The sequence below is a fragment of the Halichoerus grypus genome, chromosome 6 (assembly GCF_964656455.1).
Source record: "Halichoerus grypus chromosome 6, mHalGry1.hap1.1, whole genome shotgun sequence".
In the NCBI taxonomy this organism is placed as follows: domain Eukaryota; kingdom Metazoa; phylum Chordata; class Mammalia; order Carnivora; family Phocidae; genus Halichoerus; species Halichoerus grypus.
In genome coordinates this window covers 167,694,335-167,805,575 of record NC_135717.1, presented here as the reverse complement: position 1 = coordinate 167,805,575, position 111,241 = coordinate 167,694,335, and the positions used below count along the sequence as shown (strand labels likewise).

The 111,241-nt window shown below is 50.4% G+C and overlaps 1 protein-coding gene across 1 annotated transcript; it reads left to right on the top strand.

Annotated features, from left to right (window-relative positions):
• Positions 1-975: 975 nt before the first annotated feature.
• Positions 976-111,041, top strand: CACNG2 (calcium voltage-gated channel auxiliary subunit gamma 2). The gene is made up of 4 exons (XM_036108737.2): positions 976-2,410; positions 97,609-97,692; positions 109,197-109,337; positions 110,435-111,041. The coding sequence occupies exons 1-4, from the start codon at positions 2,200-2,202 to the stop codon at positions 110,968-110,970; spliced, it is 972 nt and encodes a 323-aa protein (XP_035964630.1). The 5' UTR covers positions 976-2,199; the 3' UTR covers positions 110,971-111,041.
• The last annotated feature ends 200 nt before the right edge of the window (positions 111,042-111,241 follow it).

Sequence of the window (111,241 nt, the reverse complement as noted above, 5' to 3'; positions counted from 1 at the left end):
GTGATAATCACCAAATCACTGAGAAATTGTCAAACAAATGATCTCAAGACAAAAATGGAGGGAAAGAGAAGAAAGTATGGAATAACTGAGTTATGCAATTAAAACATCTGTAACCCCCAACAGACCCACCAGACTCACACCTCTCTCTAGGCTCCTCCCCCCAAAAATGAAAAACAGTGCACCTACATCGTGCCTCATGTGCTCTCCCTCACTTAACTATGAAATTGATCAGAGAAAAATGTAATCAATAGCAGCAGGAATCTGATGGGCTTCTTTCTCCAGGAGTCACATTAAGGAAAAGTTGCACATGTAGAAAGAAGAGGTAGTGCTGTAATTAACCCAGGATAGCATTCTGCTGGGGGGGGGGGGGTTGTGATGTGTTTCAGTGTTCACAGCAGGGAGATTTTTATCTCTTCCGATCCAGTTTATGAATGACACGGGAACTTAGAAGGATTCACATTTCTCCCACTTCCCCTGCAAACATGTTCATCCCTGAGATGGAAATCATTGCCCAAGCCCCAGCCACCAGCCACCCTTTTGCACCCCCTTTTCCATGAATAATCTTTCCAAAATGTCTGCTTGTAGGAGCAGATTCAGAATTTCACAGAGAACTACAGAGACACACACACACAGTGCACAGCACACCCCCTGCAAGCTGGAGAGAGACAAAGAGACGAGAGAGGAACGACCAAAAGGAGACACGGCTAACATGCCAATAAAATAAAACAAAACAAATCCCCCGAAACAGCAAAGTGAAAACACGTATAGATCGTGTTTGTATTACCCATCCAGGCTATATTTTCACCGCTTCCAGGCAGAGAAACGGCGGGTCGAAGTTTTGTGCCCATCTGACTGTGATGGGAGGGTTGTATTTGAAGCTCTGGGCACGTAGAGATGGAATGAGAAGGAGGCTGAGCTGGAAGAAACACCAAGGGGGGAGGGCAGGGGAGAGAGAGTGAGAGAGAGAGAGAGAGAGAGAGGGAGAGGGAGAGGGAGCGAGCTATCTCTAGCTACGCCTTCCTCTGAGCTCCGGGAGCCCAGGAGAGCGCTCATTTTAGGACTGGGGAGAGGGGTAAAAAGAGGAAAGGCAGCCCCCCCGCTCTGCCCTGGCCTTGCCACCCCCGAAGGGAGGGAGGACTCCGGCCCCGCGCCCCCCTCCTGGCGGGCCGCCCAGCGAGCCGGGGAGCGCGCGGAGCGAGCGGCGCAGGGAGCTGTCCAGTTCAGCACCACCCGGTAATGCAGTAGGTGGGAGCGCCTCCGCCGGGGGCCGAGCGGGCAGCGAGTGGGGGGGCAGGCGGGCGGCCCATCCTGCAGCAAGACGCCGGCTCCCTTGTTTCCAGGAGCTTTGCAGATAGGGGGAGGGAAACCCGCCTCGATTCTTCGGAAGAAACCCCCTCCCTCCCCCACTTCGCCAACACTACCCCCGCCACCAACAATAACCGCCGCCGCTGCTCGTCCTGCCGCCGCCGCCGCCGCCGTGCCTGCCCGCCCTGCTGCTGCCGCCGCCGCCGCCGCCGCCGCCGCCGCCGGGGCAAAACCATGGAAGGCGAGACCCCCGCACCTGTTCAGCTGAAATCAAGGGCTTACAGAATACTGGGAAGTCTGGTCTGAAACGAAAGCGCCCGAGACCACCCCCCACCCCCCGCCCCGCCAAGGAAGAGAACTGGCGAAGCAAAGGATTTTCATGGCGCAGGCCGCAGAGCCGAGCACGAAGACTGAAGGTTGCATCCCGGCTTCTACAATCTCTAACTGTCTAGGTCCCGACCATGAGAGATTGTGTTGAGAATGCGGCTGTTCCCCGGTTCACTGTGGAAGCCATCTCCAAATTAGCTATCACATATGGAAACTGGAGACCGGAATTTTAGGAAAAGAGATTAAGGCATCTCACTTGGGGGGGTGGGGGGTGTCTTTTTATTTTTTTTCCTTTTTTAAAAAAAAAAAATTACTGCAACTGGAACAGTTTCTGATCTCAAAAGGCAAGCCTCTCTTCCCGTGTGATCTTTATAATTTACACTCTTTTCCGTGAGCTTTCTTACCTCCCTGTTTTTATATCTCTCCATAGTCTCTAGTCACACATATATCCATTATATTAGTAGTGGAATTATTTTTATTTATTTATTTTTTGCTTTAGTACTCGCACCCTCACACACACTCTCCCGAGAACCAGAAGTCGGTTGGGTGTTTATATAATGAAGAATTATGGGGCTGTTTGATCGAGGTGTTCAAATGCTTTTAACCACCGTTGGTGCTTTCGCTGCCTTCAGTCTGATGACCATAGCCGTGGGAACCGACTACTGGCTCTACTCCAGAGGGGTTTGCAAGACCAAAAGTGTCAGTGAGAACGAAACCAGCAAAAAGAACGAGGAAGTTATGACCCATTCTGGATTATGGAGAACCTGCTGCCTAGAAGGTATTTGATTTCCCATCTCCTCCCCCTCTCCACTTCACCCCTCCCCTTCTCACTCCCCCTCCCCACCCTCCTCCAAATAAGTCCCCTTTACATTCCACCATTTTCTTACTTCACTCCTTCCACCACAGATCAAGGTTGGTTGGGTTAGTTTCAGAGGAAAGAAAATCAATAAGCAGAAACCATACTCAACTCTCAAGCCTCCACCACCCCCCCTTCCCCTAAACCTCTTCATTGGAATAATCTATGATATGATGAAAACAACAAGAAATTGTCTTTAAAAGTCGAATGAGCTCTGCCTGCTTTGGAATCATTAGGATTTGCCATTTGGTGTAGCATTGCCGTCTACAAGGGGCGAAAATAATTGCTTCTCTCAACGCTGTTCCTCTTTTCGTAATGAAGAATTCGAAAATGCTCTTCCTTTCCCCCTCCTCCTCCCCTTACTCCCCAAAAGTCCCAGACACATCATTATCTGCAAATCTCCTTTAAAAAAAAAAATCTGTTGTTTCTAAGAATCCTTATTTGGTAAATCCTAATTATTCCAGGATCTCAAGCTGAGTTCAAGAGCATTTCGTAATGTCTATGAGCCACACATATCTTTCGGGGCGACTGGCTGCGTGTGTGTATGTGTGTGCTTTAACGTTTACAAAGTCTAAAAATACATACGTCTCTCACAGGAAACAAGCCCAAGTTCTAATAAACAGCAATTGACTTGCAGGTTAGGCTGAGAACCAGTTCACATCCACGCAGAGTGACATGCCTGTTATCCAGAAGCAATACAGTCAGCATTGAAGCCAACTTGAGCATCAGACATTGTGCAGGGAGGCCGGGAGGGAGGCAAGGGCTTGGGGAGCTTGAGGGGGGAAAGGGGGGGCAGTGGACCAGGGGTATCAGCTGTTTGCCTTGATCTTGCAGGGTCACTGAGACATGTGTGTCTGTGCATGTGCTGTGGGCCAAGGGGTCCCCACGGTGTAAAGCCTGGGAGATCAGGGTACAGATGAAGGCATGTGTTTCTGAGATACATTAATAAGCACAGAAAAAAAAAAAACAAAAAGCAAAAAACTCCTGCAGGTCATACAACCTGCATTTAGCAACAGACTTGAATATGAGGGACTGCATTTGAATGGCTATATATATATATATATATGTATCCGTATCTGTATGTACAAGCTACAGCTACCCATAGAAAAACGTGAACAGAGAGATACATGTTTCTGTGCAGAGAGAAAGGGTTATGTGCTTTGCTTCTGACATGAACCAATGCCGGAGGCCGTTTGAGGCAGCGCTGGGAAGCGGGGACCGCAGGATTGTTTGTTAAGCTCAACATGGGATAGCGATGCAGGGACTTGAAGCCAGGAGATGGGGGAGAAGAGAGGGAAACGGACGGGAGAGGGAGAAACTGATGTGGCCCAGGGTCTAACCCAAACTGAGCAAAAGCCGCTCTTTGGGAAATGGTTATGTCTGGGAAAGAGCACCAGTTTCGTGCCCCCCTCCCAACATTCTTGGTGCAAACGGTTGAGTGATGGCTGAACATGTTTTGAATAGCTAAGTGACTTCATTGAGCGATGGTCTATTTGACGCATACTGCATTTGGTGCCCTTTCTCAATCCAAACCGCTGCCTTGAACATAGTCTGCAGAGGAGCTGTATGCTGAATACTCTATGCTCTTCCCCAGCCAGAGAATCAATATCAGGAAATTAATAGGGACTGTTTTAAACACACCCGTCCTTAAAAAATGAAAAGCCTTTCAAGCAGCTTGTCATTAACAGTGGAAAGGCTTCCATTTAATTAAACATTTATGGCAGACTTCTATTCCAAAACAGAAGAAAAGCAAAGTGAATGAGAGTTGCTTTAGGGAAATGATCATAGTAGCAATTTGCCTTCCTTGGATTTTAGTTAGATGGATGGAGATATGCAGCCAAGAAATTAGAGGAAAGATGGAATATGATTTTAGGAGAAATATACTCAGAAATTGCTAAGTTGGTATAAATATACTTTGTTATCAGGGTTTTACTTGCAAATTCTTCATTCTGTGATCTCTGAAACATTTTATAATTCCCAGAAGGCAAGAGGACTAGAGGTGGCTTTGGATCACTTGTATATTAAAAGGCTGAAGTATTTTCATTTAAATTCCATCTGTTTGGTGCCTACATCCCCAAATGTGCTGCCCACCCCCTTTAACTTTCCCTCCATGCTGCACCCCCTGCCACCCTCCACCCCCCCCAACCATCCCTAAAAGGGTTAGGATTACAACACTTTCCCAAGGGTTGTGTGATGTGCACCGGAGCTGTGGGTTTGGCCCCTCTCCCAGGCCTGGGGCCTCCAGGCAGTGAGGGGAGGGCTGGGGCAAGCTCCCTTCAGGATGCTATTCCTTTTCCACTTGTAGCCAAAGCACAGGCAGGAAGGGTGGGTGCTCGGGGCCCTAGTTCAACCTGGCCTTCAATTTCTAAAGCATCTGTCCCTGTGGGGCTTTGTGGGCCTGGGACTGCCTTAGGAAGTTGGGCTTTGGCCACTTAGGAAGTGGTTTAAAGATTTTGAAGACCGTAAGAGCACTTATTTCTGAAGGTTGGCACAGATGGTTCTCGTGGGGAGTTCCTATACTCGCTTTCTGGAGCATTCAAAATAGGGTCAGCCTTTATGGAGATCATGTTGTCAGCGCTTCACCTGTCCCCCAGTCTATGTTTTTTTGTGAGAAATGGGGCTTTCAAAAAAGATTCCCCCATCACCTCTTTATTGTATTTCCTGCCCACACCCCCCAAAAAAGTTGTGAACAGACTTCAAATCTCCCCAAGATGCTGATAACTCCAGATAAAAAAACAACCCTGTCTGCTTCTGATCTCTTCCGCTTTCTGGTTTTCACTCGGGCTTTTTGTCGCCTGAGACGCTTTTTCTTCCATTCACTTCTTGATGAAAATAAAAATCAGAAAATATTTCCCTGCCTCTGTTGCTGCTGTTGAAGTGTACCAGTCTGCTGAAGAATGAGGAGGGACAGAACCACCTGTTAGGGGTTGACACCCAGCAGCAGAGGAGAGGAACCAAGAAGAAGCCACAACCTTTATTATTTTTCCCTCTGCAGAGTGAACAGCCGAGTCTCTGTGTGTGAACCTGAGCTCCCTAGCAGACTGGGAGTCCTTAGTGGGACTGACGGGGTGGGACGGGCTGCATGTGGATCCACGTACGTGGAGCCCGATAGAAGTCCTTGAACTTTTCAGGAAAGCTGCGCTAAGAGCCTCCGAATGGAGAGATGAGTTGGCCCTTTCAGGGAACAGTTCAATAAAATCCACAACAGGACCCGAAAGCATCGCTTCTGAGCGAGGCATCTCTGGGCCGTGCTGTGCCTTGCTGCTCAGGATATTAACCTCTGTTGTCACCTAAAGGAATCATTGTCTCCAGGGGCAGCAAGAAATTCACTCTGTGTTTGTTCTCTCCTGCGCCTCCCTCCCCTCCGTCCGGGCTCCACGGCTCCCCCAGAGGATTTCCAGCCCTGCAGAGGAGGAGTCAGGAGCAGTACAACGCGGTCGGTAGCAGAACCCGCCCTCCCTCTCTCGCCCCTTTCCTTGCTGTGAAGCAGCGCAGAAATCGTCTTCTCTGTCTCCACTGTTACATTCTCTCCACTGAATTTCCGATTTCCTCTTCCATCCACGGCTTCTCCCATCTTTGCTTCCATGTGCTGCTTGCTCACGGTGGCTCTGCAACCCTTGCTACCTCCCGACTCTCTTTGAGCAAGAAGTGTCTCAATTTTCCTGAACTGTCTCTGTCAAGTTGATAGTTGCATACCCTTTGCAAGGTGGCGAGGGCTCCAGGCTGGGTTCAGCCGTGCCTCTCTTGTTCTCCAGAAGGAAAGTTCTCCCTATTTTAGGGATGCCAACAGCCTTTCCCAGATAATCTACCTTTAAGTGTGGATGAGCTGATTATGGAAGTTCTTAATGGGCCATCGCATGATATACCTAATCACTCCAGAATTCCCAAGATTATTTGACCCTTTGTAGGCACTTTGCACACAATAGGTGCATAAAAATATTTATCAATGGATTGATTTCAAAATTCTTCAAATTATTTAAATTAATTCAAACATCATAAGGACATGTGACAAGCGAGTAATGAAGAAAGGAAGAAGGGGGTGAGGAAGTCAGGATGGTTGGTTTGTTCTTCCTGGTGCATCTTGTTTAAAAGAATAATAACAAATCACAAAATTCATTAATTCAATTCAGAAGGAGTCTGTCATTAGGGTTGTGTGGCTCCTAATTGGCTAGCGGAAAATTATCAGTAGACTCAGTCTCTGCAAGTGAGGAAAAAATAACCAATTGATTTTCTCCCCTTTTCCGCTTTTAAAGTACACCAAAGTCCACTTGGATTGTAATAGTCACTGGAACAGACACTTTGGGTAGAAAGCAGGCATTATGGACCATCCCCATTTAGGTACCCCAGAATCTTCTATTCTCTAGCAAACCTCTCCACCCAGTTCCCAGGACCCTGAGAATAGTCCCCAAGGTCTTAGGTTCTGACCAGCAGTTTTCCATAGAGCCAAGCCCCACATTCTTAAGCATCCTCACCTGGGAAGGCAAACTTGAACCCTTTACTGAGGAACAAACTCTGCGAGTCCTTGCCCACTCACACTGCCCTTCCCGCCCCCACTGCCCTTCACAGCTGAGCAGAACTAGGCACACAGGAGTGACATCACACACCAAGGCCATATGGGCAGAGCCAGAACTTGAATCCAGGCCCCTCACTTCCACCCTGCAAGCCTCCAGAGGGCTCTATGCACATACCCTGGCCTACTGTGTGGCCTTGTGCTCATATTCACTGCTAGCACTGGATTTTATTGTGTCCCATTAAGCGTCCCCCATCGAGGGCCCAGCCTGAGCCTGTCAGGAAATCTGGGTTCTGACCCACCTGACTCTCCAAACGCCACTCACTCCAGCTGCCCTGTGCTTTGAAGAGAGACAGTTCTGCCAGAACCCCCTCACTCCCACAAGGCGGAAGGAATGCGACACTGAACTTCAGGCCAGACCCACCACGTGCCTCTTTGGGCTTGCCCTTTCATTTTCGGAAGTGTCCTTAATGTAAACTATCCATTGGTTTTATGTTTGCAAGCATTTTTCAGAAAACAGCAAATTTAGGTCCCCTGTAGTCATGGAAGTTTTCAGGGGAAGCTTTGTGGCGTGGGGTGTAGTTGAAACAATTTTGCAGCCACACGGGCCTGGGTTCATTCCAAGCACTGCAGCCTGGGAGATCCGAGGTAGGTTCTCTCACCTCTTCAAGCCTGTTTCCTTCTCTGTGAAAAGAAAGCCAAATAGCTTTCTCACAGGGTGGTTTCTCTGACCGACTTGTCTGCGGTTGCAATCAACAACCCCAACCTGTACCCCTCCTACAGTCCTCCATACTCTGTCTTCTTTTTCTTTACAGAGTACTTACCACCTTCTAGCACAGTACATAGTCTCCTCGTGGTATTTGTTGTCTGTCGCCACCCCTGGACTGCGCGCTCCATGAGGGCAGGGATTGCGGTCTGTTTTGCGCTTTGCTGTAACCATGGCAACTAGGACGTTGCAAGGCGTCAGCCTTTGTTGGGGCGTGAACGTAGGACGTAGGACGCGGTGGGGATTCAGAAATGGCGGTCCCTTCACACCGTCAAAGGATTGTTCTTTCAGTGGTACACGGTGATCAGTGGTGGCAAAAGCATCCTTTTTTTTGACATTCCAGAAAATAGTGAACTTGAGACAGAGGAGGGCCAGAGGGTGGGAGAGAGAGAAGGGAGAGCAGTGTTCAACACACAAGGGATAAGAATAAGGAAAGATAACAAAAAGGAAAAGTGTTTGGAGAAAAAAATAAATGCCTGAGAAGGAAGTGCTGGGGGGTGAGCGTCCTCTAAATAGATCCTGGCCGAGCTTTCCTGCCTCCACATCGTCCAGAGCGGCTGTCACAGAGATCCTGCAGGAGAGCTTCCCCTGAGCGTTCGCTTTCAGGTCAGGCGGGAGGAGAAGATACCGGACGAATGATGCAAAAGATTTTTAACCTGTTCAAAATTCGATGGTTCCTTTCAGCCTCAGATATAAGTATTTTGGCAGAAAGACCCGTATTCAAATGATATATGCATTTTCAGTTTCTGGGTTAGTTTATAGGTACAGATCAGGCCATTCCTTCGCTCATTTATTTGTTAAATCTTTGATGAAGTTCTGCAAAGCGCCAGGTTGAAGTCAGGATGGGAAGTGGCTCCTTTCAGGGTCACAGCCCTCAGTCCTTAGAGCCTACTGGGAGAGATAGGCCCTAATTCAAAGAATATGTATACACACATATATGTAAATTACAACCATGATAAGCGTTCTCAAGGGAGGTCACATGGGACTGTGAGTTCAGAATATCGAGATGGTATCTAATCAGAGAAGGCTTCCCTGAGGAGGGGACACGAGAATGAATATCTGAAGGAGGAGTATGAGTTAATTGGGTGAAGAGAGGAAGAAAGGCCATTCCAGGTCAGAGGGCAGCAAGTGCAGAGATCAGTGAGGAAGAGCGAGGCGAGGCCTGGGTGAAGGCTGGAGGTGGGTCTGTAGTGGGGTGACAGTGCTGGATGGTGTGGGGACAGGGGTGCAGAAGTAGTTTAAGTCCCAGAGGTGTGTGGCCTTGTTAGTCTTGTTAAAGAGTTTTGTTCTTTGACTTTTGGCTTCTTGCTTATAAGCTGTGTGACCTTGGACTAGTTAATTTCATCTCTGTGCCTCCTTTGTGCCATCCGTTTAGTGACCGTCCCTAGGGTCGTTGTGAGGATTCGAGCCCCGCTCCCTACTCCTCCTGCTTCCATCCCAATCTGATCGTGCTGGTCTCTTTGGCCTCCGAACTCCCCCTGAGAGTACAGAGAAGGGAGGGAATAGATCGACTCAACTCCAATCAACAAAATTCAAAATCCGCTCAGCGGAGGTGTTGACAGCAGGTGCCAGCCCTGTGCTAACACAGGAAGGCAGTGGTGAGCAGGCCCCCCATCCTGAGGACCATCCAGGTGAGTCCCCACAGGGGATCCCAAAGAACAGGCATCTCGCCAAAAGGCCCCACTCCATACCAGACATTTGACAGCCTGTTGCCGCCTCTCCTCCCCCTCCCACAAGTTCAGAGAGATTCCTGGCATCTCTTCCAATCGGTTAGGATCATCGAGGATTTGAGCTGGAATTTGAATGCGGCTCAGTTATATCCAGCAGACTTTTTGAAAATAGGAATGAGAGAGGAGAGCTCTTCATCCCCAATGCCAAGAAATGCATGTCAACCGTTTTGGGATCGTTGGTGAGCTGCGTGGGCCTCGTGGCATTCTGGTCCTCTCTCCTGGCTGCGAGAGGGCCTTCTTCGCCCACTTCCATCTCCCCTCGGTTCCCAGGCACGATCAGTTATAAAGTGAACCATCTACTGAAACAGCTTTTGGGGGAGGAGAGAACGAACTTAATGGACACATCAATTGTCAAACACACTCGAGGTTCAGGAACCTTGAAAGCTAAAATATGTGCCTTAGAAGCATATGAAGATGCTAAGCTATCTTGCTGGCAGAGGGAAATGCAGGCAGGGTGCTCAGAGAGCCTGAGGGATTTCACCAGTACACAGCGAGTGCCTTCCCGTGACTCGGGGAGCAGCAGAAGGCAGAAGAGTGTGGTCCTACAGCACCTTTCTTGACAAGGAAAAGGGTGACAGTGGATCTCTGTCCAACAGCCGTTCCCTGAGCAATAGCAGGTACTGTGTGAGAGTCTAGGACAGAGTCAAAGGCTCAGTCCCTGACCTCGGGCAAGAAAGACTTCTTGTCTAGCACTGAAGACACAGCAGTAAACAGACTATGACGACAGCACAGCACGGAACACAAGCGCAGGGGATTCTGGGAGCACAGAGACTGGGGGGGCGGGTGCCGTGGGAGACCGGGTTCTGAAGGATGCGTAGGGGTGAGCAAGCTAGGGAGAGGAAGAGCACCTCAGACTGAAGGAAGGGCCAGGTGCAGAAACAGATGCCCAAGCTGCCATGCCAAGGGTCCCGCGCGGCTGGAAGGGAGAAGGCAGGGAGGAGTGAGCCTGGGAGGCAGTGGGGATGTGCTCCCAAAGGAACAGAAATGGCTCACAGGGCAGTATGTGTTTCAGCATGGAAGAAAAGGAGGCCCAGGAAGGCTCAAGCAAAGACAGCCAGTGGCTTTACCCATTAGCAAGCTCACTGGATGTTGAGGCTTTCCCGGAGGGCACCAGGGGTCGGCCGGAGCTGGTGAGCTTTACTGGGAAGGGGTGAGGCACAACGTGGAGGTTGTTGCAGTGAGCAGGTGACTTGCACAGAGTTGGTTGCAGTAAACAGAGAGAAGAGAGATTATAAGGGATGCACAAAACAGGTGCATCGAGGTCTTCCCTTCTCTTCTGACTTCCCGGTATAACCCCCCCCCCCCCCCGCCAGCCCCCACGGTTACAAAGATGCAGGAAGTCTCTGCTCAAATGTCACCTTCTCAAGGAGCCTTCTTGACTACCCTATTCTAAAGAAGCCCCCAGTCCTGTTACCCTCTTTCCTTTCCCTCTTCAACCTTTAACATTGACTTTTCCCTTCCTAGCATTTACTTGTCTGTGATCTGTGTCCCCCTATAAGACTGAATGCTCCAGGGGCGCCTGGGTGGCTCAGTTGGTTAAGTGACTGCCTTCGGCTCAGGTCATGATCCTGGAGTCCCAGGATCGAGTCCCACATCGGGCTCCCTGCTCAGCAGGGATTCTGCTTCTCCCTCTGACCCTCCCCCCTCTCATGTGCTCTCTCTCTCATTCTCTCTCTCTCTCTCAAATAAATAAATAAAATCTTTAAAAAAAAAAAAAAGATTGAATGCTCCATGAAGGCGGGTGCCGCATCTGTCTTGGCAGACAGAGAGAGTGCTGAGGAGCCACACGTTGGATCAATGACTAAAGAAACAGCGCCTGCCCTCAAGGAGCTCCCATCGAGGGAGGGGACAGGCTCCTAAACAAAATCTCCCAGCATCCTCTTGACCAGTCTTTTCTCCTAGGCTTGGCCGGAACCCCTTTGTGAAAGACTCAGAATAGGCAGGTGATCCCCCTTGCGCCCTGCACCCTGGGAGGCTCTCTGGGGGGGGGGGGTGCCTCGGGGCCACAGCTTCGGCATAAAGCTGCAGGAAGCTGATAAGCCACAGCACACCTGCTCCCTCCCAGGCAGCAGTCACCTTTTCTCTCAATCTAAATCCTTGTTCCTTATCACCTGGCCCAGAGGCACTGCTTAGCAGCCCTGGGTCGGCTCTGAGGAGCCGCCGCTCCTTTCCCTTGCTGACAGTCTTCATTCACTCTTCCCTGAACTTCCTTGACCTTGGGTAGTCTTCCGGCTGCTAACAAGAATGCCGAGGATTAGGTATGAGATCCCAGGTGCACGGTTGCTGGGGCCTCGTTGGACGGGGAATCAGCTACTTGTTTTACTACCCCATCAACATGCCATTTAAATCCCCCAGCGCCAGCCTCTCTCTGGCCTGGCTGTGGGGCAAAATTCACTGGTGACTGGCTGCTGCTGACCCCGAGACCTTTATTCCAGTCTTGACCCACTGCTCTCCTCTCTCGCTTTCTCTGCATAAAGGATCATGCATTCTTTTCTGTCACTTCTGTCCCCACACCTCTGATCCTTCATCCTTCTTGAATTGTCCCTAAGGTTGGAAACCTTTCCCCCCAGTTTTCCTCCGATATATTTTGCAAAGGAGGTAACCCTGACATCACTTTGAAACTCATAATAACTAGAATAATAATAGCTAATCACCCATTGAGTGCTTCCTTTGTGCTAAGCACTATTTAGATGCTTTCCAGAGGTTAGCTCTTATTTAACCTTTATGATTCTGAAGGTATATACGGTGATGCCCATTATCTCCATCTTAAGTAACTCACCCGAGGTCATACAGCAGAGCCCAAGCTGTCCATCCCCAAAACCTGTGCACAGCCTTCTGTTACACTAATTATATTTGCAATTTTCCCCTAGCCCCCAAATTTATAAATAAATATCTCGGAGAAGTTGAAGGCAAGGCTGAGCAGAAATTGCCATTTGTACTCCACGCATGATGAAGTCTTCAAAACTTTGAAGCGTCAGTTTGGATAGGCTCCCTACCCAGGGCAGAGTGGGGAAAAGTGGCCGGGCTGCCAGTTTTTTCTCATTGCTTTGAGAACAGAAGAATGCCTCAAAATGCATGGACATCCCTCTCTCTGCAGTTCGTGGAGGGGGAGAGGGTGCATATACCCTCTCCCCCACCCTCTGCCAAGAGGGCCTGTTCCCAACCACATTCTGCTTGTCTCCAGGATTCGGCTAAATTGCCACTTCCCTAACACCTCAGCTGCCTCCCACCTAGGTGACATCCCCTCCCTCTTTCCTCCCCCAGCGTCCACATATGCCTCTAACACATCTTCCATCTTCCCGTTACTTGTTTCTGGTTCTGTCTCTACTTCTAGACCATGAGTTCCCTTAGCCACTTCATCAACAAAATTCACTGGGTTACTACGTGCCAAGTACCATCCTATTTAAAAAAGGTGAGAAGATGTGGCCCTGCCCTCCAGGAGCTTATACTCTAGTGGGGGATATAGGGACACAAGCAAGCACACTCAGGGTGGGGACCTTGCTCCAGGAAGAGGTGTGAGAGAGCACGGATTGTTCAGGGGACCACACAAGGTTTCTGGTATTGCTCGGAGGGGAGGTAAGGGAAGGTATTAGTACCGAGGGACAAGATTGGACAGAGCCCACATCGTGGAGGGACGGCTATGCTGTGCAAGGAGACCAGAGAGGAGATTGTCAAGAAGGGAACGACACGGTCAAACTCGCACTTTGGGAGGATGGTTCGGGAAGTGGGGATGGGAAGAGGAGGAGGAGGACAGAGCAGGGACTCCTGGAAGGAGAGGATTGCACAGTCTGACAAGTGATGAAGCAGCTGACCCAGGGAAGGGGACTGACCCCAGAGGATCCACAGGACCTGGGGACTGTTGTTGAGGAAGGTGTGACAGTGAATGACCTTGTCTGAAATGGGGCAAAGAGGAGAAATCTGCAGGGAGAAGATGGTACCTTTCATCTTGGATAGAGGGATTCCAGATCTGTGTCCCCCAGGCCTCGCCAGTGCCAGGCATGTAGTAGGAGCTCAGTGTTTGTTGAATGAATGAATGAATGAATGAATGAAGAAAAAGACATAGAACATAGCTTTGCATCTAGAGATTAGGATACATATTTAATCTCAGATTTTCTCCAGCACCTTCATAATCAGAGGATATTCCAGCCAGGCCTGGGTTCAAATCCCAGCGTTACCCCTTACCAGCTAGGTAACCTTGGACAAGGAACGGCACCTCTCTGGCTCGATTTTCTCTTGTGTAAATGGGAAAAGTTGTATCCTGCCTGTTACGGATCACACTTCCTGACCTATAGCAGTTGCAAACAGTGACCTGCCCAGGAGTTGTGTGTAGCCCTCAAATCTTCCACACGTGAACTTCCCTATAAAAATCCCTTATTTTCGGCTTCTCTTGAGAAAAACAGTCAGGTTTTTGTAAGCACGGGGCCCCTTTCCTGTTTGGCCCCAGTTGGCAGGGGCGGGGCAGGCAGCAGACAGATGTCCCTCCAGGGGTTGCAGGGGCTCTGCAGTCCCCCAAAGTCCCCTCCGCTCCCAAGCGTCTTCCCTGGCTGCCCTGCCTCGAATGCCCAGCTCCTCTGATGCCAATGGCAAATTGTAGGCGGAGGCTGTGTCTCCCGATGGCCCCCAAGTGCTGGAAATGTAAGCAAACCAAGAGCAGCCCAGGCAGGGCAGAGCCACCAACGGAGTGAACCAAGCCGTGCCTCTGGAAATAAATGCATGGAGAGCCAGCGGTCCCCGGGCAGTGGCTGCTGACGGGGCTGATTCAGGGGGAAGGCTAGCCTCACCGGCCCCCGTTCATAAAGCATCTCTACAGGAACTTGCTGCTTTTAAAGAGAGGCTCTCGCCCACTTTATGCCACCCCCATAGTTTCTCTTTCAGAGGTTGACATTTTCTGACCTTGACCCCAGTTCGGGGGGAAGTGCACCCTGTTGTGCAGGCCACGTGGTGTGTTTTATTCAATAACTAAATGGCAGGCACCAGGGAGACAGCCCACATTGTGGGGCCAGCGGAGAGAGGGCAGGGGTGTTGCTGGAGCACGGGGGGCACAGGGGATTCTCTACTTTCCGTGGTTGCCTCACAAAGCTTCATAGAGAAGAGGAAAATTTCCAGAGTCTTCGGGGGAGGGAGGAGGGAGGCGCCCTGCAATTGCTCAGAACGGATAGGATATGAAGGTAAAGCCATGCCGTTTGATCTGTGGGAATGGCCAAATCGGATCCCGCTTGACACATGTTGGATGTTTGGTAGGCCAGGCTCTGTGCTGATTCGTGGAGCTCAGACACCAGTCAGCTCCTGTGGAAGGGGGTCTGCGCTGATCCCCGCTGCTGACATCACCCATCCTCTTCCCAGCCTCTCCTGCCTACCTCACTGTCTTCATCATGCTTTCTGCTCTCTGAATTTGTCTAGAGTGTATATTATTTCTCTCCCAACCAGAATAGAAACTCTGGGAGACCAGGGTCCTTGGTCTGTCCTATTTACTGCCATAGCCCCAGGACTGAGATCAGCGTCTGGCACATAGTAGGTACTCAGGAAATGTTCGTTGGATGACAGAAGGCAGGCCCCTGCTCTGAAAGGGATGGAGGCCTAGCAGAAGAGACAGAGCCGTACAAAAGCATGGGGGCCAGTGAGCTCGGGCACTGATAAAGGTGTGTGCATGGCGGGATGAGACAGCAACTCTATTTGGGGAGGTCAGGGGAGGCGTTCGCGGGAAATGCCCTTCACAGTGGGTTTTGGAGCATGAATAGGAGTTTGCCAAGGAGATCCAAAGAGAACGGCTCAAAGAAGGACATGACACCACCTCAGGCCGCCCCCATGAGGGTGAGGCCAAGGACAGAGCAGAGGGCCTCTTCTAGAGCAGCATTTTCAAACTGTGATGGAAACACTAACCCCCTGGGGGTCTTACTGACCCGCAGGTGCCGATGCGGTGGGGTCCAGGCAGGGGGCTGAGATGCTGTTTCTAGCTCCCAGGTGAGGCTGATGTCACAGGTCTGCAGGCCACACTTTGAGAAGCAAGGTTTTGGAGCATGGCCAGAGGACGTGGATCTAAATCCTACCTCTGCCACCAGCCACCTGGGCCTGTTTGCTCACCTCTGAAAGGAAGATCGCAATCTTCCTCCGAAGCACTGAATAAGTTCAGAGCACCTGAACTTGGTAAAGCCTTAGTTTAGTCCCGGGCACTTCCCGTCAGTATATTTCAGCTAATGTTGTTATTTAGGGTCAACGGTGGTGCCCACAGTTATGACAGGAATGGATGGTTTCCCCTGAGAGCTGATGGTGTTTGAGGGTCTCCTGTGTGTTGGGCCGACTCCTAAGGACCACACATATGTCACCTTGCTTAGGCTACACAGCACTCTATGATGTGGGTGTTATGACTCTTATCTTCCCTGTAGGAAATGGAGGGAGTGTATTAGTCTCCTATTGCTGCTGTAACAAATCACCACAAACCTTAATGGCTTAAAATAACACCAACTAATCACCTTGCAGTTCTGGAGGTCAGGAGTCTGAAATTGGTCTCCCTGGATTGCAATCAAGGTGTCAACGGGCCTGTGTTCCTTCTAGAGGCTCTAGGGGTGAATCTGTTTCCTGGCCTTTTCCAGCTTCTAGAGACTGCCCACGTTCTATTGGGGCAGAAAGGCTTCCTCCATCTTCAAAGCTGGCAGGTGCCAGACAGAGTCCCTCCCATGTTGCATCCCTCTGACTCTGACTCTCCTGCGTCCCTCCTCCACATTTAAGGACCCTCATGATTACATTGGGCCCGCCTGGATAATCCAGGATAATCTCCCTCTCTTTAAGATCAGCCGATTAGCAACCTTAATTCCCCCTTGCCATGCAATGTAACATATTCACGGGTTATAGGAACTGGGGTGTGGGCATCTTCAGCAGGCCATTATTCTGCCCAGTACAGGGAGTGAATGTTTAAAGATCCCCTAATGTCACAACCTCAGAATGGTACTCCTGGAAGGGATTTTAGAGCTTGTATCAGGAAGGATTAGACTTGACAAGTAACAGAAACATAAAATTAACAGAGGCTTAAATAAGACAAAAGTTTATCCTCTCTTAAGTAAACCAATCTGGAGACACATAGTATAAGTTTGGTCTCCAGGTGCCACAAATAGGTTAGCAATGCAGGCGCCTACCAGCTCCCTGCTCCACCATCCCTATGGTGTGGCCTTCAACCTCACAGTCTAGAATGGCTGCCAGAGCTCCAGCCACTGTCTTCACATTCCAGGCATCAAGGTGGAGAATGGCACAAAGAGACACAGGCAGAGGGCACCTGTCACATGGTTCTTAAGGAAATTTCCTAAAAGATATCACAGAATATTTTTGCTTCGGTCACTGGCCAGAAGTGTGTCACCTGACCATACATTCACTATAAGGAAGTCTGGAAAAGATCCTCTTTATTCCAGGTTGAGGGAAAGTATCTAGCAGTATATCCAGGGAGCTCATCTAGTCTAGACCCTCACCTTGTGACCAAAGAATCTGAGGCCCAGAGAGATAGGGGATTCTGCCAGTGCCATGGAGCTAGCCAGCCACAGACCAGGAGCCGGATGCCCTGCTCCCTCCCAGCGTTTAGTGCAGAGCCTCCAGCACCCAGCTGGGCACTTAGCACATAGTAGGAGCTCAGTAATGCTTGTGGAACCAATGGGATTTTGCCATCCTGCAACACCAAAAAATTCCCTGTGGACCACATACTCTGCCTCTCTGTGGGCAGGGCCGCCTGCTCTCCTGGGTCTCTATCCCATTGCTCCCGCTTACGCCTCTGTGCACCCTTGGGTGAGCTCCGGGCTTCTCTACCTGTCCCACAAAGTCACATGGAAGGGCAGTAGGATCTGACAAAAGGGAGCCCTCAGATAGCACTGAGAAACAGAGGAACGGGGGCATCTGCTTGGAGATGGGGCTGTACGTCTGGGGTGGGGGGAGGGGTGGCCGGAAACGGTCTGGCATTCCTTAGTGGCAGTGTTCGTGCCAACACAGTGCAGTGGGGGATGGAAGCTGATCAAAGCCCAAAGCCAGGCGGCAACCCATCTCCCCACGGGCTGCAAAAGCCAAAGGTCTTTGGGCATCTGCTGCCCCTGCCAGTTCAGAAGTGCACAAAGATCGTGTACTTTCTCAGGCTTCTCTGTGTTCGAGTCTCTGTCTCCTCAAGCAGGTGGTAAGGCCCTTGAGACAGGGGGCTGTCAGACCTGCCTATGTGCCCCCTTGCCCCGTGGGGTGCCTGGCACATGATGGGCACTTGGTCCATAAACGGGGGATTGGCTGATCAGTCAGAATGCAATAGCCAGCGTCTGGCACATAGTAGGCTGTCAGCAAACTGTTTTAAGGAAAGAAGGGATAAAAGGAAGAAAGGAAGGAAGGATGAAAAGACAGATGCAGGAAGGGAGGGATCCACTGGTCTGAGTCTTGGCTCGCCATGGAAGTAGTGGCTCGGAGAACAGGCTGCTCTCCCGGCCTCAGCCCAGCAAGAGCGGAGTCCCTCCCCCAGGACCAAGTTCACAGGAGAACAGAAGAACCTGGCCGGGTAAGGTCTGTTTCAAAGGGCCTCCCCTCTAGCTTGAGAACACTGTGCCTTTCGGCCTTCCCAGGGGGCCTCGGTGGCCACAGTGCCTGGCACCAGGGTTCCAAGGACATGGCCAGAGGCAGGATAGGCGGGGTGGCTGATGCCTGCGAGGGAAGAGGACCACAGGGGAAAAGAAGCCACCCCCACCCCATGTCTAAGACAGTGGCTTAAAAAAGGAGAGACTGGGAAAGCAGGAGGTGGGACCAAGGAACAAACGGGAAGCAGAAGCGCAGCAAAACGAGGTTGATGTTGGGGGGAGAACATGCAAAGGATGGGCAGAGGCCGCTGGGAGGGAGGGAAGACGGCCAGGCATGGGGGCCGTCCCCTCTCGGAGCAGATGGAACAGCGGAGCCAGAGGGTCCATGACAGTTGGTGGGAGGGAAGAGAAACAGGAGCAGAGTGCGGAGAGGGGCCTGCCTCACCCCAGGCAGTGACAGACACCCCGCTTCCAGCCCCGAAAACACTGCAGGAGGAGAATTCACCCAGACCCAGAGAGTTCAGAGAATAACCAGGCAGGGGAGGAATATTCCTGGACTGAGGGATGAAGCTGCAAAGCCTGTGGTCAGGACTGGGGCTAAAATTACAGGCCAGGCGACAGGACCGCACACCAGAGCAGCCTGGGACCATAGATTTTCCCTAGAATCCAACCACATCCTGCCCTAGTTTCTTCCCTGATTGATTAAGCAGCGCGATCCAGCAGAAAGAGCTCTGTTAGGGCATCAGACGGGCATGGGTTTGAATCCCGACCAGCTCCACAACCCCAGGGAGGGGGGTGATTCTCTGCCATCTCTCATCTGCCACAAAACACAGGAATAATAATGCCTACCACGCAGTGGGTTACAAAATTTAAAATAATCTCTATAAAGGACTTGTACACAGAGTAGGGGCTCAAAAGATCATCGATGTTGCAAATCAAGATTTCCCAGCCTTCAGTCATTTGGGTACCGCCTTCATTATGTTTGCCATATCCAGGTACCACCTATGTTGTTATTAATTGAATACTTCTCTAACTGATCCTGTTTTAGCCTCATCCTAAGCAATAATAGCCAAGGAATCACTTGCTTAATGCGCTAGTGAAAATTTTAACACACATTAAAAATACTGCACTTAAATCTGTTGAAATGGTCATCCCTCTACCAACTAAATTCATCTCAGATACCACAACAGCCCATCATTCACTTCGCAAAAGCACCATTCTGACTTATAAACCATCCACCAGGTTTGGAAAATATGGAGAGACTGGGGTCTCCTCATCCCCATTACTCATAGGCTTTCTTCTTTAGTGACAGAGGGCCACTGGGGTGGAAAGCAAAGAGAAGGTCAGAGGCCAATCCACAGAAATTGCTTGGACTCCAAGAGCCTTTCTGTGGCATAGGGAACACTCAGCTCTTCATTAAAATTTGACCCATGCTTACATCTCTGGAAGGACAATGGTGTGGACTACAGCCCAGAGAGAGGTCATGAGCCTATCTCCTTTGCTGACAGATGAGCCTGAGCTGAAGGACTTGCCCTCTGTCTTCCTGTAGGTCTTCACCCAAATGACTGAAGGCTGGGAAATCTTGATTTGCAACATCGATGATCTTTTGAGCCCCTACTCTGTGTACAAGTCCTTTATAGAGATTATTTTAAATTTTATAACCCACTGCATGGTAGGCCTTATTATTCCTGTGTTCTGTGGCAGATGAGAGACGGGAGAGAATCACCCCCCTCTTCCTTTCCTGAAAAGGGTCAGGAGATGCCCCCTCCCAAGACCACCTAAGGGAGAGGAATTAGCTCTTTCCTCTGCATCTACTAGAAGTGAAGGGATTTCTTTCTCCACCCTAGAGTCTCTCAAACATTGAGGGATTTGCCGCTAGTGTGAAGAAATGCTATGAGATTTCTCAGTAATGACTGTCCTGGGGGCGAGGGGGTGAGGCCCCAGCCTTGTAGTAATAGTAATGACTGTCTTGCATGACAGTAACGGCAGAAAGGATTTGGAGGGATCTAGGACAGGTTTGCAATTATGTGGGTTAGGACTCCAGGTGTTGGGTCAGAGCAGAGGAACACAGGTGTGTCCTTCCCTACCTTTGGTCCTGACTCAACCACTTGGTTTCACAGGTTCATCTATAGAGCATGCTCTTGAAATTGTAGTGCTGAACTTCACCCCGAGCATGTTTATCCTGAAGATCCAGCACTGTCTCTTTACAGCCTAGACTGCTGAAAAGAGACAGTTATTTCTCAAACAGTTGAACAAATCAACACTATTAAAGGTATAAACTAATTGCTGGGTATTAACGTGGGGGGTTGGAAATAAATCACCATCTATGCAGCCATGAACAGAGAGGCTGGGAAAGACAGGATACCTCAAAGAAAGAATTGAGAGCAGTGTGCTTTCCCTTTGGAGGGGCCTGAGCTGTCGTGAACTAGTTGGCTCTAAGAGCCCCCTTTGGGATGGCAGGCGTGGGGGAAGTAAGCGTTCTCACAATGAAGCTGATGGGATTTTAATAGCCAGACAGATGGCCTGAGAAAAAAAGGAAGATTTTTTTTCAAATGAGGGAAAACACTTCCATAGCTTCCCTTCAATTAAAACAAAGTGAGAGCCCTCCATGTCGGGAAGATTTATCACCATTATTAGTATTGTCAGTTTGGAGGTCTTCTTTTTAATAATTGCACGATTAAGCATCAATAATAAAGTAGGGTAGTATTTTCCAACAAATTAGAGGGTGTAGCTGTCCACTGACTTTCAATGCAATTATTATCACTTTGGCTTCATTGGATTTCACAATTTAATAATGATCCCAAATAATTGTGTTGTTGCTCTTCTTATTTATACAATCAAACATTTATTACTTATTGGATTTTTTAGTGGCCATGCTCCTAGCAACTGCAGGTTCCACACAAGCCACCAGTGAGCAGCCAGCATTTCTCAAAATCTTGTGTCACAAAGCCTAGGAAGAGGAGGAAATGCAAAGAAAAGGAGGTCTTCAAAAAGAAAGAGAGGCTAGAGAGGGAAGGAAGAGAAGAAAACATCTGCTGAGCACCCCCCCCCCCCCCGCCACCAGGTACTAAGGGCTTTTATTGTCTCCTCAGAACAACACGCAGCATCTGTGTTAGGGTCTCGTGTAGCAGGGAGGAGACTAAGGAGCTCAGAGATTAAGTAAATGGCCCAAAGTGGCACAGCTAACAGGTGCAGAGGCGGGAGTCAGGTTCAGGGCTCCCTCTTCACCCTGTTCACTCCAGCAGGGGGCTTCCTGCCCTGTAGCTCCTTCCCCAGGTATTACCACACTGTGAGAATCATCCCTGTCCCTGGAGATGGACTATCCAGAGGCTAAAAGGTAGCAAATCCACAGGGGAATCCTGCCTCCTGGTCTGCCTATATTACACTTCCCTAATTCAGTGATCCGATTCTCCTAATGGCTGAACATTGTAAAGATAAGCTGGTCCCCAAAAGCATGCAGCCCAGGCATCCTTTGGCTGTACCAAAAATGGACACCATAGGGAGAGGAGGAAGGGACATTCCATAAGAAATGTACATGTACCGAGTGCATGTCTACCGTGGGCTGGATACTTTGGGAGCTACAACTGTATAGACCTTCTTTCATTCAATCCCTACAGTGTTTCCTGCATGGCAGTGATTCCCGTTGCACAGATGAGAGAACTGAGGCCAAAAGAAAAATGACCTTTTCAGGTTAGTTGTTGGTGGAGTTCGGATTTAAATCCTGGAAACCCAGTGGATTCCAAACATCAGTAATCAATTTTACTTCAGCATCAGGATCATGAATTTCGATAAAGGACAAAAGGAAGGAGTGGGAGAGATTAAGGATGTGACCTGAAAAGAGACTGAGAATAAAGGTGGTTGCCCAAGGGACGATGGATTTGAGTCCTTTCCTGTCCAAAAGCTGACACTCAAATCCAATTCAGCAAGCACTCACTGGTTGTCAACAATATGCACATCATGGCCCTAAAGCACCAGGTGCCAACCAAAGATGTGGATTTACTGCCGTCTTCCATTTTAGAAACTTTTGATGCTGAATAAAGAGATGTACTATTTTTCCCCAGGAAAGATAAAATAACTTAGTTGCTCTTCACTGTGCTGTTTCCAAATAAGAAAGTTCTGGTCTCTGTACTAGAGCGTTTGGAAGCATTCTCTACGTGCTAAGTTGCTGCATCGGTTACCTTTAGGCTTTGAGCTCTAAACCAACTGCAAGTGAGGGTGGAGGTCTGAAGAAAAAGAAAAAGGGAAAAGTCACAGAAATACAACCAAAGAGAAAGAAAAAGATGATAGGTAGATAGATGATAGATAGATGAATGGATGGATAGATAGATTGACCAATCGATAAAGATAGGCAGACCTTGAGCTTCTAACTTATGAAGAAAGCAGATAAAAATTTTTAAATAAAATAAAACATAGGACATGATTTTTCTATTTTTCTTTCCTATTCTTTATTAAAAAAATAAATTTATGGGGCGCCTGGGTGGCTCAGTCGTTTGAGCATCCAACTCTTGGTTTTGGCTCAGGTCATGATCTCAGGGTCATGAGACTGAGCTCCACATTGGGCTCCATGCTCAGTGAGGAGTCTGCTTGGGGTCCTCTCCCTCTGCCCCTGCCCCTGCCTCTGCTATCTCTCTCTCTTTCTCCCCCTCTCAAATAAATCTTAAAATTTTTAAAAAATAAATTTATAAAAAGGTTGACAGGAGAAAAAGAATGAAAGAGTGCAGGACAGAATCAGAGTTGTTAGATGTGGTGTGCTGGTAACAATGAAGGTAGCAATGAAGGAGGTGATGGTTGTGGTGGTGATGGTGATAATGGTAGTGGTGGTGATGATGGTGATAATGGTAGTGGTGGTGATGATGGTGTTAGTGGTGGTGGTGGGGGTGATGGTGGTGGTGGTGGTGGTGGGGGTGATGGTGGTGGTGGTGGTGGTAATGGTGGTGATGGTGGTGGTGGTGATGGTGGTAGTGGTAGTGGTGGTGATGGTGGTGGTGATGATGGTGGAGATGGTGATGGTGGTGGTGGTAGTGGTGGTGGTGGTGATGGTGGTGGTGATGGTGGTGATGATGGTGGTGATGGTGATGGTGGTGTTGGTAGTGATGCCACGTGGTGATGGTGGTGGTGATGGTGGTGGTGGTGATGGTGGTGATGGTGATGGTGATGAAGAGGTAGTAATGAAGGTGGTGATGATCAAGATTGTGATGGCAGTGATGATCATAGGGATTGTCATCATAATAAGAACATTTGGAACATTCTTCACAGTATCCAAAGCCTTTCAACTCATGTAACTTCATTTTAGAAGAGAAACTCTGTTCATAGCAATATGCTGGATTTATCAAAACAACAACTATTTCTAATTCTAGTTCCACCCCGAGTGTGGCCCCAGCTCAGCCAAGTTCAGAGAAAAGCGAGGAGAGCAGCAGGCTCTTCCTACATCAAACACAAGCAGACCGCTGGACAGGGACGGGTAAACAGTTACAGAAAGGAGGACGAGGCTCCAAAAGCCCTCTCGCACCCTCCCTCAACCACCTGCCCCCAGCCCAAGGTCATTCACCCGAATCAGTCCCCAAAATTGATAGTACATAATGTCCTTGTCACCCGATAGCTGCTTAGGAGCTTTTATGAAATGCAAAAATGATTGTGGTCTGGTTCCTAGTGGCTAAATAAAAATCATTTGTGATAATTGAAACATATTTACTTTTTAATTAGGTAGCAGCCGAGAATGAGGAGTCCATGGAGAGCAATCTCCTATACCCTCTTAAGGAGTCCCACTGCCATAGCGAGGGGGGTGTTTGGTGGCTGGTGTCTTTGCTCTTTTCCACATTTTCCTGTAAAGACCTTTAGCCCTGGGCTATCCACAACACTTCACCAGGACTGTTCACACATCATATTTTTTTAAAAAAAGAAAATTCAAAATGCTGACGGATATGCTGCCAACAAAATGATTTCTTCAACAATAACCTAATAACTGAACATCAGATTAAGGCATGGGCAGCTGTGCAGTTTCCTCTGGTCATGCCAAGTGCCAAAATAACTGTCTGCCCTGGGTTGTGCTGAAAACTTTGGGAACGTTGGCTCTGTCGGAGGGCTGGACATTCCAGCAATAACACAAACCACGTGTCTTTGGGGAGAGGGGGTGTGATGACATCAATGACCCGAGTAGGGTTTGAGGAGTGGGAGAATCAGGTCAAATCCCTGTAAATGTACCTGGGGAGAGAAAAGTTTGCCGCCAGAGGTAGAGCCATGTCTTCAGCATTAAAAGAAGGGGCCAGGGTCACCTGTAGAAAGGGAAGGTAAGCGTCTGGCTCTGGTCCACTGGGGCAGGGGAGGGGAACAGGTGTGAATGACTAGCATGGAGGTGGAAATTAGGTCAGATCTGTAGTGTGGGGAGGCGTAGGGGGAATGTTATCGCATGTACATGGGGAAGGATGGAGCCAAATTGGGTCACGTCTTTGTGGAAATGATGAGAGAATTGGGTCAGAACTGTGGGGGAGAACGCTCGAGAATTGGGTCGCGTCTTTGGATAGAAGGGGGAATTGGGTCAAATGTGAATGTGTGTGGAAAGAGGGTAGTAGAAGGTGATAGAGAGAGTGGGCTGATTCTCTAAGATCAGAGGGGAAGGGGATGAGGAAGCATCCTTTGATTCACACAAGGGTTAAAAATTGAGCTTCTGACTGATGGTCATTTTCTCCCAGTTCTGCAGACTTGCTGGCTCCCCCTCACGTAACGTTGGACAAAGCCAGGCTTTCCTCCTCCTACCCCAAAAACCTCAGCCAGGACAGGGTGTGATTCATTCTGCAGTGCTTTGAAAGCCAACCCCAATTGGCATTTGGAGAGGTAACAATTCCAAAACTTGGTGTGGCCTCATTTTACCTGGGATGTGAGCCTGGTGAGCAGCCACCCTCCCTTTGAGCTTCAGCATATCAACAAATTCAACACCAATTCTCTCTTCTTTCCACCCGCTGCCCTTGTTGCCTGACCTCGTGACTCGGAGCCTCAAAGTACATTTTGTAAATAACAGCTGAGTAATGAGTTCGTATTAGCGACCTCCCAACTGGCTTTGTCCAAGCCCATGCAATCAGGGGGCAGCCGAGCCACAACAGTACTCAAACCCGTACTTAAAAGGAATGTACTTTTATTAATTAACTGGGTTCCTATCGGCCACTTGGTTGAATGGAACTATTCTCATGGCAGAAACAGAATGTGCTGTTCACAACTCTGTCCGCCGTGGACACTCTACGGAGAAAATGTATTAAATCCGCAGAACTTTATTACGATGGAACAGAGCCACGGGGTCAGCACATGCCAGTATAAACTTCTCCAGTAATTTCAGCTTCATTTATGCCCATGTGGGTTAAGTAGGGTTTCTATTAAAGCGGATGGTACACCCCTGACCGGCCAGGTCCTCTTGGGACCTATATAAGGAGTTATAATGAATCTGCCCAGATAGGACCTCATTGGTTAAATCTGCATTTCAGCTCCTTCTGAGAATTCCCTTCTATTGAGACAGATCACAGTGATTAATGAGATAGGCTTCGGGGGCATATGGACCACTCTGACACATCCCAGAGAAAGATGCTCGTGTAGACAGTACAGTGGTAGGGAAACCGTATCATTCCCTGTGCCCTGTACGATGCTTAAGAAAGGAGAGACCAAAGCACCAACGTTTCCTATTCTTAAGGGGATACTGGGGGTATTTTGGAATTACGGGGATGGATGCCTCACAAATACACTTTTAGATCAAATAAATTGACTCTGGTTTTCCTGGGCTCTTGGAATCTTTGAATGTAGAAGGATCTCGCAGAGTCTGAAAGCCTTTGCCAGGAAGTGGAGAGAGAGGGACTGAAAGAGAGCCATTCCCTCTGCAATTCAAATCAAACCTTCATTTTCCTCCGCAGAGTTATTTTAAGTCATTCATTATTATTTTTCCTCTGAAGCGGAGGCCGTTTGATACCGCAAGATTGTTAGAACCAAAGAGCATAAAGAGGACACTGAAGTATTATTCCTGCTGCAATTTCAGATGAATTTGGTGCTGACAAAAGATTTTTAAAATACACACGCATGCGCGCACGCACACACACACACACTTCACATTACAAGAGGCAGAAAGAGAGACAAGTCTTCCAACCGGCAGCTGAGGGAAATGAGGTCCCTACCAGTTTTCCAGGGCACTCGCCGAGGCTGGCCGGAGATGTTCCCAAGCAGCGGGGTAGGGGAAAGGGCACCAGATGTGGAGGCAGAAGATCTGGGCTAGAGGCGGTCTGCTTTTCCACTTCTGGGTGGTGTGACCTTGACGGAGGCCCTTTCTTCACCCTCTGAGGCTGTCTGTCCCTCCGGAAAACAGACAGGGCAGGTAATTCCTAACAGCCCCGTCGGGAGCCACAGGGTACAAAGGACCCTCTCACAGAGCGCCTCCTCCGAGCAGGCTCCCTGGAAAGGGGTGTGGACAAGGCCTGCACTTCGCAGGGTGGATCTGAGACTCCAGTGACTTAAAATAGGAGTCAGCTGGTGACCTGAGGCCAGTGACTTCGCCTCTCTGAGCCTTGCGGTTCTCACTGGCAAGACGAGCGATACTGCTATTGGAGTGAGCTCCTGACCGGGGATACGTGCGTGATACACGGCAGGTACACCGTGAGTGGTAGCAATTTGCCTTAGTTACAGGTGGCAAATACTCTTCTCCTAAAGAGAGGGCCGTGGTCCCAACCAGAGAGGGATCTGCTGCTGCCACCAAAGAGTCAGGTTTGGAGGCCCTTCCAAGACCATAGTAATTAAAGCAAGGTCCAAGTGCAGATGGCTGGTGTGGGGTTACAGCGATAGGGAGGGCAAGATCTACTGCATCTGTGAAAATTCATGTGTGGCCGCACAAATCCCGTGGCTGGCCTCCTCCGCGAGGGCTGGGGCGGGGCCACAAAGGGGCCTTGGTACCCCACACGTCCGGCGTGACTGGTAAGCAGCCACGGCCTCCAAATCGGCTTCCCTCTCGGTGCCTCCTAAAAATGAGGGATGGGGGCTACGCCCGCCTCCTGGGGTCGCTGTGAGGATCCAGCCCGCCAGCACAGAGAGCGCCTCCCTAAGGACAGCGACTGCCACTACCATCCTGTCATGCCTGTTGATTGGCTCTGTTGTCGGAGGCAGCTCAGAGTATTCAGATCAGCCTTTCTTTCCCTCCCTCCCTCTCTATCTCAAATATCTCCCTATGGAAAGGGAGGGAGCGGGGAGCTGGGCCCTTTGGAGCCCCTGACACCACAATGACAGCCATGTCTTCGGCTGGCAGGGTGACATCAGAAGCTTAATGTAACCCAGCAGGCCCGTGGTTGTTTGATGGGACATAATTCCTAGGACCGTTATCCATACAAATGAGACTTGCCATCTTGGACGTACTCCCAGCTCTCTAGAAAAAGTCAGCATCCAAAAGCGCCCGTGTCACAGGACGGAATTCACTCCCACCTGGCTTCAGAAACTCTCCGAGGCTTACCTGTTGGGTCAGAGAAGGAGGAGAGGGGAAAGGACGGATACTTTTCAATCGCTCACCTCGTTAAGTTACCGTAATCCATGCTCCCCCAGGTGTCTGAATACCAAGAGCCAGAATTCACTGAGCATTTACTATGTGCCAGGCGCTGTTCAAAATGACTGGCTTGTATGATTCCATTTTAATCCTGATTAACAACAACCCTTGGAGACGTTCTTATGGTTAAACTTGTACAGATGAGGAAGGAGGCCGAGAGAGATTCACACAGCCAATCAGCAGAGAGCGGGTTGCAAGCCTGGCTCTAGGGTACCCACCTTGAGCCCCTGCAGCACAGGGCACCGTGAGTCAGAGCAAGGCCTAGGGTCTCAAACTGCCTGTGTTCAATCCAACTCTTCCGGTGGCCTGCCCTAGGCCTTGGCTTCCTCATCTGTCAAACGGGGATTAACAGGGTCCCTGTCACAGGTGGGGTTTAAGCATTTAATGAGAATGAAATGAGTTTACCCTGGGTCCATGCTAGGGAAGAGGTGAAGTCGCTTTCCCGTGGTCGCCCCTCCCCCTGCTCAGAGGCAGTAGAGCCAAGATGGCGGCCAGGCCCCAGGGCACCATCATCCACAGACCAACGTCAGCCCGCAGCTGTCTGCCGCAGGGTGGGGGCCCAGCCAGCCGGTCTCCTCAGTCCCCAGGGCTGACTTGGTCCAAGCATGGGCACCACCAGGCCTTTCTTGGTCCTGAGGGAGGGATGGGCCACCAGCTGCCCAAGCCCCATGGCCCACCAGCAATCAAGTGCAGTTGCGAGAGAGTCACATGGTCTGTTACCGGATCACCCTGTCCCCTCACTCACCGCACTATCCCCTCCCAACGCACGAGGCCACCTCTCCCACCCCTCTGAGCATTGTCAGTTCCTGGAAGTGACAAGTAGAGACGACATGTTAGAACTCTAGTACTTCGTCAACTGTAAAGCGCGCTGCTCAGGTGGGGGCTTGGCATGGAGGCTGGAACCTCTGGGCAGAGTCCAAAGCCCTTCTTCCCCTGCCCGAGCTCACTGACTCCGCTTCCTCCAGCAACAGTGTGGCAGCAGGGTGCCTGCCCTCTCTGCTTTCTCCCAGTTCCTGGGGTCACACCTCCTTCTTCACGTCTCCCCTCGCACCCCCCGCCCCCCTGCCCACAGTACTCTTGCCTCTTCTTTCCACTGGAATGACCCCTCCATGCAGATGCTGTTTCTACAGCATTTAAGAATTTGTAAAAGAGATCAGTGTGTGTTCTGCAAGATGTTTTCTTCATAGACAGGCTGCTGTCCACATAAAAGGTTTACCAATAGTCCTACCATTATTGGAGTTCAGAGAATTCGATTTCCAGTCTTTTCTACCTTCTCCTAATCCTTGCTGCCTACTCAGTTTGATGGATCGCCTTCTTTCCCATCACTGGGCCCCGTCCCCACTCCACTGTCTTTGCCTCTGCAGAGATTCATTACTTCACTCCTTCAACATGGATCTGTTAAGGTCCCAGGATGTGTCCAGCCCTATGCTTAGGGATCAAAGCAGTCAGCAAGGGAGATGCCATCCTCCGCGCACAGAGCCTACGGTCCTTGGGTTTGCTTGTCAGATTTCAATGTGCACAAGCCCCCCAGGGTCTGGTTAAAACACAGATTCAGATTCAGGGGGTCAGGGCAGGCCACCGCTGTAGGGAACCCATGTGTAAAGGGGGGGCGTCCAGTGAAGTCTGACGGTGGCGATGATGTGGGAGGTAGCATGTCTGCTGGGAGCGTGGGGCAGGTGGACTGACCATGTGAGTGAGAGCTGGAAGGGAACGGAAACTGCTCCCAGGTTCAAGGTCACCCCAACAAGCTGGGGGAATCTGACATCCTAAGACCCAGCTAATCAGCGTCGCTGCTATCTATCTGCGCAGAGCTGCACTGAACCCAGCCTGGTGGAGGACGCCTCTGTACTTGGGGTTTCTCAGCCTCCTCCTGCTCCCCATCCCCTTCCCATCCGTCCAAAAGGTCGCCCCTCCCTGGGCCACTTCCTCACCTCCCCTCCACACAGGCCCAGCAGCTGTGGCTCTAAGTAAGGTCTGTGTTCCTCTCGTCCCTCATACCTTGGGTCCGAGAAAAGGTTTTTAGCCTTTCTATAAATTTCATCTGTCTCCTTCTTCCCATCACTCCTTAGCGCCCTTCTTTCTTGCCTTTTGTTGGGGTTACCACTGTTCTGCCCCTCTGAGCCCCTCTCCCATCCCTGCCCTCTTTTCTCTGGATACACCTCTCTTCTCTTCAAAAAGGCTTGCCCTTGCCCCCACTAGTGGAAGCATCTTTCCTGTGTGAAGGCCTGGGAGAAACTGGAGTCCCACCTCTGTAGCAGAAGCTCTGGGTTCCTGATGGCCTGGGAAGGAGATGGGAGCTTTGTCCTGCAGGACGTGGAGCTAGGGGCTCCAGGCAGACCCTTGGAGCACACAGCTCCAGTGACATCTGTAACTTCGAGCACAGGCACCTCAGGGGTCCCAGGAAACCCAGCCAGCCCTCCTCCTTCGGTCAAGAGGAAGGCTGGGAATGCCCACGTGGTCCGAATATCCAAAGTGTTGTCTGTTGACCAGTCCGTGCTTTACAGAACGGTGAGGTCCTGACACAGAGACGCTGGGGGAGGTGGCGGCTCTGAGCCCGTCTCTGGAACGTGTCAGCCTGTAATCGCCCATCAGTCACAGACCTCATCAAGCAAATGCCAATTCCAAGCAATAGGCATCACGAAAGGGTATGAATTATTTAAACCAATCAGCTGTCAATGAGCAGCCCAATTATGGGGGTCGAATCCAAGGGGAAAGTAGAGTGGTATTTTTCAGCCCACTTGCAGATTCGCCAGATTAATTTTCACTTATTTATTTCTGACCTTATAGAAAATGTATTAGCACAAGGTCAAAACATTTCTTTCTTTCTCTATAATTTTAGAACTTCAGAAGCATAGGCACAGAAACCAGTAAAGAACAGACACTTTGGACCCGGCTGGCAATCCCAGCAGCCCTGCCTGCCCTTTGGACAAATAAATTAAACACTGAGCCTCAGTTTCTCCTTCAGAGAAATAGGTATGAGGAGGCCTGCCCTGAGAGTGTTCTGGACACTGATCACATTGTGGGTAGAGCCTATTTTAAAGCTCAGTTATTTGGCTACTATGATAATCATTCTTTCTGGAACAGCCCAGCAAGATCCTCAGGTTATAAATATACAAACTTAAAAAATAGATCCCTCCAAACAAACCAACTAGTCAGAAGATACTAAGCTATAGAATCTGTATTTACATTTCATGTTGAATGTTATTTGTAAGTGACATAATTTGATATGTTAGGTCAAAAGTTGGGTTGTGGAGTTCTGAGCTTCAAAAGATGAACTGCTTGCAAATCTATTGGGTTTTTCCTCAATTCTTTCTTCATGTTTGCCCTCCCATCAACAGTCAGTCATGGTCCAGCCCAACACCCCAGTGCTGGTCACAGTATCTGGTACACAATGGATGTTTAATACAGGCTTGTTATTGATTTTTTTTGAATGGACAAAGTTTGTCCCCATAAGGGGACATTCCCCATAAGGGGAATCTTATATTTAGATAGGTATTCTACGGGAGCTAAGAGACACAGGGAGACTTGATCCCTGTATTCAAACAGTGTATAATCTAAATATGGAAAGAGAGTGATCACAGGAGCATGCACACACATGCACACACATGTTCACACATGCACGTGCACACATGTTCATACATGCACATACATGCTCGTGTACACATGTTCACACATGAACGTGCACGCATATTCATGCATTACGCACCTGTTTGCACATGTGTGCACACTCGTACACACATGTTCATACATGCATGTGCCCTTGTGTTCATGCATGCACACTCGTGCACACATGTTCGTACATGCACATGCACACTCATGCACACACAACCAGTGGACTGCCAAACATCAAAGCAGGTGGTTTGGACTCTGACTGCAATGACAGTTCAGACAGAACTTTCTGGCAGAGTCTTGACTCAAGCCAGACCTCAGAGGATGCATGGGGGGATCCAGACCCGAGGCAGGCAGACATCCCGGGGTGGGTGGGCAGGGAGCCCAGACCCTGGAGCTCTGGCTTGTGCCTGGGAAGCCCCATGCTCTGTGTGGCCAGGACGAAGAGTGGAGCAGGAGTGGGAAACAGCGGTGAGGAGGAAGAGAGGGCCGGGAGCTCAGCAAAGGTGGCAAAGGCCCTGGAAGCAGTGAGCAATAGTATCACCTGCCTCCTGATTGTGCGGAAATCTGAGCCGTCCGAGTGCGTGAACCACTTAGAACAGAGCCAGGCACCAGGCAGGAGCCGGACGTGCTTGCCGTTTGGTGCTGGTGGTTACCATTACCCGTGAAGATCTTGAGAAGTAACAGCATGGATAAACTGCTTTAGGAAGCCAAGTCTGGCAAAGCAAAAAATCCAAGATAATTACCAGATATTTAGGCCAGAAGAGAACTGATTAGCATAGCTCTGTAAGGCACACTTAACAACACCCAGTGACCTAATTTCTCGAAGGAGAAACATGAACCCTCGCTTTATTCCTCCCTGATCCAGAGGCAATGCGATGGCAAAATGCAGCATTCCCTCCCCAGGCTCTTGGGTCTCAGAGGGTTTTTAACCAGGGAAATCATCTGAACAGCTTCTCAAGGTTCTGCATGGACTTAACATTTCCCCATCACTAGGCATGTGCTTACTTTATAATAATAACCGGCTTGCAAGTGCCCCTTCTGACCTACACTTCCTTCCTGTTAAATGGGCAAATTGATTCAGCAGCCACTGACTGAAGCACTGGACTGGACAGGACTGGGAGCTCAGAAACAAGGGCCAGGCCCTAACTGTCGAGTGGGGGCAACAGCCGTGTGAACGGGTCAGAACAATGAAATCACAAGGGGACCGGGGGCCAGACTCCGCAGCAGGATCCACAGCGGCACTCAGAAGAGAGAGTGGTGAGTTCCAGGGTGGACAGGTTCAAGTTCTCTCCAGGACAGGAGCTGAGTCTGAAAGCTAATTCCACGTTGCATATGGGCAGGGGCAGGGGATCCTTGCGGAGGAAGAAGTACCAGCAAAGCCCAGCGGAGGGAAAGAGCAAGGTACTGGTAGGGGCTGCTGGGCACTGGGGCCAGTGAGAACACAGGGATGGAGGCACGCACACTACAGAAAGCTTCTAGAAGGGCCAGCAGAGGCCAGATCACAAAAAGCCTTCACACCAGGCTGGTAGGTGTGGCTTTCCTCTGAGGGCAACAAACAGCTCCCACTCATGGGTTTTAGAAAGGGGAGTGCTATATGCAGATTTAAAATAATGAGAGCAGCTCGTGCTAACTGAGCATCTACTATGTGCCAGGCCCCACTCTAAGTGCTTCAGGCACACTGGCTCATTCTAGCCTCATGACAACCTCGAGTCTGGCACAACTTCAACCTTCATTTCGAGGTGAGGAAATGCATGTCCAGAACGGGCAAGTAAGCTGCCCAGGCTCATACAGCTTGGGAAGCAGCACACCAGGCTTCAAGCCGAGGCAGCCTGGCCCCAGGATCCACATGCTAATCACCAGGCTCGACTCTCGCTAGAAAAATCACTCTGTCTGCATGTGAGGGTGGACACTGGGAGGACAAGCCAAAGGCTGGAAAGGAGCAAGGAGAGAGGTGTTTGGAATAAATCCAGCAGGTCCCCCAAGCCTTTGCTTTGCCAGCATTCCTGCCATCTAATGAGTCTCCCACAGGCCCCTCTGCCCCATCCTGGGGTCCTTCCAGTAGGACCTCCCCTCCCCAGGAGTGCCCCCCAGGGCAGCCGCCCAGCCCTCCCCAAGGAGCCAGCCACCCGGTGCACCAGGCATCCCATCATCAGAGTTGAGTTGTAAAATCAGGAATCGATTTCTTCTGGGTCTATTCTCTTTACGTTTTAGCCTAAAACACATGCTTTTCTCCCTGGAAATTCCTATCTTAACTCTGTTTTCTTGTTCTATAAACATTAGATGATGCTTATGAGGAACTCCGTTTTATTACACTGCCGTCTAGCAAATAGAATAGAATTAGGTGATGCTTTATTTGAGCACACTTCACCCGGGTTCTTCCTCCCGGATTGCACCAGCCCTCCCAGCTCAGGTTTCTTTGTCGCCTCTGAGCAGTGAGTAGAAAGGGAAGAGGCCTGGAAACCAGGCTCTGATCCTGGTCCCCAACCTAGCGTGCAGCCTCGGACAGGTTGACCTCCCTGAGCTTAGATCCCTGGTGCAGAAAGTGCGGTGCCGGTGACGGCTGCCCACTTTGCATTAAAATGGCTTTAGTGAGATTAACCTGCTCCGTCCTGGCTCCTGGAGAAACTCCCCCAAGAACACTGGGATGAACATAGGCTCTGGGGAAATAGGAGCTTCAGCGGTCCTGTCCACCACTGCATCCCGCGTGCCCAGAACAGTGCTTACCACCGAGGGGTTTTCAGTATTTTTGAAAGAATGAATGTCAAAATATGCCTCTTCATTTCTCAGCATACACAGGCACTCACGTGTGTGTGTGTGTGTGTGATCCTGCAACTTTCTCGGCTCTCATATCCTTACTATAAAACTTTTCAATTCTCTTGCGCACGCCTGAACCTGTCTTGCGATTCCTGACTCATTCAGTCTGTGAAATTAGGTCTGCATGGTATCAAGTTACAGACCTGTCTGGCCCCCTCCTGCCCAGGCGGGTGCAGCTATAGGGAAGGAGGGGTGGGAAGAAGCGGTCAGTCAGGCAGTGCAGAGGAGAGCCCTTGGAAACGAGGGTGTTGATTATTGGCTGTGCTCCTTAATGAACTCAGGTGTGGCCCCTCCTAGGCATGATTTGTGCTCGTCCCTGCACCTGACAGCCTGGTGCCTCCTGAGCCTCTTCAGGGCATCGGTGCCCTTGGTTAGAAGCGGGCCCATGTGACCGAGGCCCGTGTCCTGAATTTCCCTTGTCATCCAGCCCCCCACAGATGGGAGCTGGGTTAGGGCTGCCTTGTTCTTGCCCGGGACACAGCAGGTCCCCGTGACGTGGCTTTGCTGGACTCTGAACGGTATCAGGCAGTCATCTGAGGCGCCCGGGGAGGCTGAGGACCGCGAGCAAGCAAACTCTTTGCATGTCTGCTTCCCACAGCTTGTGGGAGAGGCCCCCCTGAGACGCATTAATAAAGATTAAAGGTCCCTCCAGTCCCTGTGATCTTCACCATGTCAAAGGGAAAGAGTCACTTTCTACCCTTCTCACTGCCGTTTATTAATATTACAGGGCTTTGCTCTAAAAAGAAAAAAACTCAGGATGCTGGAAAAGATGGGTATTCTGAGGGCTTTCACTTCTATATCGCTTTGTCATTTCTCACTGGTGCGTGCGGTACTCATTGGACCTCCAATTTCTCTGATTCGAGGGAGAGTGGAGATCACTCATTCCTCTAAGTACCCCTTGGCTTAAACCAAAGACCTTCAGATTCGGGGGGCCCCCAAGCAGACTGGGTTCACAGAGAGCAGAGCTGTCCAAGATGTCACCCGCAAGGGGGAGACGCACCTACCCATCACTCCGTATATTCTGAGCACTTGCTACGGCCAGGCCCTGGAGTGGGCCCATGGGGACCGATGCAGGCAGGGGTCTGCGCTCAGGGGGCTTCTGTCCTGATGAGGCCTTGTCTTCAGCCAGCCCGGAGGATGGGAACCTGGGGCACTTGACTGAGGTCTGTCCTTTTTTTTAACTATTATTATTCTAGAAATAGCGCTCAGGATTCATTCAACAACTATTGTTCGAATACCTATGTGGTGTGGGGCCCCAGGGGGATAGAGACATAAATAAGCCAGGGTCCAGCAAAAGAGATTAGTTAAAGACGTGTACCCAGCTGCCTCTGGGAGAACTAACCTGAGTTCAAGTCCTGTCTCCTCAACCATGAAATGGAGAAAAAGGGCAACCCCATTGAGGAGGGGTACAAACGGCCTCATACATGCCCAGGAGAAAGAAAGTGCTAAGGAAATCGAATCCGTTATTCCTGTGCAAGTGGTGCGAGCCTGCGTCTACGGGAGGCCAGGCTAAAGGAGCGCCTACCTCTAGTGCCTAGGCAGGAGGGCTTCCTGGAGGAGGAGACACCTGAGGTGAGCCTTGAAGGACAGGCAAGACTGAGTCGGCGGGAGATGAGGAGACAGCCAATGCAGGCAGAAGGAACACAAAGGCAGAGAGGCGTGGCTTAGCCTGGCGAGTTTGCGGAAATGTGAGCAATTCAGTCATGATTCCCATGTACAGGGGAGCCGGAGACAAGAGCAGAGGGAGCAGGGACCAGGTCAGGAAATGGGATGAACGAGTGACCCTGAGCAAGTTACTGACCTCTCTGTGCCTCAGTTTCCCCAATTGTCAAGTGAGGCTATAATAGTTGTTAAGTACATCACAGGGTGGCCTAGAATAGTGTCTTAGAATATAATTAATAAGCTGTTATTAATTCTCTAGTCTCACAAAGAGGCATATTATCACACCCATTTTTCAGGTGAAGAAACTGAGGCTTGGAAAAATTAAGGAACTTGCAAAGGCCCTCCTGGGAGTGGGCGTGGAAAAACTGTTCAAATCCAGCCACTCTGAGTCCCCAGCCCTTTAGGCCACTTTGCTTCTAATCCCAGAAGTTTCGTCCTGTGACAAATTCTGGGCCAAGTCCCCCCACCTAGGGGACCATCAGTTTTGGTGTCCCTTTCATTTGGCGACATGCAGTGGGGCTAGTTCCCAAAACAGCTCTGCCTTCCAGTGGGGATAACACAGCCTTTCGCAGAGGGGAGCTCCAGTTAAACCTCAGAGGCTTCAGGACAAAACATCACTGGTTAAGGCAGCCACTCTTGGGAACATACCACGGCTAAGCCCCTGACACCCCAGACCGACCCAAGTCTCCCTGACACCCTTAGTGGAGTGCAGTTATCAACTCCATTCACAGACGAGGGCACAGGCACAGGAGGAGGTGAGTCATCTATCCCAAGTCCCTCAGCTCACAAGTGGCGAATGCCACACTTTTTCCTCCCTGGAGATTCGACAATCTCCCAACGACAGAGTAGATATGGTTCAGCCTAAAATGTGTTCCCAGGAACCCAGCATTTAAATTTTGCTCGCCAGCCTGCAGGGGGGGACTGGAGAGAGCCACAGTTGGGCCAGTTACATGCCTAATCGACATGTCAGCCCAGCTCCTCCTTCCGTTTCTCGACACTGGATTTGGATGGGAGCCTTCATCCAAACCTGCTCTCACATGGTGCACCTGGGAGGGTCCGAGCATGGAAGTGACTGATTTCACAGTCCAGGGGCTTATAGGTGAGGAACATCCTGCCCTGTGAAGACCTGAGCTCTGAGAACACAGGACATCAGCATCATGACCAACAGTTACTGAGTGTTCTCTGTATACCAAGCACGCATGGTACTTTCATCACATCCCATTGAATCCCCAAGCCTCCTGGTGCTGTGACCATCCCCATGCCCCAGAGGAAGACACCGAGGCACGGATAAAGTAGGTAGTTTACTCCAAGGGGCGCAGCTAAGTGAGAAACTGGAAAGAGGCCTGATGCTGGAAACCCTGGGTGAGTGGCGAGTGAGTCGGGACGGGGATGCGGTGAGTGTCCAGGTTGCTCCCTGGGGAGCTGGCCTCTGTGTCTGTTTCACAACCCCTCACTCAACCCTAGGTGCACCCGCCATGGGGCGCCTTGTGGGTGACAATGCGGCCAGACACGCATGCACGCTGCCCCTCTTGCCTGGGCAAGGCGGGGGGCCCAAGCTGGCAGAAGGAAGCCACCGAGCTGAAAGTGGCAACGTCTTTGTTTGTGTGGGAACCCAGTGCCATGTGCTCAATTCCGCTTGAATCACGTTGGCAAGAATTCCAGGAGCAGCGTGGAGTTTCCTTGTGATTTTCCAAGACAGAAAGTGAGAATGGGCTGGAACGAAAGCATCAGGAGGAAACAATGCCGAAATGTGGCAGGTGCCTTGCGCGCCTTGCATCCCAGGGCTGCTGAGGCGGCGTGAGCCTCGCAAGTACAGACATGGGGCTCTGTCTCCACCAGGGATCGTCCTCAGGCAAGGGTGGGGAAATTTCCCGTTCGATTAGAAAGGGAATTCAACAAATATTTGCTGAGCAGCCCCTGTGTTGTGCCAGATCCTGTCGTGGGCACCGGGGACAGGAGATGACTCAGGCTCATCCCTGCCCTGCAAGAGCTCACAGTCTAGTGAGGGACGGTGACACATTGACACGCAACCATGTACAATAAGGCAGCACAGGTGTGTGCCTGGTGATGAGAGGCAGGCTGAGGCTTCTGCAGGGAGCCGCTGCAGAGTCCTGGTGGGACTGTCCCGTTCTGGCCCCCTTAAGGGGGCTGGGCAGTCGGACCAAGCTAGAAGGTACGGGGCCACTGGGCCACTGTCCTCCCTGCAGCTCAGGTGGCAGGGAGCCAAGGCGAATGAGTCAGGCTCTTCTGGGGGACTGCTTACTCAGGCAGCCAGAGGCCAGAGGAGCCATGGGGGCCTCCTCTTGGGGGGGCAGGCTGGGGGAGGGGCAGCGGGGAGAACTGGGATATTCAAGATGTTCCCTCTATCTGCTGGATTTTAGCAACTGGCACAGGGGGGATTTGAACCCAAGTCAGTCTGTCCAGAAAGCAAAGCCCAGCCCAGTATGCCAGAGTTCTACCTGTGGACCCTTGTCCTCACCATCCCCCCCTTACCCGTCATTACTCCCCTCCCCCAGAACGACCCCTAGATCCTGCTCCTTTGGTCCCGCTCCCTCCTTCGCCTGGCTCATCTGCTGCCACTCAGCCTGGTTCGCAGGAAAAAACATGGGTTTTGGAGTCAGGAAGGCAAAGCACACCCTTACTAGCAGACTGACCTTGGGTAAGTTACTTTAACCTCTCTGCGCCTCAGTTTCCCCCTTGTGAGATGGAGACCTGGGAGGCCTCCATGGAGTGAGGCATGGGGAATGGTTAACACGCAGTTCTCGGCAGAGAAGGCATCTGACCAGGGTTACCCCCCTTCCTCCGCTCCTTTCCTTGGCGGTGAGAAATGCCATCGGGATCTCCATGGTAGATGGGCTTCCACCCACACTGGACCCCACCCACTCGCACTCCCACAGGGCTCCACCCCAGCCTCTTTTCTGATCTGGGATCAGAGCTCGTGCTCTGGGGAAGACAGGTTGTTGTCCAGGACTTTCCCATAGAAAGGATGGAGCCCCGCCTTCCGTTTGCCTTAATGACGAGTTCGGAAGCTCTCAGTGGAACTGTGTCCACACCTGTCGGGAAGCTGCTGGTATTTTCCAGTCCCCATCATTTCTGACTCCCAAAAGCCAGAAGTTTCCTACCCACTGGGCAGGGCTGTATTCCTCTTCTGACTGGAGCTCCCCTCTGGTGAAGCCCGCGCGTGAGGGAGGAAAGGGCATACACTTGGCATACACCTTCTGCCTCCCCCTCCCCTGTGCTCACTCCTATTACATGCAGACCCCTTCCCTCCCTGACATCGCTGCTGCTCCCCCAGCCCAGGTGCATCCCACACCCAGCCCTTACCGCGCAGGACTCCATCTTATCTCTGTCCCTGACCCCAAAACCTGAGGACAGCCCACCCCATTCTCTCCCCATGATTGCACCTTGGTGGCCCCCTCTGTGCGCTATCACAGCTGTGATGATCGGCTCGAAGATCGGAAGCCCCATGAGGACAGGAACATTCCTACTTTGGCCACTGCTGGGTACCCGGCCCCTGAGCAGGGCCTGGCACACGGTGGGCCCCAGGTACGAGTGTGCTGAAGGAAGAAAGGGACTGAGTAGGGGATGGGTGAGGAGGATGGCCTTCGGTCCGAGCTCCATTGCAACACTCGGAAGCTGCGAGATAGTCAGTAAACGATCTACTTCTGAGCTTCATTGTCCTCATCTATAAAGTGGGAACAGCAACAATTCCAGGTGTTTTTCTGGTGCTCTCAGACATGAAAGGCCCAGTACGTGTTGGGTGCTCCTTTCTGCGTGGCTTCCCTCCCCCCAGAGACATCACAGTCTCCAAAAGTCTGCCCATCAGGGTACCCATCCCTCCCCTGCTTTCTGGCAAGGGCACCAGGTCCTCTAAGGTTAAGGGAGGAATCTGCCCTGACCTTGGTTCTTGTCCTGGTTTGAAATTCACAGTCCAGGGCCCATCTTCCTCCCAACAAAGGTCAGAGTATTTTCCCTTTACACCTGCCCACACTCAAGTTCACGGGCCATTTTTTTGTTCACTCCTGTGGCTTTGTGAAGCCTTTGTTCTTATTTGTTGCCCTTGTTCTATCAGGATTCCCAGGGACCGTGCTGGCACCCTACTACAAACCAGGACATGCTGTAAGACTCCAGCAGAATACACTTATAGACAACAACCCGAGAGGGACATTGGGGTGGCCCCTAGAAATGACAAGTCTATAGGCTCATCCCCCCAGACACAAAGTCTATGCCAAACCTCAGTCTCAATGAACCTCTGTAGGGCCTTGGGCACTCAGAGCAGTTGGAAGAGGACAAGAATTTGATAATTGTTTTCTGTCCCCAAACACCAGAACCACACCAGGATTTTGCCATCTGCCTGGTTCACTAGGGTCCCAGAGATCTCTGTGGCAGCTTGATATTCTGGAACCCTAAGCTTCTACACCCTGGGTCATGGCAGAAGAAACCCACAAACCTCAGGACATCCTTCCTTGTCACGGCACTGCCCATCCCCAGGCCAATCTTGTGTGGGTGGAAGCCCATCCAGTTAAAAAGAAAAAAAAAGTTTAAGATGTATTAAAATGAAAACTCTGTACAAGTTGAAAAAAAAATTATAGGCACAGAGAATAATCCAGTGTCCAGTCCCATCCAATTTAGGAAACAACATCTTACAAAGATAAGCTCCTGAATCCAGGGAACCTCATTCAAGTGCAGGCAATTCCAGCCCAGTGTCCCCCAGCCTGACTTCTGGAGCAGCCTCCACACCCCTCTCCTCCCAGGCAGAGGCTTCCCAAGCCCCGGCCGAGCTCCTCTGTCCTCGACACATGAGCCAAATATGTCCTCTGGGACCAGGACCTCTCCTCTGAGGTTCTGTGTATCCCAAGGTCTAACCACAAAGCATAACCTCCTTTGATTTCCATCTACTGTTGGAACTCCAGACATGGATGCCTGGGTTCTCCTTTGCTCAGCTGCCCTTCCATATGCCCAAAGCTACTTGATCTCCCTTAAAGAAGGCAACAAGGCAAGAATTCCACATTAATCCTCAACACTTAGGCCACAGACATCCCACACGTATACACGATCATCTTGCCACGATCATTGTGAACCTCAGAAACCAAGGCTCATGCCACATGCAACGACCCACCCATTGCCTATTGCCTGTGAGAGCTCTCGATATTTATTCCCCGATCGCTGTCAAGCACTTCCCTGTGCCAGGCACTGGGATGCAATGGTGCACAGAGCAAACAAAAGTCCTCCCCCTCATGATGCACCTTCATGCTCCAGGAGATAGACAAGAAACAAATAAAAAAGCAAAATATAGGTCAGATGGAGGTAAGTGCTCTGGAGAATTCAATAGGGAAGGAGGCCGGGGCGGGCCAGGCACAGAAACTGCAGTCCGCACTGGGGAGGCCGGAGAAGGGAGGCCTCAGTGGGAAGGATATAAAGGAAGTGAGGGAAAAAGCCACACAGATATCTGGGGCGGAGCCTTGTGCGGCAGGAGAACTAGGAATGTGCTCAGTGCATTTGAGGAAGTGCAAGGAGGCCGGTGTTCCTGGAGCTAGGGGAGGCTAGGGAGGCAGCAGGGGCCAGATTGAAAGAACTTTCTTTGGCCTTTGCTCTGAGCACAATGGAAACCATTGGAGGGCTTTGAGGAGAAGAGGGTCATGATCTGGTTGGCAGGTGGGGAACAGACCACAGGGGCCAGAGTGGAAGTAGGAAGACCAGTCGGGAGGCCATTACAACGGTCCTGGTGAGCAAGGTCGTGGCTTCGATTGGTGGACTGGGGACAGGGATGGTGGTAAGAAGTGATGGGACTGGGGCTATGTGTTGAAGATAAAGCCAACAGGATTTGCTATGGATTGAATGTGGGTTACAAGAGAACAACAGGAGTTGAGGATGAGTCTAAATTTGGGGGCCAGCTTAGAATCATCTGCAAACTCACCAATGCACTGTCTTTCCGGTCCCTGAATCATTTATAAGAAAGTCGACTACAAGAGCCCAACACCATTTCCTGGGTACGTGCATTTCCTAAGTTAGATCAGTTCCCAGAAGCAACAAGTTAGAGTCTATTTATTAGACTGTTCCATCCTATACTGCTTGAATGTCTCCAGAAGCCCTTGGTATGGGCTTAATTAAAGAGCGATTTGGGAAGTCTTAAGTAAATCACAGCCATTGGTAGCCTCAAACATTTGCTCAAAACACATTTACTGATGACCTAGCATGTGCAAACAAGTAGGTATGGTCTTAGCATTGGGCTGAATCTGTAAAGAGCAATAAAACATAGTTGGTCCCTACTCTCCAGAGCCTTCTAGTCAAGGAAGGGAGACAAACACAAACTGACGAATTACCGTATTGAGGGGGCTGGGATGAGGATGAGCACTAAAACAGAGTCATAACTGCACGGGTGGCAGGACGTCAAGGCTAGCTAATTGCTGAAGGATGGAGGAAGGCTTCCCTGAATCCAGGCTCGAATTGCTTAACTAAGACCTCGGGTAGAAAAGTTGACACTCTCCTTACAGGAACTATTCTGTCATAAATCCAGTAGAGCCTAAATGTGTGGAACCCTAAAAAGTAATAGAGCTCCAAGTGGCTCAGCTCTGCAAAAAGTCACATATGAGCCAAAGAGTAATTAAAAGAATTCTAATCCAATGTCTGCTCCTGATCCCTAAAGAACATGAAAGAGGACCCAATTCCCAACCCACAGAAATAGCTCTCACATCTAGAGCCTCCTACACCAAACCCCCAGAATTCTCTGGCCCAGGCCCCAGCATTCTGTTCTCTCCCCTCCCCCACCCCAGCATTCTGTTCTCGCCCCTCCCCTCCCTGCCTTTAGTCTGGATGAATTCAGGCCTCCTCGCTCCTCACTCCTCCTCCATCCCCTTTCTGCCTGCCTCCCTGCTTCTCTCAACTTCTCCTGATCCTGCACAACAAAGATCCGGACGCCAGTTTGGCAGAGGCTAAGTTGGGATGGAGCATGTGTCCCACCACGTTCATGGAAGAGATCTGAGATCCTGCCCTTGACAACTAGACTGCCCAACGAGAAGAAGAAACACAATCCCCTCAAGTTCTAAGAGATCCTTTTGAAATTCTTGTAGATGAAGATCACTCTGATACCATAACAAGGCTAAATTAGGTTGGAACGTTTTTGTCAGGTTGAAGTAAAGACAGCCCTTCTTGATGGACTGTTATAGCTGGTTTGGGCCCAAGGTTTTTGAAGGACATGGCTTTTTCCGGAGGCTCTCCAAATATATGTAATGAGCGGTGTTATCACGGACTTCTTGTAAGTACAGGTTTTAAAACTACAAGAAGAAAGGGAAACGTGTGGGAGAAAGCCCAAATTCACTTATTAGTACAAACAAATTGAGGAGGGAATGAAAAGTGTTGCTCAAAGAGAAAGGTTGACTCTCTTTTGAGAATATAGGACATATCACTTATAATGAGGCATGCATGAGTTTGGACCACAGCCCTTATATGTGAGAAAGCTGCATTACTTTGTTCTAAAACTACTTAAATCTGACTCTGAAAGTCCCCCACTCCCCACCTGCCACCACACCCACACACACACACACACACATACACACACACACACACACACACAGTTCTTGGAGTAGCCACACACACACACAAATCTGACATCAGTTGTGTTGTTGAGATGCCTCTTTCTCTCCCTATTATCTTGTAAGAATCCTTTAGGCCTGACACCATCAAGAACCTGTAAGAAAGGGCCTGTCGTTTCCAGGCCATCTCTTTGTCCATGCCCATCTCGTCCTGAAGGTGGGCGGCTCCATCACTCCTACAAGCTTGGACTCAGGGGACCTGCCCAGGCTGGGAGCCTATTGCCTGGGTCCCCCACACAGCCTGGAGCCTTTAGAGTCTGCAAACACCTCTGGCCTCTCCAGGTTCGCTCTCCTTGACCTCTGGCAATGCTTGGAGTCCTTCTAATTTCAGATAATCTAGCTCTGTTGTCTCTGTGAGCCAAGGCTAACACCACGGAGAAGCCAGGCAGGTAGCCTAATGGAGGAACCCTCCCCCACCCCGCCAGGTGAGGACAGTGGGCAGGTGCCACACACAGGTCCCAGCCAAGGCAGCCCCGGTCAGCTCCCACCAACTGCCGCACTGCAGGCCCAAGGCTGCTGGATCCTTCAACTTTTCCAAAGAAGCCAAATATTCCAATTTTTATGTGAAATCTCCCAATTTTTCAATGTTAGCAACTCAACCAAATTTAAAAAAGACAAGAAATACCATGTGGACCAACTCTGTGCTGGCCAAACAAAACATTTCTGCATACAGCCCAGCCCCTCCAACACGGGGGCAACTTTGCATCCTGGCCCTACGGCTTACCTACCGCCATTAACATGCCCCCAGGCTTGAAAGCTAACTAGCCACTGAAGACCCAACCTAAATTAACTGCTGGGGAGGGCATCCTGCCCAGGTGCACTCACTTGAGCAGCATCACTGAGCACCTGTTGTGTGCTCGATGACTGCCTGCTGGGCAAAGATCTCAGAGGTGTGGTCCCTGGTCAGGGGTTCAGGAAAAGGGATGGGGGTGAGCAAGAATTAGAGGGAGTGAAGGGTGTTCTGGAAACAAGGGACAGAAGGGTTTGCGTGCAAAAAACAAAAAGCATATTTGCAGGGTCCAAAGGAGGTCTGAGAGGCAGCGTTGGCGAGAGGGAGGGCAGGATGGGGCAAAAGAGGTGGACAGGGCTGGCTCGGGTGAAGACTTTGACCTTCATCCTGGGGTCTCTGGGCAGAAGGCAGTAACTGTGGGGAATGGTTGGAGAGGACATATGGGGATGGTGGAGACCAGTTAAGAAGCACATTACAAGGAGGCGTCCAGGTAGCTTGGCTGAGGGTGGTACAGAGGAAGTGGAGAGGAGTGGACAGATCCAAATATATTTAAGGAACAGAATGGATGGAACTCGAATATGGGGGTCTGGGGAGTGTCAAGGGTGACTCCCAGATTTCTGGCTAGTTTAACTGGGAAGACTCATTTATTCACAAATATTTTTCTTTAAATTCTAGTTAGTTAACATACAATGCAATATTGGTTTCAGAAGTAGAATTCAGTGATTCATCACTTCCATTCAACACCCAGTGCTCATCATAAGTGCCCTCTGTAGTACCCATCACCCATCTAGCCCGTCCCCCACCCACCTCCCTCCATCAACCCTCAATTTTTCTCTATCATTAAGAGTCTCTTATGGTTTGTTTCCTTCTCTTCTTCCCCCTCATATGTTCATCTGTTTTCTTTCTTAAATTCCACATGAGTGAAATCATATGGTATTTGTCTTTTCTCTGACTTATTTCACTTAGCATAATACTCTCTAGCTCCACCCACGTCATTGCAAAGGGCGAGATTTCATTCCTTTAATGGCTGAGTAATATTCCAGTGTGTGTGTGTGTGTGTGTGTGTGTGTGTGTGTGTGTGTACACACCAAATCTTCTTTATCTATTCATCAGTTGATGGACATTTGGGCTCTTTCCATAATTTGGCTATTGTTGATAATGCTGCTATAAACATTGGGGTGCATGTGCCCCTTTGAATCTGTAATATTCTGTCCTTTGGGTAAATACCTAGTAGTGTAATTGCTGGATCATAGGGTAGTTCTATTTTTAACTTTTTAAGGCACCTCTATACTGTTCTCCAAAGTGGCTGCACCAGCTTGCATTCCCATTAACAGTGCAAGAAGTTTCCCTTTTTTCTCGCATCCTCGCCAACACCTGTTGCTTCTTATTCACAGATCTTTCTTGAGCATCTACCCTATATGCAGCTCTGTTCTAGGTCTAGGGTTACAGTGATGTACGGAAGGGGTAAGGAGCCCTGCCCTTGTGGCTCACTCTCTGGTGGAGAGAGATTCAGCAACAAAATAAGTCAAATATATAGCATGCTGCTAGGACCAGCTACATAATTTGTGGGATCAAGGCCAAAATGAGTTTACAGGGTCCCTTGTTGAAACAAGATATCTTATGAATTTATAGTCAGCAACACAGAGCACTAAGCCAATTGCAGACCCCTCCTAGGCACAGGGTCTGTGTGACTGCACAGGGTCATGCACACCCATGGAGTGAGCCCTACATAATGCAAAGCCAAGTTCCAAGGAGAAAAATACATCAGGGACATAGACTAGAGTGTTTCTGGGGCAAGGAAGTTGCAATTTTTTATAGAGTGGACAGGGAAGGCCTTAGTGGGAAGGTAATGTTTGAGAAGCTACCTGAAGGAGATGAGGGAATATATCTAGGGAATAATAAATAATAACTATCTAGGGAAAGGTGTCTTCGGTAGATGAAACAGCTAGTGCAAAGGTCTTGGGGCAGGAGTGTTCCTGCTGTGTTGGGGGAACAGCAGGGAGGCCAGTGTGGCTGAAATGAAGCAAGCAAAGCAGAAGAGAGTGGACAATAAGACAAATAGGTATTGAGGTGAATGGGGGGCAGATCCAATCAGGCCTTAGAGGCCACTGTGAGGAGGTTAGCTTTAACTCTGAGTGAGGTGGGAGCCATTGGAGGGTTTTGAGCAGAAGAGTAACCTAACCTGACCTGTTTTAGCATCAGGACTCCAGATGCTGGGATGAGGTTTTAACGAAGGGAGATGGGTGGCGATGGGGTAGAGGACAAGTACAGAAATGGAAAGAAAGGCCAGAAGGCTGTCACCAAGATCCTGGCAGGAGTTGGCAGTGGCCTGGACCAGGGTGGTCACGGCAGAATCCATGAAGGGTGGCCAGATCTGGGGCACATTCTGAAAGCAGAGCTGACAAGGTTTGCCGGCTGATCACAAACAGGGTGTTAATTAGACAGAAGAGGTAAGGGGGACTCTGAGCTTTCTGGCCTGAGCACCTGAGAGGCAGGGAGCTGGGGAAGAACAGAGCGGGGGCCGGAGGGGGTCGGGAGCTCAGCCGAGGACATGCCAAGTTGGAGACAGCGGAGGGGGAGATGTTGATTTGGAAAGCCCCCAGCTGAGGACGGCAAGAATAGGAAAGGCAAGAACCAACTCGCATGGAGCTTCGTAGGTCACGGGTTGGAATGTTTTCCTTGGCAAAATGGGAAATCACAGAAGAGTCTTAAGTACGATCTAACTTACTAATTTACGTTCGAAAGGCAGTGCTGACTGCTGGGGAAGAAGGGAGGGGAGGGCCCCTCGAACATCTTTGCAGGGAGGATGGGGTTGCAGGAAAGGGCCAGATTTGGGGCAGGACTTGTGGATGGATGCGATGCACCTGGGATTGGAGGGAGAAGAAAGAAGCAAGGATGATCCTCCGGGTTCTGCCGTGAGCCGATGGAGGGTGTGGACGGGCCATTTACCCAGATGGGAAGGGAACATTAAAATTTCCACTGGATAAGGAAATGTTGTTGGATAAGGTGTTACTTGCGCAGGGAAGTGAATGGATGTTTGACCCGGAGGCCCAGAAATGGAAGAGCGAGGAAGGTGATGGCAGTTTGAGACAGAAGGAACCACGTTCCTGGTGTGGACTCATTTGGGGCACTCCGTGCTGGAGCGGGTGTAAACGGCGGACGACAAGACAAGCTAGACATGCCAGTGGGAACCTCATGAAGGGGGGATGCTTATTTCAGGTTACCCAGAGGCCTGGGTCTCCGGGACGTTTCCAAATCGATGGCTTCTGGGCTATTTATTTCACTGGTAAAGGATCATCATTGTACAATTGCATGGTATTATTTTTTTTCTGTTGCTTGATTTGGAAATCATATGCTCTTTTTTAATTGTTTACTTGCATTTGATTACGGGCCTCTCAGACACTTGCCATGTTGTGCTGGAATTCTTTTATAAATGGCTGAACTTACACTGGGAAAAAAATAGCATCATTTCTCAGGTTGATACCGAGGACTTGCTGATAGTAGAGTGGGTGATGCTGTTACCTGGATGATGCACACCTTCTCGGCAGTTGGAAAACAGATGTTTGAGCATATAAACTTCTCCTCGGGCTCCTGCTTTATTAGACAAAGATCTTAAATTTATCCCAGAGTTATTCATTCAACAATTTTTTTTCTAAATCATTACTTTGTCCCAGGGGATTCTAAGCTCTCAGAATAGAGTGGGGAGCAAACAGCAGAGCCAGGTCCTGCTCCCATGGAGCTTAGACATACACCCCCCACCCCCCTACCCCCGCAACACACACACCTACAAACTATCCTAAGTGTTGTGAAGGAAAAAGCACTGGGAGTCAGAAGAGTGTGCAAGCAAAGGTTTAACCTGCCTGGGGAGGCTGGGCTTTAAGGGATGACATGGTAATTAGGTGGAAGGTGAGGAAGAAAAGTGTTCCAGGCAGAGGCAACAGCATGTGCAAAGGTCCTGAGGCACGGAAGCAAATTGAGATAATTAAGAACCAGGAAGGAAGGCAGAGTGGCTGCAGCAGAGACAGTGAAGCAAGACTTGTGGAAGGAGAAACAAAGGCAGATGTTTATTTTTATCCTTAAAGCCAGGAGAGCCACTGAAGGGTCTTAAGAAACTCATAATCAAGGTGATAAGATTCGCATTTAAATGAGCCCGCTGGCGACAATGCAGATGAAGAGATAAGAAGGAGAAGGAATGATTGAGGGCAGACCTGTGAGGCCTCTGCAGCTGTCCCAAGTGAGCGATGGTGGTGGTCAGGACTAGGATGGTCAGTAGAGAGAGAGAAAAATGGAAGGATGTGAGAGGTAAATCAATGGGACTGAATGCAGTTAAGTAAGTGACAGCATCCCTAAGAATTTTAAATGAAGATCTGCCAGGATTATCTGACTTATTGATCATTTACAATATGGCTAATCCACTAGGAACAAAAGCCATCCGGAGCTGTTGTGAGCTGACAGGCACTGGATGGTTTGAATAAAGTAGTATCATTACCTGCCCCCTGCTGTCCAACCACCATACCAAGGGCTATCAGCAACTATAAAATAAGGGTCCCCACCCTCATGAAGTAAGCCCCAGCTCATTTATTCATTCTTTTCTTTATTGATTAGTGTGTGAGAAATCTCATGACATACAAGGTATTAGGGGACCCCAGAGCAGCGACCATCAATGCCTGCTGCTGATGAGGGTGGGGGCAGGGGGAAGAAAGCAGAGGGGAGAGCTGATGAGAATTCCAAACCGAATAAAAGAGCATAAAAGTAGAACATCTGGAAGGTGTGTGGTGGGGCTGGAGCTCAAAGTGCCTGCTTCAGGAATTAAGAAAATGGCCATTAGTCCGGGTATGGGTTTTACACTTTATTCATATAAAAGAGGTAATTACTTGCTCCATTTTACACACTAACATAGGCTTCTTAGATTTTATGGGATTTTTAAAAACCAATATAACTGATTGCAAATCAATTTCATGAGGCTGCAGATAAAACCTGGCAAAGGAGCAGCTTAATGGCAGCAATGATAGCCTTCTTATCTGATTCAGACTTCATCACCATTTACACGGCTCACAAACAAGGTCTTGCGTGCTTCCTCTGTGTACTGCTAAATTTTCATTCTAGTCAACTTTTTTTTTTTTTTTTAGTACACCAAGATCGGTATCACTATCTCAAACTTGAGTTAGGAAAAAGATACATACAGTAGAGGAAGGTCGGTAGGCTTCATTGGTCAACCATACCCAGAAAATAGGTATTTCCCCATAAAATAGGGGAAGGTAGATAACGAAGAAAAAACAAATGCACACATAACCATGGAAAGATATTTCTCAGATGGGAGCTTGCTATTAGTCATGTCACACAATTTTTTTTTTTTTTACGCAAAATCAAACCAAGCCAAGACTTGGAGGAGCCCGATACAAAATTTCAATTGTTGGAGTTTACATCTATCCCTAACTTCCTCTGTTTCTGCTTCAAAATTTTATTTCAACCTCATGTTGCTCAACCTTTAGCATAAATTAATGGGAGGAGTGTTCTATACAGAAAAAAACTGACTATGTGGGAAATTTTATGTAGAAATATGCACTGGGGCTCTGAGTTTGGATACACATGGTTGCTTTTTACAATGTTTCTTTTCACATTAGTTTCACTGTGGAGATAGGAACTGAATGAGGGGGGAGGTACAAAGGCAAAAGAAGAAATGCTCCATGTACGTTTCCCATTATGAGATTCCTATAGCTCTAGAGATACGTCTCCATAAAGTGATTTGACATCCATAAATGCCAATTTACAAGGCACTTTCCACTGCCATCAAGGAAAAGAAAACCATATTCTCCCTCTCTCCCGGCCCAATAAGTAAACTTTGAAAACAATTACAAGCACATGTAATAGTAATACAGCAACTTGCATTTCTATAGCAACTTTCACTAGAGAATTTCTCAGTGCTTTGCGAACAGTAATTAATTAGACCCCCTAACATCCCCGTGAGGAGCCCAGGGATGTGGGTACATGCTGAACATCCCCAACACAGACTCGCTGCCACCTCTGGGGTGGATGAACAGCTGTTGTTTAAAAACTGTAGAGCAAACAGAATTCAACATTTCAGAAAATTGTTGGACTCAGAAGTCCAAGATGCAAAAGAAAATTGCGTCTGGTGCAGGCTTTTTGCCTTGTCATGTAAATGTGATAGAGATGAGAGTGAGACGCTATTTTCTACATCACCCGCTGTCACTGCATCCCCTGGGGCTGGATTTATCCCATGGCACGAAGTTACTCTGCTGGTTTCATCATCCCAGAAATGACCCCATTACCAAACCATTTTGCTCTAAGAGATGAAATGGACTTTCTTAACACACACATGTATAGGACTTATTTGCCAGGCACTTTTGAATATGCTTAGTAACTTGTAACTCATTTGGCTCTCACAGCAACTCTTTTTGGGATTATTATTATTAATATTATTTTCATTTTTACTACTACCACCATTTTACAGGTGAGGAAATGAGGCATAGAAGGCATTAAGAAATTTGCCCAAGGTCCCTCAGCTACTGAGCTACTGAGCCAACACAGTCCGACTCCAGAGTCCATGCTACAAGCTTTATTTACCCTATGCGACCTCTCAGGGTTGGTATCACCTGTAAATAAACTTGAACGGGTACAGATTGATACATTTTCTCAACTTGGTCATGCAGTTTGTCTCCTATTTCGAGGAGTGGTTTTGTTGTTGTTTTTTTTTTCCCCACTCAACGTGGTTACCACGAGTAGTGACTCAAAGGCAAGCAGCCAATCTGAAAATCTGAAAAGAGCCACTTGCTTCAGCACCATGGAGGGCGCCTCCCACCTGCTTTCCCTAGCACTGCAGCACCCCTTCCAGAACTACGAGGCTCCATTATAAGGAGGGAGCCTGAGAATAGGCAAAGCCAAGCTGACAGGGGGGATCGGTTTTTGTTTTTGTTTTTTAAGATTTTATTTATTCGACAGAGAGACAGAGAGAGAGGGAACACAAACAGGGCGGAGTGGTAGAGGGAGAAGCAGACTCCCCGCCGAGCAAGGAGCCCAATGGGATCATGACCTGAGCCGAAGGCAGATGTTTAACGACTGATCCACCCAGGCGCCCCTGGTGGGGGGCGGGGGGGATTGTTTTTTACTTATTTCTGCCTTTATGACAACAAGAAATGGGTACAAGATTATCAGGCTAGTTTAGCCCAGGGCCATCTGAAACCTGAGACCTAATACCTCTGGTTTTCCCATTCTTGGGATGTCTTGGGTCTGGAAGCTGATGAATTAAGTACTTAGTATCATTTTCCCACTTCATGCGGATGTGCCTCTCCATTTTCCTCCCAGATCTCTGGCAGGAGACCATCTCCCAGGGCAATTAGGCTTTTGCCCGAGGACCATTCATGTACTTTTTCAGTTTGCCCTGGGGGAGAGACACTGAAGCAGCTGACCCTTGAATAACACGGTTTGAACTGTGTGTGTCCACTTACATGTAAGATTTTTTTATATCAACACAGTACAGTACTGTATATGTATTTTCTCTTCCTTAGGACTTTCTTAACATTTTCTTTTCTCTAGCTTACATTATTGTAAGAATACAGTATAGAATACATATAGCCTACAAATTGTGTTAATCAGCTGTTTATGTTATCAATAAGGCTTCCAGTAAACAGTAGACTATTAGTAATTGAGTTTTGGGGGAGTCAGAAGTTCTATTCGGATTTCTGACTGTGCAGTTCAAGGGCCAACTGTATCTGGTTAAGAACACTGGCTTTGTATTCAGACTGCCTGAAAACTCACCTCAGCTCTGCCACTTCCCAGACGTGACCTTGGAAAATGCACACAACCTTTTTAAAGACCCAGTTTTTCCATCTGTAGGTTAACAATGGTCACTGAGTCATAAGATTGTTCTAAGGCTTATTAAATAAGGTTGTATGATTAGATAACAGATTTTGTTATGACAGGAAATAGGGAAAGCAGTGATATCCCTTTCTGAACAATGAGACTCATGTGACTGATATACTTTCCCTCTCTACCTTGGCCGGCAGGGAGCCCCGGGCCAAAGTTCTCACTCAGCATTGGCAGCTCTATAGGACCCTATGGATTGCCTCGTGGTATTTCTTTTCTTCTCCTCTGGTGTTGACCTTCCCTTCTCGTTGACATATTCTCTGATCCTGATTTTTATGTGTACGTAATTTTATTGTCTGTGTTATTTCAAGTCACTGCATAAGATGGATAGACAGATGGATCATTAGAATATAAGCCCCAAGTGAGCAAAGAGTTTTGTCTGGTTTGTTTGTTGCTATACCCACAAAAGCCTGGGACAGTATACGGCAATCACATCTGCCCATAACTGACGCTTAGAATAATCCCTTTCCGTGGAGATACTACAATCACTAACCCAGTAGCTTTGCCCTGGTGCTGAGTTAGCTGGCTGCTACAACTTCACTAATTATCTATAATTCCAAGAGTCCTTGCCAGGCAGACGAGCTGCAGGAGCTGTTTCGGTGACGATGCTGTTTACAGCACAGTCTGTCTTTCCCGAGTTGTCTAAGGACAGATAATGAGGAAGCAGGATGGGAGGCTGGTCAGGGAAATTCCTCTTTATCAGGATAAACTACTCTTGGGATCTCAGCTGGTGCAGAGCCCTTCCCTAAAACGCTAGCAAGGTTTTACCGATGGGATAGAAACAAGAGTAGTAAAATTAGTTGCAAAAACATGCCCTTCTGACTCAGAGACCTAGAGTGTGGGCGGAGTGGGGCCATCTCCTGTGCTGGGGAGATCCCCTGGGAAAGGCTGGATTCTTCCCTGTGACACAGCCAAAGTCTTCCGTGCTACTGCCATTTGTGACAGATTATTAGGCAATATGAGTGCACCAGGGAGGGTGGGAGTGGGGGGCGCGACTTGGTCGAATCAGATCACAGCAGCCAACACAACCTCCAAACCCTCATCAGCCAAATTCAACTCCAATTCAATGTACATTTCCTGAGTGCTTACTATGTGCCAGGGTCAGGGAATTGCTGGATGCTGCAGATTTCCAGGCATTTGGCTGTAAGAAAACAGCAAAAATTGGAAAAGATGCTCACACGTCTACCTCTCTCCTCCACTTTCTCCCCTCGGTCTGTCGGCCTTGCTCTTCAGATTTTAACACCCTCCCTAGTAGGAATCAGCTTCCCTTCTGGTTTTTGGAAGGTATCCAGCCTGCTCTCTTCTCTCTCTCTGCAGGGCATCGTGCACACAGCAATTCCAAGCAGGCAGGGAGCGCTTTTCTTTCTCCCACTTCAGGAAATCTTCCAGCTCTGGTCTTGTTATAAGAATCACGGATTTGAAGTCTCCCTGGGAATAAACACACGTTTCTGATAACTCTAAAGATTAAGCCAATGAAATAAAAATTCATTTCTGAGACATAAACTGTAAATGACCGGGATTTTCCACGGAAATATTGGCACTTTGGTGGAGGCACGGCGGCCCTCAAGTTGACAGTAATTTGCTGCAACGTGCCAGGCAGTCCTGAAGTCGCTCAATAGACAAGACATCATCAAATACCACATCTGAATTCTGTTCATATTATTAGAATGAAAAGGGTAATTCAATTCAATTGCCTGGAGAATCGTGGAACACAGGCATAAACAGAACTGGCCAGAGGCAAAACTGCTTAGTGGAGTATGTCTACAGGGCCCTTGGCTTGCCTTCCTTCACGTCCCTCCCCAGCCCAGTCCTCCCCTTTGCAGGAACCCCCTGTGAATTGAAATCAATGTTTTGCCCCTCACAAGGGTATTTGCTTTTTAAATGTCCTTTCTAGTTTGATAATGAAGGGATTAAAAACTCACATTTATCAAACACCTACAATGGGCCAGGCCCATTTTCACAAACAATGTTAATCCTTGGGCACACTCTGCGCTTATTCACTTAAAAAAAGGACTATCTACACTGAGCCAGGCACTGTTGGGGTGCCCGAGATCCAGCAGAGATCAAAGAGTCAGATCCTCCCCTCTGAGCAGCCTGATGAGAGGAAGGAAGCAGTAAAGGAACAGATGCATAAACGTTTGTCAGGCCCTGATAAGTGCTGTGCAGAAAGATCCAGCAGGGTAAGGGGAGAGAGAGCACCCCAAAGGGAATGCTGTGAGAGAGACGGTGGCCAGTGTGCAGGGACTCCTCCTCAGAGCAGGTTACAGTTGGGCAGAACAAATGAGAATGAGCCATGTCGCTATCTGGGGGAAACGCATTCCAGGCTGAGGGGCCAGGGGAACCGCAAGAGCAAAGGCCCTGTGTGTTCCAAGAAAGAGGCACATGGGAGGGAGCGGAGTGAATAGGGGAGACAACGAGGAGACAGGAAGTGCTCCTAGGCCAGGACTCTAGGGACTTGGGGATACTGGAAGCCATCAGAGGATCTAAGGAAAGGAACAACAGGCCACATTCGTTGACTTGGGTTCTCAGAAGCTTGTTCTAGTTGGTGGGTGGAGCGCAGCGTATATGGGAACCAACATAAACACTGAGGCCAGTCAGTGACGGCTGCCGTAACCAGTGCCCGAGGCCGCCTGAACAGGAGTGAACCACGGGGGTGATGCTGAAAGGTCAGACCCCGCCCTCTCCCGTGGAGAGGATGCCCCATCCAGCAAGTGAGGAAGGAGAAGGGGTAGATAATCCCCCATGGCCAGGTGGGTAGGTAACAGCCAAACGGAGTCCCGAGGGCTGCCCAGCGCAGAGGCCTGGCTCTCTCCACTCCGCCATGAGCTTCTCGGTTGCCACACGATGAAAGGCAGTGGAGAAGGAATTGCAGTCCTCAGAGAGCAGAAAGAGGGACTTGGGGGGGGCTGGGGATTTGTCTGGGCCCTTACTTGGGCAGGGTTCCACCAAGGTCTAATGATAAGGGTCAACATGCCTTGAGCCGTTACTGTGCACACGGCAGCGTTCTAAGGGCTTCCCACTTGTTGGTGCAACCATTCCCCACAACAGCTGCCACGAAGGGGCTACCATTATCGTTCCCATTTCACAAACCAGGAAATGGAGGCTCAGCTGTGTTAACCAGTCCAAGGTGACAGAGCTGGGATGTGGATCCCGACAGGGAGGTTCCTCGGAGCCCCCATCCTTCAGCACCACACTATTTCTTCCTTGAAGAGATATTTACTTTTTAGTACTTTTCTACTGAATTTTGGGCTTGGAGACTGAAGTTCACACGACTGATACATGTTGAAACTGACCCCCATTGACATGACCTCGGATATAGTGGAGAGTCTCCAGCAGGGCCCCTCCTCAAGGGTGCTGCCAGGGGCTTCCTGCCCAGGATGGAAGGCAGATGAGGTGGCCTCGGGGTCCCCACCCATCTCCAAGTGGTTGCTAAGCCTCATATCCCTGGCTTGTCCATCCTGGGCACAAGTCTCCCAGATGTTGGGAGAAGAGAGCAGTGATTAATAGAACCACAGCTGCCAGCTCCTAATTCCATTTGATGGATGACAAAGATGCCTCCAATCCTCCATTCTTCCCAGTTTTGAGAGGAAAGGGGAAAGAGAGGTACAAGCTTAGAGCAGGGGGCGGGGAACAGGATGGGAACAGGGATGAGAGTGGAGGAAGCTGGGTGCATGTGGGGTTTCCAAAGACAAACTGAACTCTTCTGAGAAGGGGTGTGTGCCCCCCAAGGAGAGAGAAATGGGGAAATGCTGATTCTCAAAACGCCATAATCCAGATCCCCCCAGAAGTCCCTCTTTGCTAGCGCATAAAAAGGCCCCTCCATCCACCCTGCCTCAAAGGCACTTAATCCTGTATTCAAGCCTCTCTACTTCCCTTCCCCCACCCAGGTAGAGGACCTACCTCTCCTTTTATGCCCCACCCAGCTAATAATAAACATAACATCTTCTCTTTGTTGAGCTTTGCTTTTATACACTTCATCTCATTCATTTTAGCATCAGAATAGCCCTGCAAGATGAGTCTGCTTAGCTCCATTTCACAGAGGAGTGGCTCAGAGAAGTGAAGTGACTTGCCCAAGGTCACACACTGAGTAGCTGGAAGATCAGTGACCCAAACCTGACTCAGAAGCTCAGGCTTTGTCTCCCCCTCACCCGACCCTGCCCCCGAGTTACTGAGTTACTGGAGGTCTGGCAACTTTTCTCATTCAGTTTTGCATCCTCAGCATCCAGTTGGTACTTTGTAAAAATTAATAGAAAGGACACACGGCTGAATAAACGGATGAGAAATGCCTTAGAATGAACTGGCTTCTGTAAACACGCTCACGTGCATTCATGTTGTCAGAGACGATGCCAACAGTTTTTGAGAACCATGCTTTTTAAGATATTATTTATTTATTTGAGAGGAAGCAATAGTGAGAGAGCACAAGCAGGGGGAGCAGGAGAGGGAGAGGGAGAAGCAGGCTCCCCCCTGAGCAGGGAGTCCGATGCGGGGAGAGAACTGTTTATTCGTTCAACAAATAAAACACACGCTCATTGGAAATGCACTGAGTGCCAGGCTGGGTGTTCGATGCAGGGAGGTTGTGGGCAACAGTCCTGGTCCCTCACCTCGAAAAGCTCATAAAATAGAGGCGAGAAAGACCAAGACCAAAGCAAACAGCCAGCAATGTTACAGAAGAAAAAATAGTTGCAAATAATTAACAAGCAGTGAAGGGAGAGCAGGAACACTAAGGAGAGGGCTTTGGTGGACAGGAACGTTTTCTGGGGAATAAACGTTCAAGGTTGAGTAGAAGTCACCCAGGAAAAAGTCAGGGAAGCATTTCCAGCAGAAGGAATGACATATGTGAGGGCCCCAAGGCAGGACTAAGAGCGTAGAGCCTTCCAGAAAGTACAGGAAGACTACGCAGGTAGAGCCAAGAGTCGGAAGATGGAAGGAGACAGAGCAAAAGACACAGGAGGCCCTTGCAGGCCTCGTTAAGTATTTTGGATTCTAGCCTCGTGGCAAAGGCAACCCTGTGAGGGGTGCAAAGCACAGAAGTGCCCTCCTGAAATCCGTTCCTGCTCTGGGGGCAATGGGGAGCATCGAGCAAAGGGGCAGAGAGGCTGGCTGGGAGGCTGAAGTCATGCAGAGAAGAGCCACGCAGGCCAGGGGTGGTAGGGAAGTGGATGCGTTTTAGATCTCGTTTGGAGACAGGAAATGAAGCCAAGAAAACAAGGCTAACCTAACTCGGCTATGTCCACAAATGTGCCCAGGATGGAGGAAGGGCGGAGTGGGCTTGAAAACAGGCAAGATTCTAACCCACACTCAATGTCTGATGGCTGTGTGGTTTCAGGAGGGCCATGAAGCCTGCCAGAGCCTCCAGCCTCCCAGGAAAGTTGTCACCGAGACAATGCATGCAACTGTGTGGAACATGGTGACCTTCCCCCTTTGCCACTTCCAGGGAGCTTACCATTTATTTAGCTTACCGTGGCCTGCCTTCCCAACTGCCCCCCTGAATACTGGGCTCTACTAGTCTTGGGAAACAGTTTTAAAGACAGAATGAATCCCCCATAGACTCCATGCTAAAGGGAAAGTGCAGAACGGCCTTGCAACAGCCCGCCAACCTCGTGCCACTAACAGTTGTCATGGCCCCAGTGGCTCATCACTTTAGCAGTAACTCAATTACCAGTCCCTGGGCACCTTCCGGCACAAAGCCGCTCCCGTGGGTCCCCACTGTTTTCCCGCGATGCCAGGATACAAGTCAATGCCTTGGCCCTAATGAGAGCTTTTCAACACCTGACAGTAGCCACTGAGTATGTGCTAAGTGCAGCCGTAAGGCCACCCAGGCTGCCTCCCTAGCCAGGGGTCCTGGCCAGCCGGCAGGTGCAACACGGGCTCTGGCACTGGGGGCTCACACAGCAGATGTGAGCCTTCAAAGCCGGGCCAATTATGATGTTAACGCCCCGGACATTAATCCCTGGGCCCCTGCCAGCCAGGACCTGCTCTGCTCTCTGGCTTAATGCACAAGTCCTCTGGGGGGATCAAGGAAGAGTCTTGGGAAAGTCGCACTTTCAACTGCTCAGATTCAAAGCCCGACTTCTCCTCTGCGTCACATCCAAGGCCTGAAGATGCCCAAGTATTTTAGCAACGGGAATGCCAGCCCCAGTCACCACAGGGCAGTCAGCAAGGACTGTTATTGCAACTGAGACCCAGAAAATTAAACGTCTTCCTCAAGGAAATAAAACACATTCGCGGGAGTTCCCTGAATACAGATTTGCTCTCCTGATCCCCAGATTTCTGGAATGTGTTAAATAAATGGTAAGCTCCCAGAGAGCAGGGGAAAGAGCCCAGTGTCTGGCACATGGTAAAGATTTGGGGCACGAATGACTAACCCGGATTCAAATTCAGTATCAGAACTATGCTCCAGGTTTCACCCTCATTTGTGTAGAGTATCTACTCTGCATTAGCAGGGACAAATGTTTTTTAACACCTGACTCCTCACCATCCAGAAGGCCCCTGCGCCATCTTTGCTTTTGTCCAGTCTGTGTGTAAGCTACAAAGCAGGTGCCAAAGGAACCTGACCTAGATGCAGAACCATGGAGGGCTTCCTTGAGGCGACTGAGTCCAGGGCATCTGGAGGCTATGCAGACGTGAGCCTCGCAATGGTGTGTTTGGAGGTGGGGGAGCGGGTTTGGAAAGTGCATCTGGAGCAGGGAGAACAGCTGAGCAGTGACCTGTGGCTGGATGGTGGAGAAGGAGGTGGATAGGAATAGCAGGGGGCACCTGGGTGGCTCAGTTGGTTAAGTGACTGCCTTCGGCTCAGGTCATGATCCCGGAGTCCCTGGATCAAGTCCCACATCTGGCTCCCTGCTCAGCAGGGAGTCTGCTTCTCCCTCTAACCCTCTCTTCTCTCATGCTCTCTCTCACTCTCTCTCTCTCTCTCAAATAAATAAAGATTTTATTTATTTATTTGACAGAGAGAGACACAGTGAGAGAGGGAACACAAGCAGGGGGAGTGGGAGAGGGAGAAGCAGGCTTCCCGCTGAGCAGGGAGCCGGATGTGGGGCTCGATCCCAGGGCCCTGGGATCATGACCTGAGCCGAAGGCAGACGCTTAACGACTGAGCCAGCCAGGCGCCCCTCTCTCAAATAAATAAATAAAATCTTAAAAAAAAAAAAAAAAAGGAATAGCAGGACAAGAGCGGGGAGAGATGGGCAAGGCTCAGACAAGTTGGTACCAGCAGGCCAGGGGAAGGATTTGGGTCTTTGTTCTAGAAGCATCGGGAAGTCATTGAGGAGTTGCAGGGTGGGGAACAGCAGGGGCGAAATGCTCAGACATGATGTGGAACAGACTGGAGAGGAGCCGAGACGGCCTGCAGGGGGGCAGGGTGGGACACTGAGCCATGGTCCAGGTACAAGGAGAGGAGAGCTTAGCCCAAGGAGGCAGCGCCAGAGATAGAGAAGGTGATGGCTTTAAAAGAGATTTCTAGAATACTGACTCTCACAATTGGAGCTGCAAGGCAGGAGATGCCGAAGGAGGGGTCTGGTGGAGGGGTGGGGACAGGGTGTGACTCAAGCTTTGGTTGGGGACACCGAGCCTGCGATGTCTTGGAGACACCCTGTAGGGAGCTGGAGATTCGGGAGTGGAGTTTGGAGCAGTCAGGGCCAAAGTCACAGATGAAGGAGGCCATCCGTGCAGGCGGTAACGTACACCGTGCACTCTGATGGAGTCTCACAGGGACAGAGTACATCAAAAGGATGCACCTGATCTACCTAAGCCTTCTCCCACTATTGGACATTTGGGTCGTTTCTGATCATTTGACATTTTAAGTGTCCCAGTAATGAGCATCCTTGTCCTAATTTACAGCTTTTCCATATTCTAGGTTACTTCTCTAATAGCCTATCTTGCTAACGTGGTTGGCAATGCATAACTATTAAGAGTATAAATATATCATGTGTCCAAAATGAAACAGAAATCTTTTAGTTGAACACTATCTGTGGTGGCCTGTGTAACATTATAATCTCTGCTGGTACCTGCTGATTTATTAAATCTTCCCTAACTAGCCCAACCAAAGGGAACTTCTTCCTCTGAATTCTAATGGCTAATCCTAGAGACACTCCATTCTTGTCCTTCAGAGGTCTGATATTTTAGGATCTACGGAAGTCCCCCTTATCTGCGGGGACACATTCCAAGACCCCCAGGGTATCCCCAAAACCACAGACAGTACCAAACCCTCTATATACTATGTTTTTTCCTAGACCTACATACCTATGATAAATTTAATTTATAAATTAGGCACAGTAAGGGGTGCCTGGCTGGCTCTGTCAGAAGAGCACGTGACTCTCAGTCTCGAGGTCATGAGTTCAAGCCCCAATTGGGCACAGAGATTGCTTAAAATAAATAAGTAAATAAAATATTTTTTTTTAAAGAATTAAATAAGTAAGTTAGGCAGAGCCCCGCATCAGGCCCTGTGCTCAGCGCAGAGTCTGCTTGAGATTCTCTCTCTCCTCCCTCTGCCCCTCCCCCAGCTCGCTCACATGCTCTCTCTTAAAAAAAAAAAAAAGCCTACATGATGAGATGAAGTACGGTGAAGGATGTAGGCGTTTTGACACCACGTGAGGCTATCCGTGACCTCCAGACGATATGTCAGGAGGACCACGTGCTTCCAGCCCAAAGTTGCTGGAGGGTCACTGAAGCCACAGAAGGCAAAACCGTGTCTAAGGGGAGACTACTACAGATATACGTGAAGGGTCATAGTTTTCCCCATTGTCCGTACCAAGAACTCGAGAGCTGGGACAATGTTTTATACTTCTTGATCGCCCTTGACATGTAATGACTATTCTAGATTAACTAGCTAGGCAAGAGGATCATAAGAACTAGTATCTATTAATCCCTTGCTGCACACCGAGACCTGTTCTGGGAGCTTCAAACACAAAATATATTTCAGCTCTCCAAAAAAAGGTTTATCCTCCTTTTACAAAGGTATGAGGGTAGTAGTATCTGATATCACAACTGAACCCCAAAGTCCCAAGGGCTTAATACCCAGAACTTTCTTTCTTGCTGACATTTGTTTCTCACACACTCGAAGTCCCAAACAGGCAGTTCTCCTAGAAGCACTGATTCAGGGACCTATGCCCTCTGATCTTGTGGCTTCACCGTCCCTGGCACGTGGCTTCTGAAGGCACCAGGGTCCTCTGCCTGTGGGCTTCACTTGCAAGTGGCCCACATCACATTCATCACATTCCTCAGGCCAGAACTCAGTCACGTGGTCATGCCCAAGTGCAAGGAAGGCTGAGAACGACATTCGGGCTGAGTGCTGGACTGCAGAGAAAATAGACTGGGTGGTCCATAGTTGTCTCTGCCCCGTGACAGGAGAAACCAAAGCCCAGAGATGTGAAGGAACTTCCCTGACGTTACACAGCAGAGCTAGGATTCATACTCTGTAGAACTCCCAAGTCCGTGCTTTTTCCACTACACCCTACTGACACAGCCGTCATCGAGGTGCTGTCCTTCTGGGGCCTCTGAGATGCACCTACTTGAATCACCTTGGCAATTGTTTAATTTCACTTATGACCTAACTTCAAACTGCGCTGAGAGTGGCAGATTCACCCTAAAACCAAGTTTGAGATGTATTTTGCAGATGCAGCTTGTTTCTTCCAAATATGCTCCCAGTGTCCTCCTTCAAGAAGTCAATCAATTTGCTGACATGTCCTCACATTAGGTAGGCATATTCCTGTTCTAAAGTCTAGGCCTTATAAACTTGACATATTCAGATGCTATGGCTTTTATCATGAGTAAATTAAAGCTCTTAAAATGTCAGAATGTTTCTGTCTCACTTGACATTCTCACCATAGGTCAAACTGCCTCCAAAACAGACGTGTCTAAATGGTTGTCTAACCATATCGCTCAGGATGGCTTTTTAGGAAGTGCAGGACACCCAGCAGTGCGTAGACCTGAGGCCCCTGAACATCAGTAATTCTGTTTGGATCTGTTCCCATGTAAGCAATTTACAGAGCATCCACTGGACTTGGAAAACCAAGAGGGACCTCGGGAGGTCATTGGCACTCCCTCTTTGCACGCATATACCATAGAATCTTAAAGTTAAGAAAAATAATGACGTCAGTAATAACAATAGCAATGACCTTCAATAAATGTATTCATTCAACAAAAATTTATTGACAGCCCATGTTGTGCCAAACATGGTTACAGAAGCTGGAGATTCTGTGCATAAAACAAGATCCCTGACCTCATGGAGGTGACATTCTAATGGGGGAAATGCATGAATAAATATATAATGCGTTGAGCGGTGCGGAGCGCCGTGACGGCAGGTTCAGGAGAGAGGATGTAGCCTGATGGCAGATTATCCAGAGTGCTGGGGAGGGTTTCTCTGAAATGGTGACATTGGAACAAAGACCTGAGAGAAGAGAGGTAGTGAGACGCGAGGTAGAGGGGATAGCAAGTGAAGAGGCTTGAACGGAGAATACGCATGGCATTTTCCAGAAATGGCAAGGAGATCGGGGGAGCCCAGGGATGGTGGTAGGAGGCCACAGAGGAGACTGGGAGGAGCAGATTGGGCAGACCCTGACAGCCCATGGTAAGGGCATTGGGCTTTCTGCTTGGGCTGAGAGGAGGGGCACTTGAGGGGTGAGTGTAGCTAGAGGAGGGGGCTTGAGGATCAAGTCTCAGGGCACTCCATCTCTTGGGGTCTACAAGATAAGGAGGAGACAGCAGAAAGGAGTAGCTAGAGGGGCGGGAAGAGAACTAAGCTTGGGGTGGAGGATGCCAAAAGCAAACGAGGAAATTCAAGGAGAGTGATGGGCCAGTTCAAATGCCACTTTTACTGGTCAAGCAAGATGAGGACAGAGAACTAACCATCAGATCTGACAAGGAGAGCTCACTGGTAACCATGTCTGTCAGTGGAGGATGCTGGAGTTCAAAGTCTCATGGGAGAGAGAATGGGAGTAAAGGGGGATCTCCCCTCCTCCCTCTCTCCCTAACCCCCTCCCTCCCTCCATACCTCCCCCGCCTCCCCCCCCACCCCGCTATTATTTTCCAGACACGGTACAGAAGTTTCCCAATTTAATTCACAGACCACCTTAGGGAGTGGGGCGGGGGGGGGGGGGGGGGCACTTCACAAAGAGGCTCAGGGAGATAAGGCAGCTCCTAAAAGTATGAAAGCTGGACTTGGCCTTCATGGGTGCCAGACCCCAAAGCTCCCATCTTCTTTCCTCTGGGCTAGTCCCGTTTTCTTAGAGGTCGTCTGGGGCAACCAACACAAAATGAATTCCCACTTTAAAAAAATCTCAGAAAATAGGTCATTCAGCTTCTCTTTGAACAGAGTCTGAATCATTCCAATGATTAGCATCTCTCCTTTAGATTTTTAATTAAAGAGGTTCCATAGTCCACCCCTACACTACCACACCGCGGAGTCCTCTTCAAGGAAGTTCTTCCTTCCACTACTCCACTTCTCTCCTCTTTAAAAAAAAAATTTTTTTTAAGTCTTATTTGAACAGGAAAACAATCCTATTAATACCAACCCTCCTCCTCTGAGGAGCGTGAGCTAGAGTTCTTTTTGCACCTCGTACTCTAACCTGAGCTCCAGGCCCCCACAGAAAGCCCGTGTATCCGAGGGAAATCTCCACCTGATGCCCCACTCCCCACTGGCCCTTGTAACTGTTCAGATGCTCTGAGCTGCGAGTCAGAGAAATGCAAACTGGCTTCACAACATGGAAACGGGTTCCTCACATAACTGGGCAGCCCCAGTCTGAGCCTGGGGCTCATTAACCCAGAGGGGTGTCGAGACAGCTGCAGTGACTTGGGGCTGCATATCCGCACACGACAGCACCCAGAGACAGCCACTCCCACCTACTCTCGGGTAAGGCAACGTAGCTGCTTTCCCAGAAGCCCGCGGGAAACCTCTCCTCCCATCCCATTGGCCCAAGTGAGTCACATGACCATTCTCATACTAATCATTGGCTGGGGTGGGGTACCTGCCTAGACAGGAGGACCATCTCTGCAACAGGGGGTGGGGTCAGCTTCCCTTGAAGGACTGGACTGCATGGAAGGAGGGGCAGGGAGGTGACTGTTGAACAAACCTGTGTTCTGTAGGGAAGAAAGAGCCAATGGCTACTAGGGAAGAGACACATCATATCTGCTACACTGGAGTCTATAACTTAACTCCTCACCTCTCAACCCTCCCGATGCTTTACGCTGCGCTGCAGTGAATGGAAACGCCACCCCTGAACTTCATGGAACCCAGAAAATGAGAGTTCACTATCTCCCTCATCTCGCACATCTAGTGAGGCACTGTGTCCTGCATCTTCTACCCACTGAATAGCTCAAGAACCTGTCCACTTCTCTCCATTCCCCCTTACTTCAGCTACTACCAACTCTACCTGAGCTATTACAACAGCATCTTGACTAATCTCTCTGCTTCCTGCCACATCCTTCCAAGCAAATGCCTACCCCGGAAGTCCATCTCTCAAAAGATGAAACCTGGCAGTGTTACTCCCCTTTGTAAAAGTCGTCATTGGCTATCTGAGGCCTGTGTTGTGTCTGGCACTCTCATGGGGCCATTGGGGTCCTTCCTGACCTCTGACCGCCCCTCCTGCCATCTCTTATCCCTGTCTATAAACTTGGGTTTATGCCATGCTTGCTATCCCCCACTTCAAGACAAAACAAAACCTCTTTCTCCCACCTCTATAAAAGGCCATCATCTACCTGCTCCTCAGGCAAAAGCATCCCAGAATGTATCCTTTATTCCTCTTTCCTTCTCCCATCACTTCTAATCCTTGCATGGATGCTGCTGCTTCTCCCTCCAGAACATGATCCCAAACTGTCATCTTCTGACCATGTTCACAACTACCACCTCCACCCAGGCCACCCCAGCTTCCTACCGGGTCTATCACGATAGCTGACCAACTGGTCTACCTACCCCCTCCTGCCCCTTACAAACAACTCTTAAAGTCCTCACCAGGGCCCACACGCCCTACAAGATCTGGCCCCTGCTTACTTCTCTGACCAAATCCCTTCCACAGTCCCCCTCACTCACTGCCTTCTCTTCTAATCCTTGAAGACACCAAGCTCATTCCCACCTAAAAGCCCTTACACTTGCTGTTCCCACCTCCTTGAATGTTCTTCCCTAGGGCTTTGGAATGCTGACTCAGGGCACAGTGTGGAAAGTCATCTCTCTGAGTTGGTCCCTGGCCACCTTCAGGCCCACCACATCCTCAGATCACTTATATTCTCCACAACACATCACTATTTGGCCTCTTCTTTGTGGATTTGTTTGCTTACTTGTTCATTGCCAGGTCCCCTAGAAATATAAGCTCTCTGAAGGCAAGGATATTGTCTATCTTATTCACTCAATTCTTGGGATAGTGCCTAGAACACAGCAGGAGCTCAATATATGTGTCAAATGAATGAATGAACAAATGACCATTCCACACTTCTGGCTTATATGCTTCTTATCACCGGGCCCCCTTTACCTGCCTAACTTTTCCTGTCGTTCAAATTCAGCTCTGCCAATCATCAGCACCTGTGTGCGTGCGTGCGCACGCGCGCACGCGCGCACGCACACACACACACACACACACACACAGTTGCCTCTCCTCTATCTCCCACAATAACAGCCAGCATTTAGCTCTGTCACTGTTTAGAACACCCTGCACTATAGCTATGGCTCCTCCCCCCATGTTCTAGGCTCCGTGGGAACAGGTCTGTGTCCTTCTACTCTGCATCTCCATCACCCAGCTCACAGCCTGCCCAGAGAAGGCACTCGGTGACTGCCTGATGAATGAATGAAGGAACGTATTCTTTACTGATACTTAGGGCTTTGATTATTCCTTAGAGATAAAACTAGAGCTGTATTACCCATTTCTCTCAATCAAATCTCCAAGTTTGAGACTTGGGGGCATCCTAAATTGCCTCCCAAGGTCCCTTTAAGTCTTTACTCTTGCTGTAACAGGCTAACACTTCTCTAAATTATTTGGGAACTGGAGCTTCCCTCCACGTTGTATTTCTGATTGGTTGCTATTTGTTTTGACAGTTGTCGGATTCTTTTATTTATACCAAGCTCTCTCTGGGGTTTAGTTTACTGGATCCTCTCAATCTAACACCTAGAAAGAAGAGAAAATGACTTACCTGTAAATCTTTTTTATTGAAGGTGTGCCATAAAACAGACCTTCCTTCACCTCTCCATTCTCCCCTGAGATTTAAGGATTCTTGGTTTTTATTGCTGTCTTTACCACTCATTTGGAAAGGACAGAGCAATGGGAGGTTGGAGAGGCTTGTTAGGTCCACCCAGGAGGGATTATACTCTCCTTGCCAGTGCCCCAAACAGTGGGAGCTTCACGGGAATGCCTGACAGTTTCATACCAGAAACACACACCAAGCTGAGGAAATTTACTATATGACATACATCCACAGAGCCGAAATTACAGACCATTTTCTCCTACCTGTCCCTTTTGTTTGATTTCTGGCAGATGTCCATGGGTAAAACCACCAGTTTCCACTGGGAAAGCAGAAACCTAACTATAAATGAGGACTTCTGGGGCTCCTACAGAGAGAATCTTTCTCTTGCTCATTTTAACTGGCGTTTCCATAGGAGATGGTACAGAGTAGAGGATGTACCAGAAATGAATATTTCAGAAACTCAAATGAACATTCCCTCGAACAGTTTACTCGTACTCCCACCTCTCTCTCCAACATCCATCCAGGCTAGAATGTTGATTAAGGTCAACAGGAAATTGCTTAATACCCTGCTTTATTTTGTCTCTGCACATACTAGTCACTGTGTATTGCAAAAACATCTCGTCCCCAAACATCTATCCTTTTTTAAAAATAGCGTATTATTCTTTGACTGTATAAGCAAAACACACACATTATAAAAACTGATAATACAGAAAAATATAAAGAAAAAAATTAAAATAATTCACCCAGAAATACGCATTGATAACGTTTTAGAAGAACTACTGCAAATTCTTTGTGTTTTTTTCTGTGAATACAGATACACATCTTAATCCGGGCTCAGATCATATTGGATACACAATTTTATGTTCTCTTTTGTCTAAACATCGTATCAAAATTTTTCTCATATTGTTAAGTTTTGGAAAGCATGACTTTTAATGGGCTAATATTTTGCTAGCTTTAAAATCCATCTTAGACAAAATAAACCCTAAAGAAGTTATCAGGTGACAACAACCCAGCTACCCCAAAGTGAGTCCGAAATTTGAAAATCAGTTATTCATGTTAACTGCTTTTTGGTGGTCTCCATGGCAACACGCCAACAGGCAAGGCTGGGGTGAATTTAAGGTAGCTAAGCCCAAGAATATGGAACTCAAAACTCAGCTGTGGGTCACGGTTCTTTCTAGTTTGTGGAATTATGGGCTGTTTTCACTTCCTTTATTATTCCTTTCTGTACAGACTAAATTTGTTACCACGAGCATGCCTTGCTTTTAAAATCAGAAATAAATCATAATGCTATTTTCATTTTGGAAGCAAACACCTAATTACATATTACCGTGGTTCTATCATTCTCCCTCACTCTGTTTCTGTCTCTCTCCTTCTGTCTATACATCCCCTCCCAGCCCCCCAACCGCCCCCCCCCCGCCAAGGGAGCCCTACCCTGAGTCCATTGCCCCTCCCACTTTTCCAGGTACAGAGCCTCCATTCCCACCCCAGTCCTGGGGAGGCAGCTGTGGGAGGAAGGGGCTTTCACCTGATCCCCAGTCCCTTCCTGTCGGGCTACAATCCACTCCTCTCAAGCCTGATGCCAAGAGGCAGCACTGTTCAGCAGAAAGGAGACAAACTCTGATGGAAATAGGCTTATGACGTCAGAAGGCCCGGGTCATTTCCTGTCTGTGTGGCCCTGGCCAAGTCACCTAACCTCTCTAAACTTCAGTGTCCCCTTCTGTAAAAGGAGGATAAGGATACCAGCCTGCAGGATGATACCATGATCAAATGACATCATCTCTGACAAAAGCTTGCACCAAATAAATGCCTTCCCCATGTGCTCACTGACCATCTTTGGGGCCTTAGTCTTCCCCAGAAATGCCAGTCCTCTCTCTGGCCAAGGCCAAGGCCGAGATGTCTTGGCTGTAGCTGCAGACTCTTAATCAGAAAAGGGACTTTTCTGCTTGCACAAAGAGGTACCTTTTAAAATTGAAGCCGGGAACTCTCGCAAAGGGCTGGGAATCTGGTTTCAAAAGCAAAACAGTGAGTAGACGAAAACCAAAATATTACTGGACTCTTGAGAAAGCTCTCTCCTGATTGGTTACAATTCTTAGCTTGCCTTTGCAGTGAAATCCACAAGATCTTCTGTAAACATTGTCCTCATTGATAAAAAGGAAAACAGACCAACAAAAGCCTGATAGTTTCTATCTTCTAATCCCACATCTCATCTAATTAAAAAATAAGAAGAAAGAGGGAAAGGGGATAAAGATGCAGAAGGAGGAAGGAACAAGAGGATAAAAATGGGCAAGAGTGATATGGATCAGATGATTCTTTAAAAAGACAAATAAAAAAGAAACAAACAAGAGGCAAGAATGAAGTAGGTCAACGCTGTCATCCTTTGCCAGAGGAGCAAGCTTAGGTCTGACATTTAAGTGACTCATTTCAGAGACTAAAACAAGTCAGGATTAGAAAGAGGATTAGAATTTGGAGCTCTCAGTTGGTCTGCAATTGACACCAATTGTAAAGATGTCAATGCCAATTTATAACCAGGTTTTCAGGGGCAGCTACCTCACTCTGCTAAATTTTTCATGTTTGTGCCTTTACATTCCCAAACAGCATTGCCTATCACTTGTTTTCATTTTTCGCTCTTCTCCAAGAAAATGACTAGAGGTAGAAAAACCCATATAGTCAAATCTTCTTCATGAGGTTGTGCTAAAAAAATTTTTTTCTAAACCATAGTTAAAGATAAACAAGATTTCTCCAAAGCTGAGCTATTCTATCAAATCAGACAAAACATAATAGGGTTTCTTTTAGGAGCCCATATTAGCTACTACTGTTGGTGATTATCTGGATCTAATATGTGACAGTCTGCAGACTGCAGCAGCCTACTAGATACCATTCATTCACTCTACAGTATTTACTGAACACCGAGTTTGTGAGAGGTGCTGTCTAGACCTTGGGGACACTGACCAAGGCAAATGAGGGCTGCCAGTGCCCTTCCTTGAAGGACCCTGCCTCCGGGCAGTGTGAAGGCAGAATGTGACCTCCGAATTGCAGAGCCCGGAAAGATCCTCTCATCCATGAGGTCCAGAGAGAGGAAGGGACTTGCCCAAGGTCACACAGTGAGTTTTTGGGAGAGCCAGAATGTGTTTGCAGATCCCATATCCAACGCTCTTTCTTCTATATAAAGAACAGATTTGAGTTGAAGGTGTGAAATGCACTGTAGTCCCACGCCCGGGATTTCTCCAAGCTAATGGAGCTTTAGAGGTCCATTCTGAACACATTCAGGATCCTAGCCTCAAAGAATGTTGGATCCAGAAGGGACCCCATGGATCATCTGGGCCTGTGGTTCGTAATCAAGAGGGCACATCACCCCAGAGCTACCAAATCAGGGTCTGGGGGTTGGTGTCTTTACTGCTTCTTAGTACCTTGAAGGAGCTTATCAGACCCTTACTGGGGCACGAGGCGCAGGTTCAGAGGGAGACCTGCAGGATGAAGGGGTGACTCGGAATCAGGGGAAAGAGGAAGAAAGAAACCAGAGGAACAGTTTAGAGTGGTGGTCACGGGCATGGGCTTGGGAGGCAGACAGGCCCGGATTCCAATCCTGACTCTGAAGCCCGAGCTGGGTGACTTTGGGTGAGCAGCCTGGCCTCTCTGGGCCTGTTTTCTCATCTGTGAAAGGGATGGCTTGCTACAGGGCTCAGGGAGCTCAGGGGGATGCCATGTGGTGCCTGGCAGGCAGGCAGTGCTGCACAGACAGTGGCTGCCCCCACTACAGGGTGGGCCAGGAAGGTGCCCAGAAGCCTCCTCCCAGTTCACAGCTTCGCTTTGGGCCACCCCGCCCCCTCCCACACAGACGCCCAGTGTGGGGAGGTACTGTATGGCAGATAGGACTCGTGACGTGTCTAGAATTCCAAATCAGATTCCAGGGAACCTGGTCCTTTGACACCTGCAACTCGAGGGAAAGGAGCTCCCCACCCTGGGGCTCGCCAAGGGTTTTATGAACTGACATGTCCTAAGGACTAGGGTGAGCAGTCACAGAGGCAGCACAACCCTTAGAGAACATCAAGGTCAATCCCATCTTGGAGGCCCAGAGAGGTTAGGCAACTTGCCCAAGGTCACACAGCTTTACAGGGATTAACCCCATAGGCCCTCGGTCTCTTCATCCCGACAGCAGAGGTAACAGTTGGGATTACTAAGAGAACTCGGTAGAATTTTGCACAATGACTGGCCCACAAATGTCTCGATGAATAATACTAATAGCAGTTATTATTATTATGACCATCATTATCATTAATATTATTATTAACATCAGTTTATAAGCAATTCCCCAGGCTCTCAGCCCAGCTCCCTTTCAGTGGCTTGAACCTTACTCTTTCGGACTCAGTCTTTCTGTGTTGTTAACAAAGTCACTGACAAACTCTGGGCCAGGCCCTGCTATTCTAACTCACTTGACCTTCACTCACGGTGAGCATTATGAGGTAGGTACTCCTGTTACCCCAATCCCCAAATTGGGAAACTAAGCCCAAGACAATGAAGTCACATGTCTGAGATGACACCCCCAGGAAGGGGTAAGGCTATGGCTTTTACCGACAGTCTGGCCCCAGCATGTGAATGCCAAATGCTATACTCCCACCACTTCGAAACCTTCTCCAGACTGTGCCTCTGTTCCTTCTCCAAATTCCAAAGACTGAGGGAGATGTCTTGCCTTTGAAGTAATTTAGTGTCGGGGCAGGACTGGCAGAGAGTAGGAGCCTAAAACCTGTTCATTCTTCCCTCTGGAGTTTCAGAGCTGATTTTCTGCTTTCCCTGGGCAGCCAGCCCCACTCACAGATGGCTTGTGTCTACACACCTTGCTGAACTTGCTTTTCCTAGACCAACGGCTCTCAGGGTGCATCCCCAGCCCATCGGCACCTAGGAACTCTAGCTCCACTCGACACTCTTCTTAATCAGAAATCCTGGGGCTGGGGTCCAACAGTCTGTGTTTCAACAAGCCCTCCAAGACTTTCTGGGGGTACGCTGACAAGTGAGAAGTATAGACGTAGTGATTTTGTGCCGCACCTAGTCGGTGCTCAGTGCCTAATGGGGACTCAGGAAAAGTAGGCTGAGCCAGCTGGCCAGATCTGAGTCCTGCCCCTCCACCGACTAGCTAAGCAACCTTGGGCAAGTCACTTACCTTCTCTGTGATTCAGTTTCCTGGTTTCTAAACAGAACAACAATAGTGCCCCTTTGTAATTATGTCTGGAGGATTAAATGAGATCACAGATGTAAAGCGCTGAGCAGAGTGAACAGCAGATAGCGAGTACTCAGTAAATGTCACCTGCTGTTTAATTGTTGTTGTCATAGGCAAGTACGTGAACCAACGTGCATACTTAACACGGTGGCAAACCCACGTTTGCCTTAAATGGATGGAGCTCCAGTTGTCTTTTTAACTCAGCTATTCAAGAAATATTCACTGAGGGTCTGTTACTTGCCACTGCAATGTGATGCCAGGAGGAGTAAGACACTGTCCCAGGAGCCAAGTGCAACGACGCTGTGGGGAGGGGCAGGGGACAGACAGGCATCACAGTACCCGGGGGTTCACGGAGTAGAAAGGGGAGGCTCCTGGAGAATGTGTATGTGTGCACACACACACACAGACTCTACTTAATCACTGATTTTTTTTTTAATATAAAGCACATATGGGCATTAGGGATGGAATGCGTTCTGTTCTCTTGGCTTCCCCTTTATCAGTTTCAGGGATGAGCTCAATACCTATGCGATATCATTATTAGTCATTCATCCAGGCACCAAGTGTAATCCAAAAACAAAAGTCATCTTTGTCCTCAATTTACTCCCATCTCATTAGATGTAAAATTCTTAAAGACAAAATATGTGACCAGAGCAGACAGGCTTGGACTGGGAGGCAAATCCAGCAGCCAGGAGCAGGCTTGGGGAAGGCAGCTCTCACTCTGAGGCTTCCCAGAGGAGGTGCAACCCGAGTGGGCTTTCTTGAACGATAAGGACTTGAATTATTAAATATCCCTTCCTTTTGGAGCTCCTACTGGCCTCTGGCCAGATGCTAGAGAGAAGTTGGTGAATAATGCAAATGTGATCTTGCACTGGCTCTCAGTGATGCAAGACCCATGCAGAGCATTTAATATGCATGCCTCTTGTGAGCTCCCTCTCCCAACAAACCCAGTAGGTGGCCACACATTACCACCAGCACCATTTTACAGATTTGCAAAAAAAAAAAAAAAAAAAGGCAGAGAAGTTCTTTTAGGTTCCCAGACCCACTTCCAACATGGGGTGGGAGTCCCCACCCCCCGAACACCCACAACACCCAGCAATTCTCTGACACCAGCAGGGTGTTAAAGATTTCAAGTCAATTCTCACACTGTCTACCCAGAGACAGCCCCAGATCCCACGGGGGAGGGCCCACCCCCCACCCCCCACCTCAGAGCCAATCCCAAGCCCCTCACCGGGACCTGTGCTTCTGACCCACCCGCTACAGACTGGGGTTTCCGACCACCTCCTCCTTGGGTTCTTTTAATTTGCTAGGGCAGCTCACAGAACTCAGGGAAACACTCCCTTAGGTTTACTAGTTTATTAAGAGATACAATAAAGGATACGGGTCTACAGCCAGATTAAGAGATGCCTAGGATGAGGTCTGGGGAAAGGGTGAGGAGCTTCCATGCCTTCTCCACGTGTTCTCCAACCAGGGAACCCCTACGCCTAGTCCTTCTGGGTTTTATGGAGGCTTCATTGCACAGTCAAGATTGACTTAAGTCCCTGATTCAACCTCCAGCCCTACTTGCCTCCCCTGTAGTCAGCGGGTGGGACTGAAAGTTCTAACCCTGTAATCACACAGTTGGTTCCCCAGGCCACCACCCTCTCCTAAGGGCTTTCCAAAGGTCACCTCATTAACATAACACAAGATGCTTTCGTGGCCCTTATCACTGGCAATTCCAAGGGTTTTACGAGTGAGCCTGGAACCCTGGACTAGACCAAATACCTAGGAGAACTATATTTTGGTCATTTGAGTGACCAAATAGATAATTTTCATCAATCACAATATCGCAGAGGTTAAGTAACCTGCCCAAGGTCACACAGCCAGTAAGTGGTGTGGCTGGCGCTCAGATCCTGGGAGCCTCACTTATATGTCTCTGCTCTTAAATACCCTACACCATAGAACAAATGAACTGGCAGAAGGGACCAGAGAGGTTTTCTAGGTGGGAGTGTTTGATTCAAGGAAAAGGGGGGAAAACACAGAATCCTTTTTCTTCAAGTGTATCCATGGGAACACATTTCTCCCCACACTGTCAGCCTCGCTCCAGACCAAGGGTTTGCTATCACTTGGTTGAGAGTCATTCAATTGCCTCCCAGAGGACCACCTGCCTTAAGTTATCAAGCCAGTAAGAGAATGTTTCTCTGAGCTGCTTGCCCTCTGCAAACAGATTTGAAAGGTTTGTGCTGAAAGCTGAGTGTCCAATTACTTGTTTTTGCTGCTCTAATCTGAGCAAAGTCAAAGAAGGCAGGGGAGGATTTCCCTTCCTAGACTCACGGTCCAGGCACATGTATGTGTTCTCTAGCTGACGATAATCTTTTAAAATCCACTTATGCATAACTGGCTTATGTGGATCTGCAGAGGCCCGTCCAAACACCACTGCAGTGCCGGAGCTTGCCTTTGTGTAGAGCAAGGACCCCAAGTGATACCATTTAACGTGCAACACGCTGACAAACATGTCCAGCCCTACAGTGGCAAGTGTGTCCAACTTTCAAGTGGCCACGATCAGCTCTCAGCTTGAAATCTTCTCCATTAAAAACTTCTCTCTTGCCTTCTGTTCGATGGAAATATTCTGTTTGCAGAATATGGCTTTCACTTAAGTTATTTGATAAATTGAGACTTTGCTCTCACAAAAATAGTACCGTTGGGCAGGAAATGTACCGCCTTAATCATCACAGTCTAATGAGAAAGGAACGGAAGAAAACATGGATGACGGGCACCTATGAACTGGTGGCCTTTTATGGACGAGGGTCTTGAGATAATTCACTGTAAAAACATTGGTCGACAACCGGAGTAATCAGTCAGTGCGTCCTGGCCAAGGCATAATGAACTCAAAAGAGGCTCCAGCAAAACAACGTCATCCATCACAGTAAATCAGTGCTGTTGATTTGAATTCGATTAGCACTGCAACTCTGTGTTTCCCTGGCAATTTTTTTATATTTTATAATTGTGTAAGACCTGTAAACTCAGGACACCTGGGTGGCTCAGTCGGTGAAGTGTCTGCCTTCGGCTCAGGTCATGATCCCAGGGTCCTGGGATCGAGTTCCACATCGGGCTCCTTGCTCAGGGGGAGCCTGCTTCTCCCACTGCCTACCGCTCCCCCAGCTTGTGCTCTTTCTCTTTGTCTCTCTCTCTGACAAATAAATAAAATCTTAAAAAAATAAAAAATAAAAAAAGACCTGTAAACTCTTAGGCTGTGAGCATAAGAAATTTGCAACCTGGCAATAATATGCTTTTACATTTTAAACATCAGACTTTTTTAAAAATCTGTCATCCTGCAGAGCCATGAGAATTCTGTGCATTTAATACACCCCTACTCTAGTCGAGTTTGAGAAACCCTAATGCAGTGTGGAATGAGCATAGAACTGGGGGCCTCACCAAACGGAGTTTAAATCCTGGCAGCGCCACGTAGCCACTGCATGATCTTGGCCAATCCCTGATTAACCTTTCTGGGACTCAGTTTCCCCGTCCAAATGGGAATAATAACATTGGCCACCCAAGCTGGCCATGAGAATTTTAAAAGATCTTTGGTGGAAAGTGCCAGGCATGCAGTAGATACTAAGAGTGAATTTCCGGCCCTTTTCTCTAAGTTTTCTCCCCATCTGCATGCCATTCTGTTGTTCCTCTCCTTCTTTCAAAATTGGAGGCTAGGCCAGGGATAGCAACCACATCCACTGTCTGTGACCACTCTTGTTTAATGTGGGTCAGAACGGGGGGCAGGCAAGCCCTGGTGGCCATCAGGAAGGCAGAGAGGAGGAGGGAGACGGAGCCCAGATAGCTGCCACCTGTCTCCCCAGGAAGGGGAAAGCCGGTCACTGGCAAGAGGGCAGGGAGCAGACCTGGCAGCAAATCGGGGCAGCCTCTGCAGCCTGGGATGTGTCAGAGGAGAGCAGCTGCCTCGGAGGGGCCCCTGCAGGCCCACTTGGCTGCTCTCCTCTGGGTTCCACCCAGGTTCCAGCCCGGCTGAAGACACAGCCATATGGCAGCAGGCTCTTCTTCGGGAAGAAAGGGGAGGTCAGCCCTTCCAAAACCCAAGGGAACAAAGTCACAGAGGAGAGGCCAGCAGCGGCCTGGGGCCCAGAGTCCTGGAACCCATCCAAAGCCCACCAGGTGTCACCAGCACACAGCTCAGAATTCACTACCTGTCCCTCCCCTCTGCCCTCCACCTCCTCAGAGGATGGCTTCTAGCCACCTAAAAATCAGGGACTGTCATTCAGCACATATGTATTGGTCAGCTACTGTGGCCAGAGACACACTGCGAGGCTCTCATGCTTATACTCTCGGCAAGTGCTGAAATACATAGGCTTCTAAATTTTAGACTGATGGCTAACAGAGCTACCAGACCCTAGAATGCAGCAGGTGTTCAACATAAATTATCTCAACTCATCCCCTTAGAAATCCTCAAAAGCAGGAGCTATTATCCCAACTACAGGTGAACAAAAAGGCTCCGAGAGGTTGAGCAGAAGGGTGATGAAGGCACAGCTCAGTCCTTGGACCATCCCGATTCCCAAGCCCATATCCCTCCCACCACACCATATTACCACTTGCATTTAAGAGGGGAAGAGACTGGTGTTTTATTGAACACCTACTCGGTGCCAGGGGTTGGGATTTTACATAGATTTCTTCCTTTTATCTCCATAATAAGCCTATGAGGTAGATATGATTAGACATCTTTTTTGGAGGAGGAAACCAAGACTCAAATGGATGGGGTAAGCAGCTCAACGTGAATTAGCCGGTTGACAAAGCCAAGGTTCACATGCGGTCTACTTTCCAAAGCCCCTGCACTGCCCCTCCCTCAAGTCCTTCCTATGAGCAACTGTCCAGATTACAGCACTCTCAATGTGACTAGATTCGTATAGTAACTCTACCTACCATCAAGGAACTTACACTGAGTACCTATGTTGCTTCCAGCCCTATGCTAGGCTCTGTAATAACTAAAAACAAAACAAAACAAAACAGGTTCTGCTCCTAGCCCCCAAGGAACACCCCTCCAGACAGCTAGATAAGACATGAAACACGAAGAGAGAATAGTAAATATCCCGGTGTTCTAAAGGACTAGACAATGGGGAAACATCAGTCTCCCCACTTCCCTGTCCTCTGCCTAGCTAGTTCCTGGTCATCCTTCAGCTCCCCACCTCAATGTGGCTTCCTCAGGGAGGAATTCACTGAAAACCCACCTCGGTTCAGGTCCTAGTTACCAATCTCCAGGGTTCTCAGAACTTCTCCTTCCCAGTACCCACCACATGCACCATAACTTGCCCAATGTCTGTGTCCCCCATTAGCCTATGTATGTCTTGAGTGCAGGGATGGCCCCTGATTCATTCACTCTCTCCCCAGTGCTTAGCATCCCCAATGCCTGGCACTATGCCTGAAAAGAGTATCAAATAAATATATAAAAAATAGAAAATATATTAAGTTGTGCTGCAATAATTGAATAATGAATTAGTCAGGAAAGACTTCATGAAGGAGGAGGGATTTTAGTTGTGACCTGAAGAACATGGGAGACTCAAATGGGTCATGAGAGGGGAGGTGACAATCCAAAGAGGGAGCACCTTATGAGCCAAACTAGCAGGACACATGGCGCTGTGCCAACTGGATATCCACTTGGGGACAACGTGAATGGTAACCCCTACCTCACACCATACAGAAAAAAATCAATCTCTGATGGATTGCAGCTCTAAATGAGAAAAGGAAGGCATAATGCTTCATCCAGACCTCTAGCAGCGATACTCTCTCTCACCTTCTGGGATTTATTCACTGGGAAGACAGAGTAACATGAACTGGAGACAATAAAATCTAGTGAATCATAAGGCCCTACTTTCTATGGCACAGCCTTACCAGGATAAAGCTCAAGAATAAAAAACAACTATTTTAATATAAATTTCCAATGCAACTGCATGAAAAATACATCAGAAATTCAAGGATGGAATTCTAATATGGGGAAATTTCAATAAAAATTCAATAGGAGAATAACCCAACAATAATTGCATTTAAAGAGTTCTGAGTATGTGTCAGGCTCTTCTCTGAGCACTCGACCAAATTAACTCCTTCACAGCAAACTGTGAGGCACATACTTTTCTTATCTCTGTATCAGAGGTGAGGAAACGAAGGCAACGAGAATTTAAGTGATTCAAGGATATTGTCATTCAAGAGATAGCAGATTTGGAGTCTTTGGGCAGATGACTATTTTTCTGAGCCCAGGGTTAGGACAATGGGACATGAAAATTCTACCAGCCACCTAGGTAGTGGTGAGGAATAAATGGGGGAGGATGAACATAAACACATTTTCTTACTTTAAATGCAGTATGCCAAGAAAGCCTTTTTTTTTTTTTTAAACTGATTTCTCCGGTGGCATTACTTCTTTAGAAAGTAGAAGGCTAGGGGCGCCTGGGTGGCTCAGTTGGTTAAGCAACTGCCTTATGGCTCAGGTCATGATCCTGGAGTCCCGGGATCAAGTTCCGCATCGGGCTCCCTGCTCAGCAGGGAGTCTGCTTCTCCCTCTGACCCTCCCCCCTCTCATGCTTTCTCTCTCATTCTCTCTCTCTCTAATAAATAAATAAAATCTTTAAAAAAAAAAAAGAAAGTAGAAGACTAAATCAGAGCACACAAACGATTTATTCACATAATCCACAAGTATTTACTGAGCGCCTGCGATGTGCCAGGCACTGTTTTAAATACTGGAGCTTTTACAAAATGAACCAAGTAAAGCCCTACCCTCGTGGATCTTCCATTCTAAAGAGGGAGACAAAGAGTCAACACATAAGCAATAAAAATGCGATCAGACATCAACTAGTGATTAAATAGGAAGCAAAAGAAATCCCGCTAAGGGAGTAGAGGATGACGGTCAGATAGTTTTTGTTCAGAGACCAGAATGAAGCAAGAGAGGCAGCCATGTGGACACACGGCAAGGGCTCGGCAGGCAGAGAGCCCCAAGTGCAAAGGCCCTGTGCCGGAAGCCTGCTCGGTATGCTTAAGGACAAACTGGCTGGAGTCTGGCTGGAGGCAAAGTGTGGCTGGAGCCGAGTGAATGGGAAGGCAGCAGTCCATCCCCACCAAGCCAGCTGGGGCCCTGTGGGCATGGTACCGACGGGACGCACAAAACTTATACACTGGGCAGCAATCTATGCAGTTTGCTCACCAGGCCTTCTCTGTGTGAGACTCCAGCCAATCACGGCCAGCCTCGCACACACGCTTTCCCTCCGAAACAGTCAGGTGGGGACTTACGTGCTGTCGTGGGCACAGGGCTGTGAGCGTATTCGTTCCGTTCATCCATTCCCCAGACAGTCACTGAACACCTGGTGTAGGCCAACGCCCTTGCTGGGCAGCAGGGAAACCTCGGGGATGCTCCGACGACAGGCATCCTCTAGGGAGGGAGATGGGAAGCAAACCGAGTCACGGTGCCTAGTGGTGACAAAAGCCCTTGCCGCCAGTCTGGCACTGCTCACGGGGGGAGGGGAGGCACAAGAGAAGCAGGAGAAGGAGAAACGGGCTCTGCCTCCAGGCTCCGAAGCTCCCTCCCTCCTGTGCCGTAGGTCCAGAGGCCATATGTCAGTGTGCCCATTTCCCAGCACAGCTGGTGAGGGGCAAACGGATCACTGCAAACCACAGAAAAGCCCCAAACCTCGCTGAGTCAATAGTTGCAATCTCTTCCCTCTGCCAGTTTTCAGGAGCTACTCTAGCCCAGCAAAACCGACTGTGGCACAGCCATCCCCACTACCCGTTGTTCCCACCCTGCCCGCTCTCTGGCAAGGGTGACATGATGCGCGTGTGCGTCTGGAGACACAGGACGTGGACAGGCTACCTTTTGTCTCTGGATGTGATGGTAAAACAACAGCTCTTTAAGAGGCTGCACTCCTGTGGAGGGGACTGGCGAGGACACAGGCCAACGTGTGGCTTTTAAAGAATGGGCCAGCGTGGAGCGCGGGGCTGGGCGAAACAGAAGAAGGGCCGGCAGCTCTTTGGGGACATGAGGGGAAGAGCAGACTTGAAGGAAGCCTTCCTAGAAGAAATGATGTGTCACCTAAGAGCTGAAGCATGAATAGGAGGCATGGAGAGGAGGAAAAGATAGGGAAGTGGGGAAGGGAGTCCAGGCAGAAGGCTAATGAGAGAGTCTGCGATAGGAGTGTGTGTGGTGGGTGGTGGGGGTCAGGGCCGCTCAGGATGTTTCGTGAGTAGATTCTGAAGAGCCATGAGCTAAGCGGTAGCAAATTGCATTGGATCCCACCGGCCTTGCTAAAGAGTCCACATCCTATCCTGGAGGACTGGGGAGGCACTGAGGGTCCTCGAGCAGAGAAGAGGAAGCCTAGCTTTTGCCTCTTGCGAATCACAGTGGCTCCAGAGTGGGAAGTGGGCAAGAGCGAGGCAAGGAAGTCAGCTGGGGCTTGGAGCCGTTCTAATAATGCGGGGAAAGTCAGTAGTGGGCTCGACTAAGGCGTGGGTGATTCTGGGACCCGTGAAAGAATTGGTGATTATAGGGGCGCCTGGGTAGCTCAGTTGGTTAGGCGACTGCCTTCGGCTCGGGTCATGATCCTGGAGTCCCGGGATCGAGTCCTGCATCGGGCTCCCTGCTCAGCGAGGAGTCTGCTTCTCCCTCTGACCCTCCCCCACTCATGCTCTATCTCATTCTCTCTCTCAAATAAATAAATAAAATCTTAAAAAAAAAAAAAAGAATTGGCGATTATACCAGAGTGGGGATGGAGAGGTCAATATCAAGGACAACTCCCAGGCTTGCAGCTTGGGCAACCAGCTGGATGAAGAGAGAGCCTCTGGGAAGAGGGTCTGTGGGAAAAGCAGACTGTTAGTTCAGGCTGAGGTTCATGTAACTGTGGGGTATTTGTTGGGGGGACACCAGTGCCCCATGAAGTCAGGGCTAAGAGACAGGTCTGGGAGAGAGAGAAAGATTCTTGGGTCCTCACTGCACAGAGGGAAACTGAAGCCACAAGATGAGGTGCTCCAAGGAACTTTTTATAGAGTGAACTGTGAAGAGGCCAAGGGGAGAGTCCCAAGGAAACCAATTTACAAGATAATCACAGGAAGCGGAGTTTGTAAAGAGTCTGGACATGAGGGGGGCGGGGAACAGCAACAGGGCTGTCCCAGGTGCGGGGGGGGGGGGGGGGGGGGGGGGGGGCAGATCGGGAGGGCGGAGTGCTGGGCTGGGTCAAATCATGTCCACAGGGCGCAGCAGAGGCACAAAAACGTGTACAAAATCTCCCATGCTAGCACACAAACGGAAAAAAGGTGTTGGAAATGTCTGTACCCTACTTTTTCATGACCCTCTGTTCTCCACGAAAGAACAGGTAGAAAATCCAAGATTCATTTAGTGCAGTGTTTCCCAAAGGACGGTCGGAGGGATCCAGCAGAAAGCCGCACGTGCACACTCGCAGTCTGCAGTGAACGCATGTTTAGAGGGGTCGCGCACTGTATTCTCACATCAGGGTTTAACGACGCAATTAGCAGAGCGAAGGCTCTGCAAAGCCCAGCAGTAAAGAAACCTGTTTAACCTCGTTTCATCCAGCAATTCCCAAACTTATTTGGCAATGGAACCCCAGTACGGTGTATCCCCTACCAGCATCTCTTGGGTGGGCATCTGCAAAACGCACTTTGGAAACTGCAGCGTTAATGGAAAAAGGCACATCTAACGGATGCAATTTCTGCAGCTGGTAAAGCACTGGTGAAAAGCATCCTGTCCCAAGCTTGGGACAGAAGGCGTCCTTGGGCTGGGTGTGTCCCCCCCCATTCATGCATTGATTTAAAATGTACTGGGTGCCTACTAGGTGGTGGCATAGCCTGGAGGGTGGCAGATGTGGCGCATTTGGGGAGACGAAAATTGAGGAGGGACGAGGAGGGTGTTCTTTGGACATGCATGTTCCTGGTAGAGGATACGGCCAGCCAAATAACCAGGCAAATGTCAACCAGTGTAGCAGGATGAGGGAAGAAACACCACCATGAGGTGGCTTTCTCTCCTCCAAGAAGTTGTGACGTTTGGGGAACTAAAGACAGCAAAACATGGTGGTAAAGGCCAGGAAGAACCCTGGTAAGGTCTAGACTCCAAGTGGTTGCACCTGCTGCCATTTATTAAGCACCTACTATGTACCAGCCGCTCTACATAATGACGCCATAGTAACGGCCAACATTGATTGAATTCCTACTCTGCACCAGATACTCTCCTAAGTCTACTGGCTTATTTATCCTCCCAACAACCCAGGAGGTATTTATTATCTCATGTGCCACACAGCAACCGAGACGGTCAGAGGTGACACTCCTCGCCCAAGTCCATGGCCAACAGTGTTAGAGCAGAGATGTGAACCTAGATAGTCCACTCCAGATATTTCACTCTTTCAATTCTACATTCTACACCCTTTAAAAACATCCCACTGATGCTTGAACTTGGATCGCTGGAGCCTGAATCTGAAGTGCCAACCGTTATTCCCTGGAACCACCCACATTGTTTATGTTCTTTGATCTTCACAACACTTTGACGTACGTGTGATAAACTCCATTTACAGAGGAGGCTTGGAGTATTAACCCAGCTCCTAGCGGGCAGCGCTGAGGCTCTTGAATTTAGGGGGGTCTGACTCCAAAGCTCACACTCCTAGGTCTATAACGTCTTGCTGTCCAGACTGCTGTCACTTTTGCAGGCTGGAGTTGAGGTGATGCTAGTCCCCGTGGTTCGCATCTGCGGAGGCCTGGAAGCCTGACCAGCCAGAAGGGACACTGGCTGTGATGGGAGGACAGCGTCCTGGAGACACCCGTGCATCAGACTCCAGCCCTTGATTTGCTGGGGCGGGGGCAAGGGGGGGTGTCCAGGAGGTCCTGCAGGAGGCGCCAGGATAGCCAGAGCAGGGGGAGAAGGGGAATCTGGGGGTGCCTGGACAGCATTTTACCGGCCGATACCTGGCTGCCAGTGCAGCGGTGTAAGTACATACCTGCGGACTGCGAGCGCTGCCTGGGACCCAAGACATGACTGGTTACCAGTTTCCAGCAGCCTTGACCTTCGGTGCCCCTGGACTCAGGGCCAAGTGCACTCCAAGGACAGATACCCCGTGCAAGTCTGGCCTCCTCTGAGGAGTCCTCCCCTGACCCAGGGTCATGGCCTTGAGCCTGAGGTAGGTCAAGTTCATTTGCCCCTTTCTAGAGTCACATGCCGCAGCCCCAATCCCGCAAATGCAGATTCCCTGGCCCAGAAGGGCCAGGGCCCTGCAGCACCTCTCCCAGAGATGCCAAAAGCAGCGCCTCTGCACCGGGACCTGCAGAGCGCAGGCCTCGAGGCTGGGAGGCACCAGCCCACGGGGCCCACGCAGCCCCTCACCCGTGCCACACACACCAGGCCCTGAAGGAGCTCCTAACTGAAGGGCCTGCAAAGCCTTCCGCGTGCTGTGGATCTAATTAAGTTTTGACATCATCTCAAATTGAATCCTTTTATTAAACATTTATCTTCAGATTCTGGAGTGTCACAACACCACACTGTTTTAAGTGACAGAAACGCAAACAGCGTGTGCCTCCCCCACAGCAACCAAAGTCCTACTCTTAGCAGCCAACCAGCGATGTGCTCTTCCTCTGCCTTGGCCGGAGGGGGTGGGGGTGGGGCCTCGGTGGTCCCCTGTCCCAAGCTTGCCCCGGGCTCTTGGACACACCCGCCTTCCTCCTGATCTCCCGAGGCCTCACTGAGCTGTCTGGATCAGCTGCAACTCCTCTCGGTAATTTTCCTCACCCTCCCCAGAACGCTTTCCTCCCGGGGATTGCGGTCGACAGGCTGCAGGCAGCCCCACCATCTCGCGGCTGCCCCGCTCTGAGCACAGACTGGCTTTGGGGGGCCGGGGCTCACGGGGTCCACCCTGTCCTCCCCCACCCCCAGATTCTGAAGGCTTCGGAGCGGATTCTAGTGTTTTCATCCCTCCCTGCACCCGTAGCAGAGTGCCTGCCTCGCACAGAGAAGGCTGCCGATGTGTTTAATCGATGAATGGCTCAATAATTAAAGACCAAGTCTTGTCCTCAGCTTTGTAGTTTTGAGAACTCTCTTTGCACTTTTCCCAAAGGCGATCAAGTTCTAGGGGACTGATCCCTGCCAGTTAGACTCCTGGGAGACCCACCTTTCCCTTTCTACAAATGCCCGCTGGGCAGAATTCTCTCTCATGGGGAGCTACGGTTCTGAGGAATCAGAAGCTCCCACCTGGGTGACCTTGCAAAACTAAGGTTTGAGTTCTGATCATTCTCTTTTCTAGACATGACAAGACCCCCCACTCCTCTGACAACAACAACAATAGATCATATGTACTTACAGCTCACAACATGCACTGTTCTAAGAGCTTTACCCGTGTAGTAAATGTATTTAACCCACGCAAGAAACTCTGGAATAGGTAATGTTTATTATCCCATTTTCCAGAAAGGAGACTGAGGCCCAAAGTGGTTAAGCAACTTGCCCACGGCTACACACCCAGCCATTCTGACAGCATCAGTCCTGAGTTTCTATAAAACTAGGTAATATTTATCCAGTAGCTCATACTTATCGAGCTTTGCGAGCCTCCAGTTCCTCATCTGTAGAAGAGGCTCATTAACAGAACCTACTCAACCGGCTGCTATCACTGAATCGGGTGAGACGTGCAGTATGGGCACAGAGAGGATTCTCAGTGAACAGGAGGGTCTCCCACACCCACCGGCAGAACGAAAGCGTGCAGTTCAATCCCCGTGCTTGACGCATGCAGAGCGCTATTAGGAAAATGACACATAAACTCGTGAAATCCGAAATAACAAGACAGGCCGGCTGTACGAGCGCCTCACGAGGCAGCCTGTGCTTGACGGCCGGAGGAGTGGTCTTGGAGGTAAAAGCAGAGTTGGAAGGAAGGAGGCAGCTCTGAGATGTGCCATCAGGGAAGGCTCCTTAAATCCTAGCTTCCAGGGGGTGGAAGACTCCCACACAGAATCATCTGTTCCACCTCCCAGCTATTAAAGAAATGCCCTCTTCAGCATCCCTAAGAGGCAGCCAACCACCTTCAGCTTGAATGCCTCCAGTGACAGGCAGCTCACCACCTTGGGAGGCAGTTCGAAAACCACCACACTCGCCCAGGTACTGACCTGACATCTCCTGCCCTACACAAGGACCAGGCAAGCTTGAGGTGCAAAACTGAAGGAGGTGCTTGCTGCACCCCCACAACCCCAAAAGTGAGCACCTCTTAGATTTGGACCCTACCTGTGCATCCCCACCCATGGCTCCTAGCTGTCCCTCTGCAGTAAAGCAGGTATTGTTTTAGCTGAAGAAGAGGAAAGAGCTTGATTCTCCTGGGAGGGAAGTTGTAAGCAAAGGTGAACAATGGGACAAGGGCAAATGCGTTCCCGAGATGGGTGTAGCTGGGAGAGGAGAGTCAGAGCAAAGAAGGTGAAAAGCTTTGGGTCCCACTGAACATAGCAGGGAATGTCTGGTTCTACAGATGTCTGCCCTTTGTGCGACAGGCACCTGAGGTCTTACAGATTTCCAAGCGGGGGAGTGTCTCTGGCTCAGAAATAAGAGTGTGCTTGGATGGGCATCCCCAGTCCTTTGGATCCTCATCATATAAAACTTTTCCATCCTCGTGGGTCAGTGGTTTAGATGGCGTTTGACCACTTTGGCCTGGATCTCTGCCATGAAACTGAATGTGCCTAAGCAGTGAAAATGAACTAAAGGAGGTTTGGGGAAAACAGTTGTCAGAAAATTAAGGTGGATTAAGCAAAGCAGGAAAAGACTCTGGCATTTTCTCACTCTATGGAGGAATCTGGGCAACATACTAGAGACCTTCATGAGATGCTATCTAAATGTCTGTGGGACTCGTCCGGGCAGCAGGGCCCCAGTTTGTGCATGGGGTAGTGGAAGAGACACTATCCCTGTGGGGATCTCTATTTCTCTAGCATTTATTATGTGGCAGGCATGACGTCCAGCAATTTCTGGCACGATCTTGTTCATATTCACAATAACCTTATCCCATGTTTCATAGGAGGAGATAGAAGCTTGGTTGGGGGGGGGGGTTGCCCAAGGTCGCACAACTAGTGAGCTTCAGAGCAGCGATTTGTCCAGGGAGTGGGAGCGTCTGTAAGGAGTGAGAGACGTGAGTCCAGTCTCGTTCACTGCAGGACGCCTGTGCTGTTCAGCTGCACTTCTGCACGGGATTTGCAATTTACCAAGTGGGTTTATTAGTTCTCGCTTCATCTATTCACTTACACCATCAGGGAAGCAGGACTGGGCCATGTCCCCATTTGACAGATACACAGATCTCAGCTGACTTCATCCCTTCTCCCCATCCCCACTGCCCCCACCCTGCCTGGGCCGCCTCCATCTCTCCCCTGGACGCCTGCCACAGTGATCCAGGCAAGAGGCCCTGGTGACTCCGACGGGGCTGGTGGCTTCCAGTCTCACCCCTTCTGCCCGTTCCCCACTTGGCCACCAGCACCAACATCCTAACGCACAAGTCTGGTCACATGAACCCCCTGCTTAAAACCCTTTGGTGGCTCCCCATGGCTCCTAAATTCATACTTTGAATGGCTTATTAGGCCCTGAGTAATCTGACTGCAGCCACTATCTCTCCCAACTGGTTACACACACACACACACACACACACACACACGATTATATCCAGCACAACCATCTGTCCTTCAGACAGACGAAGGCTCTTGGCCTCAGGATCCCGTCCTCTGTCTCTGGTTAACCCTTCGTCCTCTCCCTAGCATCTGCCTGCTCTGCCTTTCATCTGCCAATTTCTACTTACCCTCACGGCTCATCTGAGATGGGGCTTCTTCCAGGAAGCCCTCCTGACAACCCACCACCACCCTGACTGAGCCACGCACCCTTCTGCCCACCCTCCAGCGTCCCCATGCTCTGCTATAGCAATATCACACAGGAATCGCCTAGAAACCCACTGCCTGGAGTCAAATCTCAGCTCCTTCACTCACACTGGCAGTGAAGCCTCAGATGCATTCCTTCACCTCTGTGCCTTTAAATTGGCACATAACCTTTAAACTGGAAATAAAAGGGTTTTTTGAGGATTAAATGTAAAGTGCTCAGCGCAGTGCCTGGTTCATGGCAGCTTCTCCAAGGGGCCAGCCATCACCATCCCAAAGTCATACAAGTTATTTATTTGTCCCGGTGCCTCCTGGACTCAGTTCTTGGGGACAGGGAATCCTGCCATATCAATCCCCTCTCTGTTATGGTGCCCAGTTCAACCACCAAACCTAGTAGGCACTCAGTAAAAGTTCGAGGACTAGCCGACATACCAAATGAGTCAAAAAATGTACAGCCTGCCCAAGCTCACATGGCTAACAAATGACAGAAAGGGAGCTCAAACTCGAGTGCTCTAAGTGGCAAGACCACCTCTCCACTACACCACAAGGCCTCTGAAGATGAACACAGAGCTGTTGACACATGACAGTATTTATTCGTTATCCACCTGCTCCCGGGGCTCTGGGGTTGACGGAATCATTTGAACAATCCTGTTTCATAGGATCTATGCCTATCAGGTTCCCATACTCCCTGGGCATGCCTCCACCACGGAGCTCTCTTGACATCTTGGGAGTGTAATCACCACTCTCTGTGACTAGTCTGTGAGCTTCCTGAGAGCAGGGCCTGTCCTGTGATCCATCTGTGCCCCCCGGCATGGAGCCCAGCAAAGGCAACAGACCTACCACTTACCTAGCATCCACTAGGACCACAACTGCGCTAAGCCCTCTCAACACAGTACTTCAGGCAATTCTCACAACGCTATCAGGCAGGTCCCACTGCCTCCCCATTTTACAGATAAGACTGAGGTTCAGAGAGGTCCAGTGGTATAACTGGGATACAAACCCAGCCTGTCTTCAGACTCTGAGGCTAACCACTGACCTTCCCTGCCTCCCTAATAGTAGGAAATGAACTAATTGAACTGTATTTCGGGAAGATTCCTTCATGGCCTATGACGACACCCAGGTCTACTTCACAGGTGTACGTTTTAGGTTGTTTCGTTACCTGTGAGGAGGGTCCTTAACGTCTTCCGGAGCAGGCTTTCCATCACATTGTGAAGTATTTCGGAGGTTTTCCTGTCTCCGGGGCCTGCTCCAGTGTCAACCTGGGGGGAGGAGAGATGGATGGGGGGGACAAAGTTGGGATGAGGACGCTTGAAGTTCAGGACCCAGATCCTCCCCCATCCTCTGTCTTAGTGAAGTCAGGCCCGTATCAGTCCACGGTGTAGGGCCCTGACCACCACCTCCAGCACCCCGCCCGCCAAACCAGTCTGTAAGGACAAGGCCTGCTGGTCTTCACCAGCATCTGTTACATTCTTCCTGCCTGAGGTCAAACCCGCCAACTAGCCCCTCCTTCCCCGCGCCCTTTGTCCAAGGCCGACTTACCGCAATGCCCCGCCTTCCCTCACCCACCGCCACAGCTGGCCCCGTCAGGAGCGAAGTTCATCTGAACAAGGACGTGCTGAGAAACACTGAGACACCTCTTCATTCAGCCATTCGTTCAATTACTCTGTAGATATTTAGCGAGCACTTGCTATATGCAAGCACGGAGGGTTCAACGAGCTGCCTTCTAAAACTGTGTCTAGTACCAAATCCATAGAAAAGACTTTTTTTTTTTTTTTTAAGAATTTTTCAGACTGAAAAAAGACTATTTTAACGTGAATGACTATGTTCATTAGGAGTAGGCTTGGCTCCCAGGGCTTTTTTAAACTAAAATTATAAAGGGTGGTCTACTTCTCCCTCGTCACTCAGCTCCGGAGGTAAGGTGCCCAGGGCTGGTGCGGCTCCGTGGCGGCGTGGCCCAGGGGCCTTGCGCTCATTCTACCGTGCTGCAGCTCTCCGTCCCCAAGGGGGTCTCCCGGTGCCACGCACCCGTCGAGAGCGCTTCCCACCCGCCCAAGGCCCTTTCCCGGAAGTCCCGCCCACCGCTTCCGCTTACATCCCATTGGTCAGAACTCAGTCACGTGGGCACCCGTAGCGGTGCGTGCGAGCCCTGCAGGTCCCCGGAAGTCCTCTGCGCGGGTAAAACGTGGCCAGACGTAGGAAACGCGGTGCCAGGATACTGTGCCGCTGCCGGGTGTAGAGAATAACTATAAAATGAGCCCCTGTGTACTCAGCGCCAGGTTAGGAGCTAGAGCATCCTGGGCCCTCCCTGCCGCCACCCCCACACCCCCACCTCGGGTCCACACCCTCTTGAATTGGGTCTGTCGTTGCCTGGCCAGGCTTTACCAAACGTGTATTCCTAAACGATCTACAGCCTGCTTGTACAAGTTTTTGCCTTCGTGAAAATAGAATCATACTTTATATACGTTTCTGCAGCTTGATTTTCAGTTCAGTGTTAGGTGGGTGGGATTCGCCGGTGTCGACATGGATAGCCGGGATCCACTCGTTTTCACTGCTGTATAATACCCCGTCTGATCAGTATACTCCGAGGTGTTATCATTCTTCCGACAGTAGAAATGTGGGTTGTTGGCGTTTTGCTGTTAAAGCAGGGCCGTTAGGAACATTCTCATAACCCCTCTCCCCGTGCCTACATGCAAGGGTTTCTCCAAGGCAAATTTCTAAGAGAAATCGCTGGGTCGTGGGATATACACATATTTTCATGTGGTCAAATAGGCTTTTTTTTTTTTAAGATTTTATTTATTCATTTATTTGAGAGAGTGAGAGAGAGAGAGCACATGAGAGGCGGGAGGGTCAGAGGGAGAAGCAGACTCCCTGCTGAGCAGGGAGCCTGATGCGGGACTCGATCCCGGGACTCCAGGATCATGACCTGAGCAAGGCAGTCGCTTAACCAACTGAGCCACCTAGGCGCCCTCAAACAGGCTTTTAATAAGACAGGTGCAAAAGATGCAGGTGCCCCAGGGGTTCTAATAGTTGGGATAGTGTTCATCCCATTTAGCAGGATGGAAATGTGTAGTACACTCCCTGCCCACAGGCATGTGTGTTCACACATACACACACACACACACACACTCATTATTTGTCCATTTGTTCAATAAACATTTGTCATGCAGCCCTTATCATTGATTCTAAGACACACCATCAATGTAATAATGATTCTTCAGGAGAAAAGAAACACTCTGCAGTAAATGAACCCATCAATTATAAGACACATTCCAATTTCACGAACACAAATGTGCATGTGAGCGTCTTAGAACCAAGGGAAATAGGGTATATTCAGGGAGCTCTCGAAAGAAATTTTGCCCTTAGGAGCTTACAAGACTTGCAGCTACTTGTTCTCAATGATACCAGAACACCGACTGTGATCAAAGCAGATACAAAGTGCTTGAAAGCCTCGCTACCAAACCCCAAGTGTGGTCCACGGGGATGCTGCAGCCTCAGCATCACCTGGAAGCTTGTGAGCACAGGAGTCTCAGGCCCCACCCCAGAACCACTGAGTTAGAATCTGGCTTAACATGAACCCCAGGTGATTCCAATACCCATTAAAATCTGAGAAGCAGGCAGAGGCCCATCTGGATGGGAAGGAGTCTTTCCAGTCCAGGGCAATCAAGAAAGGCTTCCTGAAAGAGGCATCATTTGAAGAGCAAAAACTACATTCACTGAGTGCCTGCTCTGGGTTAGGAACCACACTAGGAAATTTCACTTCTGCTATTTCATTGAGTCCTTAGAATCACCCCCACGCGGCAGGGATGAATAGCTCTATTGTACAGCTAAGGAAACAGAGGCACAGAGAGGTCACATAATTAGCTCCAGTCCACACAGTGAATAGTAGCAGAACCGGGCTTAGAAGGGAGATCCTTCTGAGTCTGGAGTCCAGTCTCGTCTCCCGCATCACATGGAAAGAACTTACAGAGTAGCTGTGGGGACAAGCATCAGGACAGGAAACACCTGGAGGTTATAGGAGCAAGTACTCACTGCTGTGCTCAGCACCTCTGGAAGGTGAGCACTAAGACCAAACGGAAAGGGCAGAGTCGAGGAAGGAAGGCGGGCAGCCAGACACCTTACCCCATTCTCACCCCACCTGGTGCCTGCATGGGATCTAGCACATAGTAGGCTTTCCAAACAATCCAATAAATGCATGGACGCACGAATGAACTCACGGTCCACCCCACAGGCTGCTTCAAACCCTCCAGCACCAGCTTTCGCCGGTGCTGTGCCAGGGGCCTGGGGTTCCAGCCAGGGAGGAGCCCCGTACTGCCCACCAGCCCCGAGGTCTCCTGAATCCCCGCTGGCAGGGAGGGCCCTGCCAGCAAAGCAAAAAGCCAGGAGCAGAAAAGGTTTAAAATACAGAGAAAGCAGCTCCCACCAAACCCTTCATTTGCTTCACTTAAAAAATTACTTAGCCAGCCTCCTGCGGCTGCCTCGCCCCCTCCCTCCGTGCACCCGCCTGGCTCCGTGCGGCTCCTTCAACTCATGAATATGTGGGAAATAAAACAGCGTCTGTTCAGCCCCTAATGACCAGGTTTATGAAGAGCTTATTGTTTCTCAAAGAAATGAGACAGCAGTTGGTGTTGTGAGATATTAATGTGCTTTTTACAAAGCTGATGAAACCTCCTTTAAACTACTTAATACCTGCAAGCTGAAATTTCCAGTCTGAGGGCAGATTCCTGGAGGCAGACCTGCGGCAGCCCAAGGCACAGCCCTTGGCCTTTCTGTCTCGGCTTGCCCTGCAGTCATTTGGCTTTGGGGTCGGCAGGGCACTGCTGCCCTTTGGGGCGGGGGTCCGGTAGAGATTTCATGATTGTTGGGCCCCTTGGCCGAATAATCCTTTATAATTCATGGTGGGAGAGTCCCCCCTACATCCTCATCCTCTAATAGTTCAAAGCCAACGCTTTGAGTTGTGATGTGAAGTGAGATGCCCTCTCTTCCATTCAACCTGGGCCACAAGCCCCTGGGGACCTGACCCCTGGCCCCTCTCCAGCCATCTCCCACCCTCAGCCTTGTCCAGGGAGCCTCTACGTGGGACCCATCTTGTAAATCTCCGGTCCCACTCGGAATCACGTATCTGCACCAGCCAGCCCCTCACACGGGTTGCCCTTCATGCCCTGGTATGCTGGCAAATATTTAACAACTGGCTCTCTGAGCAGGGAAAGGGGACCTCGATTTAGAGTATGTGCCAATTCTCATGGTGCATCCTCCCACCGTGGCTGGTGTCCAGCGGCTTGTGTGAGTTAGGAAGAGACGCTCACAAGCAGATCCCGGGAGTTGGTGCAAGCCTGCTCCCGCACACCTCGGCCTTCTGGCTTCCTTGTACCCCAACTCTGCTCTGGGGGACCTTCCCTGAGCCCCTGAGATAGTTTGTCCCCTCTTGTGTGCCCAGCACTTCCTGCCTTCGCTTTTGCTGATCGCTTTCCTAGAAATCTCTTCTCACCCCCCACTACTTCCTCATCATGCCCCGAGACACGCATGCACACACCTGGACACGCACCCCTCCTGTGTGCTCCCCGACACGCTCTGCTTTGGCACAGCACATATCCCGCTGCACCACAGCACCTGCCATCCACCTCCCACCACAAACTGCAAGTTCCTTGGGGACAGAAGGTATATTTTTTCCTGTGTCCTCAGCAGGTTGCAGAGAGCATGACATATAGTCAGTGCCACACAAATGTTGGCTGAACAACTCTGCTCCCATAAGGCCCTGTGCATTCTCTAAGATAGTATCATTACATTCTACTAAATTCTGTGCTGTCTGTCTTTCCCCCCTCCCCCCCGGACTGTGAGCCCCCGAAGGACAGGGATCAGGTTAGATTTCCCTCCACCCACCCCAGTGCCAGGCACTTGGGCAGCCCTTAGTCCCTACGTGGGGGGAGAAAGCCTGCCTAAGGATGAAGCCAACTGAGAGGAAAACCAGAGATGGAGAGAGATACCAGATTTTTGAGCACCTAGATCCATCTGTGCCTGAAGCCATATCAGCCCCTGGGCTTGATGACCACCAACCAGAAAGAAATACAGCAGAACTCTAGGCTGGCATCAGGAAAGCAAGATTACACACTCTTCACTGACTGTTGGGATGTCCCACAGATGTTCTGCCAAATTTAAACTCCGGCAAAAGTGATTGAATGCCGCTGTACCACCTCCCCTTCATGAACCTCGGCACCACTTTATTCGGACTGAGTCCATGGCCACAGAGCTCCAAGGGCTCCTGGAGACCCCTTATGCCTCTAGCCCATCCTCACCACTTCACTGCCACCATCAGCCTCAGGGACTATGGGACCGATCCCATCATGACCCTGGCTTACCTCACTACCAGTCATGTGTCCTTCAGGGCTCGGCTCACCCCCCAATCTGACCCAATCGCCAACTCCCCCAGCATTCCAAATCCTTGCCTGGGCTCCCCAGCATTTTGTCCAGATGTCAGCAAACTCCCCATGTTCCTAACCTCTTTTCTGCTCGCTCTGATAGCAACCTGGCTGTCCCTTGAGGACACTACCCCCTTGCGATCCTTCACAGGGGGTGTTTTATCGCCCACACCCCTGAGGAAGTAGGACCCTCCCTGCTCCTCACTGCCTCTTCCCTAAAGCCCTGCCTCTCTGAAACTCACCCAGCCTTCTCTTCCCTGACTGTTTCCTGCCCATTCTCAACGTGGGCATCCCCCTCATTCTTGGAGGAGTGAAGAAGCATTGGCCTGCCTCATTCTCCAAGGCCACCGTGCAGCCATCTTGGATTTCACAATCGGGCAGACAGCACCTCCGGTACCTGGCCTTGCCCACCTTGCTCAGCCAGCACGTATCAGTCCTGCCTCACCGGCGTTAACTGCTGAAATCCCGCGTACCAATCAGCCCCACAAAGTGCAGGAAGAGGGCTGGGCAGGGGTGGCTGCCGGCTGTGGCAGACAGGGCAGGGAGGGGCCAGGACTGAGGCCCCATCTCCTCTGTGCCCCAGGCCCTGCAGCTCTCCGAGCTGTGGGCCCAGCCCAGGCACATCTGCCTCCGCGGGGGTGGGCCAGGGCCCCAGAAGCACAGAACCTTACACAGCTAGAGTGGCTGGGCCAGGCTGGGCGCACACCACCACCCAGGACAGAACTACCTCTGAGGTACCCGCTTTTCTCCTCCCCACCCCCCACTCCACCATCCCCAGGAGCATCCCTCCCCACCTCCAGGGTTGCCCAGGATGGAGGGCTACCTTCTGGGAGAAGGGTATGGCACGGGACAGTGTAGGAGAGAATTCTGTACTCACTGAGATGAAACAAGTCTTACTCTAACAGAGAAGTGTTGCAAGCTTCTGGTATGGTTCCCTGTGTCAAACCATGGTCCAGACAGGGCCATCATTCAGCTTGAAAGGGCCTCACACAAATAGTTTCTAAAAACCAACCGATGATTTGGGGTTTATCAGAATAATGGGATGAATCCTTTGCATATCAACTTTAACTTGGTAAGTGGTTTCCTAACACATACTTAATTGCATGTAGAAAGTAAAAGTGAACGTTTAGTTTTTGTCTTCTGTGTTAATTGGGATGACCTTTCCGGTTGCTAGATACTTTGAATGTCATCCCTACCTCCATCTGACCTGAGCCAACCCAGTTCATGGTCTTATCCTTGACCCTGACATGACCAATCACCACACCCGTCAACAATCTCAATCCTTAGCACCCGCTTTCTGACTCCCATGCCCCAGCCTTCCAGCTCACTCCCATGAGCCCCCCGCTCCGACATTCCTTGACTCCCCACTCTAGGCTTCCAATGCATTGACCCCACCACCTCTCCACTGCCCCCTTCCCCAGCTTAGAGTCTGACCCATCTTTATAATCACTGCCTCCCCTACCCCTGCACTCATGCTCATCACACAGACCCCCACCCTGGTTAAAGGCGACCCTCCAGCCAGACTCAGCCACACCCTAATTGTAGCCGGAGAAAACCACAGAATCTCAAAGGGACCTTCAAGGCCCAGACACACATGCTTCATGTCTCCGGCCTGGTCCATTCTCTCTCCCCGTCTCATGGAGAAAAATCTCACTCCCTTCCTCTATTCTCAAATCTCCAACCCTGCTTCCCCTTCCTCGTGCTCCGGTCATGATCCTGCTTCCCATCTCATCAAAAAAATGGAAACAGCCAGAAGAGAAGTATCAGGGCTCCCACCATGTCTACTCATCCCCTGACCTGCACCCACGAGGGACACCTTCCCTCCTGCTGCAGCAGACACACCACCATATGAAGCCACACTCGCACTTGTGTCCTGGACCTCATCCCCCTCTCACGTTGCTCCTGCATTGCTCCCTCCTCTCTCAGGTCATCACGTCTTCCCCCTCTACTAGAACAGTCCCACCACCATCACTCGCCTTAACATCTCCCCCCCAACACAGAATGGACAGCAGAGCAGCAGATACCCCACCAGCACAGTGCAGGGGGGCAGGGGGAGGCTGAGGGAAGGAGACAACGAAGGATGTGGTGGGGGCTCGGGCAGCCAGACCAGCACGTGCAAAGGTCCTGTGGTAGGAGGGAGCATGCATGAAGGACGGCTGAGATGGCCTGTGCGCAGACACAGGGAGGTAGGCGGGAAATAAGACCAGGCAGAGGTCAGGGTCAAGCCTCTTAAGGATGCTGAGCTTGGGGCGCCTGGGTGGCTCAGTTGGTTGAGCGACTGCCTTCGGCTCGGGTCATGATCCTGGAGTCCCGGGATCGAGTCCCGCATCGGGCTCCCTGCTCGGCGGGGAGTCTGCTTCTCCCTCTGACCCTCCTCCCTCTCATGCTCTCTGTCTCTCATTCTCTCTCTCTCAAATAAATAAATAAAATCTTTAAAAAAAAAAAAAGGATGCTGAGCTTTCCCTAGAGCCCTGGGAAGCTGTTGAGTGTTTCCAGCTAGAGGCGGCTTGACCAGATTGGCATTTTCAAAGGATCTCTATGATTACTCTGTAGGGAGGGATAAAGGTGGGTGCAAAATGACCAGTGGGGAGGCCACGGCAGTCATGCAGGGAAGCCAGGATGGTGGCCTGGCCGTGGGTGTTGCTGCCAACAGCGAGAAACTGACCGTTTTGAGAGCTAGCGCAGACAGGACTGACGTCGTGAGGGATGGAGCCTGCAGAGAGGAGGAGGAGAGGTCGGCAGTGACAGGTGGGCTCAGCCTTGTACAGGCAGCGACGGACAGACATTCCCTGAGCTGGTCGGTGCCTCCATAAGGCCACCGGCTGGAGGGAGAAAGATCCCGAGTTCAGGTTTGGACCTGCTGAACGTACAGCGCCTTGAACACATCTACCAGGACATACCAGATAGACAGCGGATACCAGGTCTGGCCCTCACAGGAGAGACTGGGCCACTGGTGACTTCACACAGCCTCCCCAGAGCATCTCTTGAGCCTTTGCTCTGCGCCGGGCACCGCACGGGGAGCCCAGGGTCTGAGAAGGACTGGGCGCGGCTCGTGCAGAGGAGAGGTGAGGCTGCAAGGTATGGGTGCGGGCCGCCAGCACGAAGCGCGGGGCCCTTAGAAGAGAGACGTGGAGGCACCACTCACGAGCCCTTGGTCTGGGGTTGCGCACTGTCCCGGATTAGTGAGGAGCCTCGGGGCACGTCGGCACCGTGCTCTACACCTCACTGCCCGCACGGAGCCCTTATAAAGATGCCCGCACCGGGCTGGCACCGACAAAGTATTTGTCAGACTGAATTGAGAGAAAATGAAAGTGCTTCGCAAATACACTGATTTGTCATTTGAACAATAGGGAGGATATTTTAGCCTCTTAGCAGCGGAAACGAAGACTTCTCAGGAGAGAAGGGCGTGTGGTGGGACGAGGGGAGAAGTCCTAGAGGGACCCCTGTGAATTCTCCAGGGCAGGGCGGAGAGGTGGGGTGGGTGAGCAAGAAGAGGAAGCGCCCAGAACACTTAGACAGGAAGCAAGCCCCAGGGGAGCATTTCCAGTGAACCTTTGTGCTCCCGAGACCCCACCAAGCTTCAGTGATGTTACCAGAAGTCCCCATAAGCTCTGGAGAATGGTTTTTCTTGCAGAAGTCAGGAAAGGGGGTGAATTTGGTGCAGAGACAGCGAATGGGGGGTCAACCACCTTCTCTGTAACATATAAGAGCTAGAAATGTCTAAAACGCCTATCTTTATGTACGTACACCTGTATCCTATATAACCAGGTGTATACGACATGTAAGAATGCCTTAAAATTCCTAAATAATATCTATAGGACACAAGAAAACCTACTGGAGGCTCAGCACTCTATAGGAAAATAAATTGCTAACACATACTGAGGACTATATTAATTAGGTTATTAGCTCCTGTCACAGAAAAATCCCAAATGTCAGTGGCTGAATATAGTCAGCGTCTAATTCTCCCTCACAAGGATGCCCCCAAGCACTTTTCCCAACGTGCCAGCCACGGGCAGCCCAGCCACGGGAGCTGCCACGTCTCCCAGCCCGGGGTGGGTTATTTGCGCATTCAGAGAAAGTTCGCCGACGTGAGCTATAGCTGGGCTGGTGCCGGGGGTAAACGGTGTGTGAAACACACGGAAGTTTCTGCTGTCACGAAGCCGAGCCGCTCACAAGCTCTATTCCACGCATCAGTCCTTAAGGAGATCACATTCACTAGTTGGCTCATTCACTTAGTGGTCGCTGGCCCGGGCGGCGGTGGGGGGCGGTGGGGGGGCGACGGCTGTGACGTTGGGTTTTCACCTGAGCCGCTGTTCACCTTCTCAGCCATCGCCCCAGGAAAGATTTAGAGTCAACAGGCCTCCATTTGAGCCCTGCTTCCATCATTTCCTGGCCATGAGTACTTACTCGGATCAAGTAGCCTCCCTGAGCCCCAGTTTCTTCCTCTGTATAATGGAGGAGATAATACCCCCCTCACAGGCCTGTGGTAGAGCCAAATTCATGAGCCTGGCAGAGGGCCCAAGCCCCAGGGGGGGCTCAACCTCTTCCCTGCCCCCAGCCCGGGAGCATTTCAGCGCAGCTGGGGGCTGGGCGCAGTGCATTCCAGGCACGGCAGAGGGGAAGGCGCTTTTGCAAGCTCATTTAAGGGCCGTGGGAACGTTTGTCAGCATCCACGTGGGGTCTGCCTTCTTTGCAGAGCGATCTGCTCTCTGCCAGGCAAAACGCGAGATGACTCCCAGCCGAGCCGGGGCACAGAGGCGGATGGACTGACCCGTTCATCAGCCTCCTCTTCGGGCGGCAGTCCCCAGCCCCGAGCCAAACCTCTGCTGCCCGCCAAGCTTCAGCTAATCTTCAGAAGCCTCAGTGCAGGGATGGAAGGCTGGGTTTTGAAGTCTTAGGCCTTAGATCCTCTCCGCGGCACCGTAGGTGTGTGTGTTTTGATTCACCAGGCAGATGTCCAAACAGACAAAGCGATACCTTCCTTCAGGGGCCGGGGAGAGGGCTGAGCCAGCTTCAGAAGAACGAGAAATCAGCAAGAGGCGGTGGGTGCTGAGCCCCTGGAAACTCTGATGTTTCAAGTGTCCTTTCTCCTCTTGTTTTCCAGGGAACTTCAAAGGTCTCTGCAAGCAAATCGATCACTTCCCAGAGGATGCAGATTACGAAGCTGACACAGCAGAATACTTCCTCCGTGAGTGCATGCAATTTTTTCTCCCTTCTGGGGGTGGGTCCTGTCCATCCAACCTCCGGAGCACCAAAGGCCAGGACTATCTAGAGATCCCTGTCTCAGCAGAGGGCAGGAAAAAGCTGAGCCTCCCTCCTTCCCTCCTGTCCGGAGGCCAAACCTTCATGCATGCTGTTCCCTCTGCCTACAACCCTCTTCCCTCCCCTTTGTCTGATAAACCACTACGCATCCTCCAGGTCGCAGGCTGAAACATCACCTCCTACAGGAAGTCCTCCGTGCCCCTGCATGGGTTCCCAGGGCACAGCACCTTTATCATGCTGTGGGGTCCTTGTCTATTTGTGTAAACATCTCCCTGGCAGTCTTGGGACCCTCCCTTATCCTGTCCACTTGTTCTTATTCCCAGCCCAGTGCCCTGCGCATAGTAAGTGCTCAGTAAATAGTTCTTGAATAACTGAATGAAGAAACTCATCAGGCAGTGTCAGACTGGAACTTCTCCTGAGACAATACGTGAGATTTATTTTTCTTCCCCCACGATCAAGTCAAGGTTAAATCCTGAGGTAATCGTTGTGACCTTAAATCCACCTGAGGCATATTATCAGAGAGAGCATTTTGAGTCCCAAAGAAAATTTCTCAAGAATCAGCAAAAACTAACAAGGTAAAATGCTCCCTGAGAAAGGGATTTCCAGGAGAGGGGCTGAGGGTCCTTGATGCCTGGGACAGCAAAGCCACCTGCGCAGAAGTGGTTGAAAGCTCTGCTCCGGGCTCTCAGGAGGCTCTTCCAGAAGAGGTTTGCTCTCTTCCCAGGAGCATGCCACCTGCTGCCCCAGTGCCCTTCCCAGCTGCTCAGAGGCCGCTAATGCCTCCCTTCCCATCCCCCACAGCAGAATGGCTAGCATCACCCTCCGTTCACTTTTATGGAAAGTGTAGGAGGCATTTCATCACATGGATCACCCTGTCTCTTTCAATAACTACTCCTCACATCAAAGCCAACTCCCGGGTCAGCCTGGAATCCACCTGGTTTCATTGAAAAGCGCACGGAACATGAAGTCAGCCAGGCAGCGAGGAGGGGAAAGGAAGGGAACACGATGTAATTTACAGATTTCTTTTTAAAGGGAGAAAAGTATCTTACAATGCTCATCATTTCCTTTTATGAATTCCCGAAAGACACTGCTCTTAAATGGAATTCCTAAAAGGCGGTTTGATCGTCCTCCCCCACTTACCATGTTGGGGCTCTTGAAGGAGGGGGGGTGGGGGTGGCATAAGGGCAGGCTGAGAAAATCGAGGGCAAAGAATGGGGTGCCGTCTGTGGCCCCAGGCAGCTGGCCCTGGGAGACGGGCATGGCACAGATGCAGCCTGCCGGTGGAGGCAGAAGTGGGGGACCAAAGCTCAGCCTCACACCGGGAGCCCACTGGTTGAGCACAGTGAGGATGTAATACTTAATCAGCTAGCCGCCAAGGGATGCGCAGGAACTTTGTCTCCTTCATGGCTGTGCCTCGAACAGCTTCTGGAATAGAGCAGGTGCTCCATAAATGTTGTCTGTCAACTAAAGGACAGATATAGGATTCTTCAGTGGCTATTTCTACCTACTCTATACCTCCATCTCCTCATTATTAAAGAGAGAAATGCTTAGAGTGTTTGGTTTATTTTGGTGTCCCTGGACAAAAGACTCGAACTGCTGGTGTTAACAGGGCAGGATTCCAAGGCTCTCATTTAAGCCTACTTAATCCAACAGTATCTTTTTGAGTATTTGTAACAAGAGTTGGCAAACTTTTTGTATAGAGGGCCAGACAGTAAATATATCAGGCTTTGTGGGTCGTACAGCCTCTCTCCCAACTACCCAAGGCCAAAACTTAACTTCATTTACAAAAACAGGCAGCAGGCTGGATTTGGCATGGTTTGCTGACCCCTGATCTATAATATGCTAATCTTGGGCTAAACAACAAAGGTAATTTTTGAAAGTTGCAAGATGTGAGTTCCTATCATTCTCTAATAGATTCTAATCCTAATTAGATTCTCTCATTTTTATTAAGCCCTAACCTGGTTGGCTAGAGAAGCTGGAAGGCCGGGATCATTCTTCTAGAAGGATCCTGGGCCCACTGAAGTGGGTGGAGCTAAGGCCCAGGGAGGTGGATGGAGCTTCTCCCAGAGGTGGGAGCACGTCTCCTGCAGGCAGGTGGGCGGGGCTGCCGCCGGTGGGCGGGGCCTGAGCCCGCTCCCATTTCGGGTCTGTTACACCCATCCTCACTGTGAGCCTGCCACGTGGGAGGGCAGGAGAGGGGCTCACTGTCTAGAAACAGTCCCAGGAAGGTAGCACGTATGCCATGACGCAGGCAGGGTTAGAAGAAAGCATGTGGGCTGAGGGTGCCTGGCTCCTAACCCAAACCAGAGATCATTCCAGAAGGAATGAGACTTGGCCTCTAGAAGCATTCACTCATTTACTAACGAGACATTCACTAAGCTCTCACTCCGTGCAGGACACTGTTGTCTCAGTACAGGGGATCCAAGGGTGGAACAAACCATGCTGGCCCCTCTGTGAACATGATATTCCAGGGAAGGGAGCAAGCGGGGAGCGGGAGCAGGAATAAGCCCCTCAGATGGTTTCAGAGCTGTGAGGGGGCAGGCAGAGGGCAGGGGGGTGTCACCTAGATGAGGGAGGACAGCTTCTCTAAATGAAGAAAAGGAAGGAGCTAAGAGGATTTGGGGGAACACATCCCTGAGAAGGGACTGGCAAGGGCAAAGGCCTTACGAAGGCAGGGCAGAGAAGGGGTGTTTGGGGGTCAGCCAGGAGGCCGGACTGGCTGAGTACAGGGCACGAATGGAGGGCATCCCACAGCATGAGGTCGGAGAGGTAGCTGAGGAGCTCAGTCAGGTCGGGAAGAAATCGGATCTCATTCTAAGTGTGATGGGAACCACGAGCAGGGGACACTGATTTGGAAGGTCAGTTCTGGCTGCTGGCTGGGGAGGCAGGGAGGCCAGTCGGGGCTGTCGCGGATATCCTGGACATCCTGATGAAAGGCTATGGCCGTTGGACCAGAGTGTTAGCTGTGGGGATGGCGAGAAGTGAGGGGCTGTTTGGGAGACAGGGCTGAGAGGAGTGGGGTGGCCAGGCCATTGGAGGTGGGCCCCGGGACAGGACCCTGCTGGGTTTCCAAAGGACAGCAGAGAACTGTGAGGAGGGACAGGGTGGGGGCAGGTGACCTAAGGGGGTGGAAAGGGGCTCAGCAAAGAGAGACACTCTGGCTTTGACCGTTCACACCCAGCCTGCCTCAGACTCAGAGGGGCAGTGGGACAGGCAGGGTGGGCCCCAGAAAGACGGCTGGAGCTCCTGCTCTTACCAAGGTCAGGGACACAGTCTACCAGACCTTGCTCAACCAAAGGGCAGGATCTGCTGAGAGCCTGACACAGGGCCAGCACTGTTCTGGAATGGACAGAGGCCTGACCATGTGGAAGTGTGGGATGGTGGACCTCGCCTGGCGGAGCCATAGCTCTCGAAAAACCCTCTGAGTGTCTTCTCCTCGGCTCTGTGGGGCTGAGCGTCCTGGTACTCAGGAGGCCAGAAAAGATCTGAGCCACCCGGGGGCCATGGGTCCTTTTTGGCTGCAGACAAAATAAAGACCTGGCCCTCCCAGCACCTGCAATCTACAATAAATGAAATGAACAAGTTAATTATATAGTCTGTTAAACTATGAGGAGTGATAGGGAGAAAAATCCAGCAGGAACGGGGGATAGGAAATTCCAGGGTGGGGATGGGGGTCAATAAAATCCTCCTTGTGAAGTTTGAGTAAAGGTCTGAAGGAGGTGAGAGGGAGCCATGTGGAAAGCCAAGAGGAGAATGTTCCAGGCAGAGGGAACAGCAAGTACAAAGGCCCTGAGACGGGAGCATGCCTGGAATGTTTGAGGAACAGGTCTGAGGCCAGAAAGACAAGAGTAGAGCGAGCAAGGGACAGCCAAGGAAGAGCCAATGCAGAGAGGCCCAGAGGCCCCTGCGGGTCATAGAAAGGGCTCGGGTATTGCAGAAAGCCATCGGAGGGTCTCACATTCTACAGGACCCTCTGGTTGCTATATTCGTAAGATACTGAAATAGGGCAAGGGCAGAAGCAGGCAGAACAGTTAGGAGCCTGCTGGCAATAATCTAGACAAGAGAAGGTGTCCTGAACCAAGGTAGAAGCAGTGAAGGAGATGGGAAGGGGTCAGAGCTGGAAAATATTCCCAAGGACCTGCAGATAGGATTTCCAGACAGTCTGCATGTGGATTTCCCAGGGAAGAAAGGAGTCAGGGTTTGAGTCCAAGGCTGGGATTAGGGAGAATGGGAAGCTCAGTGTCAGCCACCTTAAGTCAGAGAGGCCTATGGGACTCCCTGGGGAAATGCCCTGGAGTCTGGGACTCCCAGGACAGGTCCTGGCCCAAGACAGGAGTGTGCCAGTTGTCAGCAGGCAGATGATATCTAAAGCCACGAGACTTGATGAATGGACCAAGGCAGCGGTGCAGAGAAGAAGGGCAGGGTCTGAGCCCCAGGATGCCAAGGCTTAGAGGCCAGGAAGATGAGAAGGGCCCAGGAGAGGAGGCTGAGGAAGGTGGCAAGTAGGTGGCCTAGGTCACCCCTACCATCCTCATTCCACCAGCTGGACTGAGGATCTAGAGCTGAGAGGAAGGAGAGAGAATGCCAGAAGGACATGGCTGGACAGGAATACAGAGCTCATCTCCTGGGCTGGCAAAGAAAGTGGGACTCACTTGCTCTCACACCATCAGGCCAATTTTTGGGCATCATCCAGAGCCTCTTGAGGGGAGAAGGCAGGCACCCAATCAGTATCTGATGGAATGAATGATTGAATGAATGAATGCTCTTACCCCACCCTCACCCCCATAGGTATTTGAGGAGTTCCACGGCTTCTCTGGAACCACAGAATCCTGGGCCTCCTGACATCTCGGCCCCATGAAGGTGTGGCCAGTGTGGCCCTCACCCACCCATCACTAGCTTACACAGGAACAAATGATGACCAGACCTGTTTTCCCAGCAAGCTCTGGGGGGCCACCAATGTGTCTGCTCTGGTGTTTCCCCATCCTTATCCCTCCTTAGCAAAGCTTGAGCGCAGGTGAAGACAGAGGCAGTGGTGACCCGGGTGTGACTTCCTTTGATTGCCAGTGTTCGTCCGTGTGTCTGTCTTTATGCACGAGGGGGTGAGTCTGCTGTGTTCTGTGTCGTTTGGTGCCTGTGTGTCCATGCATCTGAGCGTCTGTCTGAACATGTAAGTGCATGGTTGCTTGTGTCTGTGGGTCCCTGCAGGGTGTGTGTGTGTGTGTATGTGTGTCCAGGAGATGGGAGTCGGTATTTCCCAGGGGCCACAGTGTGATTTGGAAACATCCGAAGCTGCCGCCCTTTCTCACTCACATCCATGCAACCAGAGCAAACGTTTCTGCAAACAGGGCCAACCCCTTGCAAGCCGCACACGGTGACACTCTCAGTTCGGAACTGGTTCATTTCTTTAAGTGCTGGTTGCACCCAGCAGGCTGACTTCACCACCTGGTCCTGACTCACAACCGGCCCTGGGATAAGCACCAGCCTAGGGAACCCCGGGCCCCTGAGAAACTGCACCGGTCCCTTCTGCCACGATGAGAACTAACATTTCCTGGCGCTCGGCGCAGACCAGGCGCTGTCGTAATTGCTTAAAATGTCTTGACTTATGACTCTCATCGCAGGCTGTGAGCTGGGTGTGCTCACGATCTCCCTACGGCAGGGGGACAACCGAGGCTCAGGAGGGCCGCCTCCCTCCCGACTTGGTGCCGCTGATCGGCAGCCCGGGGCACAACAGGGAATGGGACAGCCTCTGGCGCCTGCGCAGATGGCACTCCCCAAGGAAGCTCACGGAGCTTCCAGAATTCTTTTCCTATGTCATTCTATACAGCACACTTAACTACTTTAGGCGTTATCTGCATTCCCCTTCACAACACCCTGGGAGGTAGGTCCTGTCGGTGTCCCCATTACACAGACGAGAAAGGGGAGGCACAGAGGCTACCCTTCCAGTGGGGGGGGCGGGCTGGAGCCCCAAGGAGGCCACGTGTGGAGCCCAGACTCTTAACCACCACTCTTGACTCCTCTCTCTCCCCTCATCCGCCGTCTTGCCCTTCCTCTTCCTCCTTCCCTGAGGATGGTCTCCTCCAGGAACACCTCCTCCCTCCTCCTCCTTCCCCTGTGCTCCCTCCCCCTCTCCCCCCACTCTCTCACATTCATACACGCATGCTCACATAGACGTCCGTGGTCCTGGCCACCCCATCCAGCACAGCGTGGAGGGGAGCGAGGGAGAGATGCCCAAGAGCTTAGAAGTTCCTCCTGAGCCACTCCTGGGCAATCTTGTCCTGGGCGATCCTGTCCTGTACGAATGGGCCAAATCCCAAGTGGGACAGCAAACATTAAGAGTTGAACACCACGCCCAGGAAATCGGGAGCCCATCCTCTATACACCTGGTAAGAGCAACCATTCTGATCGAAGGCCACAAGTGACACAGGGAATAGATAGGACGGTGCCCTGGCCTGGCTGAGTGGCCCCTGAGGGGAGGTCTGGGGCACACAGGACCATCAGAGACAGCACGGGTCTTCCAGTTCCCTGAGCAAGGATTCTTTCTCCAGCTCAGCTCACGCTGCTTCCTCTCCCTGGAACACTCCACACCCTGTCTCTTTTCTGCCCTGTTGGCTTCTCCTTATCCATCAGATGCTAGCTCCAACATCATTCCCTCCGGGAAGCCCTCCTTGATCCCCACATGAGCTCAGAGGGGCAGGAGGCACAGGCCCGAGAGCCGGGGAGTGCAGTGGTCAGACCCCCAGACCCTAGAGGCAGACCGCCTGGGTTCAAAATCCAGCTTCTCCACTTCCTTGCTGGGTGGACTCAGAGAAATGGCTTAACCTCTCTGTGCCTCAGTTTTAGCTGCTGTCTGAGAGGGTAATTCCAACTTTGCAGAGTTGTAGGGAGAACTGACGAGTTAATATACGTACAGTGCTTAGAACAGTCCCAGCGTACACTAAACACTCAATGAACATTAGCCATCTACATGTGACATTAGCCCATCACTTGGCTTCATAGTGCCATATGGATACCTTCCAACTCATAGCACTTTATCCTGGTTGATAATTATATGTTTATCTGTACTATTATCTGGTGATGTACATCTCCTTCATGAGAACCTAAGCCCCATAAAAACATGGACCAGGCCTGTTTTTGAACCCCTAGCTCTCCCATGCCCAGCCTGGAACCTGGCACCGTGGCGGGCACTCAGTCCGTATTTACTCACTGAACTCACAGCTAATCTAAAGCAAAGCATCTCCCCACCCTGGACCCTGTGGCCTTTCCCCAGTACAGCATATTACATGCTCAGCCAGGAAGGGCCAAACTGCAGCTCGTAGGCCAAATCTGGCCCACCAACTGTTTTTGCAAATAAAGTTTTATTGGAAAAGGACCACACTCTTTTGTTTACATATTGCCTAAGGCTGTTTTCATGCTACAACAGCTAAGTGGGGTAGTTGCAGTAGAGAACATATGGCTCGCAAAGCCAGAAATAGCTACTATCCGTCTTTTGACAGAAAAAGTTTGCCAATACCAGCTTTAGGTATCTGTAATCTCCATGAAGCCAAGGCCACTGCTTCGTGGGGTTGGTCTGAGGTTTCAGTGGGTTTATCCACGTGCCAGGATGGGGCCTGGCACATAGGAAGAGCTCCATAAATGTTGGTACGTACTGCGTGGTTCCATATGCTTACTCGTAGGAGATCAATAAATATTTATTCATTGAATAAATCAGATACCTTCTGCTCCTCATGACAGATTTCAGCACTGACACCACACTAGCTTCGGTGGGAATCAAGACAATTCATGGAAAAGTAGTATCTGGATGAAGGAGGGGGGGAATCAGTAGAAGTAATAAATATCGTACCTTTTACTATACACTTCCCAGGGTAGAACCAGCACAGATAGGATCCAATTTAATCTTGACAACAGCGCTTCTCAAACTTTCGTGTGCATACGACTTGGGTTACACACTTTTCTTAAAATGTAGATTCTAACAGCTGCAGAGTGAGGCCTGAGACCCTGCAGTTCTAACAAACTTCCCATGATGCTTCCTGGGCTGCTGGCCCTCCAACTGCACCCCCCCACCCCCGCCCCGAGCAGCAGGGCCTTACATTCCCGTAAGCTGGATGGTAGGGTTCCTTTTCCCCTTCTGCAGGATGCAGAAACAGACCCAGAGAGGTAAAGACCCTTGCCCTCGGCCACGCTGTGAAGGAGTGACAAAGCCAGGGTAAGAACTCAGGGGCACCCCCAAATCCCCACTCTGCCTATGACACCACCCAGCCAGAACGACCTCCTTCGAGAAACTTCTCCAATGTAGGAGCCCCTGCTTGCTCTGAAGTCACTTCCTGCCCAGCCTGAATCTGGGTCCTGCAAACTTCAGCCTCCCTAGGTAAGGTGCTGTTTACTGGCTGTCCCCTGTCACCTCCGTCCTGGGCAAACCTCTTCCGAGAGAGGCTAGTGTTTGTACCGCCCGCTGGTTACCCCGCTCTAGAGCACATCATAAGCTGCTTGGGACCTTCTGAAGTGGTCCCATTACTCTCTGGGGCTGCAACAGCAGACCTCTCTCTCCAGCCTCCTTCCATCTTGTCTTTGCACACGTGTCCGTGCGCGCACGCACACACACACACATACACACACGACTGCGCACACAGCATCCCAGCTCCCTCCACAGCTGGTGCTCCCTCTCTCTGCTGTCTGGAAGTCTAAGTTGGGATATCCGGGTGCTGCCGGCAGGCTGAGCCGACGCCATCAAGCCCCGGCTGCCTGGGAGGCATTTGCTCTGAGGGTGCAGGCTGGGTTTGCCAAATGTGGGCATACGGTGGGCAGGAAGCACCGCTTTCTCGGAGGGAAAAGACTGGAGAGCTTCCTCCCTGGCTCTGCTCCTCTGAGCCACAGCGGCTGCCCCTCTCGGAAGTCACACCAACCTGTCTTTCCCCCTTTTTGCTGTCACCCTCTATTCCCAGCTGGTCAGACATCACATCCCCACACGGAGAGGGCAGAAGCATGAGAAATCATCCAACGGTCCACCCCCACTTTTACACATGGGGAAACCAGAGGGGGCGAGATACCTGTCTCAGCCACACAGCACGTGAGTGGCACAGCTGGGACCCCAAACCCAGAACTCTGTACTCTGCAGCACCCTTCCAGGCTCCTTGGAAGCCCCATAGGGAGAGTACAGGGTGGTCCAAAAGTGGGGCTGATCTGAACTTGAATCCTGACTCATGAGCTGGGCTGTCTTGGGCAAGTTACTTTGCCTCTCTGAACTTCAGTTTTCTTGTCTATAAACTGGAGCTAAAAAACACAGCCCCCAGGGCTGTTATAAGGATTACATTAGAGAATGTATGTTAGGTACTCTTTCACGACTCGACACAGAGTAGGTGCTTATCAAAGATTCTCTCTTCTCTCCTGAGTCTTCAATAAGCTTTCCTATCCCCAGGTGCTTACAAAGAAGAGGATTCAGGCAGCACTGAGTGTGCATGTCCAGGCATCATGTATGCATGTGTAGGGGTGTGGGGGCTGGGGGATCGGGCTGGGGACACAACAGTTATCTTAAAATGGCTTGCACGGGGGGAATGTCCACTCAGATCTGGGGGGAGGCGGTCCGTCCCTGCTTATGGGAGAGGAGAGCCCGATTGCCCAGTAACCCAGCTGCTCCCCCTGCTTGCCTCATCCTCTGGACCCTAGTTCAGGTTCACCCTTCTTCAAGTCCCCCTAAAATAATCCATTCACCCAACAGCCTCAGTAAGCTGTGTAGACTTCCTGAAGATCCAGGGGGAAGAGAGAGGAGGAGTTTTATATCACACATCACAGCCAACTGCCTAAAATCCTCTTGGAAAAATTCCTCAAGTTCTATACAGAAAAACTCCCTTCTCCACAGATTTCTGCGGCCACACTACCACCAGAAGGGATGGGGAGCGAGAGGAAACTCTACTCCTGGCGACTTCCTCTCCAAAATGCACATCCCCAGCCAACCAACCACTCCGGCTCACCCCTGGCTGAGCCAAGGGGCCCTAAACTTCCTCAGAAGCCACTTAAACAACCCAGACATGTAAAGAAATCTTCCTTTCCCTCCCAGGAGCCTCCAGACGCTCTGCCTCCTACCTGGCCCACAGCTCCCAGGACAGGGACTCAAGCCCTGAGGTCACCACCGCCTTATTTGAATCTGGAGAGAAAGACTATTGTACTCTCCAGAGACACTTTGTGGAGGACCCGGCACCTCTGGGTCCCCATCCGGACACTGCCCCCCCACATGCGCCCCCTGTTGGTCTGGCCTGCCCCCCACCACCACCACCGGCCAGCTGCGTCCCTCTGCCCTCCTGTCCTCCCACATGCAGAAGTAAAATGTTCCTGAGGGTGTTCTGTTCTTGTGCCTGTTTGTCGGTCCTTCCTTCTCACTTTATCCTGAAGGCATTTTTTTTGGGTTTTTGTTTTTCACTTGTTCTTTTCTTGGCAACATGTCTGCTTCTTCCTCTGTCTGGACCGCCTCACCACGTTTATTCACTCAGTGAGCCTGCACTGGGGACCTGCGGTGTCTCCAGCACCCACTGAGGTGGTAGGGACAGAGAGATTAAAAAGAGAGCTAACTACAAAAAAAAAAAAAAAAACAAATAGCCACAGTTCTCGCCTTCATGGGACCACACGGCTTGTGGAAGCATATATAGAAACAAGTTTTTCCTATACTAACTATCCTTTATCCAGCCTTTACTACATGTCCTCAGAGATTTATCCAAGTGCATTATCAGAATCAGCTCATTTAATCCTCATGGCAGTCTGAGGAGGCAGGCACTATGACCATCCCCATTTTACAGATGAGGAAATTGAGGCACAGAGAGACAATTCGCCCCACCCTATGCAGCTAATACATGCTAAAGCCAGATTCAGATCCAGGCCATGTGGCTCCTTCACCACGATAACACGCTGCCCCAGGGGCCCCAGCACACAGGAAGGGACGGATCGCTTTGCTTAAGCAAGTCAGGGAAGGCTTGACAGAGGAGGCGAGTTTGAGTTGAGTTTTGATGGATGGATAGAAGTTAGCTGAGTCAGAAAGAGCAGGAAAAGCATTCTAGTAAGAAAGGTCAGTATGTCAAAAGTCAGAAGCATGCAATGACATGACATGGGAAGTTTGCTGTGGCTAGAACCAGAGGGGACATGGGGACCAGGAGCGGGGACCAGGAGGCATGAGGCTGGAGGTGGGCTGAGACCAAGTCACACGGGGCCCTGTGGGCCTCATGAGGCACTGGCGTTTGGTCCTGTAGGCAGACAGGAGCCCCTGAAGGGCTACGAGGTGGACACTGGCTTGTTCCCCCTCCCTCCCCCGCTAAGCAAACTTGACTGTGGCCCCATGTCCACGAAACACCCACTCCCGTGGGCCACTCTCTCCCCCATGCGTCCCTCTGGCTCACAGCTGTGCCATTCTCTCTCTCACTGACCCCCCCCCCCCACCGTGTTCCTCAGGGGCCGTGAGGGCCTCGAGCATTTTCCCGATCCTGAGTGTGATTCTGCTCTTCATGGGTGGACTCTGCATCGCAGCCAGCGAGTTCTACAAGACTCGACACAACATCATCCTGAGTGCCGGCATCTTCTTCGTGTCTGCAGGTAATGGCCTGAGCTGGGCAGCCAGAACCCGGGCCTGCCTGTGGGGGGAAGGCCGAGGTTTGGGTGCTCCGTGGCTTGGGAGGGCCTGACAAAGACAGGAGGGAGGGAGAAGAGGAGATCTCCAGGACTTGCAACAGGTCATGTCATAGGGAAGGCAGGTTGTGCTGGGGCTCCTGCCCCATAGTAACATCCAAGCCCCCGGCTGAGTCCTCCAGGAACATCCCCCGACCCTGTCTCTCAGCCCAAGGGCCCATCTCCCTCCCACCTTTTAGAAAAGGGTCCGAATCCCAGGTCTCTCGCAGAATACGGGGCCTATCCTCACTGCCCTGTCCCCTCACTGTCCCACCCCGGGGGGAGCAGGCAGGCAGGCACCTAAAACCACACACAGGCACTTAAAACCTGTTACAGGACAAGTCACATTGCTTCAGATGCCAGAAAAAGCCTATGGCCATACTTACCACACCCCGGCCCCCAACAGCTCCACATGTGCTAATTCATTCAATCCTCTCCATGGCCCTGCAAGAGGGAGTCCTATCACCCCCCGCCCGACCACACACACACACACACACACACACACACATACACACACACACTTTACAGGTCTACAAACTCTGACTCAGGTCACCTTGCCAAAGGCTTTGAATCCAGGCAGTCTGGCTCCAGGATCCAGTGCCAACCCCCTGCTATACCAGCTTCAAACCTCAGTGCAGCCTTGAGCAAGTTACTTAACCTCTCTGCAATCCATTTCCTCCTTTGCAAACCCCCAGAACAGCACCGCACAGCGAAGGCGGGTAGCAAACGCTCAATAAACAGTACCTCTTATTAGTAGTCCACGCATGGTGGTCGAATGCCTCCCTCTCCTCTCCTCTCCTCCCCTAGATTTGTTTCCATCAGCCCTCCCCTTTGTCGCTCCCTCCAATGGCATGATCCAATATTTAGGCCATGCTTGCCACTAGCCCTCTCCAGAACCGGCCACGAGGGCCCGTGTGGCTGCCCCTGTCTGTTCGTCCTGCCCAGGGCCTGACACGCGCTGAGAACTAACCACGCCTCTCTCCGATCCCCCCACCCCCACCCCGCACCCGCCCTGTGCCCCGCAGGTCTGAGTAACATCATCGGCATCATAGTGTACATATCTGCCAATGCTGGAGACCCCTCCAAGAGCGACTCCAAGAAGAACAGTTACTCGTACGGCTGGTCCTTCTACTTCGGGGCCCTGTCCTTCATCATCGCCGAGATGGTCGGGGTGCTGGCCGTGCACATGTTTATCGACCGGCACAAACAGCTGCGGGCCACGGCCCGCGCCACGGACTACCTCCAGGCCTCGGCCATCACCCGCATCCCCAGCTACCGCTATCGTTACCAGCGCCGCAGCCGCTCCAGCTCCCGCTCCACCGAGCCCTCACACTCCAGGGACGCCTCCCCCGTGGGCATCAAGGGCTTCAACACCCTGCCGTCCACGGAGATCTCCATGTACACCCTCAGCAGGGACCCCCTGAAGGCCGCCACCACGCCCACCGCCACCTACAACTCCGACAGGGATAACAGCTTCCTCCAAGTCCACAACTGTATCCAGAAGGAGAACAAAGACTCTCTCCACTCCAACACAGCCAACCGCCGGACCACCCCCGTATGAAGCCCGCGGGGGGCCTGGCGGCGCCGCAGGAGGGCCGCGCAGCATCGCCCCCTCGCGTGGGCCCCCCCCCCGAGGTGGGGGGGGGAGGAGGGGGCGGGAACCCAACCATCCACTGGGGGGGGGGGAACCTTCCAAAAGCAAAAAAAAAAAACAAAAAAAACAAAACAAAAAACAAAAAAAGAGAAAAACATAACAAGCAAATTTAAAAAAAAAGAACAAAATATAAGAGGAACAAAGAAGCAAAACGACAGGAAATGTGACAAAAAAAAAA

Bases quoted from the DNA above. Each gene is read 5' to 3' on its own strand.
- CACNG2 (XM_036108737.2), top strand. From the start codon at position 2,200: ATGGGGCTGTTTGATCGAGGTGTTCAAATGCTTTTAACCACCGTTGGT. The intron at 2,411-97,608 runs GTATTTGATTTC...CTTGTTTTCCAG, and splicing joins GAGAACCTGCTGCCTAGAAG to GGAACTTCAAAGGTCTCTGC. The intron at 97,693-109,196 runs GTGAGTGCATGC...CGTGTTCCTCAG, and splicing joins CACAGCAGAATACTTCCTCC to GGGCCGTGAGGGCCTCGAGC.